At 43.6% G+C, this 144,179-nt stretch overlaps 1 protein-coding gene across 1 annotated transcript; it reads left to right on the top strand.

Moving 5' to 3' along the window:
• The first annotated feature begins 27,520 nt into the window (after positions 1-27,520).
• Positions 27,521-130,172, top strand: LOC146189453 (guanylate cyclase 32E-like). The gene is made up of 23 exons (XM_084605275.1): positions 27,521-27,780; positions 28,688-28,871; positions 65,292-65,411; positions 72,217-72,394; positions 76,223-76,375; positions 91,961-92,127; positions 93,494-93,629; positions 97,413-97,555; positions 102,674-102,773; positions 104,248-104,317; positions 105,239-105,344; positions 107,617-107,874; positions 109,777-109,881; positions 112,473-112,544; positions 116,555-116,723; positions 119,159-119,308; positions 122,229-122,403; positions 122,495-122,635; positions 124,119-124,242; positions 125,591-125,834; positions 125,933-126,031; positions 127,573-127,664; positions 129,771-130,172. The coding sequence occupies exons 1-23, from the start codon at positions 27,521-27,523 to the stop codon at positions 130,170-130,172; spliced, it is 3,648 nt and encodes a 1,215-aa protein (XP_084461401.1).
• Positions 130,173-144,179: the final 14,007 nt, after the last annotated feature.

The raw sequence follows: 144,179 nt of genomic DNA, 5'->3' as shown, positions 1-144,179 counted from the left end.
TTTTATACGCGTTCTTTTATATCTATTTTTTTTTAAGTTTAGATCCACGAAATGCTACTGTTCACAAAATCTTGTCATAAAATGCTTATATTGGCCAACGCCAGTTTCAGTTTGAGAGAATAAAATGCCACTGTTATATTGACTCTATAGACTCAAGGCCATTCGGCCAAGCAGCCATAGGCGTCTCAATGAAACATCTGTTATTGCGTCACAAACCCGACAATCGATCAACATGCACATTATTTCGTGTGCGTAGTTTTGTACAAATTTTTCATTCTCTAGATTTCTTGTAATTCCAGCTAGCCGTTATTGCCATCGGGCTAGGCTTTGACACCCGTATCGTAAAGGGTCTGCTTTTATGCAACAGAAGTATTATATGACCTCGAACCAACGTGTTTTTGCGAGTTCAAGTGTTGCTCTGCGTTATGTAAGGACAGCTGCTTGTACGCACAGGTGACCATGATTGAAAATCAAGGCATGATTTCATATGCGAAAATTCTCGGCTCTATTGCACAAAGCAATGTGGATGTGGAACAAGGCTATGGCAGCACCATTTTGCTGTGAGCGCTTTGCACGAGGTGTAAAAAATTAAGGACGCCTGCATGACCGTGGCTTTATAAAGCATGCCCTACTCCAATCGGACGCATGAGAAGCCATTGGAAATCGGTCGTTTAGGAACAACATTACTGGTGCGAGCTGTTTTGGGCAATAACATACTTTGTAGACCGACGAATGAACCTCGATTTCATTGTTGCGTCGCCAAATTTTGGAGCACGTTCCTCGAACAATGGTACTGTATGCGCACACGCTTCACGTGTCAGCGCTATATCAGTGGCACTCTGTTTACAGGAGCGTAAATTTTATTCTCCTGCAGTTTTCACGTGGTCGCAAAAAAAGACTAATTTTGTAATACAATGCGTCCGATAGTAATTGCGAAGGAAGGGAAAAGTTGAGGAACGTTGGAGCAAAAAATACGATTAGTCAGAATTAGTGACAGCTTATAATTACGATAATTGGTTCAGTTCAGTTCAGTCGTTCAGTCGTGTCCGACTCTTTGTGACCCTATGGACCATGTCACGCCACGCTTTCCGGTCTCTCACTATCTTCCTAACATCACATAACTTCATCTGCAGTGCCTCGAGGAAGTAACGATAATTGGTTACAGTGATACCATTTCGCTCAGTCATTACATTTTCCGCATATTTATTTACAAATTTATTTAGTCGTTTGCAGTCGGTATTTTGTTATTTAGTATTGTTTATTTACATAAGCTCTATCGGGGCTATGTTGGTCATCGGGGCAATACAGATCCAAGAGCGCGTAGCATGAAAGTACTTATTTATTTAGTAGGATTAATTGCAAACATGCAAATGCGTACCTAAATTGTTGTAAAGAAAGCACGCAGAGAAGGCACGCTAGCAAATTAAGGGGCACCGTAATGCAAGAGCATAGCAAAATTTATCGCTGAGCTTTCCTGCCCTATTTTTTACTGTTAATCTAAAAATAAAGTTTAGATGACTATACTCTAAAACGCCACAGCTTCACTTGTGTGACTTCTACTTTGCTTGCGAGTTAATGAACAGCTTGGTGGTGTGGAATGGTCTTAAACCTCTAACAATGATGAAAGCAGCGCGTATGACTCGTTACTACTAATTTCGTTGCAAAATAAAGCTATTTTCAAAAATAAACTGTCGTGTTTAGGCTCCTATTCTAGAACCGGCAGGAGGCCTGTAATGAGGTCAGTTGAAGCCATTGAAGCCATAACGTTTAGCTGGGTGAAGAGGAGAGTTCTCGCTTTCAGTAATTTCAGAACGCTTTGAATGCTTCAAGAACCATACAACATGAATGACATATTAGCTCTTTGGGCTCGTGCTTCTTGCAAAACCCGTATGTACATAGAAAGCATTGCAATACCTTAGAGACAGTTTTGAGAGAAAAGTACATACAAAATTATCAAACTTATGTAGCAGGTATGCCCGCGTTAAAAAAAGAAAACTTCTTTTGCGGCCCTTTTTAAACATATATTGAAAGAGCGCGAAGTACTGGCGCTACTTGAAAACGCTGTTTGCCTTGTTTTTTTACCCTTCTTGCATTAGAGTAAATTTGAGTAGGTTCACATATTGGCCATTCATCAGTGCACTTGCCACCAACCAGAAATGCATCCATCTGATTTACCGATGACGAGGGCATTTAGTAACGGGGATGTCGTTTCAGATAAGTGTTCCACTTAATCCGCTACACATCCTGACATGCAGTAATTATTACGTAGAATGGAGTTTTTTTGCCATTTACCACTTAATAATGCTTGCAGTATAATTTCTTGTACACCCCGAGTTGACAAGGCCGAATTTAGACGGTTTATTATTGGCAAACATATAAGCGTAATGCTAGAACTTTAAGTTGACACACATGTAACATCAGCTGCTTTGAATAACGAAACATAATGCCACTTGCATCTTACAAATCGGGTGAGACCAGGGCTATAGGTGCGGTGCGGCGTGAAGCCATAATGTTGGCATACAAAATTTCCTGTCGTGGGCATTTGCGAGTACTTATTACCGCTAACGTGTACCCGTTACAATATAAAACTGTACGCATTATTTCAATCTGATGTAAAACTGCGTAACCGCCTTCACTTCTTGCTAAACCGTTGTTAATATGAATTACCGTAACCACATTGACCAAACTGATCCCAATGCCAGAGAAGGGCGTGCTCCCGTACACCAACTTTGTGAACAAGGTTTCTTTGCTAACTTGAGCAAAAGAAAATAATTTTGCATCCAGCTTATTGGAAACCAGTCATAACTGTTATGAACCTATATAATTTTTCTAAGGTACCGTTATGAAAATATTCAAAGCAATGGACCACTTTTCGGAGCCACAGTGAAATCTTTCCCTTTGCTAACCCCATGTAGTTAAGACTGCCATATAACAAAAATGAGTAATACCTTTATCATTACTAACATCTTTAAAAGGAAAAATACGAGCTTCGCGAGGAGAGGTATGCGGGTGTATCATTTGTAACAGAGAAATATTGAGAGGTGCGAACAACTAGCGCTGCTAACAATATTTCTTTTGAAAAAATGCTCTCGTCTGAATTCTTCTGTGATAGTTAACGAAATTATGCTGATAATTTGTGGGATACTTCTGCGTGTGGAAGAAACAAGCAAGTACTGTCGTTGTATGCCATGTAAATTGGGAGCTCGAAACTCGTTAAAAGGAAAGTTCCACTTTTTTCTTCCATTTCTTCTCTCTCTCTCTCTTGTTAATACCTTTTTGGGGAAGAAATAAAGAACATATTGTTTTAGTGTTGATCAAAATGTTTTTTTTTTATGACACGTTCTTTTTCATCCTAAAACTTACTAATCAATACTTCAAAAGCTACTGAGCTTAAAAATGTCATCGCTTACATGTCATCTCTACAGCCTACTGTGACTTAATAATTTGCTCAGTAATGCAGCACTCTGGTACTACTTGCTATCTAGGCCATCATCGTAAGCCAAGATGCAAATAGAAGCTCCAGAGGTTGAGGGTGAAAAAATATTTCTAGAATACAAGTAATTTTTCAAGAACATCTACTAACCAGGATTTTTCGTAAATGGTGACGAGCTCGCTATGGAGTGCAAGTACTAATGGCGAAATCCAATCTGCAATAAGAAGCGCTTACAAAATTAGAGCGCAGCACGGGCCGCAACCTCAGGCCTGAGGCCGGCCAAAACCCAGCCCAAGTCCAAACTCAAAGCCAAGCCCGGCCGAGGGCAACAGTTTCTAGCCCGCACCTGGAGCGGGCGCAATAACATATCGTTATTCTAATTCCATCAGCCTAGCAATTATCGAAGGGAAGCACGATCTGCGTTAGGCGGGAACGCGTTCTCTGTAATGTATGCGTTAAATTGCAAACTATAATCAAATGGACTCTTAAGGCCCAAATAACATATTGGCTGACTAAGGAAGACACATTCCTCTAAAGCTTAAAGAATTCGCTCTTTTTTAACGATAGGAGAAGTGATAATGAGATGCGGTTGCCAGATCGGCTTTTTAAGCAGTGACCTCTAGACGCGCTAAGACAATGTAAAAGAACGCGAGAGACTTTTATACCCGCATAATAAATCACTTTTAATTCGTTAACAATTTTTAACCAGTAATAAATTCAGCCTGCGTTGTCTGATTATTGAAGCTTCACAGGAGCCAGTAGAGTGACATTTTTTTAGTGAGTAGAAGGTCATATATTTCGTTTGCCACTGAGCTGGTCTCTTTTCAAGAGACGCTAAATGCAAAACGCTTCCTTACATTCCAAGACGACTATGGCTTCTAGGGACGCCGTATCTGAGGGCAAGCTTCAGACAATTTCGACCACGTTGTATTTTTCAACGTGCCCTGACACCGCACCGTACTCCAGTGTCATGCTGTCCACGTCAGGCGAAAGACGGCCACGCTGTCAGTATCAAATTTGAATACCCCGGCTCAATATAGTGTTACAACGATTGATCCACCTCGGCCGGTTGCGAAATAAATGAATAATAAATCACCACTCAGTCAGGGGGGACCATGAGTTTATTTCGCCCTTGTTGCTACTTAATAGCCCTAGTGTAGTGAGTCGAAAGTCGAACCACCGGCTCTATATCTACTAGCTCAATTGAGCCCGAAACATTAGGCCGAGCTTTTCCAGAACTACCAGTTCAAGGCCTTGGACCACCCAGACAAGGCAAAACAGCTCATGTCCCGGGCCGAGCTTTCTAGCCGGCCTGGTCACGTGCAGGGCTCTACTCGAAATCTGGGGAAGAACTAGCCAAAAATGTCTAGAGATAATACCGCACCCGTCCAGTTTCAAATCAGGGTCTTAACGCAAATCGATCATGAAACCAGCTTTTCGTGGCGAGGAGAAAGACTACTTTGCTCCGGATTGCCAGAGCAATCACGAGACACGAGCAAAACACGGCACAGCGTTGCGTTGGAGACCCGCCTTACATCATTTTATTTGTGCTATTCAAATAAATACCATAAGTAAAAAGCTTAACCGAAAACAAAAAGTTCTCGCTGGCGTCAACGTCGGCATCAGTGCCGTGGCAGAGCCAAGCACGCCAGGGGTCAGCCAAACTCTGCCGACGTGCCTGCAGGAAGACTCTGCGGTACGACGCTCTGTCGTGAATTGGACGACCACGCTGGCCACCAAGGCAGGGGAAGCCACCGTATGTAGGCGGCTCCTGAAAGGGCGGAACACCGATGGGATGGGCTGCGGACCGGACGGAAATGAGTCCGGATCTTGCGTCGATCATGCCAGCTGAGCTTCTTCCCACCGAGTGTAGAATGCCACTGGTGAAGCAGTGTACGCTGCCTTGCTTCGTCTAGCTGTTTTTCGTCTAGGCAAAGCTAGATCTCTTCCCTCTCCGCGCATCTTCTGCTCTCCGTTCATTCTTGGACAGTCAAAGCTTGCCGACAAAATATTATTTCAATTTCTTTGAGCACAAGGCAGGAAAGTACGTCAAGGGTAGAAAAAGGCTGCTTTGCCAACGCACATCAGAGACAGGAAAATCCATTTTCTCTGAGTGCATAGCAGGATCTTTCTACAAGAGTCGATAAAGGCTGCTTAGGGAGCGCTTTATAAAGAGAATATTATTTACATTTATCTGAGCACATAGCAGGAGCATTCTCTAGACCTGCCGTCTCCCTTTCCTTGATTCTTTGTATATTTTAAGCTGGTCCTCAATATGTGCCACATGTCTCCATGCAAATGCCTCTTATTAGCTTTTCCCTTGTCCCCGATGTGCTCATCTTTCATACGTGTATGATTGAGAATGTGGATTCGTCAAGTATGTGAAACAGAGAATAAAGCACCGGCGAAATTTGTTTTAAATTTGTCCATACGACCATTTTCCAACTGCAGCCTGGATAGGCGGCTGTGATTGGTATCGCTGCTGCACGAAAAACATTCTTCCGGCCCCAAAGTTTTACAATTGCGGCATCTTTTTGGGAATCCTGCACTGCGGTAATAAATGGAGAAGTTAAGGTCATGTTAATTTAAAACGAATAGGCTCCCTTTGAAAAGACCGTTATTTCTATGGACACGTTCCAACCAAAGGTCTATGTGGCGAAAACTCTTCTGCTGCACAGAGAGCAAATATTGTCGGAAACTTGCCACACGTGGTTAAGCCGCAGGCGGATTGGGCGCAGACAGCAACAGGTTCTGAGCACCATCTTCCCAGAGAAACGCGCAAGCGTAAGCGGTCCTTCTGGTTGGTTTTGTTGAGCATGACCGCTTTTTATTGTGTCTTAAATGAAGGCGGCTCAAATGCGTTCGAGGGCTTGAGTCTACACTCTATACTCTTTTTTTTTTTTGCACCACTGACAACCTATTGAAGCTGCTTATATACGCTCCCTTTTTTAATCATGTTGCCTGAAACTGCAAACACTGCTTCACAGCCACATGAGGTTAAATCCACAAGCCAACAGACATCGAGGAAAACACTTTACACTCCGACATATTTCCGGGAACATTCGTGCTTTACTTCAGCTACACTCTGCACACCATGAGTTCTCTTAAGCTCGTGCCGGTGTTTTCGGCTTAGAAAGCTTGCTTTGGAGGAGTCGGAATGGGAACACGTGGCCGAGTAACGACTCAATCAAAAAAATAATCGAGTACTTGTTTATCGCGGAAAAAAACCCATAACACTGCTGTTTTGACGATCGAGTGATAAAGACAGCATTGCTGTGTCATTGCCTTTCTACATGTTCTACTCAAGTGAACGTACAATAAATCGATGCCAGATAAAGTACTTTAAACCAGACTATATTTGCAGTTTCTAATTTTTGCGTCATCTCTGTTTTTTTTCTTTGCTTTTTTCCTGCATGAAGGAATCCGTAAGATTGTTGCATGTACTGCTCGTTATGGATCTATATATATGATCATCGGGGATATTAAGGCAATAATTAAGGTTGCACTCTAAATATCTTCCACAACAGTGTTCTATATATATGTTTCAGAGAGGAAAGTGGGCCGATTAATTGCAAATATTGCCCTAGGGGTACTCAGCCGTGCAAAACAGCCGAAGTAGCCAAACTCTCACTCGACTTCGCCCTGATATCCTGGGAAGTTATTACGCATAACCGAGTAGCTTACAAGTGCGGAGGGCTCCGTTGTAAGCGATCCCACATATCCTAAGAAAAGGTATGGGACTATGCTACGAAAAATGAAGTGGTTAATTCCCACTTTAGGAATAACGCGTTTTTGGCCGTGTCGCCGTCTAGCGTAAGAGATCCCACATATCCTAAGAAAAGGTATGGGACTATGCTACGAAAAATGAAGTGGTTAATTCCCACTTTAGGAATAACGCGTTTTGGCCGTGTCGCCGTCTAGCACTGCAGCACTGCAGAACGGCTTGCGTACGGCGTTATGCTCTACTTTCGTGTACCGGCCGATGAGTTTAAGTTAACATCAGACTATTATTTAGTAGATTCATTGTGCCTGCCATTAGTGTCGTTCTCCAAAACGAGATACGTAACTGCGGCACGTACCGCATAACGGTTACACCTTGCGCATTATAAAGAGGTACCTGTTTGAGCCACAGTTTTTGCTGGAGGTTTCAGGAAAACGTTAGCTTTGTTTACCTAATTATTTCATGGTAACCGCTAGGTCTACTTGTCGTTCTGTAGTCGGAAAAAAGTACAGAAAATTTTCTGATGTTACGACAGAATTTCTAAATAAAACTTGAAGTTTCTCCAACCAACACTTTTATTTTATAAAACATTTCTGTGCGGTTTTTGACGAGAAAGCTGTTGTGACAACAGAAGATTCTGTCGAAACATCAGAAATTTCTGTAGTTACAACAGAAAAGTGCTACAGAACTACAGACAACAAAAATATACTACAGGAAAACTATAGAACTACAGAAAAGTGCTACAGAACTGCAGAAAAATCTGATGGTTACGACAGAACTACAGGATATTTTGTCGTATTTTTGACACAGTCCTGTAGCTTGTTTCGACTGGTAGAAGCGGCAAACAACCCTAAAAACAGGTTTGCCGACATATTTCCATTAATGTTTCACTTTCATAAGAATTCCCACGATTCTTTCAGGAAGTACGTAGCATGTGCACCATGTTCACAGCAACCCGAACGCCACTGAAGAGGCCATCGAGAGCTTGGTACATACAGCAAATATTGATGCTCATTTGTGTTAAATAGAAAAACATGCTGGCGAAAATTTAAAAAGATAAATATTTAAATGCCCCGACGCGGTTGTGCAGTGGTTAAGATGCCCGACTACTTTGCCGGATTGCCCGAGATCGATCTTGACCGACGGTGGCTGCGTTTAGATAGAGGCGAAATGAAGAGGCATCTAGCTGTGTGCTGTGCGATGTCAGCACACCCTAAACATATCCACGTAGTCAAAATTACTCCGTACCCTTTACCATGACATCGGTTTCTCTCTATCCACTTTCACTCCCATCTTCTTTTTTTCCTTATGGCACTGGTCAGAGATCCACATAAACAAGCGTGCCAGATACTACACCTTTCCCGTCCTGTGATCCAATTTTAACTAATCATTATTGTAAATACTTAAATAGTTGCCTTCAGAAAGCAAAATCTTCTAACGTGATTTTGCCAGATTGTAGGTAATATGCCAAGCGCTGATTGACCACCGAGATGTACGACGTCATGAAACTAGTTGATATGCAAAATTTGGACGTTCTGTTTGTAGTAGTAAACCGTGAGATCCCCAGCCAAAAAACATTGATATTAGCAACGGCAATCGCCATGCTGAACTGAAAAAAAATAAAATGAAACGCGTTGCCGCAGCCTTAGTTCCATTGGTTCTATTGTTACCGTATTCTATATTTAAGAAGATTGAGGCGTCCTTATCATTTTAGTTTATTTTATATCCCAGCTACGTGCTTCGTCGAAAGCTCCCTATACCCCTGATGTGTTTCATATTCAGTCCTAGAAGCCAAATCCATAGCATAGAACGCAGTCGTTTCTATTACTGAAATTGATACAAAACCCCTCTCGCGAATCTAGGCAACCGTAGTTTTAGATTAGAATGCAAGAATTAATACTGGCAAAACGTTGCTGGAATAGTTGCCGAAAACTAGCCGAAACTTGCCGAAAGTAGCGTGGTGTCCCATCAAGGATTGCATATATAGCTTATGAAATGCAACATTTTCACGTAGAGGCCACAACAAACCCACATGAAGGTAAAGTTTCGTTAATAAGCCAGATGTGATCTATTTGTTGCAAAGTGGAGTTGCACAAAAGCAAGCAAACGCTTTAATTCTTGGCTTTTAGTCATTCTGGATGTTGCACCTGTGTGAGGAGTAGTAATAAACGTGCATAATTCTGCATTAATTACCTAGCAACCTGCCGTGCCATAATAAGTCGGAGCAATTTCACATGCTATTGCTGCACAGATGACATCATCCCCATCATCATGTTTATTTCGGACAACATTACATGGTGTCCGCGGTGAGAGGCTAAATGAGACTCTGATGTTACCGGACGAGGTCTAATTTCCGTATTACACATTGCAACAGAAGCAAACAGCAATAACGTATGATATTACCAGTCCAGCTAACTGTGTTTTACGATAACTAAGGCTTAAATACACTTAGGTGGCAAAATACATATAAGCAAATTGCATTCTCCTGTGTCAGTAACCAAAGTAACTAATACAGAAATCAAAACTGCATCAATATAGTCAGGCGGCCGAATAAAAGAATGGGAATGTATGCATTCACGCATGTAATCATAATAACACAGATAAATAAAAATATCATGGCAGTACATGATGGTCAGTGACTAAAAGCAGGGAACTAGCTGGGTTCGATTATGGCATAAAGAAAAAGTGTGTGGTCAAAACATTATGCAATGAAGCACGTATAGCCATATGTTTCGCACTGGCGCTTAAAATTTGGAACCATTTTCTGTTGAGTTATTGAATAGTAACACTTTTTTGTGTGCGAGCAATTAATCTCAGATATCTGTTCTATAACACTATTATTTGATCACCAGATATGTACCATAGTTTGTGTGCGGCCTTGAACACATTAGAGTAACTGCACGTAGGTAATGTGGAATATTTGGTTAGATAAAGGCAAGAGAATTTAAAACCTTGTTGTCTTTTCTTGAGTACTAAATCAGCTAATATTGCCAACCCAGGAAGACGGGTAACATATTGTAAGGATCAAACATCTTATTGCCATTACCAAGGTTTCTGCCAAACTTGCGCACAGCTCTATTTTTCAAAGAAGACAACTTTTCTGAATCTGTCTTATAACATGTGCCCCGAACTAAATGGTTGCGGACAAGATGACTATGGACCAGGTGAAAATAATACGGTTCCTTGACATGAAATGGAAAAAGGTAGACTAATCTTTGATCATTCCAATTGCCCTTTATTGCCTTATCCGCGCAATATTGACATGATCGGTCCAGCCCAAGGCCTTACAGAACCATACTCCAAGAAACTTATGAGAATTTATTTGTAGAATTTGAGGGTTCTTAAAATACAGTTGAACACCATGAATGATAGGCTTATTTTTTGCATGAAGAAGCCCAATTTTTGTTCTCTTCACATTCAGTTCTAGCTTATTTACATTGGCCACTTCTTCAATTCTTTGCTTTGGGACGTTAAACCCCACAAACCCAACTTCTTCAATTCTCTAGTCTAAGTATTGGAACAATTCTCAAAGAGACTAGAGTTGGGACAAGAAAATACATTGGTACCATCAGCGTAAAGAACTTTGCTGCAAGTTAATGTATGTTTATAATGTACGAGATGAAGAGGAGAGGAACGACTATAATGCCTTTGGGGGGGGGGGGGGGGGGGGGGCAGTTGTTATTGTGCCTGTCTCGGATTTCACTTCCTGTAGCCACGTAGACTGCGCGTCTGTTCTGTCAGATCACCCACAAATATTTTGAGCGCTATAGCGCGAATTTCGTAGTTTTTGGTAACTTCAGTGTATAATTGCAAGCTTAATTGGATAAAATGGCTTACAAAATTGATAAATATTCAACAGTGAAAAAGTTAGCGTAAAAAGTCAGAAAGAAAGCTATTTTCTATATTTAGTTGCGCATTCTGCATCGAGTTAACAGGCTGGAATTCATGCTGTACTTTGCAGATCACTTGTTTTTTTTTTTTTTTTATACACAAAATCTTGTAATCATTATGCACCTCACGTCAGGAGATCTTGAAAAAACAACGGTGATAAAATTAGTGCGACAGATGTTCATGTTGTGTTTATTGCCTCCCTTGAAGAAAACGGTAACTCCTGCACTTTTCATCTTATGAGGAAAGATACCAGCCAGGAGCCAGCTATCTATTGCATATATGCGTTAGGAGTAGGCTGATGCTACAAATCGTGACTAACTGGCCTCATGCTTATATCTTCAACGCAGGTGAGGATTTATTCTTAAAGGTGTTTATAATCGCTACAATTTCTTATATAGAAGTGGGTGACCGAAACAGACTCACAGCTACTGACTTGCATGTAGCGGCTTATATGTGGCGGAGAATTTTTATCTACTGAATACTGAGAAACGGCTCCTTTCAGAAAGTGGTCATGAAAGTAGTCATTAAAAGAGGTCATTAAATGCGTTCATTAAAAGCAAAAAGTTCCGTATATGAGTAGCTCGGAAGGCACATTGCGTTTTCCATTTGATAGTATGCTGCCTACAACTTTCCAAACCAGTTTCAGTTTTTTCGCTATTAGCGAAATTTGTTTTTATAATATGCAGTTATGGCTTTCTTGAGGCACAGTTTATTTTATTTCGGAATTTCTTAAATCCAGCAAAATAGGCTTGATGTTTTGTTTCTATGAAGCAGAGAAATAGAAACCTTTTGTATCTAATACTCCTAAAAAGAAGCAGAAAATCAATTCCTTCTTAGCTTTTTTATATGCTTTTGGACCAAGACAAGAGGACTTGCTAGACTGTAGTTTTGTTTTACACTTTCTAGAAACAAATCCTATGTTTTGGACGGATTAAGGCCCAGCAAGTGTCAGCTATAAGCAACTAAAAGTAGGCTACTGTATTTCAATTATTTATGCGTTAGTTATACTTAGGCTTATGAAAAACTTGCTTGTTTGGAAAGAGGCCAAAATGTAGTGCATGATCAATTATGTCTTATGAAAGAACACCTGCGGTACCTGGCAATGTAGGCAAATTTGTAAAACAGTGATCAATTAAAGTTTTACTTTCTTGGCTAATTCTCGTAGGTAGGTTGATGATATTTTCGCGGCCATGTGAGAACATCAATCCAGGTAATTTTTTCTGCATCAAGTTTTTCATCAGCAGGTTGACATTCATGTCCCAAAATATAATAACACATCACCCATTTAGATCACTTAACCTAAAAAAGGAGTTGATGAAGTCAAGAAATGCCTCTAAATTACTTTTAGGAGGGCAGTACACCAAATGTAAAGCAATGTGACGGCGCAGTATGCTAATACCTTCAAAGACTATTGAAAGTACATAAATCTGTGAACACATCGTAAATCCGACGTTCATTTACACATAAATTTACATCTCCGCCGGGCTTGCCCTGTGCAAACATGCATGTATAATTGCAGCAAGGGATCGACGCAACTTCAGAATCAGAATTATATATACCATGTTTCCGTAAACCCGGAAACGTCGAAACGACACTTTGGTTCCTCTCACTTAGATTGAATTTCTTCCCACTACTTCTCAAACTTTGCGCGTTTAAATGGTTCAAGCAGAAGATTCCCTGATGACCGTTAATGCTGGTAGTCAGCAATTAATAAACCTTTCAGAGTCGTAGTAAGTACACATAGTGCGTTTCAACCAGACACTAAGCGTCTGGTGTCTACACAATTTTTATTAGGTCTTCTTCGGAAGCAATCATTATTGCTTGACTGCCCGTCTCCTTCCTCCGAAAATCTTTGCATTCGGCCACCACAACTATTTGTCTCCTCCAAAAACTGAAGTTCCTTGTTAGCAGCGCTCAAGTTATAAAAATGAGTATACCATCATCACGGTATTTGAGCACTGCGCGTTTCTCCAACAGTGCATACACATCTCAACATAGATATAAAATCACATGCGAAGGATGTGCGAAGCCTAATCGAACTATTCAACTACGTCTACAACTATAGCGCTCACTTTGCCACTTACCTCACCCCAACACCTTATTGAGTAGAAACTTGCACTGCACGGATGGATAGCGGTGGTTTGTGTTCAAAGGAGTTACATTAACTAAATGCACAGTTAGTAACCTAGAACATGTAATACGTGAAAGAAAGAAGGGCACCGCGTGATTGGTTCTTTCCCGAAGAAAAGTGTGCATTGTCAGGAAACTATGATTTGCATTTTCTGAAATTTTGTTTCGCCGTCATTGTGTGGCAGGCAGTGATCAAAGGGTCAGTTTCAGTCTTCAGACGTTAAAACTTCGAACTGAGAGGTGAATAAAAAAGTTCAACTTCTCAATTATCTTTATCAGCAACTATATATATATTTTTTTTTATTTCTGGTGGACTGACATTAGCATGACCCCAACAGCCAACTGCGTCAATTACTGTTAAGACAAAATATTTTTTTCACCTGTTCCTTCATTAAAGCAGACAACAGTTATCTGGTCACAGCCTAACCAACGCCGAACACAAGCAAATACGAATCTCACTCCCTGATCTCCACGCCAGCCCTTTATATCCGCCGTGGGTCACCTGCGATCTTAAAAAAATTCGCAGATCTAGATAGAACTCCTGAATATGCCCGGTATAGGTACGGCTTCATCCCGTACATAAGGGTGGGCTGCCCTTAATGCTAGGAGCGTGGAAATCATTGAAAATTCCAATACCCTTTGAATAGAATCCATGCTGGCTATTCGATGTTCGTCATATTTTCAGTAATCGGTGTATTATTACGGCCTACTTATTCACATTTCCACATTTTTCGTTCATCTAATAAACTAGCGCTGAAATACCACGGCAGTTTCGGACATTCATGTTTTGCACTTGCAGCCTATGTTAATTCGCTTTCTTCATGTATTTTGCCGCAATCACATTACTAAGGTCCCCAAGGGTTAAGGGTTTGATTTGCTCAACATTTCCTAGAATAGTGTCTAGGACTGAGGAATCCATCAACCATTTCTTGCTCAGAATTCTCTTTTATTCATTGTTGGCGAGTAATGTTTGGAGACTGTATTACTCCAGAGCACTGGTGGACGCTATTTTGTTGAGGCAACATAGTAGACTTGCTCTTTCTGCGATGCTTTTAAAAAATCGAATTAAAAGCTGACCACAAAGCTTCATTGAAAGGACGACTCTCGTTCTCTCCTGATTTGGTATGTACAGGTGCGGACGTAAGCAAACGAAGCACGCTTTCACATTCAAATTAAAATAACTCCTTCCGCATTGGAGGTAAGGCAACATTCTTTATACAAGTCAAAGCGCACTGACATCTACTACCGGTTTACATATACAACGACTGCCAATTTCAACTATAAAAAGCATGAAAAATTTTAAAAGGAAATAGCCTACTCCGTTTACTTTTGTCCGCACCGGTGCAGCTTTGGTATCGGCGACCTAGTTTATTAGTTTTGTTCCTTGCCTATGTTATCGTTTTTTTTAGTTTGGTAGGAATTTAATGCGTTTCCACATAAAAGTAGCCTTATCCGGAGGAGCAAAGCGCGAGGGCAGCGCCACTCTTTATCATCGCAGGGAGCGTTGGAGAGGGAGTCGAAATGGACGTAATGGTTCGAGAGCGTCGCGCAGCAGGTGTTCACTTCCAGTGCCGGGCCGCCACGCGGCGGCGCCGGAACAGGCGCGCTGGCCTCTTCTGCAAACAGCGCTTAACCCTACACCCCGGCACAGGAAACAGCTTGGCCGCTAATCCCGCTTACGCCTGTCGCCCGCAGGATACACCGTGCTTTGGACGACCGAGTCTTTCCGCCCCTCTCCTTTCCCTCCACTGGCTCCTAGACCGCTCAGGCCAGGAGGTGGGAGCTACGAGAGAGCGGGTGGAAAAATATCGCGCACCTCCCGCTGAGCGGCGCTAGTTCATTGAAGAGGCTGTATTGCTTTCTTGAACCGCTCGGTTGCAACCACTAGGGGCGCAGCAAGCTTGTCTTCGCTAGAGTTACTATATAGTAACTGTAGCCTTCGCGGTATGCGCCGCGCATTTCGGCTAAGTGCGCGAAGATATGCGCCTTCACAAATCTTCACGCAATGACACACGTTCAGATGACATGATTTCAGATTGCTTATACATGTTACTTGCGAAAGTATGCAAAAGTTTGGTGGTGACTTTGATAAGAAAAGCGGACACCCTACTGTACTCATGGATTTAGGAAAATATTTGCAATTGAATACTTAATTGAAATGGTGACAGGTGTAACTTTTACCTTACTTTAGCTAATGAAGTAAGAAGAATGGGCCGCACATAATCCAACGGTTGAATCAAAACTAGGCCTAGGCCGCTAAAAATGTTTTTCTGGCTTACTCGAAAATCAACCAAAGTAACAGGTCACGTGGACCGTGCATTTGCTAGAGCCACCGCTGCAGCCCCTTTAGACATCAGGGATTTTAGTGTCAAAGCTATAATCCAGGGGTTGCTATATAGCGCGTATAATCTTCTCTTACTTATAGGACAGTGTCCATACTAGTGTCATGCACGTGATCTAGGAACAGCTGCATAGAGACGCTGTGACCGCCTAGCAAAGTAATATGTGCCTGTAGCAGATAGCCTGGACCACATTAAATGTTTTGACCTTTGACTCATCATGGCCTTTGAACTCATTATTCCACCTTCGACCTTGATACTAAAAGCTAAATCGGCTCCAACACTAGCGTCGACACAATCGCCATGGTAAGTCCCGCAGTATGGAGCTGTAAGTGCTCAGTCAAGCAATAAAAACAGATATTTAATTAAGTTTCTCGACACCAATTAGGAGTGAGGTGTTCGGGCTATGTACATGTTGCAGACGATGTACCGTCCTTGTCAAAAGTAACCAGGCTTCGTGTCCCGCTTCTCTGTTGGGTAGTAGAGAAATCGTACCACTTGTGAAGTTGTAAATCCGTGAAAAGTAAAGGCGAGCTCAGGTCCTCATTTCTTAACAAGTTGTGATTCTCTGGGAATTCATGTTGGTTTTAGAATTCACGCGAGAAGCAAAACATGCAGCCTGGTTACTTTCGGCAAAGACGAGGTACACCGAATACGGTAGCGCAACTTCCAGGCAGTTTTGTTATTCCCTGCTAACTGCGACCCATACTCGCTTAGCGGCGGTTGTGGGTAGGAGCGGCACCGAAAGCTTCTTAGTACAGGTACACTGTTTTTCTCTTCTTAGGAAAAACAGTACACGTGTGCACCGGAATCCGATTTGTCTTTCCACCTCCGCTAGCGCCGGCAGAATAAAACAAAAAACGAATTTCGAACTCACAGCATGGCAAGAAAACCTGTGCTGTACACTGCACTACGATCACCCTGCGCTATGTTGGTAGCCGGTTTCTCAACTTGCTAAGCTGTCACTCTTTCACACTGCGCTTCGTAGGTTGTCGTCTTTATTACACCCGAAGAAGTTGACTAAAACCCGAAATGGACGATGTTCATTTTGAATGCGAACTTGTCTTTTGAATGTCGGCCTCCAGGTAGCACCGTTAAAGTCTCGTGAGCGAAATACTCCGCCTACCTCCGGTTGTGATGCCCTCTTGATGGGTGTCTTATACAAACCCAGGTCATACACAACCTGCATGTTTCAGAAAAAGCTTTGCTTTTTGTCTCCTGTTAATATAGAGTCAAATCCGGGTCAGTTCGGAGTGAATAGAGTGCATAAACAGTGTCACTTAACAGTACCCGCATTTACTACTCAAGCCATGCGATATGACTTTAGCATGTCGAAGAATTCAAAACGAAAAGCCCTATTTCACCATGGTTAATAATCAAAGGCACAATGTTTTACAAACACATGACGAAAATATAGAACTCTCTAAAAACGTGTGTAAGAGGTAGATTTTAAATTTCTGCATTCATGAACATTCAAGTTTGGTTTAGTATCATTATGGTATTAGTTTTGGAACAATAATAGCTGCCTTTGGGCCGGATCATTCTTTAAAAATTTAGGCAAAGCCTAAAACAGCAACATTGCAACCTGGTTGAATTTCGCCTGCAGGTGGTGGATAGCAGATGGACGGGCGGATAGAGGCAAGCACAAAGAACGTCAATAGTGCCAAGTCGTCCACACATACATACATAAATGTGGTCCACACAATGCTGCCCTCCACAGAACAGTTCCGACAGTCAGCGTATTACAAGTGAGTGAGGGATTACTGCGAAAGAGAAGTTGGACATCGTCTCTCACTCATCAACATATGCCCTCCTTAAAATTAAAGACATGTAACAGCAAGGCTTTATTACTGCATAAATTTAAGCTGTCCGACGGCGGAAGATACCCTGCTATTGTCGAAATAATTACTTTCTTGTTCGCATATTCCAGCAATTAACTGCCAGAAGAGTATCTTATGTGTGCTAAAAGGTGGCATATTTGCGTGAGCAAATTCGCCTTCACTCATAAAAGCAAGAAGTTTTTTAATAAAATTTTATTTTTATTTCCTCAGGTCAAATTATCTGAAACTTTGCCCTAGAGCAACATGTTGCGCAATTGTGACAGGTTTTCTCCCCGCACATCGCGCGGATTGATGTGAATCCAACGCTCCCTACGCGAACAGAAAGTTCAACGACTTTACAAAATGAGCGCTTGTCGAAACTAGAATATGCAATTCCGCTACATTTAAAACGTTGAATCGGCGTATACTTGCAGGTACGCTTGGTAGAGAGCTGAGGATACGTTCTATCTTTTTGTTGTTATCCGTGGAACGAGGGAGTAATCTTTCATTCAGTTCTTGCGCAAGGATTCTAGCCAAGCGCATTGTGGAAAGATTAGGCAAAAAAAAAAATGCGAAGGCGTTGATCCGCGTGTAACCTTAGTGACACGGCGCTCTAAAGAAGCTCTGCAAAGCAAGGAATCGGAAGTTTGATACATATTATGCAAGGCTCCATCAGTTTTCAATACTTTCTTGACAGTTGCACGCCTGCATGTTTGCAAATATAATGGATACATGTGTTGTTGCCCTTTGGAGGGATAAGGAAGCAAAATTTGACAAGGCTGGAATGGCGTACATTCAAAAAATAAGGAAAACCTGTCAAAATCAGGGCAAAGTAGGAGATCGAACCGCACATTCCGAGTGGTTCAGCGTTCTGGGTGTCAGTTTTCAGGAAAGTTTATTTCAAGCGATCACGCGTCAGGTCGCTCATCAAAAACTTGCCTTTTCTTCTTTTTTGTACAGTTCGTCATATATGGACGACAGGAGAGAATAAATGGGCCCTCTTCCCTCATTATTGAAAGTGGGTTATCACCATCTCCCTTTCAGACGCCTTTCTTTCTCCCCAGTAGCACGTGGCCAACAGATCCGACGAAAGAGCAGAAATTAGGTCGGCTTATTTAACACATTTATCTTCGGCGGCACCACTCGCTTTGCCCCGAAATTCCGTGCCTGGCCTCCACGCATGCCGTTGCTTTCGGTCGACCTCCACTCGGCACTAACATTTACTGGCTTGCTGAGACTCAGGTACTTGATATGATGTGTTCGCTTATGAGTAAGAATTTTCAGCGGAACATATATTAAAGATAATTGCACAGTAGGTTTCAGACTTTCACTCTCGCTCGGTGTTCTTAAATAAGGGGATCTGAAAACAATTTTTGGCGTTCGCGTCTATTTCAACTCCTGCCTCTTGTTTCAGCTCCACATTTGCTATTTCAAATATAGGGATACCAGCCGAAGCTAGGGCGAATCTAAACTCCCACTGCCGCACTCGCCTCCTCATACCCAGCTCGTTAGTCAGCAGTGCGGCCATCGGCATCTCACAAGGCGAAATGCCCTCTACGGCACCTGATTTTATTGCTGCCATTGCCTCGGCGAGGGAAGCGGAGCGCAGCACCGGTCCTCGGCCCCTTGTTTGCCCACTTGGCCGCTGGCATTCAGCTCTAGTCAGTCCGCCTGATCGGCTCAGCCAGTGCGAGGGCGGCGATCGCATTCGCGGAATAAGACGTCGTCGTCTTCGTCAAGATACTGCTGTTTGTCACCATGTCACCTTCGTATAGTGCTAAACAGCCTCCGGGCACCGGAGCTCACTGCCCTGATCGATCTGCTCCCTCCACTCTCCCACTCAACAGCAGCAGCAAAGTCAAAAGAGAATACGCGAGGCGACGACGCTAGTGAACGCTGCGAAAGCCACTCATCGTTCCGGTGCTGTGCCAGTTTGCACGGAAAAAGGCTTCGCTTTGCCGTCAGAAGCTGTTCGGCGATCTCGACACTACGCACAGAGAAACAATATTTGCCCACATCGAGCGCCGGAGAGAAGAAAACAAAATAAAAATGGCGCTTTGCTCACAATTTCTTAGCATAAGAAAGAGAAAGCTAGTGGCATGCTGCCTATGCCACCGTTTCTGAGAATCAAACCGGGATGATAGTGGCGAAATCGGCTTAGGTTTTTCTTGCGACGCCCTTAAGCTTCTTTAGGTTGGGCCAGTTACCTTTGCTTCTCCCATTGTTACCTTGGCTGAACCTACCTTGGCTGAACCTTGTCGTGCAGAATTAACTAATGCAACCTTCGCTCTAAGCCATGCCACTCAAACAAAAAGGATGCTTGAACTCTTGGTTCTGTTAGCGGATTTGCTTACTGAACCCCCACGAAAAAACGTGTTGTAAGTAGAATACACAAGAATCAGCTATAAAACCACGTGTGGTACGGTATGCGGTAAGAAGCGTCAGACTGTGATGCACCGTTCTGTGCGCTCTTATATATATATTTATTCTCCGGGCGGCTTCAAAGAAAACAAACATGGCCGCTTAACTTGGAGAGTAGTCGATGAAGCGACCCTGGCTCGGAGAGAGGACGCATGATATCCAGTGAAGTTAGGTAAACCTGTCGTGGACTTCTTAGCTACTCTCGTGGTAACCAATATTTTGTCACCTTGGACACTAAGGCTTGTGCCAGAGAATACTATTGGAGAAAAGAAGTAAATTGAAACCGGCCATGGCGGCCGGAGTGCCGGCAGGGCCAAACCGTGGGGCAGCCATATTGCTGCGCGCTCTCTGTCGAGATTGCCTCCAGTGACGCCATACTTCTTTGCTCTTGCGCAGGTTTTTACGTTGCTTAATAAACTTCTAGTTCAGTGCTCGGCTGCTCAGCCCGTGAAGTGACCGATAAAGAGGAGCGTGAACCATTAGTAGTCCACCGCATGGCGTTGTCGCCCAGTAGCTGGCGGCCGTAGGGCATCACACAGCGGCATGGTGAAAGACGACGGCCTGTTCTTTTTCGTTCTTTTTTTTTCGTTGGTAATTTTGTGCTCACTTTTAGTTGAATATTCGTGACTATCACCTGTGGAACCGCTATTATTTTTATTCAACATGTTGCTAGGCGGCGTAAGAGCAGCTACTGTGCCGCGTGCTTTTAGACACAGGTAGGGCAGGAGCTGAACTTTTGGCGGGTACCGCTTTTCAGTCGATCCGGTTTATTTTTTTGGGGGTGTATTGGTTCCGACAATATGTTTAACATTTAGTTCAGCTAGTATACCCTGGAAACTACTATAATTGGCTGCTACAACACATGGTCGGTACAAAACGTTCATTTTGAGAATATTGTGAGGAAGGGACGAATGGGACGACGAATTGTAATGATTAGAGTCAATCAGGGAAGTCTATTCATAGCATTCAATGCCACATAGAGAGTCCCAAATCTGCTCCTGCGCGACAGCGCTGTATTAAGCACTGATGGTGATTAAAGGTCCTCCCAAAGCGTCAAAAGCGGCCCGTGAGAATGAGGAAATTTGTTATCGTCGCCTAACTCTTTGTAGGGTGCGTCGACCTCTGTCAAGCCTTTTTCTGGCTTTTTGGAGGCGCACCTAACATCTTCACGGTGTTGAATAAAAATTGAATTGAATTGAATTGAATTGAACTTTGTCGCGTGGCCACCATGGTGTGGCCCCGCATTGGCTCCGGCCTATGGAACCACGGTGCATTTGCATTTTGCGTGACAGTGTATAGAGCTCGTTTCAGCAAAATGGCGTCAATGTCGCCGTAAACCAGAAAGGAGAAACGTTCCTAAAAAAAAAAAAAAAACATACGCATACGATTTCGTACGGTAATTGTGACATTTTTTGTGCACAGTTATGAGTAACGTCATGTCTGTTCGCTTTCCCCTTGACTCAGCCCATCGACATCCCTCCGGAGCCGTTCTACCATGTCGGTTTGAACCTTCTCGGACCTCTTCCTGAGATCTGGTATTAAAGCTCGTGGCTTATGTGTGATAAAAACAACATATGTACCTCTAATTGTATACGTCAATTGTATATGAAGGGGTCCGCAAAGAGATAAGGCAGATACTGCGTATTCCTTTCTCAAAAAAACCAAATCAATTAAATATAGCTACCACTTGGCATAATTTTGGGCCAGTCTCTCAATGCCAAAATGCGCCACCCTTTCTGTGAAAATCAAATTATTTATTATTGTTATTAGTATTAAAGACGATTAGGACTGTTAACACTTTGCGAAATTCTGTGCCAGACTCTCAATGCCAAACATTTGCCGAATGATGAAGGGTGTAGAGACGACGGTTGGGTCGGCTGTTAAGGCGAAGATTACGCGCCCTCTAAAGAGTTTGGTCAAAGCACATATAATTTATTTCTTTGTAATACATGCCTTCGTCCCACAATAATAGTAATAAAAATAGAGATAATAACAGTAGAACGGCCAAAGGAACAACCCTACTTTATGTTGTGATTGGTTTTCGCATGGCCGCTAAGCTCCAAATAATGAAGGTATTCTGAAAATTCTTGATTCGAGTACGTCGCATCGGAGTTCTCTAATATTAACAATATTTAGGCTTTGAGAAGACTGTGAAGGATTTGCTAACATTTTGAGTTCGCAGTAACATTACATTCTTTAGAGCCCACTTTCTCCGGCACGAAAGAAGACCATTTTCAAAAATGATAAGTAGAAGTGGACAACTTAAAAAATTTAGAACAGCAGAAACACGGAATCAAGCCGGAAGTTTATTTCTGCCAACTTAGGACTTGACACACCAACCCATGGTACCTCGGCAGCGGACACAGGAGCTGCAGTGTGCGCATTGATTAGATAAAATGGCGACTGCAAGGAAGAGATGGTGTTGCCATCTGTCTCAAATGACGAAAAATAACGCTCATACGCTTTTAACGCTGCAAGCTTTGAGCGAAAATTTGTTGGAGGCACTTAGGTGTCTCTTAAGTGCGGTAAGGCGAAAGCCTTTCCATGAGCTCAGCACATATTAGCACTTTTTGCAGTGACTTGCGCCTGTTTGTTCTGTTCGTTTTTTTTTTACTGTTCCTATGTTTTTTTTTGGTTGCTTTTATCATTTTAGCTTTTACTCTATTTCCTCTTTTATTACTTTTTCCTTTCGTACTCTTGACTGACTGTTTCCTATGTTGTAAAGCAATGACGAGGCCTGACAATAAAGCTGCTACGTTTTCTGCATATCTTCTGCACAATTTTGACGCATTTTGCACAGTTTCGACGCCCGCTGCTAATTTCATGACCAGTCATGACTATCGTTTGAGAGCTCGGCACACTTTTTATTCTTTCAGCAGGGGGACCAAGACTAAGTATTTCAATGTCAAGTTGGCATGCAGGATAACGCCAATCGTCAGAAGTGCTCACTGCTGAGAGCTTGAGAACGCAAACGATGTGGCATAGTGCTTTCTGGACATCGCTTCCGGGGACAGTATGCTGGCTGAGTGGACAGACCTGATTTCGCTTCTAATTTTTAGGAATGTATCGTCGATACTGCGTAACAAAAGAATGGCAAATTGTGGGAAGGGGCTGTTGTACATCCATTTCTTATACTATGGGCGATATTGATTTGACGTCAGAAGCGCCAACACCTGAAACCGTCCCTTATTAGTTACTTTATTTCTAGCAGGAAAACCAAACGTTTAGCGAGCCTGCACTTCTGATAGTTATTGCGGGATTTAGCCAACCGCATCCTTAGTTTATTCTGATTAAAAGACTCGGAAAAGAGAATATAGAGAGAATATAAAAGTAGAGTAAGCTCATAAAGGGCGACTATTTGCACAATTGTAGGCATTTCAAAGAAGGTTTATTGCAGTTCTCACGATAAGTGACGAATACAACCAGGCCTAGAGATGCAGAAATTCCCGAAATATTGCGTGACCCGTGACAGAAAGGGAAATTTTGAAAAAACAACAACAATGGAACACGAGCTTAGAAGAGCACGGTTAAGGTACACTATGAATTGCTGTAGCTTCATCAGATCATATATTAGCAACTTACATCGTGGTTAGTATGTTAGTATGTTCAATGCATGTAATAGTCGCAAATATATTGCTACAGTATCACCCGCTGCTAGTTTGTTATTGGTGTTGTCCAGGACTAACGCCAATACGTAAACTGTTTCTATCTTAGCGTTTCTGGCCATTTGTGATTATTGTCTATTTCAACTTGTCATTAGAATGATGGCTTTGGCAAATTAATGAGCAATTCATGAGCATCTTTCCACGGATACTCCAGTTGTGAGTGGTGTCTAGCACGACTCATTTTCAACGCCTTCTCTACACGATGCTTCACTCGTGCGCTTTGAGTCGGGCCAAGCTCCATTCAGATGATGGTGAGAAACTTGAATTGGGGCAGTCTTATTTTGGCTTTGCAGCTGTGGGCGTTCTAGAAAATAAGCAGCCCCTTTGATGTTTTAAGTATTGGGTGCAATTTTACCTTTGTAATGAACCGATTCCTCCGTGTTTGATGACTGTGCGGATGAAAGATCCGGATGACTGGCGTTTGTTTCATTAACGTTATTTTCTTGTCGTCCGGCCTAATTACACCACACAACAATGGCTTATCAAACGCGTCGATTTGGAAAATCCATGCTCAACGTTACAGTGTTAGCATATTGTTAGCTTTTTCCACGATGCACCCTTTAACACACAGAAAGTGCTTCCAGCCATTCTATACCGCAAGAAGATTTGCGCTTATTTAGAACAGCTCAATTGGAGAAATGTCATTATAATTTTGTGCCGCCTTCCTCGCGCGGCAGCACGTTCACCCGTTTTGTTCGACTTAAGCCGTGACCTAAAGCGGTTAATTAGAGTTCTCGTGCTCCGCCTGGCGCACAGTGTTCACCGGCCTTCAGCCCTCTTTATCACTGCACGGAGATCTGAAAGACGGTATCTAGAGGTTCAACTACTGTGGCGGAAGACCTGGGTTCGATCTCGCCCGTGCGGCCGCGTTTCGGTGCAGTCAAGATGCATGGAGCCCGTCAGCTGTCAGGTATCAGAGCACGTTAAAAACTGACAGGCGAAAGCTGTGTCATAGTTCGTTTTTCCCGTTCTGCTCTCGTTGCCGCCTCCCACTTGGCGCGAGCTATGTTTCGTGCCCACTTTAACCCATTAGCAACCCACCCGATATCCATAAGATATCCAGACTCAGCTTGCCACTTTCGATGCGTGGCCCGCGAATACATATTTGGCCATGACGGACAAACGCACTCACTCCATCTTCCATCGTTCATCATCTAACCGATCATGAGTGATGGACATTGCGGTGATGAGCGATGGAAGGAAGAAGGAAGATGGCGTCATCATCTAATCGAGCGTGAGGCCTCTGCAATGAGGTTTGTGGGGCGGCGGCCTGAGCATCTGCTTTGTTTTAGCTATGACTAAGTCACGTGGTTAAACTGACGAGCAGCAATCGGAGCAGCGGGGGCGAGTTATGTGACATCGCTTGTTCTCTTCAAGGTCATTCAGCGACACAAGGCGAAACTCGCTCAATAGGAACGTGCAGCTTGTGCTTCAAAACTTTTTTTTTTTGAAGCTTCCTCTGCGGCGTACTTAATAGACAACTCATGCTTCGTAGGCCAGCGTACTTCACAGCAGCCTCAGATTGGTGTTACCATGCTACCACAGGCGTCAGGATGATTCTGGCGCGCTCTACTCTGAAGCCGAAATTGACATATATGTTAATAGGTCATGTTGAGTAAGCAGTCTTTTGAATGGAGTTCATTTCAAAGTATCATTGCAGTTCTACGGAATTCCCGATTTGTCTCCACCTTTTTGACATTGCGAGAAAAAACTAACGGGACATATATGTGAAAAGGTGTTTTGCTATCACACGGCAAGTATCACTAAAACATTTCAGGCTCCTAACTTTCATGCGAGCTTTGTTTTTTTTTTTTTTTTTTTTCCACGAGGGAAAAAAGCCGACGCAGTTTCACAGCTCATGGAACGCAACTATCGGTAGACCTACACCGACTCAATAAGACTAGCCTTAGCGTTTTCGTTTATTATTCATATAAATTATTAGTGAAAAAAAAAAAAACTGTTTTTGCAAGTTTAGCAGTGATGGCAACTGCTTCTATTTGGTTTTATGAACATATCAATTGTTCTAGCCTTTTTACACTAGGTAGTACTCTAAGTCAAAGCAAGATGGGTGGCATTCCGCGTTAACGATGAAATTACCTTTTCTGGCTTTGATTAGGCTTCTTTTCAGGCGCGCAAGCACTCTGGTTTATGCAACCCTTTTTCAGATGAATGTAAAGACGTCAGCTGTCCTGTTAATCTTCACTAATTATCCGACTAAACTGCTTGTCTTGCATGATTAGCTCTAGGAATGAGCACTTTTACCTCCAAGCGTCATTAACAGTAAACTTTCGGAGAGAAACTATTAATAAGCAAAACACTTATGTCTACAATCATTCTTAAAACTGTGCTCATGACCTTGAAATTTTGTACCAAATCTTGTATCATTTGATATTTTTGGCGTATATGCCAGAGCAATGTGATAACAGAAATGAGCGATCGGTGGCGGTGTGGAGTCCTAGGAACATCCAAGTAGCCGATGAACTCCTGCTTCGCTGTTTTTATACTCATGAGGAAACTTACGCCCTACTTGCCGATACATTCTATCATAGAGTGCTCATAAGTCATCAGCCGACTCTGACATAATAATATTAAAAAATGTAAGCAATATAGTATAAGGTGGTCTAGTTCGTGGGAGCGAATTGTGTCAGAAATAAAGAGTGAACTACATCTCTCTAACTACAGGAGAAGTACTCGGTGCTACCTGCAAGTGAAAAAATTTGATCATAATATAAATCCGTCGGACTTTCATAGGTGTGAACTTGCGAACCCACTCAGGACAGCAATCTTTGGTAACTAGCGCCTTGCTGAAAGTGATTACGCCTGTAGCAGCAGTGACGCCCAGTGAACCAACTGTGGTCGGCGCAAAAACATTTTGTTCCTGTACTATGGAAGTGGATATTATAAGATTGTGGCCGCAAGAAACATTACTGTGTTCATGATACCAGTGAAAGTTTTATAACTGTATATATTGGGTATAAGAATAAGTGGTTTCATGTCCAAGGATTAAGTGGGCTATGAAATTAAGCCAAATGGATGATGCAGCAAAAACTTCAACGATCTGGCACCATGAATATATGCTCGGCATCAAATAGATTGAAGCCTTTGTGCATATTGCGCCATTCTAAACGTGGATGTAATGACCGGAAATGGACCTCGGCCAGGGTCTTTAGAGAACGAATAAAATCCTACGAAGATAATTTTATTTTCAAGTTGGCGATCGTTAATCCTGCCAAAAAAAGAAATTGTTAGTGAAAATGTGGTTAAGATCTGAAGTTTTTTTGTTCAGTTGCTACAAAAAGTTCATATCTTTCAATGTGTCACGCTATACATTGTGGCAACTGAGATGCAATTATATGTGCTGTCTCGCTCCAGTGGAAATTGAACGACCCCTTAGAGGAAATAAAATTGCCCTGGGCCTCATTGCGCAGCTTGTTGAGCGGTAATTGAGTAATAACGCCTACATGCGACTGAAATGTTTCAGTACATTATCAGAAAAGTATTTTTGTAGAAAACAAAATGACCTCTCTATATTATAATTCTCTTAAACATTATGCAAACACTGAAGCGACACGCTTTCGAGGTTTTAAGATAAATGGCGGATGCTTTGCTTTTGCTCATTGTAACTAGAACCAGCAAATTTCATAGCAAAATATATTTAAAAGCACTGAGAAAGAAGCACATAACTACAGAAAAAGTTAAACAGCCTCATCTATTGGGAGCAAAATGCCTCCTCTACGTTATCCTACCTCTCTTTCACTGCTGCGAAAAATATCATCCTTTCCAACCCTGTTCCGTCTACAAGATTTCCAGGATCAATTCCGCTCTACCGCAGGACCAGCTCGCATATATGCATAGAACCACGTACATTTTGAACACCCAATATGTTCTGTTTAATACACTGAATCGCAACTATGATATATGCTCTGAGCTGCAAAGCTTGTGGCTTACTTTTTTTTGCACAATGTAAGCCGCTGAAGGCGCACTAAACATCAGCATACTTCCAATAACGGAAACACAGACTGTAATTTTAAGCTTCTTACATGCTTTCGTTTCAGCGCATGGCGCTTCGTCTTCCGGTGGCGCTTCTGTCGCCCCTGATAATGGCGATGGTGTTGCTGATATCCCTACCGCCGTTCTCGAGGGAGGCGGTAGGAATCCCCGAGCTCCCACCCACGAGCACGGCGAGCAGTCTGGGATTCCTGCTGCCGTGCAACAAGTCCGAGTCTCAAGAGAATCTTACCGACGACCGACCCGAGGTGGCCATCGCCTTCTTGGGGACCTTCAACAACAGCCGCATGCTGGGGAAGATGGTGTCCGGCGCCGTGCCCCTTGCAGTCTCGCACATCAACCGTGATGACAGGTGAGGCGGACTGGCAAGGAAAGCTGAAACATCTTTGTCTCTCTATAAATATTAGACCGCTCTGACCAACTTCAGCGCTGTGTTCGACACGGCAATTAGCTACTAAAGAATGTGAAACTCGAACGTCGATCAAAGAGTTCATGAAAATTTGTTGTTTTAAACAAGGGGGAGGGGCGTAAAACTGGCTAGCGATAAGTAGCCTAGGTGACTATTATTGTACACATTATTAAAGATGAATTAATTCATGCAGTCACGTTCCGAATTTCTTATGTCTTTTGTGTGTCTACCGTACATCTCAGATTGAAATGTGTTCACTTGCGCAGAGGTTCACATAGCTGGGTTTATGCCTCGTGCTAATAGTTTGTAGCGGTGCCTTTGCACGTACTCAGAAAGTTGGAAACTACGTGGAGTTCTCTATATAATACTTATAATGGCCTCTGTCGAGCCACCTTTTCAACATAAGACTCTAAACCGCTCAACTGCGTCAAACGGGTCTCCTTGCTGGCCGCGGCGATAACCCAAACATAAACTCAAACACACGTCCTGCAGTGCTTGCACGGCGATACGGTGATGCTCTGCATCACCTTGATACTTCTACCGCATTGCTGTTTTCTCCTAATAATGAGATATGTTTCGCTTCTGTTATGACTAACACACCTGAAATATTCGCTATTGGTGGCCCCAAGAATGACGAATGCGTTAATTATCAATAAACTAAGTAACATTACTTACCATGTTCATTGCAACAAATATCAATTTTGTACTTTTTGTCAAACTGAGGTGCAATGATAAATTTTGCCACTCGCAACACAATGATAGGAAAGTTGACGTCCTGCTCACAGGAAATAAAGCTTTATTTGCAGCTGATCCTAGATCCGCAATATAGTGACCACTTCTTCGTGCGCAGCCTCCTTCCAGGCTACCGAGTGACCTTCCGACCTGAGAACGTGGGCCAGGTGGGCACTTCCTCAGCCATTCGCAAGATGACGGCCCTGTGGCAGAGTGGAGTGGTGGCCTTCATCGGGCCCGACGAAAACTGCTACGCCGAGGCACTGGTCGCCGACGCTTGGAACCTCCCCATGATCACATACGTGAGTATAGATCTATAGTTCTTGGTACATCGTTCCAATAGCTTTCAGATTACGTCCGTCATAACTAAGAGATTTAACTCTGATCATTTAGAGTGAGCTGGAGCACAAACGAACAAAGTTCATTCACAATGAGTCTCAACAGAATGGTAGGTTGGCTTGTGATGAGTACAGTATTGATGTTAAAATACCTTTTCGGAACGCACATGCAGCTCTGAATACGTTCTTCGCTTTCGACATCACGTTGAACTGATCCTCAGATAGAGAAGAAGCAAACGAGGCATTCCAGGAGGTGAGTGAAAACTGGGGAGGTAATAGATTATAATGTGGTAGCGTGTGGCCAGTACAAAGGCAGTGTCAGAGATCAGTATTGAGCTTACTGTAGTTGGAGCAAGAATGTTCCGTTCTTTGAAGTACAAGAGCGTTAAAGAATAATACAACATTGAAAGGTACCGACGACGAGCACTTGCTAGCAATGAGGGTGTTTTATTTCAAAGCTCCAGAGAAATAAATGGGTTCAAAAAAATAGAAGAAGCGTGCAACTGGAAATAGGGTGGCTGATACTAGCCCTGATGGAGCTAGGACAGGTAGGTCCCCGCCGCAAGCGGCGGGGGCTAGCCTGCCACCGCATGTTTAACTCTTGTAGGCCGTCATTGAACCCGCCACCGTTTCGGTGGTGGACGACGGCTGTTTCGGCGCGCATCTTTCTCTCCATCTTCCTTTTCTTTATTCTCTATTTTCTCTTCTGTCCGCACGAGGCCGCGGAGGTGGCTCAGCTACAGAGCCAGTAGCAGGCCCGTGCATTTTGTTTTACTTCTTCCTACAGCCACAACAACAACAGAATACAAAACACAAGGATTGGGATGAACTGTTACAAAACAAAACTGTTTCCGGAAGCAGGATGACGATTTGGTGACCACAGTTAGCTCATAATGTCAAACAATTAACCCGATTTTCCTGGTTTTGTTAACTCGATATGACAAAACTTCTCTAGAATATAGCTTCGCAATGATTATTTCGCACACGGGCATATATAGTGCCGATATGTAAGACGAGTAAGGCTGAAAAATGTTTTATTTCTTTGGAGTGTTATTTGACGATGGCCCTAAGAATCGGCCCTACTTCTTTTGCAGAAGCCTAAGAAGGCGCGCAGTAACAAGTGCGCGGTATAAGAGATCGGTGACATGTGGTGGCGTAAGCAAGATCACGAAACGGAGCACACGTTTTATGATGCAGCTTACCTGGTCTCTTTTATAATGAAGTAGAATTTTAAAACTACTTGCGAGCAGGCGTCGGATCAGTTTCAGTTGACAGAAGTCCACAGTGCATGTCTTTAATTTGGGGATCGTTAACCACGAACACGTGTACGTGGCGAATTCAGGTTTATTAATAAACTTGCAGGTAATTCTGCTCCACAAGAATAAAGCGCTCGTGTTCTGGAAAAGAACGCGGTATCAACGAAAATTCCCTATATGCGCAGGCTAAACTACCCCTTTTGTCAATGTCTACCATTTTCTTTACAAACAGCTCAAAACGCATAGGCGCGATTTTTGCTATCGAATTATATAAGACGACTGACAATATGTACAGGGTTGCTGTTTGTTACAGATTGTCAGTAACGAAAACAGTGTAGAAATATATTTAAATAGAAATATTTTAAAAATCCGTGCGAGTAAAACTGATGGGTAAGATTACAAAAATGATGACTTCTTGAAGACGGGCGGTGATATTGCGCTAGAGAAACGGCCTGCTTTCATAAGTAATCCTTCATGATCTCTGCTGAACCAAAATTTTGGAAGAGTGGCAACTTTAACTTAAGATATAACATAGGTTAGTATTTCGCAAATATGGTTCCGCGGACCTCTAGCGGTGCGCAGAGGTATTTGTGGTGTCCGCGAAATCCATGCCTACAAAACAAAAGCATTCGTGCGATAGCTTAGATGTGGGTAGATGCAGTTTTTCAGGTTTAAAACAAGATGTTCAAAGCAGATTTTACTTTCTCAAATCAAAAGAAACGCGAGAGGAGTGCGAAAAAGGAGAGCGCGCACGAGAAGGAGAGCGGAAAAGATCGTATGCGGCCTTTGTTGATATTTCTATAGGTGAAACTAGAGCTCTGGCTGAATCGCTGGTAGGGGCTGAATGCAAAGCTTTAAGGGTATCCGATCGAGCGAGCTGCGCGGTGTTGAAAGGAATCGAGTGCCTTTCATTGGCATTCATAACGCTTCTAGCAGCATGCATACATACGTCCCCTTTTCCCAGGCAGCGGGTCCTAACGCGCTGGCCTAGCTAGTGCGACTATTTAAGAGGCCAGTTAGCCTTTACTGAATCCCTATTCCTCCTCCCAAAACTGCGGTGGCAGTATGCAGGAAACCGCCGCAGAAGGAATCCTCTTACCGGTTTCATGCGACCCCCACCACTTCCACTGGTCCATAAGAGGTTCATAAGAGGTCCCCGACACATTCATTGCTGAGAACCGCTGAGATAAAGGACTTAAGGACGTTTGAAAACAACAGGCCAGGCAGTGGCGTCAGCCGCCCAAAAAGTATTATTGAGTATCTCCAGCAATATCAGCGAAACAGGCAGCAATTAGTGAAACATGTAAGTCTGTGTACGTACAGTAATAGCATATTTGGGTTCTTCGCATTAAAAAGGGGATCGAGAAATCAGGATATTATGAAGAACCGTTTCCGTGACGCATGTTAACACATTACCAAAGAGCATTGTACTGTGATTGGTCGAAGTGGTTATGCATACAGCAGGGCTGATTGGTCGATTAGAGCCGAATGTAAGTACTCAGAAATATTTGCAGCGGATGTACAGCCACCGCAGTCTGTCAGAGTCTCTCAAGTTAGAACGTGGTAGCACATTTAGGAGCTACGTTTTCTTAGATCGCTGTCAAGGCCTTGGCGCCGCACGCTCACTTCAGAACATATCACGAATACGCAACCAATACATTACTACGACTATCACATACTTTATGATACACAGCAGGCGTGGCCCCCATTGCTCTCATGGGCTATGGTAGGTCGAGCATGACTACGTTATTGCTTTTGTTTGGTTTGTAGGGTTTAAAGTCACAAAGAGATTGAGACTATAAGAGATGCCGCAGTGGAGGGCTCCGAAACGTTTGCCCACCTTGTGTTCTTTAACGTGAACTGGCATCGCAAAGCACACGGGCGCCACTTCGTTTCGCCTCCACCGAAATGCAGCCGCCGGAGGTCGGGTAGGAGCCTGGGTACTCCTGTACAGTTGTCGGGCGTCGCCACCACAGCGGGGCCGACTGCGTTATTCTAGAGTTCCATTACAAAAAGCAGGCGCTATGTTATGATCAAGGGATGTCGATGTTGCAATTAATACATAATGGGGCCATTTAAGCAGCTTTTCTCCAAAGCTCCCTTCAGGGTGTTTTGGAAAAACAATCTGGAATTAGTTTTAGTACCAGTGGGAGCTCTTATGTACTGAACGGCGTCCGCTTCCTAACAAACTGCGGAACTAGCATGCATAATAATGTTGTTTGGATTAAAAGCACTGTATTTATGCGTGCAGAGCATTGCACGTTTAATCAACGATACAGTGCCCTTAGCTGTTCCAATTTCCGAAACGACATATGCCTTTTCTGGTAGGTGCTCAATCCTTGTCCTGTGCGCTTTAGATACCAAAGCGTTCCGTTTCTATATGAGCTGGCGAGACGTTGGCTCAAAGATTAGGCAAGAAAACTTGTTCTGCAAACAAGCACTTCCACTAGGTAGGTCTGAGTGGTTCATAATAGCTTAACTGTAGACAGCTGGGTGTTTTCTTGTAAACTATATCAATCTTCTTTCATGCGTGCTAATGCCAGACGTTGAGATTATGCATGAAACGAACCTGTATTACAGATCACAGAGGCCCGCATTATAATGCAATACATGCAACTAATACCATTGTTCGTTAATAAACCTTTGCAGACTAATCGGTACACATATGCCTTCAAGGCTTATGCTGTTAACGGCAACTATCACAAAAAGCGAACTCTCAGCTCAGCGCAGCTCGGAAGACCAACAGTGTCCCCACATAATTTTCTAATTTTGGTTTATAAGGAGATCATACGACTGTATCCATTAAACTTGAACGAAAGGATCTCAACTATTTCATCACAGATAGCCTTGTTGCTACTAGGCTTTCCACGACTGCCATGACATGAAACTTAATCTTCGATGTGTTTTGCAAGCAGTCATCTCGATATATCCTCATGCGTGCTGCTGAAAACGGGAAGTGAGGAGCATTGATGCATATTAGCTCAATACCGCTTATTCAGGGGAAGGGAGAAACCGCATTCCTTGAGTAATGATAAAAGTTGCCTCTCTTCAACACGACAGAAACTCGAACCAAAGCTCACAGAATCTCTGATGAATGGGCGTGACCTCCAAAATTGATTTCAACGTGCTAACGTTAGTACAACCAGTTAAGGAAACATCTCCATCGTACACTTTATTTCCCTGGCTGGCATCTCACAGCTCATGTGCGAACGTCCCAAGATCACATGACTACGCAAAGCGCTGATTGGTCGATATGGCCGGTGTTGTCATCAGACAGCGTCATATGACCGGACTGCCAGGTGCACTAGCAAGCGGCAGTCAAATGCACCACTCGGGAGAAAATTTTCTGGTGTCGCATTTGCGTACTGAATCTGTTGTTCGGAGATAAACGTACGTGGCAGTCGAGTATGTAGAGGGCGGGTTGAGATGACTAGGAGTGAACACCGGGGACAAGAAGAACAGAAGGAAAGAAAGCGTCTGAGGGAGCACCCCTAAGCAAAGGCAGAAGCGAGAATAGTTGGAGGGTGGAAACTGAAGTACGGCTGCCAAGACGGGAGCAACGAGACCGTATCTTCAATACATCGATGTAGAGCTTGATCGTCGCTCTTGAATACACAAAGATTAGCTAATTAGCGCGGTGTAGAAAAAGCTTTTCCTGAGTATATGCCCTTTGAGTCTCAATGAAAAACTGTAAACAGTACAGGGTAGAGATGTCAGTTCAAGATATAGAAACATTGAAGCTGTGATTTTAAAATAAATTGAGAAAAAAAACCAACTAGCGTAAAAGGCTGCATTATGCCTCCATTATTTTCTTTATTCTTTGTTCTTCTTTTGCAATGATTACCCCGCTTAGCCCGAGGGCGCTACAGCAGGGGGGCTACAGGGTGAAAAAAAAACGCATCTTCATTTATGCATGGAGCACACTGGAATACATGAAAGCCGATTCCATTAACTGATGGATCGAACAAAAAGGAACTGGCATACATTTTAGTTCTGGCTATTTTGTGTTATTTTTGTAATTTATTATCTATTTTCACACGGAACAAGTAAACTCCTGATTTAATTCGAGGCGCTGCCTTCGGGAAATTAAAGTTGTATGATGAAATGGGCATTAGAACTGTACATCAGAAACATTTCCGCGTGAAGAAAGTTGAACAACAAAGAAGTTAACTTCTTTAAACTAATGCCCTGATTATATATATCGCGAACGCGTTTCGGTAGCCGTCCGCGGCGGTAATATTATACTCCGTTTCATACATCAAGTGCAACACTGCCAAAGCTACAACTCTTGTTTGCGCTCTCCGCATCCGCAATGAAAAATAGTGCCTGCTCTTGACGAGGACAAATAATAGTTATTTTGTCTGCAAGCTTAATACATCGTACATTTGCTATCGACTTCATAAAGAGCACCTTTTTTAAGGAGAAAGGATAGGATTCGGTGAATTTGTGTGTTTTTATGTCAGTTTCGTTCGTGTCGCGTTTTCGCTGCCCCGCAACCTTGCCAGCTGTGCCCTCCGCGCAGCGCATCTCTTTTTGAGAAAATGGTTCTTCGGTGCACAGTTTTTCTATAAGATCCGCACTGCGAAGATGTCTAGGCACGTGAAGCAAGTTATTGTAAACGTGTATGCTCGGAATAAAGTCCGTTTCTACAAGAACCCCTCTGCCACAAAACGAGCGTGTAGTGATACGCCTCCATTTTTTTTGCGGACTACTTACGTAGCTTTCGCTGCGTTGCACCTGATGTATGAAACGGAGTATAAAAAAAAACCTAACAGTATTGATGTAGTAGCATTCGATATGGCACTGAAGAAAACAATTAACATTAGGTGATAGTAAATATATATCAATTTTGTACACACATAATTGTTGAGTTATAATTGACCAAGGAGTTTAGAGATTCGATGTACAATGTACAAGCGCTAATTGGTCTCGTCTCGCCTGCCACAGCGAACACTCTTTCGTTGCTCCTTTAATCAGTAATCCCTTATTGATTGCTTTATTATCTTACATGCTCTAACCAGCATGCAGCATTAAGCCTAAACATGATTTGAATAACTACATGCAGAGATATAGAACTCCTATTAAGTAACTAAGCAGTACTGTCATTCTTGCTTGGAAAATGATAGTGTCTATTTCCTGATAGATTTGTCTGCTTTCCATTTTTCATCTGAAAGGAACTACCGGAGTTAGAAACTCCTGCCAACTTGGCCATATCGTGAGAAATGCTGTTATCATAAAAACAGCTTGGCAACAGCTTGGCAACCGCTTGGCAACCGCTTGATGCCTCTGCATCATGAGCAAGAATGGCTTTTTTGCTACTTTTATGCAAGAAAAGATCATTATTGCTGTCCTGTGACAGTTCTTTGAACCCCCCTAATACAGAAGAATGGGAAGGGCCATGTATTCTCGTTATCAGCAACTTCGTCAACCGCAGCGTAACATGTTTTCATTCTGGTGACCTGTCACGTGTGCTAATCTTTTTTACTCGAAACTGTATATATTCGGGGTGAATATATGGTGTTTTGCCAGTTAGGCTATAAGCAGACTGTTCCGCCACATTAAAGCGACAGAGATGATTGGCTACTTCTTCAGAGGCTCTCAGCCGGCATATTCAGCGTTGCAGTTCTGAACAAGCAATAACGAGCATTCCTCCGGCAGGTAGCTGTTGGCAGGTGATATTCGCCGACATTGATTGGTAGCCCGATTTTGTGACGGTACTATCCCAATTGACATGGCCGTCTTGGCGAGAGTTTCTAACTAGGGCAGTTCCTCTCATCACATAAATGAACTGCAACGCCGTTACAAGCAGAGTTCTTTACTGATCTTCAAAGAAAACTACTAGATTTCCACTTTTTATCCGGCACCTCTTGCCCGATGCGCCCGCCAAGCCTTATCGGGGCGAATGTTCCAGCGAAAGTGTCTATTTCGCTAATACGCGTCTGAAGACACTCAAATGGCGTCACTATTCCGTAGAAACCTTTTTCTATATGGTGAGAGTCATTGTTAAAGGTCGCACCGAAATGGATTGGTGGAAACATTTCGGTCAACTGTCATCCGAAGCTACCCATCTTTCCTGCACTAACCCCCCCCCCCCATTTCATCATCCAGGTAATAATAAAAATAAATTGACTAATATTTGGTTCATAAAAATAAAAGTTTGGAGAACGAGACAAAAATGCAGACTAAGCACGCGATTCTTGGCTACCTTTAGCTGGAGAGGGAGTTACTGTCCTTTAACGCGACTGCATTAAAGGCCCCGTTCACCGAAAATCCAGCGTCGGTAGCCGGCGGCAGGTACCGGCATTGTGAGCGAAACATCACCATGGAATGGCGCTGGCAGGCGTTGGCTGGCAGCTGACATGGCCTAGCACTTATACTGGACATTACGTTTGGCAGGAACTGCGAAGTCAGGCCTCTCCTTTGATATGGGAAGGTGATATCAGAATCAGCCTGCCAGGAACCTTCCATTCACGTTACTCCTATTTATACAGCTTCGTTAAAGCTGGGCTTCATATATGGGCTGGTAGCCTGCAATGTCACGTCGTACTCTTTAAGTGGCCCTTATAATTTTTTGTAGCGAAAGCTACACTGCGTTAGGTTTTCAAGCCGTAGGCGTGGCACCGTGGCACAGTGTGTCGTATGTGAGAAGGAAAGGAAGAGTAAGAAGAAGAAGACATATAACTCGGTAGTTGGTAGAGGCGAACGACAACAGCGAGTTGCTAGGACAGAAGGTTCTTTCGAACGTTGGAACGGCGGCACATTACATCCAGGTGTCCGCAGAGAAATTCGCTGCAACACTCGCAGCTTTCGCTCTATCTCTAGGTTCAAGCCATGCCTAAACCCTCACAATATTTTATTTTTTTATATCTTGGTCACATGTAGTTGATACACCCTTTGTATGTGGTATGCAGATGTACCCGTCCGCATTTCTCTGCTACAGTTGAAGCTTGATTTGTCAGTGACGTGCTAAGGTGTAAATTTCGTGCATATAGATGATTCTACAAATTGTAATGCTCTTTATTCCCACTCTCCAATTCTGCAGAGACTGAGCAGTTACTTTGCAAAAGAAGAGCTAATTATTATCATCATAATCATCAACCTATGACACCCACAGCAGAGCAAATGCGTCTCCCCTTGACACAAATTTAACCTCCCTCTCCTGTTGTTGTTGAGGCTGTAGGAAGAAGGAAAAGAAAATGCACGGGCCTGCTACTGGCTCTGTAGCTGAGCCACCTCCGCTGCCTAGTGGGGACAGAAGAGTAAATAGACAAGAAAGAAAAAAGAAGAGGGAAAGAATGACGCGCGCTGCAGCAACGGCCGTCGTCCACCACCACAGAAGCGCTGGCGGGTGCAATGACGGACTACAACAGATAAAAATTCAGTGACAGGCCAGCCCCCGCCGCAAGCGGCGGTGCCCCACCTGTCCCAGCCCCATCAGGGGAAGCCTGACCTCCCTCTCTTGAGGCAGCCGATGCCACGCTGTGTACGGAAAGTTCCCAGTAAACGTCCTTTACCTCCCGCTGCTAAATAAGCATCTTCTCGGAATGCGTTCCATTACACGGAAATGCCATCGGTTTCCCATTCGCATTGAACCCGTTGTCCGTGTCCATTATCGGGCTTTGACTTTAGACCATTGTTTGGGCGGTTGAAATTTCCTGGCCCGGATCAGAAAGGAACTTGCAGTGAGCCGAGATAATCCAAGTGTTCTTTTTTTTTTTTAGTTGGAAGCTCTACGTCTTGAAGGAGGTTATCACAGCTGGGTATGGGAACGAGCGATGTTCGAAGGCTGCCTAAAACACAAACATGATTGCAAAAGGGATATGGATGATGTGGCCTGTACTGATACAATAGCCCGCTGGTACTGGTGGGCACCCTCTTGGACGAAGCGTATATTTTACCGCACTTCGCTGCCTATTTGCAGATGCATATCAACAGAGATAATTGTTCTGTTTAAGCGACTCTTTTTTCAACCTTAGATTTGCCGGCCAGCACAATAGTAGATCGAGGTCAACATTTTATGTGTTGCACTGATCAGTCGCCGTCAGAATTTTAATGTGCCGATACTAAATACGTGGGCGTTACAAGAGGAAGGATCTTGTATAACGACACGAACTCAAAAAGCATGCCCGATGTTTCCGCATTGTTGAATGCTCCTTTAGAATACCGAGGAGAAAGGGAGAGTTACAGCAGCGTCACGTTATTCGCACGATAAGAATGTCAGTAAGCCAGAAGTGTACTTTAGGTTATTGTAAAATAATTAAGATACTCTTAGCAAAATAGGTAGTGTATCGATAGCTTGCCCGCGGCTGTACATGTATGATACATTAAGATATGTGCATAACCGTGCAAAATGGGGGGGGTGAGTAGAAGGTTACATAGAAGGAGTGAGAAATTCGCTTGGGTCAGGTTCAAGAAGCGCGGAACTGTTATGATCAAAAGCACCGTTCCGATGGAACAAATATTACCAGGTCAGCCTTAATCACCTGATCAAGGCTGAAGAACTTCACCGAAAAAAGATCCTGTAATAGGTCTTCTCAACTATTATGATTCACATGCAAAAGAAACTAAAGTGCTACGAGAGAAGCTGCGAGCTGAATGAATGACGTTTGTCATTTATTCATTTATAAAATGCTGTATATCATTATTACCGCTCAATATCATAATCATCATCATCATCAGCCTGACTATACCCCCTGCAGGGCGAAGGCCTCTCCCATATTTCTCCACCTAACCCGGTTCTGTGCTAGCTGCATCCACTTGACCCCTGCGAACTTGTTAATCTCATCCGCCCACCTAACTTTCTGGCGCCCCCTGCTACGCTTTCCTTTCCATGGAATCCAGTTTGTTACCCTAAGCGACTATCGGTTATCCTCTCTTCGCCGTACATGTCCTGCCCATGCCCATTTCCTCTTCCTAATTTCCACTAGAATGTCGGTAACTTGAGTTATTTCTCTGACCCACTCTGCACGCTTCCTATCTCTCAATGTTACCCCTACCATTTTTCGTTCCATAGCCCTCTGGGTTGTCCTCAACTTAAGTAGAACTCTCTTCTAAGTAGAAAAGTAGAACTCACAATATAATCCCTTCATCTGAAATACGAAAAATGCAAGGGCGACTTTGCAGGGAGTTCTTAAAACAAGGGTAGAAAAAAATGGCCGGGGTGCAATCAAGGCTTCAGCAGTGTTATTCGAGCGAAAACTCTATTAAGCTTGGTTTCGCAGAGATTGAAAGGATCTGAAAGGTTTGGAGGTTCAGATGAGAGAATGTTCAACCTTTTCCTTACAAGTGGATGCGATAGTACCTTTGTCACCGGCTTTTCTTCGCTCCGCCAATTTTTATACGTTTGTTTAGTGGAGGGGCAGGAAGGTGCTTCACAACTGTCGACTTAGATCTGATGCTAGGGAGAGTTTGGTATGCCACTTTCAGGAAGAGCGGGACCTAAACAAAGACGGAAGGAAGACAAACAGCGAAATACCCTAACCTTTAACTGATTTTATTTCTTGGAGCGTGGAAATCTGAATTACAAGCAAAAACATGAAAAATGGCTTAGCTCTGCTATGCCTGGATATACATAGCGAAGAGCAGTGACAACCTCGGGATCAGAAGTAGTTTCTCCAGTCGTCTGCACTCCTCGTCAGCAGCAAAACTCTCCTTGGCTTCCATTATTATTATTATTATTGTTATTATTATTATTATTATTATTATTATTAATATTATTATTATTATTACTATTATTCCATGTCAAGCGCGCCTAAGTTCACCGGCGTTCTTACAATAATAGTAATAATAATAATAATAATAATAATAATAATAATAATAATTGGTTCACAGAAAAGGAAAGGCGCAGTATCTGTCACACTTGCTCTGTGGACACCTGAACCGCGCTGTAAGGGAAGGGAGGAAGGTGGGAGAGGAAGTGGAAAGAGAGAAAGGAGAGCCGTAGTGGAGGGCTACGGAGTAATTTCGCCCACCTGGGGATCTTTAATGTGCGCTGACATCGCACAGCACACGGATGCCACTTCGTTTCGCCTCCATCGAAACGCAGCCGCCGTGGTCGGGTTAGAACCAGGGAACTTCGGCGCAGTAGCCGGGCGTCTTACCACTGCATCACCTCGGCGGGGCTAATTCGTTTACAGGAAAGGAAAGGTGCAGCATCTCTCGTGGAAGGCAAGAAGCGCCGCCCGGCGGTGTTGGAGCGCACTCGTTCCCGCTTGGTCCTCATAGCTTTGTTGAGCTTGACTATGCCTTACACTGTGGAAGGCACCGACATTACTGCCGCGGAGTTATCCGATGGCTCATGGACGGCATTCGAGATGCAACGCCGGTACCGAAGACCATCTCCGCCCAAGAAACAACCTGCCGAGGCCCAGACGCCAGCCACGACATCGACTGTACCGAATCCGCGGACACGCGGACGCCCTCCACCTTTGACCAAAAAGCGTCCTCTGCCCCGCCTGCCCTCGGAACACCTCAAGATCGTCCTCCGTCCACAGGGCACGCTGAACCTTCACACCGTAGGCCCCGCACGACTTGCACTTGCTATCTACGCAGCCGCCAACGTCGACCACCGCCTAGCGGTTACTGCCGACCAAGTCCGCATACACCCCACTAACAACACCATCACAGTGAGCACGCCTGACAATGCCCGTGCAGTGTCTTACGCCAAGATCGGCACCATCACCATCGACAAGACAGTAGTCCCGGTTGCCGCCTACGCCCCAGCCCCGGACAATTCCGTACGGGGGATTTTGTACCGAGCCTACAGTTACGAAAACGATGCCGAGATCCTGGCTGAGCTCCGCGCTCGAAATCCCGATCTCCCCATCGTTGCTGCGCGTCGTATGGGCAAGACGCAGCACTTCGTCGTTACGTTCGCCAACACCGAGCTGCCCCGATACGTGCGGTACTTGGGGTTTACTTTCGAAGTCTTCCCTTTGAAGCCTCGTCCGGAGGCGTGCTTCAACTGTCGCAAGCTGGGTCACCGAGCGGACGTGTGCCCCCAACCACGAATACCTACATGCCGCCGCTGCGGCGTCGCTCACGACTCCCCACCAGCCGGCCAACCACCTACCTGCCAAGCCATGTGCATCGTATGCAAAGGCTCACATCCAACAGGCAGCAGAAGCTGCAAATACCGCTTCGTGTCTAGCCACAGGCGCAAATCTTCACAGTCCCCCACGGACACTGCCACTGACCCAGACAGTTCGCCAAGCGGCCGCCAGTCCCGTCCCCGAGAACGCGGCCACCAACAACCACCTCCAAGGGATGAATTCTTCCCGCCACTGCAAAGCAGCAGTCCCCCAACTGACCTCGCCACAAGTCCACCACTTCAGCTGCAGGAACCAAGAGATGACTCTTTTCCCCCTCTACGTGGACGCAGTGGGAGCAGAGATAGGAGCAGGTCATCGTCCCAGAGACGCAGCTCGCGGATCAACTCCAACTCCGGAGAAGAAGGAAGACCTGCCAAACATTTGGCATGGAAGACTCCACTTACAGACAAGCAACGCCGAGCACCCGACCCACAGGTAAGGGAGCTGGCAGAGTTAGTCCGACAACTGCAACAACAGTTAGCTCAGTCTAACGCAAAAATCAAACAGCTAGAAACTGCAAATGCGCAATCAAAAAATGAACAGTCGTCTGTGGCTTGCGCTCGCCTTGAAGTCAGCCGCAATGAGGACATGGAAGTAGATCAAAACCGCCGTAACAAACGAAAGGCACCTTCGGTACCTCGGCCAGATACAGATGACTTAGAGAGTAATTATGAAGAGAGATTTGCAAAAATAGACCAAAGACTAGCCAAGGTGGAGGAAACTATCCAGAAATTAATACCACAGCTTAACAAAGTAACTGACACAATGGAAAAGTTTCCGACTACTTTCGAAACTGTCCTAGCTAAACTCGACACGCTTACAACCAGGGTTAACGCACTAGCATCCCCTAGCAATCTGATATCTCCAACGCCAAATGCAGGCTCTTTGCCTCCCGCCAACACAGCATTCTCACGCCCAGCTGACGGTGCTTCGGCGCGTCCGTCCCCCAGCAGCATTCTCCGACCCAGCGTATTGCAACCCGCGCGAGCGGAACCTTACCCGATACGCGATGGCTAGTACACCTGTTATAGTGTGGCAATGGAACTGCAGGGGATTCCGAGCCAAGCGCAAGGCTCTGGAATATGCAGTTTTGGCCCAAACAAACAGGCCGGTAGTCATAGCACTTCAAGAGACGAATACAGAAGTAAAGCTTGCAGGGTATACAGCATACAATGAGAAAGTGTCGGCTGAGTGCCGGCCGATCACAGCTACACTTGTACACCGTAATCTAACTGCAAACCAATTAGATTTGGAAATACCGGAGGTCTCTCATACATTTATACAAATCCTGCCGAACAAACGAACAGAATCTCCCCTTTACATTCTAAACGTATATAGTCCACCTAAAGACAACAGCACGAAAATAGCCACACTCTTCCGTAAGGCGCATGTAGCCGCTCATAATGGAATGTTGCTGACTGTTGGAGACTTTAACGCACCCCATGCAGAATGGGGCTACTCAGTTAACAGTAGAAAGGGAACTAAATTATGGGAGACAGCCCAGGCGCTAGGGCATACCTTACTCGTCGACCCTGATAAACCTACGCGCATTGGTAACAGTGTAACCAGGGATACGTGCCCTGACCTTACCTTTGCCAGAAATATCCCCGATGCGAGATGGGAAAACCTAAATACAAACATAGGAAGCGACCACTATGTACTATGTACCACTTTCCGAGCTACGCATTGCAAAATGCGTCGCCAGGAAGTGAAGCACACGAACTGGGACGCCTTTAGATATGTCCGCTCGCAAAGGCCAGCGGAAAGTATAGTAGATTTAAGACAATGGACGGAGCGTCTGTTGCAAGACGCCGCAAACACTTCAAAAACTGTTGCCCTTGAGGACAGCAGCCCCAGTCCGGACGCTAAGCTAGTGCACATGATTGAAGCACAAGGAAGTATCCATGCTCGATGGCGTAAAAATAAGCATAACCGACGTTTAAAAATTCGGCTAACCCGGCTTGAAAAGGAAATCGAGGCTTACTCGTGGGAACTTAGCCGAGAACAGTGGCATCAGACTTGCGACCGCCTTAATGGGCAACTGGGCAACAAGAACACGTGGTTTTTACTTAGACATTTACTGGACCCTACGAGAACTAAGGCAGATTCCCACAAGAACCTACATAGGATCTCGCAATCTTTCCAAGGCCCCGACGAAGAGCTCATGACCACTTTAAAAGATAAATACATTAACACCTCCCAGGATATACCCACGCCAGATGGGTACTCAGGATTGGATAATCCTCGCATGGATAGCGTCTTTACCGTAGCAGAGATTAGGGCTGCTCTTAACAAAATTAACACCACCTCGGCACCGGGGGAAGATTGCATCACCAATAAGATGTTGCGCAATTTAGAAGACCAGTCAGTAGAGGCTCTTACGGACCTCTTCAACAGGTACTGGACAGAGGGCAGCGTCCCTGAGGAATGGAAGCACGCTAAAATTATTTTCATACCTAAACCGGGCAAAAGACTCGAGATGGGGAACCTCCGCCCAATCTCGCTAACGTCATGTCTCGGGAAGGTAAGGGAACACGTTGTCTTAAACAGGCTCCTTATGCACACCGATGCGGAAGGCACGTTTCCCCCGTCCATGATTGGGTTTCGAGCAGGTCTTTCGACTCAGGACATTATGTGGCAAATTCAACAAGACATTCTAGATACAAATCGCATAAGAGCCACGCGAACCATCCTGGGACTCGATGTGAGTAAGGCCTTCGACAATGTGTCACACGCTTCCATCCTCAATCACCTCTCACAGTTACACGTAGGCAAACGGACATACGACTACATCGCTGCCTTTCTGAATGCGCGTACGGCTACGCTCCATTTCGTTGACAAAGTTAGCGACAAAATTACACTAGGGACGAGAGGAACACCGCAAGGCGCCGTACTTTCACCTTTTCTCTTCAACATCGTTATGAGCGGCCTCCCGCGTCTGTTAGATGATATCCCACACATACATCATTCCATATACGCCGACGACATCACCATATGGACCAATTCTGGCTCCGATGGAGATATTACAGATTCATTACAACGAGCTATCGACACGGTACAGTCTTATGTGCAGGAAAACGGCCTTACCTGTTCACCGGCTAAATCAGAACTATTAGTTATAAGGAACAAACAAGCTTCACAGGTAAAGCCAGATTCTCGAGAACCTATCCAGTTACACATTGACAACCATCCGATACCCCCGGTAGCCACGATCAGAGTTCTCGGAATGTTGATTCAGAATAATACGCAGAACACAGAAGCTATACGCCGGCTACGCGTCACGGCGCACCAGATAGGTGGGCTGGTGAGACGCATTGCCACACGTCGCAGGGGTATGAGAGAAGCCGACCTGTGCAGGATTATCCAAGCCTTTATGATAAGCAGAATCATGTACGCTTGCCCGTACTATCATCTGCGTCGTAGGGACGAACATGCACTTAATAGCATAATTAAAACAGCATACAAAGCGGCCCTTAGCTTACCAGTATACGCTAACTCAGATCGACTACTGCAGTTAGGAATTTTTAACACACTATCTGAACTAATTGAAGCCCATAAGACAGCACAAGTGACCCGCCTGTCACGCAGCCTTGCGGGACGCGTAATTCTCGACAAGCTCCACATCCACCCCACTGAGGAGGTGTGCGCAACATCCCATTTATCGGCTGACATAACTAGTAGACTAGTTGTTAAACCAATAGCCAAAAACATGCTACCAGGTAGACATGATGCCCGCAGGAAGACAAGGGCACAGACCCTTGAGAAACAGTACGAGGACGATCCACAAGCAGTGTACGTGGATGCAGCTCAGCACATCAAAAACGGAGCATACGTGGCATGTATGGCCACTCCAAAGTCAACCTTCATTAACGCTATAACATTTCATGCTAGCTCCATATGCGAGGCAGAGGAAGTAGCTATCGCACTGGCCATCGCGGATCCCCACACCAAAACTATTCTAAGCGACTCAAAAAGCGCCGTTCAAAATTTCGCCAAAAATTCTGTAAGCGCACTCGCGGCGCGAATTCTGCGCAACCGATCTCTCAATCACAACATCAATCTCGTATGGGTTCCGGCTCACGCGGGTAACTCCGGAAACGAAGGGGTCGACCGTCTAGCCCGAGGCTTAACCAACCGGGAGACGGGAGATCTATCGGGAACGGACGCGCCTGTGGAGGCACCGCGCACATACGCGGAGGTAACAAACTTTTATCGCGAGCTAAGATGCACGTACCCCGCCCCTCACCCCGACCTCGACCGGGCGCAAGCCACGACACTCAGACGCCTACAAACAAAGGCCATTCTTAGCCCCTACCGACTATCGTTAATTACAAACGGAGAATTCAACCCTGCATGCCGGCACTGCGGTGACGGGACGCAGGCCACTCAAGACCATATACTGTGGGAATGCGCCAGCAATCCCCCTCCAAAGACACTCTTGCCAGCTCCCTCAGCGGAGGAATGGGACAAGCTGTTGGCCAGCCCAAGGAAAACTACGCAACTGGCCCTCGTCAAGCGAGCTCAAGAGGTCGCTCCCGACTGGAGGCCACCCTAGACTCGCCCCAGCCCGAAATAATTCCTTTCATTTCGTGGCAATAAAAGTTGTTACCACCTTGTTGTTGAAAAACCTTTATTTCCACCGAGAAGAAGCTCCGTTTCGGACTCCGCGGCACGCAGGCCTGATGGAGCCTTACTCAGGAGCCTCGCAAACTAAGGTCTGGGGAATATACATTGTTGCTTCACGGCCTCAGCCGCCAGGCGGATGGCTTGCTGCTGCTGAGCGGGGTCCTCGCTTCGCAGCAGGGTCTCGCAGGCGTCTCTATCTATATTTTCTTTAGCTCCTGGGCTGTTGTTACATTCCCAAATAATATGATCTAGAGTGCCCCATCTCCCACATGTTATGCAATGTAGATCCTTTTCATCTTTTGAAATTGTTGCATATACCCAAAAGGGACTAATATGATTGCCCCCTTGTAGCCTCCTCCATGCAATTGCCTCCCCGTTTCCGAGGGAACGGTCTGGCGGCGGATAGATCCTTCTGCTTAGTTTATAGTGCTCTGTAACCTCTTTATACGAGGTTAGGCTATCCTTTACATCCATGCAAGAGGGCTGCTCGGCAGCCGCCCGGTGATAGCTCGGGCAAACTCGTGAGCAGCCTCATTCCCTGCGATGGATTCATGTGCTGGTATCCATATAATTTCCACGTTGCGCTCAAGCGGCCTCGATTCGAGGACTCGCTTAGCTTCTTCTGATATTTTTCCCTTCCCAAAATTTCTAACCGCATTTTTGCTATCGCATAGTATGAATTTAGCCTTGGTACCGACACAAGCGAGCGCTACTGCCAATTCCTCCGCCGCGTTGGCGTCTCTCGTGCGGCTTGAAGCCGATACTACAGGTGCTCCTGTTCCGTCGACTACTGCGGATACGGCTGCTCCTTGCCGTCCACATGCAGCATCTACGTAGGCCACTTGTTCTGCTGGTTGTTCTCCCATTCTTTTCTCGTAGGCTCTGGCTCTATGCCCGCGCCTCTCTTTGTTATATTCGGGGTGCATATTTTTTGGCATAGGCGGGACGCGTATCCTGGCTCTTATCTCTTCCGGGATATCCACTGTCTTATGGGCAGTGTATCCCGGTTTGATGTCTATCCATTCTAGTATTTTTCTTCCTGTTTCAGATTGGCTAAGTCGCTCCAGCTGAGCTATTCTAACTCCCTCAGCTAGCTCGGTCCAGCTGACGGCAGATGGGTGACGTCACATCCTTGGCGTCACCCTGATTGAGTGACTTAAATATTTTTTTAGTCTATTTCTACATATGCTCTGTGGTGCGGCGTTCGAGGAAGCGTCAAATAGAAGGAGCCGCAGGGACACTGGGGGAGGGAGGGGGAGTCGTGGTTGTCCCTGGCCCAACGGGGCTGGGACTGGTAGGTCACTACCGTTTGTGGCGTGGGGCTAGCCTGCCACCATATTTTTATCTGTTGTAGGCCGTCATTGCACCCGCCGCCGCTTAGGTGGTGGATGACGGCTGTTGCGACGCGCTTCATTTTCCCTTTTTTCTTTTTCTTTCTTCTCTATTCTCTTTTCTGTCCGCACGAGGGTCCTCCCTTCCATTACGGCGCGGTTGCGGTGTCCACAGAAAACAAGTGAGACAGTTACACCGCCTTTCCCTTTCTATAAATAAATCAGAGGCAGCGGAGGTGGCTCAGCTACAGAGCCAGTAGGAGGCCTGTGCATTTTCTTTTCCTGCTTCCTTCAGCTGCAACAACAACCACACAGGGATGGAACGCCCGGCGGGGTCAGATTTGTATATGCGTGAATCTCCTGGTGACGTCACCACCAGCCATGACGTCATGACAGAATGTGATGTCGTTAGCACTTCCGGTTATTATATATGACTAGATGTGACGTCAAGATGACGTCATGGCCAATGATGTCGCCATGTGACGGTTATGGACGTCTCGAAACGTCTAACCATTCCTACTGGTTAGTGATGGTAACTATGACTGACTTTCTGAGTACTAGTTGATGTCTTAATAGCGGTATTTAAACATCCCTTAACTAGTAAATTATGGTTAGTGATATTTACGATGACCTCCAAAGGCATGGGTTCCTATATGCATCTGCAAGGCCGGCAGAGCTTGACGAGGGGGCTGCGCAGCTGGCCTTGGCTGTGACATCACTCGGTCGTGGCAGACGGCATACGTGAAGCTCGGCTCCGACCCTCCTAGTGAAGCTTTTCGTTTCAAAACATCGGTTACAAATCAACGCCTCTCCGTCTGCGCCTTCCTTCCGTCCTTGCCTAAGTCGCACTGCTCTTCAAAATGTTAAAGTTAAAGTTAAATTGGTTCACAGGAAGGGAAAGGCGCAGTAACTGTCACACTTGCTCTGTGGACACCCGAACCGCGCCGTAAGGGAAGGGAGGAAGGTGGGAATGAAAGTGGAAAGAGAGAAAGAGGAGCCGTAGTGGAGGGCTACGGAGTAATTTCGACCACCTGGGGATCTTTAACGTGCGCTGACATCGCACAGCACACGACGCCTCTTCGTTTCGCCTCCATCGAAACGCAGCCGCCGTGGTCGGGTTCGAACCCGCCCTGTCTCACTTTTCGATGCTCACCTACACCTGATTAGGTCAAGGTTACGCCGTCTTTCCATTTCACGATTTGTTTTATACTCTTGTTGTTTAAGTTGGTTTGGGAGAAAAGGAAGGCGCAATATACGTACCACTTTCCAGTAGACGTCTACATTTAACTAGGTCAAAATCATTCGTGCCCAGCAAGGCAAAATTTGAAGTCGAACCAAAGTAATAGAGTTTGCGCTCCTATATAGACGGACGTAGTAACTTATCTTCGTAAAATGGCGTGCAAGGCGCTGATGCGGATGCAAAAATTATTGCTATTATCTTTTTTTTTCAGTATATTTTGCTGCTCTTCATCCAACATGACGCAAACATACGCAAGGTCATTTAAACGAAGTCAGAATAAATTTCACATAGAATATGAAGGAAAACAAAAACGAAGGGAGTGCCAAGACACTTCTGCATCCGCTTTGGGGTCTGAATAAAGATCTAGCTTCTAGAACAGAAATAAAAGGATCAGAAGCGATTTTAGGTCCAAGGAAGCAAACAATAATGCTGTTTCCGGGCTTCATTCTGGCAGAGCTTCTGAACATACATACAAACATTGCTGTGTAGGAGGCGAGAAGATAAGGAGCAGAGACTGTCGCGTTGAAAAACAGTCCATTATGTACCTTCTGTCCCTGAAGCTTTTATCACTTCAAATTTTTTTCACCATATAGCTTTAGAGCCTTCTAATATTGCGGCCTCATATTTTTTGTCACGTTGTTTAGCATAATATATTCCTGCTTATTATACCGTGCTTCTCGTTCAAGGCCAAAGACAAGCCTACCTAAAAGTTTCTTTTAGACCAATTTATTATATTCGAGCCTTGATTCTCCCTTTCTTATTTTAATCACAATTTATTTTTCAAATTTTGTTATATCTCTCTTTTGTGAGCTTCTAGGTTTCTTCGTAGCTTAGGTATTTTGAATTCCTAACGGTTTTACAGGCACTCTTCTCACTTGAATGAACATGTTCGTAGAGTATCATCTGCCACAAGTTTTCTTATCGAACTTCAATAGCGCTTCATCTGGTGGTAGTTTATCTTGAAAGCGGTGATTTAAAAGCAAGCTCGTGTTATTGTTTTGCTCCCTACTTGTTTTTCTAGTCATCGCTTTTCTCCTTTTATTCCGTTATTGTTCATCCATCCTATATAAAATATGTCAAAGGAAGCTGTGTATCAATGAAACATTCTCGACAAAACTTCAGCCAGATACTTCAACATTTTGCACACCTTTCTACTCCCCAGCGTGTTTCTTGAAAAACTGAGCTCTTTCAAGCCTGAATAAAATACACCAGGAAAAAGTTTGCTTATCTCGGTCCTTGGCGAACCGGCCGATTTTCATTACGCTTACTTCAGGCTTCGGCGCCGGCAGGCTCTAAACTGAGTGAAGAACACACGTGAGGACAGGGAATGAATTCATGGCTGCAGAGATAGTTCTTATCGAGGATCCGTAACACAAGTGCGCGATTTAGACGTGAAGATTTGTTTATAGGAAGGTAAAGGCGCGGTAACTGTCTCACTTGTTTTCTGTGGACACCTCAACCGCGCCGTAGGGAAGAGAGGAAGGTGTGTGTGAAAGTGGAAAGAGAGAAAGAGGAGTCGTAGTGGAGGGCTGCGGAGTAATTTCAACCACCTTGGGATCTTTAATGTGCGCTGACATCGCACAGCACACGGACGCCTCTTCGTTTTGCCTCCATCGAAACGCAGCCGCCGAGGTCGGGTTCGAGCCCGGGTGCTCCGGCACAGTAGTCGGGCGTCTTACCACTGCACCACCCCGGCAGGGCTTAGACGTGAAGAATTAATCACCTCTAAATGGATGAGAAGAGAGGAGTCGTTGGAGAAAGCTTTGATGTTGGGAAAGGTTGAGGTTCTTCGGAGAAGGCGTAGGCAGCGAACGCGATGGTTAGATGGCATCCTCGAGGCGCTGAAGATGAAGTTATGTGATGTTAGGAAGATAGTGAGAGACCGTAAAGCGTGGCGTGATGTGGTCCATAGGGTGGCGATGAGTCGGACATGACTGAACTGAACTGATAATTTGCTGCACGAGCACAAAGTTCCATATCTTTGTCGCCATATTACTGCTAATTTTGCGATGTGTTGTATTAATTATTCTTGAAAGGTTCCTGGCTTTATAGACGCCCGAATATGCACAGTGAAATTTCTGATGCCATTGATGTTTTTCTTACAATAAACATTAAGTTGCGAATCGGTGCTTGTATTGTGCACTCTTCTTTGGTCCCCATTTTTCTTTTGCTTTGTTGACCACCATAAGCAATGCGCACTGAAGCAACTAACCACGCCTTTCAATATTATTTAAACAGGTATTTGTTAGTACGCAGGATTAGTGGTTGTTTTTGTTGTGGCTGTAGGAAGAAGGAAAAGAAAATGCACGGGCATGCTACTGGCTCTGTAGCTGAGCCACCTCCGCTGCCTCGTGCAGATAGAAGAGAATACAGAGAAGAAAGAAAAGCAGAGGGAAAGAAAGATGTGCGCCGCAACAACAGCCGTCGTCCACCACCAGCGGTGGCGTGTGCAATGACGGCCTACAACAGATAAAAATTCGGTGTCAGGCCAGCCCCCGCCGCAAGCAGCGGTGACCCACCTGCACCAGCCCCATCAGGGCAGAGCACACAGGAGTAGTGGCGCTAGCTGGCGGAAAGATATCACGGCCACTTCTATTATGTGCGTTTGTTTTCAACCTGTCTTTGAAGACATTTTTGCACTCCCTAGAGGCTGCACATCTTAAGCGAAAAGTTTGACTCCCGATTAATTGGCGTCTAGAGACAACCAATTGATAATTTGTACATAAATTTCGAGGGCCTCCGAATTTAACCTGCTGCTTTTAGCAACGTATGCGCTCCCAGCAGAACGTCCTAAATCAATCAGATGAGTTACTTCCACATAAGACCTCAGAATATGATTAGACGCTGATGAAAATGACTTCCATCATGCTTTCATGTGCTTATGACTCCACGAGACTTTCTCTCTATATAAACTCTAATCATCATTTGCCTCGAGAAAGCTTTAGACCATGAAAAGAAATCCTCGAACTCTCTGTAGACTATGCATACACGAAAGAAACCATCGAAGGGAACGATCCCTTGCAGCATTGCAAGGGTGCAGCATTGTGAATCCAGCACAGCGGAGACACCAGACAGTTCCAGCGAGTACTGACCTTACAGCCAATTAATTTCGCGAAAAGCGCAGCCTTCTTGTGATTTATTGGAGTGTGATCCATTATTATGCTTGTGGTGTCAGTGAGACTTCTACCACGAAATAGACTCTAAAAGCAATAGAATTTCTTAATCAGAATGAGTGCTCATTAGTGCTGTTTTATTGGAAGTCCGGTTTCTAGGCCAAGCACGCTACTGGAAATTCGTTATCTAATAGAGGTGCATGAAGATTGGCTGCAGGGCTTATCAATCATCATTCACCCGCAACCGTCGACTACAATGAACCTTGGGCCAGGACTCACCTTAAACATGCTTGGTGTCTCCGCGAAGCGCCTGTCCTGACGTGCGCTAATTGCGGCCAGGTGACAAGACAGTCCCTGTCCACCGATCCCAATATCGGCGGCTGTGCAAGGTGGCGGCGGTCTTTGCCCTGGGCCGAATTAGGACACGCGTTTCTCAAGAACAGAACCGCGACAAAAAGGCGCCCAAATGAACTTAGCAGCCACCATCGGAACCGTTACTCGTCAATCTGGATATATAAGTTTTTCTATTTATGTTTTAGTTTTTTCCCGTCACTTTCATCGCAAATTGATTGTTTAATGAGACGGCCAACTAACAACCACAAACCTACAAGACCCCGTTTTCTTTTTCTTGCTTTGCTTTTTCTCCGGACTGTAATTAGTGTTCGCCGACCTGTGCCGTTTTTTTTTTGGGGGTTGCTGGTTTGATGGTAGGTATTCAATTAACTATGCAGACTTCCACTCGTTTTCTGGTGATAAGTGCCGCGCAGCCCTGAGCCCTGGATAGCGGTAACACGTTTTCAGAACGAGCCATTGTAACAAAGATAAGGTTAGATAACATATTTTACTCCAAACACTTACGGCACTGCCTATCGGTCAAAAGTCGTGTTACTTTCCACGTCATAAATCCTAGCAAAACCTGAAACCGGCATGGTTTGGCATACATTTAAACTTTATGAACCCGCCTGCGTTCGGTTTAAAGCTTCAATACCCTTCGCATATTTCTGGTCACGAGAAACGAGCCTTAGTAGCTTCCGATGTTTCTCTGCTTTTGCAGTAATTCCTACCTTCCTCTATGGTGTAGCTAAGAACATCATTCTAGAATGCTTATAAGTAGCATAGGCGTGAAAGATAGGCTCAAGCGCGAGTCGTCGCTTTAATAGTGGCTTATAAATTAATTAATGCTTGCAAACTGTCATGACGTAAAGGTAATTCTGCTATTCATTTTCGTTTTGTTTCAAGTAACCAGCCCTGGCATATCTACGTTTAAGCTTTGAGTATCTGCGTGAAAGCAAACAAACTGCGAATGCTACTCTACTTCGTTACCGTGTCTCGTGATATGAATCCGCTTACAGCTTGCTGTGAACATTTTCGCAAAAGGTCTTGCGAGATTAAGACCCGCAGTAGCCGCGTCCTATTTAACTAGACATTAACTTTCGGACTCCCGTTGCGAGCACTGCACGTTTGGTTGTTTCCGCTGCTTGAGTATTGCAATATACTAGGCCATCTTGATCTCTTACTGAGACTTCTCGAGACCCCATATGTCCATGAAAAATGCGGCGTTGTTTCCACATTAAAACGAGCAGTGCGTGTGGCGACAAAAGATCGACATTTCATTTCCTTTGCACTGCATATTGCATGAAGATCTCTATCTTTCACTGATATAGTAAATTTTGCGTAGTGCTTGCTGTGTATGCGCCAAGGAAGCTAATAATTGCACCAGATGAAGTCCGTGTGCTGTGCGATGTCAGCGCACGTTAAAGATCCCCAGGTGGTCGAAATTACTCCGTAGCCCTCCACTATGGCTCCTCTTTCTCTCCTTCCACTTTCAATCCCATTTTCATCCTTTCCCTTACGGCGTGGTTGAGGTGTCCACAGAAAACAAGTGAGACAGTTACTGCGTCTTTCCTTTCCTATAAATCAATCAACCAGATGTTTTGAAAATAATGAAAAAACGAACGATTCCATTTTTGTGCAATTACCAATTAACGCTTCTGAGGTACCTGCACAAATTTCAAGTTCATTTCAGTGCAAATCATTGGTTCATTTTTTCTCCTATATTTTGTGTGTTCACGCCAAACACAAAACTTCCTAGAGAAAGTTTTGCGCTAGAATAGAGTTGCTTTGGTCAAGTGTGTTAGTTTTCGCAGTGTGCATGCATACACACACATTGTCATTGCTATGTAGAGGCATGCCGGAATGTCTCTGCTATCACTATTTCATTCCTTTTTTCGCACGATTAATACGTACAAATGACTCGGTTTAAATCAATAACGTCTTCATCCCACCATCAAAGCTCGGTTAGGACAGGATTATGTTGGAAATTTTATTGATCGCAGGCTTTTCTACGTATACCTTCACTTGCTATTGATTGCTTTCGAAGCACGGACGCAAAGCTTCTTAATAGGGAACTAATGCTTTTGAGTGTTTTGTTTGTTTTGAGTGCGAGCTTTTTCTTTCATATTACGGGTCCTTATTAGTGTTTCTTACGTAGGGAGGAGTCAGAACTCAACAATTATTTATTCGTACCCGTACTAAATTATCTGTACAATGTTAAGACGCTCTACATTAGGTGTTCTTGTGTTCAATTAATTTCCCATATGAATGTGGGCTTGAACGACGGCACTTTGTTCATCGAGAACAGCATAGAGCACTTGGCGCTATCACTATACGTCTGAATGAGTTTCTTTGAAGGCATACATCTCACTTTAAAATTTAGTATCTAATCTATTTGGTACTTGGCGATTTTTCTCACTTCCAGGCAGCCTCACGGCACTTGCTCGGTTTTTACTAGTATGATTTGATTCGATAATAAAATATGGGAAGGGGGCTAGGCTCGGTTTTTACTAGTATGATTTGATTCGATAATAAAATATGGGAAGGGGGCTAGTCAAAAAATGTTGCCAATCCTGATTTATATTTAGAAAACTATCACTGAATGCTATAAAATATGTGCTGTTCAACTCCAGTCTCTGTGTTTTCTTTTACAGGGCGGAAAACAACGCTTCGCAATATTTATGTCTTGACATAAAATCGCGAGAACGAATGAAAACATTCTTCGCTTATATAAATGTTGAAATGAAGTTTTGTGGAGTCAAATTAATACAAACCTTGTTTTTGACAGGTCTATTAGGGTGCAGTTTTAATAATAATAATAATAATAATAATAATAATAATAATAATAATAATAATAATAATAATAATAATAATAATAATAATAATAATAATAATAATAATAATAATAATAATAATAATAATAATAATAATAATAATAATAATAATAATAATAATAATAATCAATCAATCAATCAATCAATCTTTATTTAATGTGCGCAGGAACAACCATGTGGTCTTTGTGCTGCAGCACAAAAAAAAAAATGAAAAAGCACAAACATGTTTACACACACAGAGAGAACACAAAAAAAAAAGAAATAAATAATACATGAAATGAAACTGAGACGAAAAGTATCACGGAAATTAAGCAAACAATGAGTATCATCACTTATATACACAGTGAGAGAATTTTTTAGCACACCAGGAAATAAAGAAAAAAAAAAAAGAACGGTAGGTAGAAGAGAAAAAAAAAAAAACAGATGACTGACATTGATTATAGTAATATCGAAATATACATAAAATAAACAACCATTCCAGGCGCAACAAGTGCATGGTACTTAAAACACAGGCTAGAAATACAGAATAATACAATAAAGAAGTAAAATTGAACAAGGGACAGTAAGATTCGAATATAAAGTTTAAAGTTGAAATATAAGCAAGAAACGGATAAAAAGTAGTTCAAGATACAGACAGCATTGAACAGGAGAAAAAGCAAAAAGTGAAGTAAATACAATTTAAGGCTAGAAAGTGGGAGTTATATGTGATAAAGTACTATTTAGAATACAACGCTACGAACATCCAATGTAAATGAACAGAGCGAGTTTTGGAAGATGTCAAGGTGAGGACAAAAAGAGTTAAATAACCACTGCATCCTGTCCAGAGGGGAGTGGGAATGAAGAGGAGAAACCTGAAATGGTCTGAATTCCCTCATGCTCTTTCGCGGAACGCGCAGTAGGATGTACTCTAAGAGCTGAGGGCACATAATGTGGCCATGAAGGAGTTTGTACAGAAATATGATATCAAGTCTGATACGACGGCAATGAAGGGAAGGAAGATTCAGTTGGGCGCTCCTGGTGGAGCGAGAGGGGGAAGTTGCGAAAGGAAAGCGATAATGAAATATCCGTAAAAATTTTTTTTGTACTCTGTCAACCTTGTCCAAGTTCGATTTGCAAGTGCCATTCCAAACAACCGACGCATACTCCAAGACCGGGAGGCATATGGACAGGTACAGTTTTAGGAACGGAAGTGGAGTATGGAACTCTCTCGAAAGTCTGCAAACGAATCCGAGTGTGCGCATAGCCCGCTGAGCAATGCGTTTAGTGTGAGAGGAGAAGCTGAGGGTGCGGTCAAAAAGTACACCAAGGTCATTAATTTCATCAACCCTATCCAACAGCACAGAATTGACAGAATAATGGTAGAGAAAGCTATGTGTTTTACGAGTAAAGGACACAACCCTAGTTTTGGAAGAATTGAGGGTAAGTCGATTCATCGCACACCAATCAGAAAAAGCAGATATGTCCGATTGCAACAACACGCAATCTTGAAAAGAATGTATTACCTTGAATATTTTTATATCATCAGCATAAAGAAGAAACGAGGAGTTCTTTATCGCCGAGGAAACATCATTAATAAAAACGGAGAAGAGAAGCGGGCCTAGTACTTAACCTTGAGGAACTCCACTCGTTGCAGGGTAAACGAAAGAAGTCTGTCCATTGACACTGACAAAGCAGAAGCGATCAAGGAGATAGTTGCGTAGGAGGGCTACGAGTGAGACTTCAACGCCAGAGAGTAGAAGTTTTTCAAGAAGTAGTGAGTAAGTAACAACGTCGAAAGCTTTGCTCATATCACAGTACACAGTGTCAACCTGACCCCTCTGAAGGACTGCTGCAGAGGCATACGTCATAAACGTGACTAGGTTGGTGGAAGTAGAGCGACCCGACATGAAGCCATGTTGATTCGGTACTATGATATGTTTGAGATGGAAGGAAAGTACGCTGTGCAAAGCTAATTCGAAAAGCTTAGAGGTTGCACATAGAAGAGAAATCGGACGATAATTGGAAACATCAGTTTTGTTTCCAGACTTGAAGACAGGAAACACGCGTGCCATTTTCCACACGCGAGGAAAGGCAGCATTTTTTAAACAGTTATTAAATATGGCAGTCAGTACTGGTACGAAGATATAACTGAAGGCTTTTATTATGGCAGCTGGAATGCCATCAGGTCCAGGAGACAAAGATGGTCTCAGACGCTTAAGACTCTCAGTTATCAACTCCTCGTCAAAGAGAATGGAATTAGATAGTGCACCAGATGGGAGGCAAACGGAATCACAATGTGGATGTTTGTAAACGGAGGAAAAATGTTGTGCAAAACTGTCGGCAACATCCCGAATTTCCGAACCCTGAGAGTCAACTAAGCTGATACTTAAATCTGATTTAATGGAACGCTTGCGAACGTAACGCCAGAACTGACTAGGACGATTTGAGGCATACCTCTCTAAAGACTCAAGATAGGAGTCGTAGTCCCGCTTGTATAAGCGTTTGCAAAGAGAACGCACACGGCGAAACTCATCTGCCCGATTGTGAAACCCAGGGCGTTTCGCTTTACGATGGGCCCGTTCCTTGAGCTTTAACGCCGTTATTAGTTCCCTTGAAAACCAGGAAGGGAACTTCCTACGCGTAGGAGTATGCAAAGGTATGTACCGACGCATACCATCAAGAACTATTTCTGTAAAGCGACTGACTTGTCCATCTGAATCATTAATGTCATTTAAAAGGGACCAGACGACGGAAGAGAAGAAATTGAAAAGACCGACATAATCACCACGTGCATACGCGAAACGGGGCGAATTCCCCACCCGATCTCAGTTAGTAGAAGGTGAGGCAGAGACAGCAGTAGTAACTAGAAGCGGAGGGTGAAATTTTTCACAGCGAGTCAGCGGTATGTCCGAACTCGAGACTCGAACACTTTCAAAATTCGATAGACAGATGTCAAGAATATTACCGCAACAGTTTTCAATGAAATTGTGTTGCTGCAAAGAGTTAAAGGCTATGAAATCAAGTAGAGCGTTACACTTACTTAATATGTAATGATTGTTGTGAGAAGAAATAAGTGAGTTCCAGTTGATACCAGGAGTATTAAAATCACCTAAAATAAGAAGTTTGTGTTTGCTATAATAATCAATGAATCAATCAATCAATCAATCAATCAATCAATCAATCAATCAATCAATCAATCTTTATTTAATGTGCGCAGGAACAACCATGTGGTCTTTGTGCTGCAGCACAAAAAAAAAATGAAAAAGCACAAACATGTTTACACACACAGAGAGAACACAAAAAAAAGAAATAAATAATACATGAAATGAAACTGAGACGAAAAGTATCACGGAAATTAAGCAAACAACGAGTATCATCACTTATATACACAGTGAGAGAATTTTTTAGCACACCAGGAAATAAAGAAAAAAAAAAAAGAACGGTAGGTAGAAGAGAAAAAAAAAAAACAGATAACTGACATTGATTATAGTAATATAGAAATATACATAAAATAAACAACCATTCCAGACGCAACAAGTGCATGGTACTTAAAACACAGGCTAGAAATACAGAATAATACAATAAAGAAGTAAAATTGAACAAGGGACAGTAAGATTCGAATATAAAGTTTAAAGTTGAAATATAAGCAAGAAACGGATAAAAAGTAGTTCAAGATACAGACAGCATTGAACAGGAGAAAAAGCAAAAAGTGAAGTAAATACAATTTAAGGCTAGAAAGTGGGAGTTATATGTGATAAAGTACTATTTAGAATACAACGCTACGAACATCCAATGTAAATGAACAGAGCGAGTTTTGGAAGATGTCAAGGTGAGGACAAAAAGAGTTAAATAACCACTGCATCCTGTCCAGAGGGGAGTGGGAATGAAGAGGAGAAACCTGAAATGGTCTGAATTCCCTCATGCTCTTTCGCGGAACGCGCAGTAGGATGTACTCTAAGAGCTGAGGGCACATAATGTGGCCATGAAGGAGTTTGTACAGAAATATGATATCAAGTCTGATACGACGGCAGTGAAGGGAAGGAAGATTCAGTTGGGCGCTCCTGGTGGAGCGAGAGGGGGAAGTTGCGAAAGGAAAGCGATAATGAAATATCCGTAAAAATTTTTTTTGTACTCTGTCAACCTTGTCCAAGTTCGATTTGCAAGTGCCATTCCAAACAACCGACGCATACTCCAAGACCGGGAGGCATATGGACAGGTACAGTTTTAGGAACGGAAGTGGAGTATGGAACTCTCTCGAAAGTCTGCAAACGAATCCGAGTGTGCGCATAGCCCGCTGAGCAATGCGTTTAGTGTGAGAGGAGAAGCTGAGGGTGCGGTCAAAAAGTACACCAAGGTCATTAATTTCATCAACCCTATCCAACAGCACAGAATTGACAGAATAATGGTAGAGAAAGCTATGTGTTTTACGAGTAAAGGACACAACCCTAGTTTTGGAAGAATTGAGGGTAAGTCGATTCATCGCACACCAATCAGAAAAAGCAGATATGTCCGATTGCAACAACACGCAATCTTGAAAAGAATGTATTACCTTGAATATTTTTATATCATCAGCATAAAGAAGAAACGAGGAGTTCTTTATCGCCGAGGAAACATCATTAATAAAAAAAAAAACGGAGAAGAGAAGCGGGCCTAGTACTACTACTACTACTACTACTACTACTAATAATAATAATAATAATAATAATAATAATAATAATAATAATAATAATAATAATAATAATAATAATAATAATAATAATAATAAAGTGCAGTTTTCCTTTATTGCTTTTTCGATCCTGTTGGCGTTTTTTTCGTAGAGGCTATTCTGAAAACTGTAATGGCACGTAAATCCGCGGCATTGCTGGTAACGAACTGCTCTGCGTCAGGTCAGAGGGCTGTACTAGAAGAGAACTGAGGAAATGATAAATAAGCTTTCATTTACAATATCAAAAACTGTTTACTAAGAAGATCGCCTAATAATCATGAATACAAGTCCGCGCGCCTGAAATCCTATGCTGAAGAGCCACAAAACGAAGAACAGATGATGAGGTGTGGAAAAGCACTAATAAAAAATTGGCAGAGCACAGCTTCGTCGCTTAGCGCATCAAGCGGCGTAAGCTAACTGGTATTGGCCGCTGAAAGGCTTCAATCGTCAGAAGGCTGCGGTCCTGTTGCCCCATTGTTGCCCACATGGAAACGGGCGACGAATACAACCGCTTTGCAGTCTCTATTCAGTTCTTTCTCACAGAAACGCTAACACGGAAATGTGTTAGCGCTCGCAGTCGCGCCACCGCTGTTCAAACGGTTCGAGTTACTGGTTCGGCTGAAGGATTCAAAGCCCTCGATGCAACCGACTTCCACCGCTCTCTGGCCCGCAATTCAGGTATCGTGTTCATCCCCGGCGACTGCCGCTTCGGTCGCACAGGCCGGGGATGAGAAGAAGGGGTGACAAGTAAGAATTAAGGGAAGAAGTTTACGTGCATGAAGTGGAACACCCAGATGTTCTGAAGGCACACGAACTTTTAGACCTGAGTATAGGGGAGGTATTGAGCCCCTAGAACCAAACTAAATGCCAGAACATTTGTAAAGATTAACCTAAGCACCTGAGACGGTGCCGAATTGTACAGTAGTGCATACAATTTTTTCAATCCTGGCTTTATCAGTGCAGAGTAAAGAAAGATCGTCCATATATGCAAGCACTCTGACGTTGTTCCGAAGAAGGCAAACGCCAGGAATATTACTATTACGAATATTAACACTCAACACACTGCTTCCAGGTAAAGGACAAAATGCAGCGCAGACTTAGGACAGCCTTGTTGTATAGAAGAGAGGATTGGTACAGGGACTGATCATTGATGTGTCCATCTACAATCAATAGAGTAGAATCATTCTTGTAAGACATTGCACCCTCTTGTGTTCACTCAGCATTCGCCCCCTTTAGAAGACAAACAGGAATAAGTGGCGAAACTGGTAAAATGCTTTTGCGAGGTCCACTTGAAGCAAAGCAATCCAGATATTTCAGCAAGAGCATGACTCGATGTTTGTACGCACATTGTGCCGATTACTTTGAACCAGAGCGGCCCTTCAAGTCACACCTCTGGTGGGGGCCCATTAGGACCGAAAATGCGAATTTTAGGCAACTCGCTTGAATGTTAGCTATAATTTTTCTAATGGTTAGTTAGAACTAGCTATTTAGAGTAACCTCTCTCAAAATGCCATCAGATCAGCCGTTTTGATATGGCATTTTGGTGAAATTTTGCGTGAAAACGCCTGACCTGATGCGTGAAATTTATGAAGATTTTGAAACTGTTTAAAACTATCCTGCTAGACGTCTTGACGATAATATTTCATGTCGATACCCTTCATCGGTATTTAAAACCTGTTAATCAAATCAAGTACTTAAGTGTAACGATATCCAATGACCTCAACTAGAAAGCACACATAAACAACATATGCTGCGTAGCTGAAAAGAAGCTCTGGTACTCAGGACGTAAGTTGAAACTCGCTCCTGAAAAAACAAAATTAGCCGCATATATGACATTTGTCCGCCCGACATTAGAGTACGCGAGCGTTGCGTGGGACCAGTTCAAGAGGAACCATACAGAGAAAATTGAGAAAGTTCAGAGAAGAGCAGCGAAGTTCATCTTATCGCAATATCGTTCAACCGACTCAGTCACTAAAATACTCGAGAAACCCATCTATGTCAAGCAATCTATCGCCTGAAGTGGTATTTATGACACTATGCTAAGGAGAACGTGTACAATAATAGAGGAAGAAATGACAAAGGTCACTGCAGAAAGTGAGAAAGTGCGTTGGGACAATGCGAAAGCATTAGAGTTGGCGCGACGTCCGTGGCTCCTGGTCGACGGCTTTCTACATCTACTTACGCACTTTTTTCTCATGACCTATGGCTCACATGACTATAATTCACATGATTCTTGACTCAAATGACTCATGACTTGCACAAATCGCATATCTCTTTACTTACACAGTTTCTTCATTGTCGCTTGACTAATCATTCATGATTCGATGATGCAGCACTTTTTCTACCATGTCTCATCCGGCCATTAATGATGACGTCACGAGGGAACCCGTTTCCGGTTTCACATTTTAAAGACAACTCCGGCGCCAGCATAGCTTGCTAACGTTTCTGGTATAGTCAGCAGAAATGTGCATATACAGGTTCCAGAATTCACAATGACAGTCGGCAGGCAGGGACCGTCAACACTGCCGCATCATAACCATAAAGGCAGAATTTTAGTGTTCTCGAATTAATTTTTCCTTCTCCTATATGTTTTTCAAATCTTGGCCTTCAAAATAAACGCTGCGCTTCTGACAGTTTCCATTCCTTCCAAGATGCATGCATTTTTATCTGAAATCTTTACATAGAAGTATTGGCTTTAATTGGTCTGTCAGGCTGCTTTATCAGAGCTCCCACATTCCGATCTTAAAGCCGTTCAGAGCGTATATATATATATATATATATATATATATATATATATATATATATATATATATATATATATATATATATATATATATATATATATATTTCCATTTTTAAGCCGTGCAAAGCGCATATATATATACCGGGTGTCCCAGCTAACTTGAACCAAGTGGTACAAAATAATATATTTGAGGTAGGTCAATGAAACCAATTGCATTCAACTGCCAGCCTCCTTGGGCACTACAGGCAATTTTTTGTTTTGCAATTACTTAATTAGCTAATTATGTTAATTTATCTAATTTATTAAATATCGACTTTAGACCAAACTTGTAAATTGGAAAGTTGTAGAGCACCTTCAGAAACCCCCATTTCATTAATTGCGATAAAGAAAGTCTCACGTGTATCGTTTTTTCCGGGCTCAGAAGAAAGCCCGCGAAATACAAATAATACCACGTGACTAGTGCATTTGTGCGCCGCGATTGTGGTGCTCTCAGTCGTGGTTTGAGCGAACGAAATCAGCGGCGGCCGTGTCTTCTTGGCCCCGTGGCCTAGTGGTTAGAGCGCCCGTCTCGGCTGCGGGAGGTGGTCAGTTCGAAACCCACCGCCGGACACCCACCGGTAAAAATGGGTACAAGCGTCCCCCGGCCTGGGGCTCGGCTTTTACAGGGGTGTGCGTTTGTGAGAAGCTCCGTAAACCCCGCTGCGCGCCCCTCCTCCGCAGTGGGCCCAAACCCGAAGCCATCGCAGGCCGATATGCCTGCGATGGCTTCTTCGCCCGCGTCAGACAGCCGGCCCACGTGACGGTGCAGTAGCAGCGAGAGCGGCGAGCCGACACCACCGACATTTTAACATGGCCTCCTTCTCTCCCATCAGCGAACGTCACGACAAACGAATGAGCGATAAGGTATCAGCCACTGAATCTGCGCATACAAGCTTGGGTAAAGGGGCGAGATGATATCATGTGACTCGACTAAAATTAGCGCTGCACCTTCATTTGCCGGTTTTTTATCGCCATCCGCCTGTCGTGATGTAGGCTACTGCGGTGCGCAGGCCTGGCCAAAATCGCGGTGGTGACGGGCGAGCTCGAGCTCGCTCGAACCATCGCCAAATTTCTGCCTGCCGCTGCAACGGGACCATCGGGTCACAGCCGCAGCTTATGTCGTTCGCTCAAACCACGACTGAGAGCACCACAATCGCGGCGCACAAATGCGCTAGTCACGTGGTATTATTTGTATTTCGCGCGCTTTCTTCTGAGCCCGAAAAAAAAAGATACACGTGAGACTTTCTTTATCGAAGTTAATGGAATGGGGGTTTCTGAAGGTGCTCTACAACTTTCCAATTCACATATTTGGTCTAAAGTCGATATTTAAAAAATTATAGAAATTAACACAATTAGCGAATTAAGTAACTGCAAAACAAAAAATTGCCTGTAGTGCGCAAACAGGCTGGCAGTTGTATGCATTTGGTTTCACTAACCTACCTCAAATACATTATTTTGTAACCCTTGGTTCAAGTTAGCTGGGACACCCGGTATATATATATATATATATATATATATATATATATATATATATATATATATATATATATATATATATATATATATATATATATATATATATATATATATATATATATATATATATATATATATATATACCGGGTGTCCCAGCTAACTTGAACCAAGGAAGTATGTATGTATATAGTTCAGGAAGTATGTATGAACTAAAAAAATGTCGTTATTGAACTTGGTTAGGTAGTGACATCAGATTCTATTATAGATACAAGGCCCCACATTAAACATGCCATACAATCTTGTTTCCGTTATCGGAAGTAGCGTGCATTACTCTGCATCCAAAAAGGCTATGAAGTTGATTTCTATCCAATCCTCACACCTGAAATAAGGAACCTAAGGTACAACCAACCCATGATCGAATGGGAGCTTGGACATTTCCAATGCCAAATAGTACTACCATTATCCTTCACGTTCCAGCGTGCTCGGCTCATGATCCATGACTGACCGACTAGAGGCTCGGCAGCTTCATTATACAAAGCCATCGCGCGATCTCATAACTTCATGAATTACATGTAGTTCAACGATAGAACGGGAGAGAGAACATGGCTACACGATATGAAACAGCACTGAATTAGGGTAGAGGAGGGAGCCTCTGTTTGCAAGCAGAGCCAACGTTTCAACAAGGGGATCTGCATTCGTCGTCTTCGGCTTATTTTTTTGTTATAGATGACTTCCCTTAAGTACAAAAATGAAATGTCACGATCATTGGTGAACACTGATATTACTGAGGATAGAGACTGAAGGTGTGACGTCGAAGTCGGCTTAGATTCGAATGCGCGGTACGATATCAAATTCTTCGCATTTAGTTCATCATCATCATCAGCCTGACTATACCCACTGCTGGGTGAAGGCCTCTCCCATCGTTTTCCAATTAACCCGGTTCTGTGCTAGCTGTATCCACTTGACCCCTGCGAACTTCTTAACCTCATCCGGCCACCTAACTTTCTGCCTCCCCCTGCTACGCTTTCTTTCCCTTGGCAGGAAAGTTGAGTTCAGTTGTCACTAAAAATATCCAGCAAGGGATTTTCTTTTGTGTGGAAGGTAGTGATGGGTGTTATCAGACGGAATTTCTGTTGAGCAGGCCTTGATGGCTCAGTTGGTGGATCGCTTGGTTGCTGACTCGGGGGCCCAATTTTGAGCCCAGCCACGGGGGCCGGGTTTTGATGAAGGAGAGGGGAAATGCGTTGGTGTGCTGAGTAATATCAGTGTACATCATACTATCCCCGGTAGTTAAAATTATACGTGTTTCTGCCTTACGGCGTCACTCTTAGTGAGGACTTTATAAGATGTTAAACCACGTGAATAAAACAATATGTAAGTCATCGTAAAGTAAATTGTTTTTTTGAATTTCAGACCAAATAGAATTTCTTAGTATACCAGAATCACAGACCGTAAGCAGTGTCGACTATATTTCCAACGAGCGGCTCATGATTTGGCTACTAAGCTGCCATTGTTGTCCCCCATCACGCTTTGAGAATAAGAAAGTGTCTGCGTGTGTATTACCCCCCCCCCCCCCTCCACCAACCAGAACTAAAGTTTAATTCGTGCTCTTCTTGCAGCGCTGCTCAGACCTGCGGGTGTCCGGCCGGTCATTTCAGACGTTCGCCAGAACACTGCCGCCGCTGTCCAAGGTCTCCAAGTCGGTCATCTCGCTTTTGCGATACTATCGCTGGGACCAGGTGGGTGGCTCGTTAATCGGAATACTTCTCTAAAAAGCGGAATCAAAATTTCACTCCAACTTCACTGTATTATGTAGGCCCGACTCTCGGATCAGCAGCATTCGATAGCGTGTGTTTCAGCAAATAAGTATAAATCCAGCACTCAGCGCTGCTAGAGAGGTTTAGAACAGAACGATCCGCGATACGTCCCCGTAATGAGCTACCGCACGCAACCAGTGCGTTCCTGCTAATTGGTCCGGATGCGGTAGGTCTGTGTACTATAGATAGGTAAACGTTAAGAGCATCCCCTTTGAAACTGGATACTGATAGTCACCTCCGTGCTCAACCCTTCCGTTTTATGCTTTTTAACTTAGACAACGCTTGAACTTTAACGACCTTACTTTTGGGCACGGGTTATTTTTAAATGCCCTTGTTTACCTTCGATCTAGCTTCATCCGTCCCCACCCTGCCATTTATCCGCCAATTTTACAAACGCCTCTTGCTAACCTCTGCAGACGCTGGTTCATTCAGACTTCCTTTGTTACCTCTTTCTGAATTTATTTCAATAACTAATTACAATTTGTCCACCTCACTACTACATATTAAACACTCCTCAATGTACAATAAAATGTAATTCAACTTTTTACAAACTTTGCGGATACTCTTCGCCAACAGGACACAGCCAATAATGCTTTTGCAATAATAAACATTTGGGAGACACACACTGTGCCTTCAAGGGTATGTGCGGTAGCGTGGCTAGCCACCTTCGGCGGTTGTCGTTTGGGACCCCTGTTCGTGTAGAGACACTTTTTTTAGACTTAATTCCTGAATTCGCGTCTCTCCTGTCGGACACATGTTCATTAGTATTCAGTCGTAAGCGATGGAATTGTGTGGAAGGTTACTAGAAAGGAAAATGAGCCTCCTCTAACCACATCGCACGAATGTGTTCCGACAACAGTGCGCACGGGAGCGGGGTCTATAGCGAGCTTGCATGAAGCGATGCATGATGGGTAATCCGCCATGATGTTGTCGACAGCGGACGGCGGGCAGCACCACTATCATAGCACAGCCAGCCTGAATTGACCGAATGCATTGCAATTTGCGACGGCCCACCGAGCAAACACACGGCTGTTCGTGCAATGCCCTTGCGTGTGCGCAAGATGTCGGCAGATTTCCTGAGGAGCGTACATTTGCGCCCAAAAGATTGGGCACCCTACGAAGAAGAGCAAAGCAGTGCGGCGTTCACCTGGTCAGGCTACGTGCGGACGATTCACTGCACTATGCGTCTGGACCTGTGACCGCCCGTCGACATCGCCTTCATTCGTGATTTCTAGTTCTGGTGACTATAGCTTCATACTTGCCCGGAGTTACGTAAAAATCGTGTCTGTTGAGCCGTGCGAGCCATTCTCATCAGCGCCGCTAGAGGGATCCTTTGCCTCCTCGCACCTGTGCAGACTTATCTGTAGAATCGTGAAGAATGACAGTCAGCCTCTGCGATTGCGCCAGCATCCTACGCGCATTACACGACTTGAGGCTGAGTGGCAGTGCTGCGCTGCGTCGTCTGCTGCCAGCGACAACAATATTTCGGATTACCCAGCATGCATCGCTTCATGCATGCTCCCTATAGACTAGATTTTTTACCCTCGCACGCAGGCTGCTAACGCGCTCCTAATGAACGATGGCTGATGATGATGATGATAGATTATTGTTAGAGCATTCCCTTTGAAGGAAGGTGGTGACAGTCATCACCATGCTCAACCTTTGTTTATTATGCGTTTCACCTCAGATAACTCTTCAATTTTACCGACTTTACTTTTGGGCACGGGTAATCTTTAAATGCTCTTGCTTATTCCGATTTAGTTTTCATGCGTCCCTGCACTGCTATTTAGCCAACAATCTTACAAACGCCTCTTGCTAACCTCTCCCTCCAATTCATTCATGCTTCCTTTGTACCTGTAAATCCCGTGCCTCAGGTAGAGTGAAAATGCACATTGAAATCTGGATGAATACTGCCACACTCCAGCGCTCAATTGTTTCTATATGTCCACCACACATAGCGCAAGTTTCAGCTTTTGATTACACTTCCTGTTGTAGCTTAAGGTTCTAAGACAGACTGATCTAGCTTAAAAGAGAAGGCCGCTGTCTCTTAAGTTCTCATAGGATGTTTTCTACTTAATCCGAGTTTTGTATTTTTTATATATGTCTAGGGGTCGACTTCTTTTCCATTGAATTATGGCAGTTATTAGCCTATGTCTTCTCTACTTGTCGTTTAATGCTCTTTTTTATCCGCCGTGGATTCCCACTGCTTACTGGTTAGTTAATTTTTGTCCTTTTCCCCCAATGTAAGTCAATGCTTTTTAGATGTAAGTGTTTAAATAGTTTAACTACCCAACTATTGCCGTCCAGTTTCCTTCAGCGTTCTTCGTGCAATATTTTGCTCCGAGCCTCTCGTCCCTCGAAGGACGCCCACCCCAAGTCTCCCTTTACTACTTCGTGTCTAGGTTTACCGTGGGCTCCAAGTGGTAACTTCCCAGATCTCTCATTTATTTCCAAACCCCACCTGATTTCTACCTTAAGCACAAAACTGCGTTCCCAAAGGTAAGCCCTGGAACCATTATTCTTTTCCAAATGCCTTTAGGTACTTTATATCTCTTGTATCCCAATAGTGCTGTGCGCTTCATTGTGGCGACATCCCTTCATCGCATCACTCTGGTTGCCAGTTAATGTTTTTCAACTGTACCTGTCCTTCGTTTTTGATACCCCGAGACATTTATATTCTACCAGCCTTGGTATCTCACTCCCTCGTTTTGTAACTTTCTATTAGTGAAATTGTTGAATACCATGGTAGGGGTAACATTAAGAGATAAGAAGCGTGCAGAGTGGGTCAGAGAAATAACTCAAGTTACCGACATTCCAGTGGAAATTAAGAAGAAGAAATGGACATGGGCAGGACATGTAGTGCGAAGGGAGGATAACCGATGGTCGCTTAGGGTAACAAACTGGATTTCAAGGGAAGGAAAGCATAGCAGGGGGCGGCAGAAAGTTAGGTGGGCGGATGAGGTGAAGAAGTTCGCAGGGGTCAAGTGGATGCAGCTAGCACTTTAAAACCGGGTTAAGTGGAGAAATATGGGAGAGGCCTTCGCCCTGCAGTGGGTATAGTCAGGCTGATGATGATGATGAGACCCGAGCTAATTTCGCTGAAATAAAGAGCCGTCTTTGTCTCCCTCGTATTCACAGATATTGAGCAACGCTTGTAAATATTCCGGTATATTGGCCAAAACAACAATGTCCTCCACGTACATTAATCCTGGAAGCCTGTGTTCTACGTTCGTTCCACCTAACTTACACGAGTTAAAACCAGGTTGCTTTCTTGGAGACTATTTCCGATATTCTTCATATAAATCATGAAAAACAGCCGTGATAGCGGGCATCCTTGCCATAGTCCTTTGCATACCTTGACAGTTGACTTACTTCTTACCCCCTCCCATGCAAACAAAACTTTATTAGCTCTGTATATTTCTTTTATCCACTCCATTACTACTTTTTCGGTGCCTTCCGCTTTGAGTATGTTCCACAGAAGTTCCTTATTCACGCTGTCCCATGCACCGTTTATGTCCAGAAAGGCTAAATATGGCGATCTGTTTTCCACCTTGGCTATTTCTATGCATTGGGTTATTACGAAAATGCTATCAACTAGGCGCCTACCGCTTCTGAACTCATTCTACTGTTCGATTAGTACATTATTGTTCTCTATACATGCCTGCAACATACTTTCAAAAACGCCATGTTGGTTCGATATAGTACAGTCATTGAAACTGGGCAGACTAGGATGTTCTACGTGATGGCAGCTCTCAAACGGCATTACAAGCGAAAGATAACAAACAGCACCTCGTTGCAGACGACAACTCAGGCGATACACCGGATGCTTCCACCGTCTGCGCACGGGATCCCATTTTTCTAAACATATATACCGAGGTTTCGGCGGCTCAGTGGCCTGGCAAGTTGCTTTCGAGGCTAGAACTTGGCAAAATGTGTTAACCTCTTTGAATCCAGTCACGTCCACCACAAGAGGGAACTTGTTACTGAGTGAGTGAGTGAGTGAGTGAAACGCTTTATTGAGTAAAGATAAGGGAGGGGGATGTGTAGGGGGGTTCCTAGTCCGGGACTCCAGCGGCTGCTGCTGCTATCCGCGAGCGTGTCACGACGGTCCGTTAGGGGTGGTAGGCGGCCGTATCCAACTTGTCACTGAAGACGAGAGTTAAGTAGCAGCGCCGTCTTTCACGACAGGCCAGTAAGAAACGACACTTGGCAGATGAGCCAAACAGAGCATTATCCAAATTTTTTCACTCCAAACAGCTGTTGTTTCATGAGAGCGAAGAAACGTATCTGGGAAGTAATATTACTCCTGATGGCTATTTATGAGCTTGTTGAGCACTTCCTTTTTCACATATCATGGCGTTTGATTTAGGCTAGAAAAAAGAGTACAGTAGGCCACCTGCTTTTAACGACCTTGCTATTCAGCCAGTGCAACCCACGAGAGAGTATGCTGGACACTAATATAAGCCCGTGTTCGAATTTATTCCTGACGACTATGTATGAGCGCGTTGAGCACTTCCTTTTTCACATATCCTGGCGTTTTATTTAGGCTAGAATAAAGAGCACAGTAGGCTACCTGCTTTTAATGACCTTGCTAATCAGCCAGTGCAACCCACGAGAGAGTATGCTGGACACTATGATAAGCCCGTGTTGTTCGAATTTATTCCTGACGACTATGTATGAGCGAGTTGAGCACTTCCTTTTTCACATATCATGGTGTTTTATTTAGGCTAGAATAAAGAGCACAGTAGGCTACCTGCTTTTAATGACCTTGCTATTCAGCCAGTGCAACCCACGAGAGAGTATGCTGGATACTATGATAAGCCCGTGTTGTTCGAATAATCGTCCGCCTATAGAGCCCCTCTTAAGAATGTGCTCTGCTTCCGAACAGGCACTTGTAACGACGCAGAGAAATAACCACGAAATTACGTCGAATCTTTGCTAAAGTTTTTTTCAAGGCAGACACCAGCTGCTGTCAGCGAATGGCTACTTACATCAGTACTCTGTCAATCGAGAAAAAAACTGAGTGCTGTCGTACTGTGGGTTAAGCCCCCTCCCGTCCGGTGCCGGCGGCCATGGGTGACTCCGAAGCCTAGGAATCCAGTCAGTGTATCGCCGTGCTTTAAAAAGATATCTTGTTTCTAAGTGCGCTTAATATTTTGATCTCTGTTCTAAGGTGTGCTTGGCTTTTAATCCCGAAAGGACATAACTGCTGCACTCCTTAGTCATAAAATGGTTTTAAAACTGTTCCCAAGGACGCGGGATCAAATCCCGGCCTCGGCGACAACTTTTCCATGGAGGCGAAAAGCAAGGCGCCCGTGTGCTGTGCGATGTCAGTGCACGTTAAAAAAACCCAGGTGGTCGAAATTACCGAAGTCCTCTACTACTGCGTCTCGAATAGCCTGAGTTGCTTTGGGACGTTAAACCGCACAAACCAAACCAAATCATACCAAAACATTTTTTACGTGTATTACTACGGGACGCCGCTCTACTCTGGATGTAAAGTGGCCCCTAATAGTCCGCACGTCACCCCGAAGTTATATGTGCACAGAAGCAGCATATATGTAGGCGAACAAAGAGTACAAATAAAAAATGTATCACTGGGGAGTCGTGAAGAATGCCACTGTATGAAATAGTTGGCGATACACCATATGCCGGTAGGGCTGTCGCTATCAATGAAACGAACATGCGCTCATCCCTGGTTCATTCCAGAGTAAGCAACCTAAAAAACTTTGTAAATTTACTATACTAAAGCTAATTACTAACAGAAGAAGGAAAGTGATTATGCTACAAAGTTAATTAGCCAGCTCAGCTATAACTCTGTTATACTCATCGATACGAGAGGAAGCTGTGTATAACGGAGATGCTTTGTTAGACGGGATGGATCTCACGAGTGAGAGAGGGAAAGAGAGCGAAAAAACAACTTTATCTCCAAGGGTTCGAAGATCGTGTACGACTGCACTTCAGCCTAAATCCTAAGTAGGGGTGACCTCTAATGCCCAGGTTAACATGAGCTTCCTGTGTTGTTTTCTTCTGCTTGAGCAGCAGTAGATTCCAGCTCTCTTCGGAAGAAGGTGGTGCACTGGAACTTGCCGCAGCACTCAGCCAAACATGATTTTCTTGATGTATACTTTCCTTGTTTGGCCAAGCACGTCGTTTTCGCTGAAGTCCAGCACAGTGAGCTATGTTGGTCAGGGAGTCACACACAGCCTGGCGACTGTATTAAATTTTCTTTCCATTGCACAGGTTCCTTCACTGCGCCACCCAGAACGGCGAACAAACGGATGAAGTCATCACTATATAAGCTCTATGAATGGATGAATTCAGTGGTCATGCAATTGTCCTGACATATTGTGTGCCACCGGCGTGCTTAGCAATTTTACGTGCCGATTGATCGGAGGCAGTTACCGAAGTTGTGTCTAAATGCCAAAAAAGCAGGTGCCAAAGAATGTTTAACCAATGTCCTATCCTCATTCATCGCTGTGTCAAATTTAATGACGTTCACACTTATATATGTCATTGCCATCTTTTGTGATGCTTGGGAACTTATTGGGATCAATTTATTTGAAGTATTTTTAAACCTCCATACATGTTCCCATTCTTCGATATCTTAAGCAACTCTATTTCTAATTCAAAATGGACTCATAAAGCGCCTTTTTTGTTTGGATCAGTCAGAAACGGAGCGCAAATGCCGCTTTATGTATTCGAATTGTGCTGATGATGACCGCAGGTGGTGCTGGTGGTATCCGACCGCGGCGACAACAGGCTCATCGCGGACGTGCTCAGCGCACAGGCACGCGAGCACAACGTGAGCGTGCAGCACACGTACTACGTGCCAAACGACTACCGAGACGATGCCAACGGCACCATACGGCGAATCATTCGGGACTCGCACACCTCGACCAGGGGTGAGCAGTCTTCAATCGGCGTCTAGCCTCTTGCAGTGGAACATGGAAATCTGCAGGTTAGGCTAGCAAAGGGAGACAATTTCAGAATAAAAAAGAGAAAAAGGAATTTTTAATGTATACGTGTCATGCAAGCCAATCGAGTACAAGGTGCTAAAAGGCAAGAAATCTAGGTTTCAATAATAATTCTTCTTTGAGCTAGTCGCATGGGTCGAACGTTGACTCAAGGTTATTTGATTATTCTAACTATAAGACGGTTTATTCTCAAGCACATCTATTACGAAATTATAGACCTGCGACGCTGCCCCTCGGCAAGATTAATGCCTTTTTTTTTCTTCAGATTTCCCCGCAATTACCTGTTTTACGCGGTTAATATTATGGCTTCTATGAAAGTGTCCGTAGAGAAAAGGTGCCAAACAACACTTTTTGACGGTAGAAAAGGTAACTGTTTTCAAATTACATGTGTGCTTAATCAGTGTTTATAGCATCAGAAAAAAAAAAAAAAACATTGCCCTCGTGCGCAAACAAATGCGCGGTGGCACAATTATACATTCTGAAGCACGTAAAACCTTATCCCGTAAGCAGTTATTAAATTTTCAAGCTAACAAGGACAAAGCGCTGGAGTCGCAAATAACTCAATGAACGTCAAAAAAATACGCTATGATAGCGTAGCCCTAACAACGTAATACATTGGGAGGAGCGGTTTTAAATATTTTTAATGACGTCACCAATGCACTTCCTGATCCGTTGGCATGTAAAGCTTTCCGATGAGTGTCATGAGCCTAGTAAGGAGATGCGGAAAGTGTTGACGGTGTTGGTAGAGTGCAGGACTTGCCTGGCGAGCTTTTCGTACCCAATCTTTACCAGGAAAAAAAAAATTATATTGCCGCTGTAAACGTAAATCTCGTGAACTTATTAAGCCTGGAGGAACACACTCGGTAGTAAAGAAACCTAGGTAGTGATGTTAATAACGGAGCAAGATCGCGTTTATAGCTCTGCTCAGCGAGAAACGCAGTAAATGGTCTCTCAAAAGAAAATGATAAAAAACAAAGATCTTAATGCAGTGAAGTGGGTCAAGTGATTTAGACCACGTAAACAGGAAGTAGTAAAGTAGTGAACAAGCTGGACTTATGTTCCACGCCAGCTGATTCGCAATGAACGACAACAACTATGGAGGAGGAGTTTTGAATGCTCTGGACCTGGCTCGTGATATTATGCTAGCCAGAATGAGGGATTAGCCACTTAGCTGGACAAGAAATAAAACACAATTTTGCTGACGTTCCGTTATCCAGCTGTGTTTTGCTTTCTCTCCACATTAATCGGTAAATAGCGTTTGTAAAAAATTATTTCCCAAAACGTTGTTATGAAATAAAGTGCAATAACAGATTTTTCACGCAATTGGTGGCAATATAACCATTTACATTTACAGGTAAACGCTTACTAAACATGCCATCTCTCTCTCTCTAGTTTAAAGCTCCCGAGTTGAGGAATAGGCTGAAGATAATAAAAACTTTATTTTCTTCAGGAAAAAAAGAATTATTACAGCTGGCTGAGCACAATAACTTCTAATCACATCGCAACTCGAGAATAACCAACATCGTAAAAACAAACATTTTACTTTTTGTCGGTCCTGTTCGAAGTAACACGCATTAAGTTCAGATTAAAACCACGCTACTGAATGTCCAAAGGAAACTTCTACGATTTATTAGTGTTAGAATGTCTTGCTTTTTGATACTGATTTGAGACCCTTACGAAATCGCACACTTCGCCATATTTATTTCATACGTATTCTGATTCGTGTTTCTGCGTTCAGTGTTTATTCTAAGAAACATTTTTGATGTCTTAAGCTAAGGTACAACTTTGTGCAAAAATATTGGAAACCGAGATTGACGCTTTACATAAAACGTAATCGTCATCCATAGGGAATTCGTTGTTTCAAGCAGGTTCCCTTTTATAAGGGCGATAAGGAACGCGAAAAAACTTTTGTCCAAAGCAATTGCGGACAAGGTTGCGGCTGTACAGCCACCTTGCTGAAAATATACATCCTCTTGTTTTGACCATATATACAAGAAATGCTGTTCGAATGTCTATGCATCGTTTTATCTTATAGGAGCCAACCTGTCTGTCTGTGCTTAAATGAAAGCTTTCTCCGCACTTATAAGCGGCATTGAATTTCGTGCAGTGAGGATGTGTCTCTCATCCACTTTTTCATTATTAGGGGTTGCGCGTAATGCTGCGTTTCGAGGTGGTTCAGTTTTATGAAAGTGCGGGGAAAGCTGAAGATAGTTTTCATAACCATTTCATATATTTTATTTTGAACATTTGAAACAGTTTTTTCACTTCAAAAGCTAACGTCTTACTTTACAAATTAGAAATTGCAGATATAAGATATACAAGCCGATTACAGGACAGAGTGAAGGCGGGCTCAAATAAGTTTTATTATTGTTAAAACCTGTGCTTGTTGGTAACGGTTTAGTGGAATAACTTTTTTTTAGGAGTTTAAAATTATACACAAAAAAAACTTTAGGCGTTTTTAAGAGGCGCTCTGATGGGCTTCAGTTCACTCATGCGCTCCCGGTGGAAGGAAGTATCCAGGTTTTAGAATTGTGAATCGGCATCACGGACGAGCGCACAGGTTGGATCTAGCAGGCACAATCTAAAAAAAGAGGTTCTAAATCGCTACACCGCTAACCTCTTCGAATACCTAAGCGCAACTGGACTTCACTCCTTCCTTTAACTTTCTATCTCCTACATTTCATTCCCCCTTTCTCAACTTATGCCTCGTGGCAAATGTTTCGAAAAAAAAAAAAACTATGCTTCGGCTCATTCGAAATTAGTGAAACGTGGCATAATGAAGAACAGCCCACTTGGGGTTTTGCGAAACTCATGGCCGCGTAACATAGAATGCGGTCTTGCAGCGCAAGCAAACCTTGCAAACCCTCATGAAGCTGCGAATGTGATAGTAGACGTGTTGATAAGGCAGCTGAATTACAACCTTGATGATGCCAAGTCGAAGGCATCTGAAGAAAAGGAGAAGCGTCGGGTCGCGATATTTTATATCCATCTTTTATTCCACCTCCTCAAGGAAATGGCGCAGAAGTTTTGCCGGAGGTTACAGTTTACGTCACAAAATTAGTTTGGTGCTTTCTTACTGCAGTCACAGGAAAGCACGAAGCCGTGTTGCCGGAAAAAAGCACTAATTACGTTTGTGACGTGCAGAACAGGCATTATGTACACCATGCCACTTACCGGGTAGCAAAGTTTATATATAGGCAAAAGAGAAAGGACTGTGAATGACCGCACAAGAGAACATCGCAGGGCTATTCTATCACTGACAGGAAGACCTTAATTGTTAAAACATTTTAACAGTTGCGAAGGCTCCCACCCAGTATGCGATGCACGTTGGACTCGATAAAAAAAGCGGGAGTACTTGGAGCTTAAAATTCACGAGGCGGGCGACATGGGTGTCAGCACCACCACTTCCCCCTGGTGTTGGCAGCGGAAGAAATTGGTTATGTGCCCAGTAGCATGCAATGCAGGAGGAGAGATGGCGCCACGAGACACGATGTGAATGACGAGGCACCTGCGTGTGCCCCAATGAAAGCTATATATGTTCATATATGTGCCGAGTAAAACCTAGCTGAAGCCTAGCGGGGGCCCCTGGTGTGCCCCATATGTTTGTGTCTGTTTGTAAACAGCTAAGAAAAGGATTCCAGCAAGGATTTATGTATATACATAGTGCAACGGTGACCATATGCGTCCCGATAGGTCTCGCCGAAAGGTCAGGCCCGTTGTGCAGTATTTGTGTTTATTGTTGTACCTGCAATGCAGTGTACGTTCTTCTGGCGGAGACCGGCGTACTGGTGGACTTCGTGCGCCTCATGCACCACGCGGGACTGCTGGAAGGAGGGGAGTACGTCATCGTGTCAGTCGAGGAGGAAGACACCTACGACCGCCGCAACAAATACCAGTACATGAAGAAAGGTAAGTGAAAATTGCAGCGGCTTAGCTCACTTAAGCCTGGTTATTCAACTCCAAGCGTGTTAGGATTGGTCAAGCCGTATTTCTAAGCCAGGTTCGACTGATATGGGCAACCTAGTTTATAGAGCGTAAACTCGATTAAGTATTTCCGAGCACAGTTTGTTGTGGTTTAGCTCCTACGTGTGTACAGAGGGGAAACTCGATTAAGCATGGCCAGATGTTTGTCATGATTTAACTCATCCATGACTATCTACGAACGTGAAAGAAACGCTACCGAACCCCTGGTTCCAGTGCTCGATCCCTGCATGGTTCGCAGATATCCATGCAGCCGGTTCTAGGCGGGTCTAGGCGGCACGAAGGCGTCGAGGACATCTTGAAGGGAGAGGTCACGGGAGGGGAGGTACATGGGAGGGGGTGGTGGTGGAGGGAAAGGGTAGACAGGGAACTTGAAAACTATGTGGCATTGTGCCAGGCAATGTGTATGCTTGTGGAGTTAGGTACCGATACGAATAACATTTGCCAGGTGTGTGAGGAACAAGAATCAGCAGCAGGTGTGCGAAGTAGAAGCAACGCAGCGGTCGAGGAATAAGCGAGACCCGTCGTCGCTGCGCACCGTACGTGCGAAGAAAAAGCATGGTGAGTTCCCCGCGCCGTCTTTGACGCCAAGGTCATGGGGCGTGTGCACTGAGAAACTCTTTAGACTAGGCCGGTGAAGATTCGCTTCAGTAACCCCACAGCGACAGCACGCCACAGAAGCGGAGCTGTGATGGACGTCGGGTGCACGCTTAGCTAGTAGTTAGCGCCGGAATATACACAAGTACTGCGTATACTGAGAACTATGTGGTGGCATGCCAACAGGTAACAACTAGTTCGGCCACGTGTTTACTTCGTATTCGATTTGCTTTTCCTTCACTAGGGCACATCTCGTTGACATGGGCGCCACTCTATGCAACACTGGACGAAGCATCAATGCACACCACAAAAATGTAAAGAAACAGAAAGCAACTAGAAAATGACGATAACAAAACGCTCATTCGGTGATCGTCGCAACCAAAAAGACCGCTTTTGTCACCGCTGAAGAGGAAGGTAGAGATTTTTCTGCCTCTTACGGGAATGTTTGTTGAAATTTCGAATAGTTAGCTTGTAATCAAGGTTTGCGTACAATTTAGGTTTGACTTGAAAAACGTCCTATCTTCTTGGCAGTGGGTTCGAAAATTTGTTCCACACGGCGATCGGTAAATAGCGCTACAGTAGAAATATAGATATTTCACGTACCAAATTCGCTCAGGTGACGGAGGTCATCGCAGGAAAGGACACGAAATATTTTCTATTACCTGGGGCTGTTTAACATGCACTGAAGTTGCATAGCAATAAACTGCCTTAAAACTTCTGAGTTAGCCTCTTCCTATGGCCGTCTGCACAGCTTCTACCTTACTGTCTAAGAAATTTGAATCAAATATTTTTGTATCAAAAACAGCAGGCCGGAAAAAGCGTGATGATCTGGACCGGGAATGAGGGAAACCTGAACCTTGTCTAACTGAAATATAGCTTAGGTTTCCGGCGTACTTCTTATGGTCAATCTTCCTGTCTCGCAGACGGCTGTGCAATACGATCATCCGTTTGACCATTCCGTAAAGCGCTTTAACCATTGAGCCACCACGGCGGGTTACAGTAACGAAATGTGGCGGCTTTAGAAGAAAATGAAAAAGAAGCGTAAAATTGAATGTAAAAATGCTGTAATATATATGATATTTATTCATCGTAAACATGCAATATTAACTAAATGCACAACTTCCGAAGCCAACTTTTGGACGTGGGGAAATCGGCTATATGTCTGGGAAAAATTGGTGCACGCATTATTAGAATATAGAGAGCGTATGACAAATAAAACTAACTGAAGATCCACAAGTCGGCGGCTAGCCGATATAAACAAACCCCTTGTTTTTGCTCATTCTGCTTCTCTTCAGGGCCAGTCAAGCTCATTTTGAACTCTATATACTGCATACACAAAAAACAGGCACCAGTGGTCACGACTATAAAACTTCGGAGTGAGCATTATTTTGATCATCTGTCCAGTGTCTACCTTACTGCCTGAAAAATTCGAATCGAATATTTGTGATGAAAAATAGCAGGCCGTAAAAAGCTTGGAATCAGGGAAAGCTGAACCTTGTTTACATGAAATATATCTGAGGTACCCGAAACAGCTGTTATGGTCAAAGTTCCTCTCTCGTAGACTGCTAAGCTTTCGTAGATTTTGTTTTATTTGGTTAGGTTCTGTGACCCCTTCAACGCATCATTTTAGTCGAACATTTATCTGGGGAATTGGGGTATTTCCGGCATTGTACTTTAGTAGTTGTGCACCGAAAGCCGTGTTTTGTTTGGCATTGTTTGCAGACGTCTTTCAATGAAACTAAAACTACAGTGGTTTAAGCTCAGTCATAACAGGATATACGTAGCGAATGATTAGGGTTTGGCTCGGGGTTGAACTTAGTTATTCGCTGTTAGGCTGCGCCGTATAAGCCATAAAAGCACTTTTGCGGTTTATACTTGTGTAAAACACGTGTTTATTCAATGATATGGAAACGAAGATCGACCAGCGGTTCTTAAAGTAGTTTGCCCCCATCTCAGTTTTACATGCACGAAATGGTCTTCCCCTGGTACGCAAGATTAATGGCGGTTTCCTGTTGAGCAGTGTAAACATGAGAATCCAATAGGAAATCAATATGGAACTTCACCTTCATAGACTCTCTGAGCTTAAACTTCTTGTTGGACTGTTGAATGGTCTTTTTGTAGTTCGGCAGCGACTTGGCGTATTTTCCAATCCGACACTTGGCGCCACCGCTCATCAAGATATTCTTCCCGCTTATCAGATGTCTCCGATACTCGCATAGCCTTCCTATTTTAGCTTTCGCTACAAAACGCATTGTACGCGCAATCACTTTAAGAATCACTTTAAAATCTAATCTTCAAAGGAGGTGCTACTAAATATCAGTGCAAATTACCTTGAAATCAAGATAGAGCACCTTCGGCGCGCCATTAGGTAATGTGGCTGAATGCCCCTCGACACTTCAGGGTATTTATCACATCGCGGCGACCATTCTGTGTAAACGAGACACATAATGCTGGTTTCAATCAGTCAGATCAAATGTTCTATTTAGCGTGAACCAAACAAAAGTGAACCACACAGTGCCTCAAAAGAGTGTTCGGCACTCCCTCTAGCTCAATTCCCTCTTCACAAACGTCTAACGAACAGCCGGGGACACTGGGGGTGATTTGAAACCATTTAAAAGGGGGAATATGTTTCTCAGAAGCAACGATCACGTGTTGACCATGTGGGTGTGCCAAGTTTTGCGACCGTCTGAACTTCGGAAACACTGCGGGTGCTTTCTTGATAGCCCTCATACATACTAGGACCGTGTATGAATCCGGACTACCACCACCCATTTTCTAACCTAGTTGGTAGATCGAAAACGCTGTATTGATTTAGGCGAACTGGTTCCCTCCACTCTCCGTATTTACGCATGCGCCAGGAAGCCCAGAGTAAACATTTCGGAGCAATCCTGGCTTCCCAACATCAAACTCGTGTTCCAACAACAGGGTTTCTTTTTTATTGCCATAAAACCGTAATAATTCGGCGTATAGTAGAGTGTTTTTGTTCGTACCGAGGGTCGCTGACTGGCTTCATTGGTTTCGCTGAATCAAAACGCTACACGTCTTGCTCGAATGCGTGGGAGACGAAGAAATAATAGGAAATGTGGGATTCCAGCCTGGTGTTACGAATTATAGGAGGTTACAAGCCCTGCCGTCTATACCCATGAGCAAGGAAGCATTTTTTTGCTCATGGCTAGAGATAGGAGGGCTTGGTGAAAAAGCGGAAATTAAAAAAAAAAACACGTTTTTTCTTTCGTCTTTTTTATCCTGGAGGTATACAAAACAGAAAAAACAAAAACAAATTGTAATACCAATAAAATGAAACATAAAAATATGTTCAATTTCTTGACACTGACACACGACTGCTTATAAATAGGGCAGGACGCTTTGAAGGTTGCAGGAAACTATTTTTTTGCCGCCGTTATGTAGTTTTGATTGCACAAATTAAGTTTAGTTCGTGATAAGGGTTTAATCTGGATTTTGTTTTTCGCTCTTCTCTTAGCTTCGAAATGTAAACATATTAAATGTAGTTTTGTTTTGCTTATTTATATTTCGAATACAGTACGAAGAGAAGCTAGTTTGCCGTAGTATAATAGGCGAAAAGGTTTCGCTCGGTTGCAAATGACAGTGCATCAGCGGCGACACCACCGTTGCGGAGGCTGGCCGATGTCATGCATCGCAGCGCTGTTCATAGTAAGTCATGGTGCTGTGCTGTGACGTCATTAGTATTCGCTGATATGGTTCCCAGCTTCATATGTCATTTATTGGGGTGCTATCGCTAGGTCTCTATCGGGAGAAAGAGCCTTTAACAATTATTAGAAAGCCGTATAATGTACGAGCATATGTGAAGGGTTTGTTGTGTCCAGTACTTTGCGTATGTGACCTCACTTACAGAATGAACCCTAACATGCTTTTTATAGCGCCATAATTTATTGCCCCTTTGAGGAATAACTTCAAATTGGCAGGTTACCAGGAAAATCAAAAAATCAAAAATGAATCTCAACATGAACAGATTGGAACAATGTATTTGGAAGCGCAACAGCAAAATTGCCAATACTTATTTCCATGTCACTGATTTAACGAAAAATGCGATGAACTGTATGCTCTCCAAGAAACATCCCAGGAAAATATACACAACTCGTAGTTCACGTAGTAGACTTGAACAAACTAAAGAGAACACTCGCAAAAATAGCCTGCATTTTTTATCACAAATTTTCATAAGAAAAAAGTGATGACCTTTCACCTATCAAGATTTCACAAAATGAAAAGGCACCCGTTGATTTCAATGGACTAAATTATAGCTTAAAGATTTTGATAAGTGTCCACAGTTTATTTCCGCAAGGTGGATTAGAAAGGAAATTATTAAACATTGAACTGCACATAAAAATTCACGTGAAAGGAAAAGCAAAATTACGAATAAGCATGAGTAAACATAGAAGAGGAGCATACAGAAATGCGGCCTTTACATATGGCCGCATGTTTGATGTAAGGAAAAATGAGCTTATTATTAAAGCTCATAAGTATAAAAAAAGTACAGTTGAACGTAATTATACAAAAGGCTAGAACGACCAACAAGAACTAAGAAGGACAAAGAACGTGGGCAGACCTTATTCCCACATGACCGATTGCCGAAAAAACAAAAACTCGAGATAAATCATATTTTGTGGATTGTAGTCTGTGGATTAGACGTTTCGAAGAGCTGAACTTTCACGTATGCGGGCTATGTTTATGTGCGGACGACACATCATTTAATTTTTGGTATCGTTTGTCAGACGCGGAAAACCTACTAATGACCTAAAACCTAAAACCTAAAAGGACGAGCGCTGTTTTGTAACACACGAAAACGAGCTCTTTGTATAAGAAATATAATGTAATAGAAAAAAGGTAACGTGCCCTGAGTTTGCGCCTAGGAAGTTTTACAGGGCTAAAAGCATAGCGAGATCAGCTCTGATATGGAATCAACTTCGTTATGCAAGCGAATGCTGTCGCGGTAGAGCAGAGTGGCTGCCTTCGAGTGCTTGTATTTGAGAGGACATGGGCACAACGTAATTATTAAACATAAATGACAAATACTGGCACGCATAAATGTAGATGTAGCGCCAGACCTGGCGTTTTCAGAGGGGTATCAATACCTTTGAAAATAAGAGCCTCCTTGGCAGCGTTCAGCCCCGAGGAAAATAATTCTGACGAGTTCTAGGACTGAAGTAAATGCGATATAATAAAGGACAGCGTTTTTACTTTTTAAAAAATTTATTGCTTGCTCTCTCTTTGCATATTTCTTGCTCATAATATCAAACAAAGGCTGTTCTCAACCGAAGTTCGACCCTGCGGCCCATACAGAGGGGCGGACTATCAAAGGCAAAAACCTCAATTTTAGCCAGAATGTGCTCTTGCGGACTAGACACCTGGTGCAGACTGTAGTCTGGAACTTGCGGTAGACTGGACATGAAATAACATTTTATTAAAGAAAGAAATCGCGACTCAAGAATATATGAGGCGAATAAAAAGGCGATCGTGAAAAGTAGGCATGGCCAGAAAACCAAAACTTTGTTCCCTCGCACTATTCTGAATAACTGCTGCGTGTCATCAGAGGCAGCGGTACTGTGCCGGAGCACCCGGGTTCGAACCCGACCTCGGCGGCTGCGTTTCGATGGAGGCGAAACGAAGAGGTGCCCCGCCGGGGTGGTGCAGTGGTAAGACGCCCGACTACTGTGCCGGAGTTCCCGGGATCGAATCCCGGCCTCGGCGGCTGCGTTTCGATGGAGGCGAAACGAAGTGGCGTCCGTGTGCTGTGCGATGTCAGCGCACGTTAAAGATCCCCAGGTGGTCGAAATTACTCCGTAGCCCTCCACTACGACCCCCCTTTCTCTCTATCCACTTTCACTCCCACCTTCATCCCTTCCCTTACGGCGCGGTTCAGGTGTCCACAGAGCAAGTGTGACAGATACTGCGCCTTTCCCTTCCTATGAACCAACCAACCAACCAACCAAACGAAGAGGCATCCGTATGCTGTCAACACCACGTAAACGAACTGGTGTTGATGCTGTGCGATGTCAGCGCACGTTAAGGATCCCCAGGTGGTCGAAATTACTTCGCAGCCCTCCACTACGGCTCCTCTTTCTTTCACTTTCAATCCCACCTTCCTTCCTTCCCTTACGGCGCATTTCAGGTGTCCACAGAGCAAGTGTAACAGATTACTGCGCCTTTCCCTTCCTATGAACCAACTATTATATAACTGAATCCTTCCACCAGCCTGCTAGTCTGGCTAAAGGGGCATGCTGTAAGAGTGGACGACGTCAATATTGATTTGATCAATATTGATGAATGTATAAATAAATTCGAGCATGACCAATTCAGTGGTGACCTCCCATCGGGATGGGGAATTATCATGAAATATTTTGGGGTTGTTAGAATTGGACCAAAATTCATGTCCAACCTAATTCGATTATGGCCAACTTAGAGATGACCTGCAAACGTACTGTGGCCACCCGCAAAGTAAGACCTCTCTGGATTCTCGAAATTTGACTTCTTCCGAATTTGTCCAAATTGGTGTCTAATCTGAGTATGGTCAGCTCAATGGTGGCTTCCAATTGTGGGTAGGCCGACACCAAAATGTGGTCCATTGGCCCCCATAATTTTATTTAATCTGAATTTGACCAATAGAAACAGCGATTAAGCAATGGTACTAAGCAACAAAGCACAGATGACCATTTTTTGACGGCTGAGAAAACCAAGGAGTCTGCAGTAACTTACACCACAGTGTCTTTAAAAGCGTCTAAAAACGTACTTCATTACTTATATGTTGCAGCCTTCGTGACGCGTTGTAAGCGTAGTACAAACTACAGATTGAAAGCTTTGCTAAGCGTGAGAAACTCGGTCTGCTCGTATCAATGTGTTAAGTTATTTTACAATGTTCTACAGTTGACCTGCAGTAAATTCAATACCTCAAGTTGAGGACAACCCAGAGGGCTATGGAACGAAAAATTATAGGGGTAACATTAAGAGATAGGAAGTGTGCAGAGTGGTTCAGATAAATAACTCAAGTTACGACATTCTAGCGCAAATTAAGAAGAAGAAATGGGCATGGGCAGGACATGTAGTGCGAAGAGAGGATAACCGATGGTCGCTGAGGGTAACAAACTGGATTTCAAGGGAAGGAAAGCGTAGCAGGGGCGGCAGAAAGTTAGGTGGGCGGATGAGGTTAAGAAGTTCGCAGGGGTCAAGTGGATGCAGCTAGCACAGAACCGGGTTAAGTGGAGAAATATGGTAGAGGCCTTCGCCTTGCAGTGGGTATAGTCAGGCTGATGATGATGCTAAATTTCGCTAGCACAGGTTATTTGTGTTCTTCTGCAATTATAATTATTTAAATATGATTCAAGGGCAGGGAAAGCTTTTAAATATTTGCTGCTCATCGGGGGTGGAGACCATTTCCGCAATTATGTGCATAATGATATGTGCGAAGATCCAATTGTTGCCTTACTAGCAAAGTGTCCCAAAGGGCTGGACTTCAAAATGCAAACAGATTTTCTATGGCAATTTAATGGTCCTCACGTTAAATCTGAAGAAATTTGGTAGTACAAAGCAGGCTTCTATCATGATAACATCTGCCTGTTAGCCGCCGATAGGAGGATAAAGAAAACGGGCATGTCGAGAGTGAATGTGCATTATGAGTGGTTGAATAATCTCTTATTATGGGCCGAAAATAACCATAAAATCGGAAAAAAAGGAAACAATTCAGGAGTGCAGGAACTGTGTCGTGCTGGTGCATTATTAAGAACTGGTAGCGTATTGATAGGGGGCAGGGTTCGAAGTGCATGCCACCGATGTCGCCATGTTTGTTCAAATCGCAGTGAATCCTAAAATAAAATATAGAAGCAACACAGCAGAATACAGCAAAGTAAGTTTTCAAACATGCGAGACGTCATATTTGAACAGAGCAAGTCGCAGGAGGGCGCCCTGTCGCCTATGCATTCTACGCCTCACTGAAGTGTGTATTGTATGCAACAGAATGGTAAACCTCCTATGAGCAGGTATCCCATTAAAACGCGATGTAATGCCGGTCGGGACTGCAGTAGAACGGGAACGTGCGGAGAGACCCATGACAGGCGACCGCCGAGGTTATCACACTGAAAGCTTGAAGGCACTTCGTCGGAATTTATCAAGGACTAGTCCACGATTTATGCCGCGGAAGTAAAAAAGAAACAGATATATAAAATGTATTTGACCTCCGGCGCGGTAGTGCGCTGTTTAGGACGCTCAACTGGTGTGCTCAAGGACGCGATGCTCAAGGACGCGAATGCAGGATGCTGCGTCCCCTTTTCGACAGAGGCGAAAAGCAAGGCGCGCGTGTTCGGGGCGATGCACGTTAAAGAACCACCATTTAGTGTAAATTTCCAGAACCCTCCACGGCGGAGTCTCTCATAGCCCGAGTCACTTTGCAAAACGTTAATCCTAATAAACCAAGCAACCAATCAATGATACTTGTGCATAAATAAGCTACGTCTGATGTTATGGGCTATTTAGCAATGGCAAAAGAAACTGAGCAGGCGGACGATCCTCGTGTGTTCATCCAGTTTCAGACTGGCTGAGGTTCAGTTCCGGTAATTTTAGACGCTGGGGATTGCGCCCGCTTCCACATAGTAATATTGTGCGAATACACCGCTTTCGTGTTGCTTCAGTAGTCACTTTGATCCCATCGGCTTCGAGCTCCGCGTATTGCTTTTACTAAGAGCAAGGTTCTTTCTTGGCAACGTTGATTATTGTGATCACGAGCGCAGAGGTCTTACTTCCTGTTTCTGCTGCTGCTGCAGTCATTGCTGTGTCCATTTTGGTTTTATCACCTTCATCTTCCTGCGTTCTTTATTTTGTATTTTCGCTTGTTGGCGTCTCTTAGTTTCTTTTTTACCGGTGCATGATATCGTCCTTTTTATTAGCAAAAACCTTCCAGCGTGTTTGCACTTGGTGCCTGTTTGTGCGTGCCTGTTTGTGCTTTCCTGTTTGTGCTTGGTGCCTGTTTATGACCATTTGTGCGCGTGTTTTATCTTTCCGCCACCTCTACTACCTCCTTCCAGCGTACGTAACTTCTTGATTCAAAGAAATACGAGTGCATGCAACCACCTAATAAGTCCAAAAGGCACATATCGTCTATCTTACTATCAGGCCGAAGGTGGTATGGTTCATGCCCAATGGGTTTGGGCTTTTCTCACGCGGAAGCACGCTCTTTGCAAGCCAGTAAAGAGTAAATGGAAAATTGCAATAGATGTACTACTTTGTCATTACCGTACGAGCTGCCGTCTTTAGCGCAGACGGGACAATAAGTTAAACTTCTGGATCCCATCTTCCAGAGAATATGTAAACAACTGATGATAGCAGCAAGTAACTACTGCTTTCAGGAGGAGAAAGTAAAATATAAATAACAGGAATGTTGTTCAGGCTATGATATAAGCCTATTTTTATCATTTGTATGCTAAAGTTTTGCATCTGTTCCAACTATTCTCATCTGAACTACGTTCTGAGCTCTCATACTGCATTTATTTTTGCGTAGCAACGTATTTGAAAGCAGTGGCGTTGCAAACAGAAGTGAGCGGTTTGTCAGCTGTATTATTATTTTCGTTTCCTCGATTATTAAAGGGAAGCCTATATTTATCTACTTAGCCCTGGTCGTTCATGAAGGCTGCTGCTTTCTTTTTCTTTTAGACCTATCACATAGTGCGAAAGTACCAAACAAGAAACGCCCTTCTCCCAATAAAGTAAAACTACCTTTTCACTAATCCTGGTTTCAAAACAGAGACCTTAGAACACCCATGATACGGTCAAAAATGATAACAAAAGAAGGAAATCAAAGTCATGTGGTAGAAAAGTACGTACCACACGAGACGCGACGACTTTAGTTCCTGTTTCAAGCGAGATTTAAAACTCGAAGCGGCTCACTGATCAGTACGGGGAAGGCTAATTGCACTTAAATAGAGATTTTGCTCCCCCGGAAGTCTGTCTCTCCAGTTTCATTAAAGCTTTTCAAAAGCCTCCCTCTTTCATCGCCCTCCACCTTTGTCCACTCACGGGAACTTGCAATGCAGAGGCCAATTAGGAAGACATGTTGTCACCGGATTCCTCGAATTTCCCGGTGTTCTCTTTTCCGCTTCCAGGCGCTGGCGCGTGTTTAGTGAATTAAAATTTCTCATGTCCACGTCAATAGCGAGCTCGTTTGCAGCGGATTATCTCCGCCCTGATTGGATTACACGCACGGCATACCCTGGTTATCAAAGCTGCAGCACTGGCACTGTTCAACATTGCTTGGAATTTTTTCACTTTGTAAAACTACCATTGAGCATTTTTTTTAGCCCATGGTCATACTTTGCTGTTCGTACTCATTGCTACTTAGAGGGGAATAGTAATCAGGAAATGGAGTTTACAAATCTATTCTGTATTACTTAGCTTTTACCTTCCGTTCTTCGCATTCCTGTCCTCTGAATTCCTTCTGCATACACAAGGTTCATAAATGTGGAGGAAACACGTCTGTCCCGCTCTTCGCATTCGTGTAGTCTGAATTCCTTCCGCATGCACAAGGTTCACAAAAGTGGAGAAAACACGTCTCCCAGCGATACACATTTTATGAATAAAGTTTTTTTTTTGGTTTTCTTGCGCCATACACTAGTGACTGTGCCATTCAAAAAGATAAACCTCTTAGAATATTTCTATAAATTTCAAATATTTTGGAATAATATTTTTATCATGATAGCGTCTACTTGGCTTACTAATTCGAGTATTGGCATCGGACAGCTCACACATATTATTACATAGTTACTTCAGTGCTCATGGAAGAGGCCAGATGTCTACCTTGTTGTTATGACAACGCTGTACGAAGACAAAAGTTGGAATTTTTGAGAACCGTTATAGCTAGAGCTTATATTTTATGCCCATTTATTATGTCAGTAAATGTAGTGATTAATCCGAAGTCGATAGTCTTCTAAATTACATTTTTCATGGAGCATCGAGAGCAGGATCAACATATAATAGAAAGCACGAGGTCATCCAGGGATTCGCCATTAGAGAGTTTTAGCTTACCGTGATCCTCCACCGCGCGTTCCACTGCACATGCCCAGATTGCATTGACGCCGATAGATGGCGCCACATACTGGATGTCGGCACATAGACCTGCCGCGTCGGGACCAATCAGCTTGTGCGCCCCGCCCACGCGCGGTAGAGTGTCACGGTGGCGGATCGCGGATCACGGTAAGATAAATCTCTCTAATGACGAAAGGGATCTAACTGCCATAAGGAAAGGATGACAAAATCAATATTTAGGCATTTAGGCATTCATTCCAAATTGAATAGGCTTTAGATGAACTTTACTGTCTTTTCCTCATTGACAAAATCAATATTTAGGCATTTAGGCATTCATTCCAAATTGAATAGGCTTTAGATAAACTTTACCGTCTTTTCCTCATCTCAAACATTTAGACCTAAACTCGTGGCTCTACTCTCCCTCTTATTTGCAAGGACATGAAATAATTTCGTATTCTTACACTGGTATGTTATGTGCTTAGGAGTATAACTAATCAATAAGCGGAAGCTTTTGTGCTTTATTATTGGAACCCTCAGGCGGGGAATAACTGTGTGGCTTGCGATGATTTCTGCAAGCTTCAACGACCCTGAGCCTGAGCGCAAATTGCATAAGCATTCAGCGAAATCAGAAGCGGCGCCACGCGATCGGATTTACTTCACTGGCGACGGCTTTAGACAACTTGGCCTTTACTGCAGTTTGTCAGCTAGCTAGCAGACAAGCGATGCAGACCAATTGAGAGACACCATCGTAATGGTCTTCGGATATATTAAGCCATCTGAGGAGTATTAGACTTTCTCGTGTTAAAGTACTCAGTCTTTAATTCTGTGCTATATGCGTGGCTCTATTCAATAACTTTCTTTGGCTTCTAGATCACCTCGAGTGGTATTTTAGCAGGCGGCTTCCTGATCCATTACACCCTTCGGCTTTATGTGCAGGTTTTCAACCGGCGAATTAAATTGCCCAGCCTCCTGTGTTCCCTTTTTTGGAGAAAAAGCTTCCCTATCCCGCCTCAGGCAAAGGTTAGCGACGGCTCACAATTAACTTTCAAAGAGTCCTAGGACAATTAGGCGCTCTAAGTAAAGGCCATGCGCCACGCATATGGTGTCATACCACCTTTGACCTTTCATTGGAAATGGGGATATAAGCAAGGGCCATATTTTGTTTTCAACGGGGGTGGAACCGCTATTCCTAAAATCTCAAGACGGGAGCGAAAAGTACTACTCCACACCGGCATCACGAGAAATATGATGTAGTTATTGATAATAATGATGACAGTAGACATAATAACGACGCTTCAATTAGTGATAATGATGACAGTAGCGTTGGGAATGATGGAGAATTTAGTTAACAGTGATGATAGTATCGATGAGGGTTGGGATAATGATGACGATGGTGATGATTAACAAGAAATGTAATCAAGCCTAATGAATCTTTTCTTCGCCTGGGTTCAGCAGGGTCAAACCCCAGCAGGTTTCTTTTGCTTCGCCTTCGTAATATTTATCACTAGCTCTTGAACTGTGCCTCTCAAATATTATCGCCTCCATATTTTTTCTCTGCGTCCAGTCGAAATAAAGCACAGGTACATCTTCTTACCTCTATAAAAAATATAAAGATATTTATGGTTTTATGGTAAAGAGGGTGAAAAACCCACTCTTTTAACGCGCTTCTCGCGTAACTAGTTTAAGGATGTGTGGTATTGCATGGAATGGGATTTTATCGTATGTTCGAACAATTTTACCATGGGGGTTTAACGCTAAAAGGTGATAGACGAATTGACGATAGACGCTGTCGTAATGGTCTTCGCATGAATAAATGATCAGGGAAGTCTTAGATTTGTTCTGACGTTGCACAGAACGCGGCTGCTTTTTATGTCTCTTTCATAGAAGTTCTGCCGACCCGAAATGGAGTCAATCCCGCGAGTGTTAGGTGTTCTTTCGAATAGCATATTTTTAGTGTTGAAAGCGCTTTGGAGGGAAAGCTATCGTATGAGGTGTCTGAATTAGTCAAGCACGTTTGGATAATTAAAAATGTCTGAAATTGATTTGCATCTGCATGTCGATATACAGGAAGCTTTTAGAAACCTATGCATACTGCTATGACAGGTAAAAAGAAACTGGCACATAGAGAACGTATAGTACACTCTCCCGAAAAATAAAGAAGACAGAATAGTTGTTTTTTTATTTGTATCCAGCCTGCTTTACATTGTTAAAGCGCAGGCAAAGTGACATGCGGGTGCAAAATTTAACCAGAGAACAATTCAATTTTCATAGGACATTCTCACACTTGTGTGTACTTCTGTTCTCGACTGGAAAATTTAACAGAGCCTTCATCATTTTATATGGTAGACGCAAAGTCAAAACAATTTGATCGCTTCGATTATGTAAACAAAATCTTTTTTTGATCTAATACACTAAAAAATACATCCCTCATCCGGCCAGGAGGTGTGCGCTTCGAAAGTAAAATTTCATATCCGATCAAGCTATAAGATTCGACGGTGGCACATGCATGGGCTTAAGGCAAGCATAGTCACGACGTATTGTTACAATGCCGAGCTATTTCTCTCGGGCTGAGTGGAATTTCCAATCGGTGTTAAGATTTTTCGAAAGAGAAAACCCATCGGCTTTTAATGGGTACAAGCTTTTTCCAAGCCTGGTGCTCGGCTCTTCTGAGGTGAAATGCTTGCGAAAAGGGGCATGGAACAAGAATGTTCGTTAAAAAAAAGGGCCACATGATGGGTTTTTGCCACGCGAGGAGGACTTATTAGGGAGATTTAGCTTACCGGGATCCGCGATCCGCCACCGTGACCCGCTACCGTGCGTGGGCGGGGCGCTCAAGCTGATTGGTCCCGACGCGGCAGTTCTATGTGTCGACATCCAGTATGTGGCGCCATTTATCGGCGTCAAGGGGGATCTGGGCATGCGCAGTGGAACGCGCGGTGGCGGATCACTGTAGCGGATCGCGGATCACGGTAAGCTAAAACTCTCTATTGTTGTCCGATGTAGGAACGGATCACTGTCTCCTTGGAGCAATTATTTCGAATCTATGGCCCCTTTCTCAAACATTTCACCCGAAAGAGCCGAGCTCCAGGCCGGAGGAAAGCTTGTACACTTTGAAAACTGGTGGGTACTCGGCGGAAACAGGGATCGAACCAGGTACCTACCGAATGCGAGGCGGATGGAGTGTGCGATGTGAGTGCACGTTAAAGAAAGCCGAATACTGCAAATTATAATGAGCTCCCTCCCCCACACCCCCTTCCACAGTGGCCACCTCGCAGCCTGAGTCGCTTTGTGATATTGTACCTCATGAAACATGCAAGAATTGGTTGAAACAACATCAGCAAAGATCATCGGATAAATTTTTGAAATCTGCAACTATTTGCCTGACGCAAGATCTTTGTTTTCGTCATTAAGGCAGGTTTCAAGAGCGATATTCCTCAATCTGATATGTCAAAATGCACGCATACAGCTACACTGGTGTGTTACTGCTGATAAAGAGGAGCGCCCATGCCTAGCCGTCAAAATATTTATGACCGTCAGAATATGCTTCGCCAAGGCATGCGTTACGTATCCTTGAAAGAAAACTAACGTCTGAAATCAATATAACTTTAGCAGCTCAAACGGTGTAATCAGCGGACATAGATTTCGGCAAATTAGGACATGGCTAAGAAACTAATAGATTTTATTGCAGTGTATTCTGGCCACCCTGCTTCACGTTTATTCGCTTTTATTCTGACAGTGTCTAGGTAACCACGCAAAAAATGCCCTAAAGCCAGCATTTGTTGCAGAATCCACGCTTTAGATCATTTAAGTGTCGCACCTTGTGACTGCATAACAGCTTTAGTAACCCGAGTTGTATTGTGCTTGTTGACGCAGACTGGGAGGACTCGTCCATCGTGCGACCTTTCCCCTTCCGCTCGGTGCTGTTGCTGTCACCGCGTGTTCCGTCGGATGAGCATTACAGCCGCTTCTCGGAGGACGTGCTGAGCTACGCCGGCACCCAGCCTCTCTGCATACCCATGCACACCGAGCTCAAGTTCAAGGCAAGCCTAACTCAAATGAGCCCACTGGTACTTCAGAGAAATCTGTTGGCAACAGTGGCGAGCATACATGGCATCTGTAAGAAGCGCGGCAGTTTTCACGGCTCTTCAGATTAGACATGTATGCAAGGAACCTGATAGAAGAAGCCAGTACTGTGTCGGTGATTTGAAGGGTAAAATTGGCCATATGCAGTTGTGAACAGAGCAGCAAAGGTTTTGTGCTCTGGCATTTCTGACCACCTATGCAGATCGAGCGGAGAGTCAAATATAGGTGCTTGACTGTCCTGACTAAATCCTGAAGAACTTTTTTAATCAAGTTTCCTTGCCGAATTCGTGAACTACATATCGGTTTTCGTCAAATTTATAGTGTTTCAATAAGAAGTCGGCGAAGAAAAGAGGGTTTTTAAATTAATTTTCGATATACGTTTTAACAAACTTTGACGTACAAATGTGAGAAATTAGCAATACGTAACGTGGGAAATCAGAGGAAATAATTTCTAGATTCAATTTCACTTTTGCGTAAGCCAAAAGGCAACTACAAGCGTCTCATGCACGCAGAACTCTTATGCCTCGTTCGCATGAGAGAACTCGGCGGCGAGAGCGAGCGAAATCCACCGACGCCGACAGGCTCATTCGTTCTCACTTCACAGCAAACATGTCGCCGCCGACGCGATATCAAGGGGCTTTAACGCGATATCGATGTTGGCGCCATCTGACGACAGCCCATCAAAGCTGTCCTTCTCGCGCGTTTTCGCACTCGCGCTCTTGAGCTGCGGGTCGATCTGTTTTCGTTGACGCTGGCCATGCTGCACCACGGCCGGTCTCGAGGGAGAGAGCGCTTCGCGCGCTCTCCCTCGAGACCGGCCGTGGCTGCACCGAGCGACACCGCTCAAACCTTCCTCGCCTTCCTATTGGCTGATGGGATTCGGCGGAAAAAAATCCGGCGGCGAGAATCGGTCCCGGACCGATTCGGCTTTCCGCCGCGATTTCCGGCGGATTCTCTCCCGCGGCGGCGGAAATCGCGCGCTCTCGCCGCCGAATGCTCAAGTGTGAACGAGCCATTACTTGCTTAAAGAAAACAAAATAAAAGAGCGTTTTTCTCTTCTTTGAAAGCATCTTGCTGCAGGTTTATTACCCAAGCAGCGGCTGAGAGCCATTCTTTCATTCAAATAAAGGATTCATTCATTCATTCATTCATTCATTCATTCATTCATTCATTCATTCATTCATTCATTCATTCATTCATTCATTCATTCATTCATTCATTCATTCATTCATAATGAACGCGAAGCTACGGCCAGGCGATTCGCCTGCTGGGCTTTTTTTTGGCACAGATTGTATGTTGATTTGTATTGCCTCCCCTTCTCAGGTGCCCATATATGCGGGTCTGACGTATGACGCCGTGATGCTGTGGGCCCGGGCGGCCACGCAAGTACTGCATGAGAACGGATCACTGGCCAACGGCACCGCCGTCGGACTCAAGATACGGGGGAGCCTCTACCGCAGTGAGTTACAATTACTGCACTCTCCGAACATGCCAGGCAAGCATATAAATAATAGACAGTTTTAGCTTACCGTGATCCGCGATCCGCTACTGGGATCCGCCACCGCGCGTTCCACTGCGCATGCCCAGACCCCCCTCGACGCCGACAGATGGCGCCACATACTGGATGTCGGCACACAGACCTGCCGTGTCGGGACCAATCCGCTTGAGCGCCCCGCCCACGCGCGGTAGAGAGCCACGGTGGCGGATCGCGGATCACGGTAAGCTAAATCTCTCTAATGTGCAAGGGGCAGTCTGGCGTTTCACCTGTGTTTATCATCGGAAGGCGTCGATCGCGTCTTGTACCTTGTTATAAGGCCGTGCCTGAAAACTGAATTTCAAGAATATGCGTAAAAGAAAAGGTTAAAAAGTGCTCGGAGCCTTTCACAGGTGCAAAATTCTCGACGTATTATGTAGTAACATAAAAAAAAAACATTTACGCATTAGCTCGCATCTCTATTTTTGTACACATTGCTTTCCCACGCTCACATTTTTAAGATGTTTTCCTGCATTAAATATGCGTAAACGGTTTAATATATCCGGAAATTCGAGAAGCATGGCGACAAAAAGCCCTGTCCCCCTCCCCGTTCCTCCTCAAAGACAGATATTTTTTATCAAGGAACTTTATTGACAGAACCAAATAATATGTACAGACACTGTTTGAACAGATAGCTCAGAAGGCTAGTGGCCGGTCCAAATACAAATATTACTGTCAGTTTCAGCCTTAGAGGATGAAGGGTTGAAAGGAACAATAATGAGATAAGCACAAGATTACTGCTATAATTGCATACATCTGCAATAATACAAAAAAGGCCAAGTAAAATAAAACACGCATATAATTATGCGTATGAAATACAATCGATAAGCATAATAGTACTACAATGAAGAAAACATGAGAGTAAGAAGGAATATGGTTACAAAATACAATAAAGTGCAAGAGAAACATAAGATACTCCCAAAAAGTATTGCACACATGTAATAGCATGTGCGCAAAATAAATAGCAGTGTTGAGTATGTTTCAAACACTAGGTAACAAATGTGAATTTTGCTAAGCAAGATATTCAGGCAGGATTTTATTAGACTGGTAATACAGTTTACATGTCAATTTAACAATTATGGCAGCTTTTACCTCGATTGGCAATTCATTCCATATTTTAACACTGTTGAACTCCTATAGTCACTCACCATATACATTCATACATTTGGGGAAGTTAGAATTGCCGTTAGATGCTTGCCGAATATTATGCGAAGGCTGAACAAATAGGCTTAATGGAAGGGGGGAGTTAGTGCTGATTATATTGTTGATCAGAAGCGAAACTTTGTAGTTGCGCAAGGTTAGGTACGATAGTACATTGTTGCCATCAAAATATTGCTGCTGGATTGATCAAAATTACTTGTAGTTATCGCAATCAATGCATGGTTTTGAAGGCGATGTAAAGGCGACAAATATGTTTTATATGTTAGACCCCAAGATTCACAGAAGAAACTTATATGTGAAAGGAAAAACGAGAAGTAGAGGAACGTAGTATATTGTAAGGAAAATAGTATCTCGCCTTATTGAGCGTGTGGTACCCAAAGGCTAATGTCTTGCATACAATGTTATTTTCTTTCTGGTGTAAATGGCAATCAAATATAACCCCTAAATATTTAAAAGAGGAAACTGGTGTTATTAACGAGTTACGCCATCAGGTTGTACCATTAAAGGCGAGGCTTAAGTGTCCACTATAATTTTAAACTATGGAAACAATGAGCAGAACAATAGGCAAGGATGAACTATAGCACTATGGAGGCGATGCTTGATCAATCCTTAACAACTTGCCCTGAACTTTGGCTCTGATGTCGAAGGGCATATTTCCCTGCAATGTAAGATATTGAGCTTGTATTAATGCTATAGCAATAATGGCTCGTTCCGCCAAAAACGCGATGTTGGAATTGCAAACGAAAAAAAAAAACGCGAACATGCCGGATGCCAGGCACGAAAAATCGGGTCCTGGCAGCCGATGCGGCCGGACTCTAATTGGCAGTACGGCTGCCTGACGTCAGGTGGCCACTTGATATGGCTGATTTCGCAAGAACTTGCAACACGTGCTTCTCGTTTCATGAGGGAGGGCGAGGAGAATTAACCCTATAGTACCATCACATTCTGATTCAGACACGCTACTCCTGGACAATGCAGGCACGTTTGCACGACTTGGTTAAAAGCGGGGCTTTATATCTATGTGCGATGGTCATTGACATAATGTGGTGGTATTAGGTCAAGCCTCAGTGACATAATGACGCCTTGGCCAGCGTCACGACGCTTTAACCCGTCGTTTGCCGGCTCCTTAATGAAGTCATACATGCATATAACTGCATGCATATAACTGCATGCATATAACTGCATGATGAAGGGTATGTATGGGTATAGTAGACGCACAAATTAAGGGATTAGTAAATAGGTTAGTTTTAAAGTGCGAGTTCGTGAACGAGCCTCCGCAAAGTTAGCCGCACAAAGCCGTCGTTTGTGCTGTCGCTTCATACTCTCGAAGGCAGATTCTTGAGAGAAGAAACCCCGGGCCATTATCGCTATTGTGCTGGCAATGCTCTGATCCTATTTAGGGCGGGAAATCCCAAATACCGTGGTAACAATATTCGGCCCGTAATTCGTGCTGTCTTATTAAGTGTTCATCTCCTATTTTACTACAATGCCGTCCGTAACGTGTACGCGCTTTCAAGGTTAACTTTGACAGTCGGTCGCCACCCCGCCGGGATGGCGCAGTGGTTACGGCGCTCGACTACTGTTCCCAAGGACGCGGGATCGAATCCCGGCCTCGGCGGCCGCTTTTCGGTCGAGGCGAAAAGCAAGGCGCCCTAGTGCTGTGCGATGTCAGTGCACGTTAAAGAACCCCAGGAGGTCGAAATTTCCAGAGTCCTCCACTACGGTGTCTCTCGTAGCCTGATGGCTTTGGGACATTAAACCCCACAAACCAACCTACCAACCAGCCAGGACGTGTACTGGCATCATACTCAAACAGTTATAGAAAAAAGAAACGTTGGGACACTGAAGCTTCATTAGGTGTATGAAGCCATAGCATAGGCTACCAGCCCACATATAAAGCCTCTGTTTGTACAAGCCGTATGGACCTGCCTGCGTGGCCTATAGGGATAAAGGAAATACAAGGATCCTCCCATATTATAAAGGAGAGGCCCGCGTTGGCAGATCATGCTAAACCTAAGGTCAGGAAACACTACGTCAAATCACTGTCTGGTCATGTCAGATGCCAGGTACCACCCGCTGGCGCTATGCTAGCGATGCTCACAACGCCGACGCCGACAACGCCGCCGACGCCGCCGACGCCGGATATTTTTGCGACCGGGACGTTAACGTTATCGCTTCAATATTGCAATCTGTACAATGTAGTAGATAATAACAACATGGGCAAGGGGGGGGGGGGGAGGGTGTAGGAATGTGCAAATCTTGATTGCCACACCGCTGAAATGAATGAGCGCTAACCTGAACAGAAAATGTTAAAAGGGAGTTGGCAATTGGAGCCAATCGACGCTATTTCTGCTTTCGGCGCCTGCATATTGCTGCATAATTTTCGACGCGGTTCGTTGCGGCTATTTGTTTTCTATGACTTGTGAAAGAGTTCTTGCCCTAAAATCGAGCTTACTTCCACACATGAAACGACTGTCTACACTAACTGTGGATGGGCGCTCTTCGAGCACCCGTCTTTCTTTACGAACTCGATTCTTATGAATGCAGGCGCCTTGGGCTTCGACATTCGAGTGGACGAGAACGGCGACGCCGAGGGAAACTACACGGTGCTGGGCTTCTCGCTGCCCGGCGACGACCACCTGACGCCCGTAGGACGCTTCACTATGGCCGAGAACGCCAGCTCGCTGCCGGTACACGCGCGATCATGCGCTGGTCGCCCCCGCAGAGCTCGTTATGTCGGCCCAGCAGCACCAAGGGCCCAAACGCGCCCCGCGGGCACAGCTACGCTTGCAGGAAACTATAACAACTAAATCTACGACGGGAACGTCAAAAAGCTGTTTTTATTTGTGTTGAAATATTACCTAACATTTATTCAGTCCTCCAACGTAAAGGTTCGCACCAAGGACCAACCATAAAGCATAGAGGTACAAATTGTACTGTGCCCACGAAGAGGCATAAAATTATTGCTTTAGTGTTGTCCTTAGCAGTGCCTTCTTCTGGGTCGTGGACATTGAGGGGTTGTTTCCGTTACATTAATACTACTCTGTCTTAGTGAAATCTCTTACCAATGCTGTTATATGTAAGTAGTTCCTTGCAGCACTCCCCAGCCGCTATGAGTGCAGAGGCGACTTCCTGTCCCGGCGGGATCTAGGGCCAGTATAAGAGAGCGTGAGGGACATACGTATAAGAGAGCGTGCAGCCATGAAATTAGGAGACGCCTGCTTCTGGGAAAGAGAGCAATGGTTAGCCCTGACCGCCTAGTAAAGAGCAGAGACATTAGTCTGCCAACCAAGATCCGTATAACTCGTGCCTTGGTCTTTCCAGTTGTGATGTATGGACGCGAGAGTTGGACTGTGAAAAAGGCTGACCGCCGAAGAATTGACGCGTTTGAATTGTGGTGCTGGCGAAGACTCTTGAGAGTTCCTTGGACTGCCAGAAAATCAAATCAGTCGATATTGTCGACCATAAACCCTGAATGCTCATTGGAGGGTCAAATTCTAAAGTTAAAGCTCAGCTACTTTGGTCATCTGATGAGAAGAGTGGAGTCACTGGAGAAAGATTTGATGTTGGGAAAGGTTGAGGGTCACCGGAGAAGAGGGAGGCAGCGAACGCGATGGTTAGATGGCATCCTCGAGGCATTGCAGATGAAGTTATGTGATGTTAGGAAGATAGTGAGAGACCGGAAAGCGTGGCGTGACATGGTCCATAGGGTCACAAAGAGTCGGACACGACTGAACTGAACTGAACTGAGGGACATAAGAACACAATGGCGGAAAGGTTAACTAGGACTTGTTTCTGAGTTAGTTGAGTCATGATCGAGTTTAATCAGTGCAAACATAATGTGGCCCTAAGCATATGGGAAAGCATGCTTTAAACGCGTTTTCGAAAACAGTCTTTAAAATCGAACATTAACGTAAACTCGATAACACACGCTATTTCCCGAGTTTAGCGTTCACCACTCTTGCGTATTCTAAAATGAATGAATGAATGAATGAATGAATGAATGAATGAATGAATGAATGAATGAATGAATGAATGAATGAACCAGTCACTCAGTCAGTCAGTCAATCAATCAAGCTCTGCTTTATGGCATCGTGCGAACATGGCGGTATCCATTGAAGTAAGCCGTCTCGCTTCAGAGTCAACTCTACGTTATTATGCCATTTTTTGGTTTGTTCATTCGTCATATATGGCGGATTTAACGTTCATTTAACCTCCTCTAACCGATAACAAAGTGCATCATCGTCAAATTACATTTATTAACGCTGAAGCGGTGCTAGACTAGATTGTGTTCATCAACTGTACTCAAACTTCGTAATCAAAATGTCTTACTGGATGTGGCGTCATCGCCTAGTGACTACATATCGAGTCATTGGAAATAATAGTAAAGCTTTATACCAATCGTCCACCCTGTAGAGTTTGTGAAATAAAGGCAATAACGACAGAAAAAGAAAGGAAGCGGTGGCCCTGTGGTGAAGTATCCACCTCGCATTCGAGAGGTACTAGGTTCGGTCCCCGGTGCTGCCAGGTGTGTACCTACCTGTTTTCAATGAGTGGAAAGTTTCTCTAGGCCTGCTGCTCGGCTCTTCGGCGTGTGGTGAAATGATAAGGGAAGGAGGCATGGTGGAGCAAGAATAGACAACTCCTGAGCTAGAGCTTTTTTCCGGAATAAAGAACAGGCCTGGCGCAATTGGGAGCAAAAATTTTAGGGACAGCCCCTCATCGCATTATGCCATAAAGGAGGGCTGAATATTCAATATTTTCTATGCAAGCGTTCAGTTCTGTATATATTTTCGTAATTTTAAACAAGTAATGAAACACATTTTAGTTCTCATATTTTTCGCTCAGTTCTGTATATATTTTCATACTTTTAAACAGGTAATGAAACACTTTTTATTTCCCATATTTTTTAGAAACTGAGGGTCGTTCAATAGGAGACGATGCTTTTTTCGTTCATCAATAAAAATAAGAGACGGTGCTTTTTTTAATTACAATCAAAGTTGTTCCTTTTTTTTTTTTGCGTTTCCGAACTCTGGCCGAATTTTATGCATTGTGGCGAAAATATCTAATGAACCAGAGTTCACATTTTGCCTGAAATTAAGAACATAAAGTGCATGATAAACAAAAAAAAAGGCTTATGAAGACCAGCTTAGTGTTTTGCGCCAGATGTCAGATTAAACATTCACCTTTTTGTAGCGCCTTGATACTGGAGCCATGTTTGCAATTTTTTTTGTGAAGTAACCAGGACAACAAAGACTGTTGTTAACAGTTGTAAAAATAAACTTGTATTGAGCAAAAATTGAGCATGAAAAGTTTTAGTTCACTACGGCGTATATTGAAACATTAATGTTCATTCAATTCTGCCGAGAATTTTCCACACGAAATATAAAAGTTTTATTCGGAAAAAAAAACAACAGTCATTTACCTCGATTACAGTTCTTACCTGAACACGCGCTATTGTATCCCTCATCTCCGCAGCAGAAAAATGTTTAAGCTCGTTTCATAATACATGAAATAAAGAAGCCAACAGTCGGCGAGGCCACGGAAAGCATTGGGGATTGTACTTTGTCTTTCTTTTTTTTTTTTTTTTACTTCGGTTCTCACATAAATTAGTAATGTAATCTGTTTAGGGGAAAAATAATCAAACGCAAAGTAGAAGGTAGAACAACGTGCCGATAGTGGGAACGGAACCCACGACCTCCGAATATCGCGTCTGGTGCTCTTCCAACTGAGCTACATCGGCGGGTTCTCACATGCTTTCTGTTGATCCACAGTAAAAAGAGTAGCCTCAGAAGGCGTCTCGTACAGCTCTGCTCAGTAATAGCGCCTTCGGGGTCATTCGCCAGCCGTTCGATTTTCCGGCCACTTCTGAAGCATAGGTATCGCCCTGATATTGCAAATCGATTGTCACGCGTTCCAGTCCTAGTATTAACAGTACCCGACTCTACTGTATCTTTAGAGATATAGGAAGAATGTGGCTTACGGAAAACTGTGCAGCCGGGGGAAAGTTTGCTTCGGAACCGATCAATAGCCGTATACCGTTGTGGGAACTTTTTATTACCTAACACCGATGAGAGGGATAGGTAATGGTCTGGAAATAAAGAAGGGTGCAGTTTCGCTAACTTTCTTAGCCCGCAGTTACGTTCACCTTTCAAAACAGTTGCTAACCAGATCATGTCCACGCAAGTTTTTGCAACACTGTACAATATCGATGAGACAATTATTGTTTTTATAAAAGGTAACAGTTAAGCATCAGGCTGGATTTATCTTCCGGTAAGTTCCTTCTCATACTCCCGCCTTGCAGCTTCATTGCCTCAAGGTGTCTAAACTTCGGGCCTATCGTAAACTTCGGGCTTGCTGTTATTTTTTACTTATCTAATGGCAGATTGCAGCACAAATAATCGGGCCAAGAAAACTTACTTTCTTGCGTCTGTTTGCGATGTAAACCAGCCAATAAAATATTATGCTGAGTATGCCATGGGTAAAATCAAGAAATGCCTTATTGAAATAATTTTATTGTTACTTGGGCAGGAAGACTGCGTGCTAAACCTTAATATGACGCCAAGATGTCATTTTGACGCGGGCATGTTTCGCTATTCCAAAAGCAAGGAAAAAAAAAGAATTCTCGCATTGTTGCATACCATGCTGCCAATACTGTACTTTATTGTTATTTAAAAGCATTGTTTCTTTAGTTGTGCCAACCCGCCGTGGACTCCTTGCAATACATGAAAAAATTGTGAAATTTGGCGTAAAGCGCCCATTTTCACATTATTTGCAAGAAATCATGTAGCCCTAAAATAGAAGCCTTGCTATATTGATTATCGATGCATTGTACAAGATGCTCGCTTCCGTAAATAAATATACAAAATTCTGGTTGGTTGGTTTTTGTATTTTAATGTCCCAAAGCGACTCAGACTATGAGAGAGGCTGTAGTAGAGTGCTCCGGAAAAGTCGTTCACCTGGGTTCTTTAACTTTCTCGAAGATAAACATAAAGTTCTTGACATGACCTGAGAGCTTTGGCGTCAATAAAAGTTCGACTATAATATTCCTTCCGCTTATAGGCCTTCAGTACTATCGCTAATTTCTGCATTATAAAAGGCAACACGGACACCTAAAACCAGTAGAAATTCGATGATGGGAATTTCCCATCCTACGTATTGGGATGGCACAATTATATTTGCGGACATTAACGGAGTATATTTCGCTGTACGCTGCGTATAGAGCAGGGTAACATGCAAAAAAAAAAAAAAGATAGATTTGAGCTAGCACTATCCAAGCTTGCCAGCTCTTCAACAGAAAAACGTAATAAGTGCAGATATTAGAGTCGCACAGCGTCCGCCTACCCATTTAAGGAAATCTCCTGAAGTCCGCGGAACGTTTCCCGTTTAAATAAGTTTCCAGAAAGTCTACAGATCTCTTATAATTACAAAACATCTCTTCAGAAAGCTTGAGGGCACTTTTTATCTCTAAGAAAATTATCAAGGTTCGCTAGCTAAATAGTTTTATGAGCACAACCCTGATTTCAGCTTTTCATGTTTATGTTTCCCTGAAAACGCTTTTTTTTTTTTTACTGCTGCCAAAATGACTAAAATTTCAATACTCCATGTTGCTAACTTATAGCCAGTGAATTCCGTACTTTTCTCTAGATTCCTAGGAGTCCTGTACGCGTCGTAACATTACGCGAAAGTACAAAGAAATGAGTGATCAAGGTTCAGGCTGGATTTAATCAGTGTGGCACACTATGAAATGTTCTACTTAACCGAGTTCTTCCAAAACCTGCCCTTGAACATTCCTTCAAAATGCGCAGGTGTTCCGACCAGAGAAGCCTATCGCCTGGCTGCGTGGTGCACCACCCGTCGGAGAGCCCAAGTGCGGGTTCAAAAACGACAAATGTTCATCGAAGCAAGGTTCGCTCAAGTTTATGCTGCCGCACGTTGCACGCAGAGCTCGTACCCTCACGCTGGTGTTTTGGTGTTGTTTTATGGTTGCAGGCATTTGGTTCGATTTGGTTTGTGGAGTTGAACGTCCCAAAGCTACTCAGGCTAGGAGAGACGCCGTGGTGGAGGACTCCGGAAATTTCGACCACCTGGGGTTCTTTAACGTGCACTAACATAGCACAGTACACGGGCGCCTTGCTTTTCGCCTCCACCGAAAAGCAGTCGCCGAAGCTGGAATTCGATCCCGTATCCTTGAGAACGGTAGTCGAGCGCCGTAACCACTGCGCCGCTCCGGCGGGCATTGCAAGCATTTCAGCAATCAACATTTTTTCGGTAAATCAGCCCTAACTGCGTACTCGTGTGGGTCGTGGAAGGTTGCACAAAGTAAGATGGCTGTGAAATCGCTGGGCACCGCTTAGCCGCACAACTCAACACTGAGCGTCGTCTTCGTCCACACACCTAGACACTTCTTTCTTCACTTGCTGAATGCCAGCATGGTACACCACATAACAATATACTTGCGTTGCTCCTATGAATCAGAGTGATTATTCATTTGATTGCATTAAAAAAATCTCAGCCATCATTGACACCAGACACTTTCTAGAATGCTAGTCACTAAATTACTGATTAGCGAACAGTTACTAGAAGGCATCTGCGTCGGTAGTTCATTTCTAAATCGTTGAATATCGAGCTCCTGGAATGGAGGCAAAACAATCGGAACTCGTTGATGCATGTCGCTCGAAGCGAGCGCTCTTAGGACTGGGCCTTATTTACGGTATGGATTTTTGGAGATGTATTTGTCGAAAAAAGTGGGTTTTTCACGGTTTTGTCGCAAAATCCTCTCGCTTGCTGGGTGGAGGAAAGGGCGCTTATTTGCTATGCTTAATTCTTAAATGCGCTCCTTAAATTAGACGGAGGTAGGGAGAGGGGTTTCAAGCGGGATAAGTGTGGATTCATTTTCGTCATGAGAGACATAGTAGAGAGATTTAGCACACCGTGATCCGCGATCCGCTACCGTGATCCGCCACCGCGCGTTCCAATGCGCATGCCCAGATCACTTTGACGCTGATAGATGGCGCCGCATACTGGATGTCGGCACATAGACTTGCCGAGTCGGAACCAATCAGCTTGTGCGCCCCGCCCACGATTGGTAGAGGGTCACGGAGGCGGATTGCGGATCACGGTATGCTAAATCTCTCTAATATATACGTATCCTTTGATAACATCCCTGCTTTTCCTTGAGCAACTATTAAATCGCTGAATTTTGTTAGTTTGCAAAACAGCCCCTATTTATTGCTCTCTAAGAAATTCTGGTAATAATTTGTTTTTGTTTTTTTCGATAATGGTGTTGACGATGTGTTTCATATGTCCTACTGTTATTTCTTGATATGAACAGCGCGCGCAACGTTGTTTACTTCACTTTCTTCTTTTTATTTTGTTTCAGACTGGCGAGTGCTAGTGATCTGCATCACATGCGCCTGCGTAGTGCTGGTGCTTGGTGTGTTTGCTTTCAGGTACGTTGAGTTAGAAATGTTTTGATGTTTACGATTTACCGTCTACATTGTTACAGCAGCTTCAGTTGAAGTACCATGCGTCTTCTAGATCTAATGCAGCGTGTTAATGTAAATCATCAATGCTCTGGCATGACTGGAATTTATCTTACTAATAACAGCTTATCCATTATGAGAATCTATACGAATGGTTTTTCAAGAACGCCGTTAACTACTGCATGTGGCTTTCGAACCCCGGTGTAACGCTTGGCTCAATCGAGCACTTAATGAAAACGTACATGGTGGTTGTTGGTGATAGATAATGTGCGCAGCATTCATCGCAACTACTAAAGTCTACTCTCCGGAAACTTTATTTTCTTATTGTCTACTAAGCGATTTTGAGGGAGGTGGCAAAAAGAAAACATAAATGATTTACGAGACAATTTAGTTCTAACTTCATAAATATGCGATACTTGCAAACATAGCTTAAAAAAAATGCAAGTACGTGTCTGTCGGTAAGCAATTATACGTATAATGGCCATGATAAGAACTTGTGCGAGAAGAAAATCCTCCGCTAAATGAAAAGTTCAAGGGCTGTCTGCAAATTTTTGCTACGTGACGGCGAAAAGTGAGACATAACGGAATGCCCGTTTAGTTTTCAACCTTCATTAGCTGACGGTCTTAGAATTGACTTGCAGGGGGAAGTCTTTCTTTATTGTTTTCTTAAATCTGTCCGAGATTACAATTGTTTATCTTCTCGCGGTGCGTATGTGCCATCAAACGACGACTTTTGCAATGCATAGAAGTAAATTGTCACGTGAAACTTAACGTACGAAGGCCCCTGCTATATACATACGGAGTAATGCAGGCGTCACCAATAAACATTAAACCTTTGTTATAAGTTCCTGCCGTGGCTACGGCTTTTAAGAAAACAGGTTTCTGCAGGCACTACCACTACGAGTACAAGCTGGCACGGCTCTTGTGGAAGGTCGACATGGAAGAGGTCATGGTTCTGCGCACGAACTCCGAGCTCAGCCTGCAGAACGGCAACGTGAGTAGTGAAAGCTTGGCACGGAAGTTTTCAAAAGCGCAATAGTAGGGAATTTCAAGGAAAAAAAAGAAGCTTAGGGGTGGTAGAAAGTTAGGTGGATCATCATCATCATCATCATCATCATCATCATCATCATCATCATCATCATCATCATCATCATCATCATCAGCCTGACTATACCCACTGCAGGGCGAAAGCCTCTCCCATAATTCTCCACTCAACCCGGTTCTGTGCCAGCTGCATCCACTTGACCCCTGCGAACTTCTTTATCTCATCCGCCAACCTAACTTTCTGCCGCCCCCTGCTACGCTTTCCTTCCCTTGGAATTCAGTTCGTTACCCTAAGCGACCATCACTTATCCTCTCTTGTGGGTGGATGAGGTTAAAAAGTTTGCAGGGGTAAAATGGATGCAGCTAGCACAGGACCGGGTTAATTGGAGCAGTAAGAGAGGCCTTAGCCTTGCAGTGGGTATAGTCCAGGTGATGAGGATGATGATGATAAATCGTAAGGGAATGGCAGATGCAAGCAGCCAGTGGATTGTGAGTCGACCCTAGCTCTGTTGTAACAGATTAAGTGCAAAGCGTCTTTATCACATTAGCTTCTCCTCCTAGAATACACTGCGTAAGCAAAACGTTATGGCTGTAACTAAAAATTTCCCCACACAGCTACCCCAAAAATGGGCGGAACAAATCAAGAAGCTGATTCAAGGATATGCATCATGTGAAAATATTGAACTTTTTATAAATGAATTGAAGCATTCACGGTGTAACAACAGCGCAGAGAAAATGACCCACCCCAAATACTCAGAGAGTGCAGTTTTTGTTAGGCCAGCATGAGGTCATAATATACGCTACAATGGCGGGCGCAATGACCGCAGCAGATGGGGGAAAAGAGATATTAGGAATCTACTGTTAATTGCTTTTTACATATCTTGTAATTTGGCTACTTACAACCCGCATTTTGTTTCTACATATCTCGCATACTCAGAGCTAAGATTGGTTGGTTGGTTGGTTGGTTTGTGGGGTTTAACGTCCCAAAGCGACTTAGGCTATGAGAGACGCCGTAGTGGAGGACTCCGGAAATTTCGACCACCTGGGGTTCTTTAACGTGCACTGACATCGCACAGCACACGGGCACCTTGCTTTTCGCCTCCATCGAAAAGCGGCCGCCGAGGCCGGGATTCGATCCCGCGTCCTTGGGAACAGTAGTCGAGCGCCGTAACCACTGCGCCACCCCGGCGGGGACAGAGTTAAGATTGGGTATAGCGATCAGTTATCAGTAAATTTATAATATTAGATCTCCGTTGGAAACCTTGGAAGAAGGAATCATTCCGAAGTCTTCCCCTCTAAAGAAGTGTACAATTCTTAAGGGCCACCATGCATATGTTGACTACGGACCACTGAATAACTTACTGTCATCATGGAACACACCTCCTTTTGTCTGGCAGTTTGAACGACGTGCTTGATTTCGTTCGGGCAGCGTCTGGTAAAATATTTGGCGCATTTTAGTTTCTTGCCGTCTTTCCGTTCTTTTATGACGAGAAAGTTTTCCATTGGTAACTGAAGTTTCCTTTCAGCTTTGTTTTGACATCATTAGTGGTGATTACACGCACTGAACTGCGAAAAATACAAAAAAAGGGATTTCAAATATGAAGGAAGTGGACGTATTTTTTTTATTGCCAGTTCACACGAAATATTGGGAAGCACAGAATCCGTATCAAGATTTGGCCTAGAACGCTTTTTGAAACCCTATACCAAAAACTTGATTCTCTCACAGTGATTTTCTGCCGATATTCTTTTTAACTGTGTTTATATCTGATTATTGTTTTTACTACCTATTTATATATTTACTGCTTCACTCTTGTTCTGTACTCATTGATTATTTTTACTGGGTCGTTGACATATTGCCACCTTTTAACGTGTTACTAATTCATCTCACTACCCTCTGAACAGCATCGTTACCATAATTGTTCCTCTATCTGCGTCCACTATGGAACAATGACATCACATATATCGCCCCACTTCACCCTATCTTGTGGAGTAATAGCGGTCCCCAATTTATCTCTACTTCCTTCAGTCTTAGCCGCTCACCTGATAATCTACTACATTTTATTACATTGCCCTGTTTACGAATATTTAACTACCTTATTCTCACGTTCCGAACGCTTTTAATGCTGTGCGAATTCCTTCATGAATATTCTAAACAAATGGAGGAACAAACCACGAGTGTTGCCTTGTTCAAAAACACCACCTTTTCCAACGATGGGCACCAGGGAGGCCTTTTGGAGACCACGCGTCTGGGCTTCGCCTTCCCGGACGAGCAGCACCTGCTTAAGCTGCGCCGCCGACTGCAGAGTGCCGCTCACTGGGGCTGGGCGGCCAACACGCAGGCTGCGCCGGACGCCGACTCGGCGCCTACAGCCACCCGCCGAGGCCGCATAGGCTTTTACAAGGGCAACGTGGTGCACATCAAACATGTGTATAAAAAGAGCGTCGACCTGACGCGCAGCATCCGCAAGGAGCTCATACAGGTGCGAGCTTATGGACACTTAGTGTTCACATTGTTGCAAGTAGAGGATGGTACTTTTCCTTCTGTTGAAACCAATTTGAGATGCCTTATCTAGAAGAATGTAATTTCAAGTACACTACTTGTTTGATTGTCCAATCGTTTTTTTTTTATTTTTGCAGGAACTAGCCTGGGTAGGGGGGGGGGGGGGGGGGATGATGCATCTAGAAGGTATTATTGAGGATGCTGAGCAAAATGAACAAAGCTCCAAGCAAAGCGTCAGTCCGTTAGCCTAAGTTTCGACCAGAAGACTGGTGTTAAAATGGCCAGCGTAATTAGGACCCCTTTGAACCCTTGTTCCCTTCGTTTCATCTTGCAAGTGTTATTGTTTGTTGCATTGGTGAAGCATGGCTTGAACCTAGTAACACAGCGAAAGCTTTGAGTGCTACAGCGACAGCATCTATCACCGCCTTTTTCGTCCGAAGCTTTTTTTTTTTCATAATTCTTCTTCAAAGTTAGCTTTTCAGGAAAGAAAGGTACCTTATACGTTAAGGAGGACACCATGGATTGGTAGATACCTACACCTAGCTAGGTCAAGGTGCTGTTTTCATACCTTTACGAGAGTTTGCTTTTACTACTTATATTTGCCGGTTTCTTTTAAATTGCTCCGTCGCGGTCAGATTCAAGATGGCGGCAAAATCACATGGTCATAGCTACAGCGTTGGAAATAATTTCTTAGCTACCAGGTCACCACCCATACAATACAGTCCATTACCTGTTCCATCAGAGGTGACGTGATCTTAGAACAGCCGCTGTAACTTAAACGACGGCTCTATAGAGGATGTCAACTTGAGCAATCGAGTCTGTACATAGCACTAAGGCTTACAAACGCTGATTTCGATTCGAGAGCCAGGGACACCTTTTTGTCGCTAGACAAGGGACGCGCTGGAGTAGTAACGCACTGCGTAGCGGTCATGAAATAACGCGAAGGCACAAATATTGGCGCCCAACTTCTTCCTTTATCAGTTTGCCCTGCTGCAAACTGTGACCATGGCAAAAAAGGTAATGTAGCTAAGATCGAAATATATTGAGCAGAGTGCCACAATGGACAGTTTTTTTTTTTAGTAGAAACATTATGAGGATATATATATCATATATATCCTTATATATCGTGGGTTCAACTCGCACCTACAGCGCGTTGTTTTTCCTCCCGTTTTGCATTTAGTATCTTTCTCCCTAAAATCATCACTACTAATTCTGATAAATATCAATTACAAAATAATAAAAAAATATCCCCTATGTTTACCTTGGACAAGTAACCTATTGGCTCATTTACTTATATATCTTTTGATGACTAATGAAGCGGTTAAGGGGAACGCCTAGATATATAGCAAGACAAACGTAGGTTCCTAGCGTCGCATGAGATATACATGACGGATTAGCTTCATTGATAATTCCAGGGAATGTGCCCTTGTGTCTCGCGTACCGGGACATACTCGTCTGCTACGCAAAGTCACAGGCATAAGATGCGGCTTGCTCGGGAGGGCATTAAACAGGCTACAATGTTATTTTGGCTTCACATGGTATATTACCTGTTTAAATGCAAATTTTGTTCAATATTGCAGCGTACTTATTCCACAGGAAAAATGGCAGGAACGAGGGCTACGAAAGGCAGAGTGCCAAAACTTCAAGAAAAGATTTTGTTTTGTTTGAGACATCTTGCTTCCTTCAGTGCTCTGTCATTAGCGGCAAAACTTTAGATTTCAGTAAAGTGTGGACTTTCATTTTCAAGTTTTCCTTCTGATTTAAACTTAACGTTACAGGTATTTTCGTTTTGCAAGTTCTATCTTGAAGGTATGTAACGTAACGATGTCAAAAGAAGAAAAAAAAAAAACAGCATGATATTATCCGCTCTCACTTGGCACAGGTTCGCGAAATGAGGCACGAAAACATCACGCCGTTCATCGGAGCCTGCGTGGATCCACCCAACATCTGTATCCTTACCCTCTTCTGTGCAAGAGGAAGTCTCGAGGTGGGACTACATCTTCGTGTTCACAGTAACCATCTTCCCACGACAAGCTTTGAAAGAATATTTTCTTTTAGGGTTCCAGCAGTTTAATCTACGAGGCTGCTCAGTTATAAACTATACGCAAAATATTTGCAAAAAAAGCAATGACATTAATATAGCTTTGCATAAGCTTCGCTCCTTTTCAGATAGACATAAATCTTCCTTGTCGCCAAAATAGAAAGAAGGAAACGGAGCAGATTCTGCCGTCAAAGGGTCTCCGTAAACTACTACGAAAACTCTTGTTAGTGGAATTGAAGACATGGCATCCATATGCATGCATATACATTACAAGCATACGCCTAAATATTTTAAGGAACAAATGTCAGCATCGTCAACTGTCTCGAGAGCGCAGCGCGTGCCCTTGATTCTTTTCCTGTTCCATGAAGCAACTGTTGTAAAAATAAAATAAAAACAGCGCGCCCTTCAAAACCTCCTTACTGCATAATTTGACGCAGGGATATATTGAGCTGGGTAACGGAGATTTAGGATCATTGTTTGCGGCATTGTGCGTGCCTTGTGTGAAATGTTTAGCTACAGTGATGAGGTTTTTATCTGGGTAAAAAAAGAATTTTAACAAAACTTGGTTTATTGTTGTCGCTGTAATATAAGTTTCATAAACAGTTTTCGTGGTTTTCCAGCAAGCGCGCAACGAGAAAAATGCAGCTTCTCTTACTCATGAAACGGTCCATCATTGGAGAGTCACAAAAGAAAATACGCAAGGGCACAATTTCCAGTACGTGCTGCGCCTCGTTCTGAAGCCGAATATTGTGCGTGGGCCTGAGCATCAAATAGTATATTCTTGTAACATTATTCGGTGGCGTCCGGAGACGTTTTCTAAAAGCAGAACCCTTTTGTTTGTGTAAGAAGCAAGCTATGCTTAATACGTACACTAATTTGAATGTGGTTCGTGCTGTGAACCTCCAGTCCGTTAAATATCTAGGCACGCAGACACATGCGTACGATCATATAGTGACCCTCAGGCACCGTTATTTATTTATTACATCAGTATATCAGAATGACTGCAAATAAATCAAGAATGCTTTTCAGTCATCAAAAAGTACAACTTTGAAGCAAGTGTGCGGCAAATTCTAACCGTTACGGACGAGCCAGTATTTTAAATGTCATGTCTCACCAAGCCGAATCCTAGGCCTCGAATGGATATGAAGAAGCTACGGTATTATTTCCAGAAATATTGTCTCAAGATAGATGCATTTAATTATTCTTCAGAAAAAAAGCTAAATTTATTTAGCCTTACTTTTAATAAAAATATTATCTGCCGAAAATTAACACTACTTTCTATTCGCTCTGCTGCATTTCGCATCGCTATTTAATACACCCGGGTCTGCTTCCAAATTGTGCCCAGGGAAAGGTGGAACGTTATTACCTAAAACGCAATGGACAGCGCGGAATAGTCACCAATGCGATAGAACTCCTGAAACGACTCTAAACATCGCACTTGTCCAAAATTCGGGGGAAAATCCTCAGCTTGTGCCGAATGATAGCACGAGACTAATTTCTCTTTACCAACCACTCAAGCACATTCATTTGTCGGTCGCCCTCGTTACCTAGGTAGGTTGGGCGACTGCCCCGGACAGATGTGGTCCCAATTTTGAAACCCGGATCTGGTTGAATTTTTCAACTATGAAATTTACATAAATGCTGTATAGTTTTCCTTACTAGCTGTTCGCTCGTCTTGGGAGGATGGTAAAAATTTCTTTTCAACATTAGTGAAGATGGAAGCTTGGAGAGCCAGTTTCGAAAGTTTCCCTATTGCAGAGGCGACACGGATGAATAGTCACATTAGTAAAGACTAAAGCAAACCTGACTCGTTTGAGGATCGGGTAAATGTTCTACCACTCTAAATACTGGCCGCGCAATGTAATTAGGTCTATTTGCAGTCCGTTATGTAACTTTATAGAGACTTTCAATAGTTAAAAAAGAGACGCAAGTTCAATTTATTTGCAAATAAAAGCAGGGGATAGCTGTACCTGTACTACAACAATTTTGTCGTTGCACCTCGATAGAATGGCAGTCCAGCAGTTCGAGTTGTATGCATGACCTCCTCATGTATTGGTGAGGCAGTTAACTTATAATTTTCATTGAATTTAAGAACAAAAATTTAACATCACATAGCACTTGGGCGAACTCGCGGTGGAAACGCATATGCTTTTCTCTTCTTCATGAATAACAGTGTAGAAGCACTCCTTTCTTGGGTTTCATTTTTCAGCTCAATCCTGCCAGTGTTTTCAAATTGACGGTTTCCAGTACGTTCATATTCTGGGGGACATTTTATATACAGACTCGCTCTTGTATCTACTTGTTTGTGCGGTCTAATAGTATGTTTCTTACAGGAGCGTTCGCAAGTATCAACTTTTTCACTGAAAGGAAGTGGGGGTGTAAGTAACGGATACGAAACGCCAGTATGGCTTACTTTGCTAAAGCTGCTTATGGACGTTTTTCTTGTGTTTTTTCTGCTCCGAACTCGAAAAAATATAATGATATAACCTGCGCCCGACATCTGTTTCTCTGTTAAAGGTTTCTCTTGTGCCTTACAGGACGTGCTAAAGAACGAAGACCTGGATTTGGACAGCATGTTTGTCTCTTCCCTGGTGGCCGATCTTATCAAGGTTTACACCCTTTTTTAACTTATCAAGGTTTAGACTCTTTTTACCAGTAGAAATTGCGTGGCCCCATTACTAACAATGTGCGATTATAGTCCTGATGACAAGAGATGTCTACGCCCTGAGAAACTAATTAGATACATTTCGTGGTGGGACCGCCACACATTCATAGCTGGTTCCTTTTCGAGACAATGTATAACTTTTGTGTTGAAACTTTGTTCCTAAAAGGCAATAATGAAACTATTTGCCAATTAGTCTTTACTAATTTAATTTTTTTGTCGAATGAAAAATATAATGTATACTAAACCAGGCGAACCTTATATTCTGTTATTATATTACTCTGGCATCCATCGACTTTTTCTAAATTTTGGTTATATCTGTCTGGGACGCCTGGTGCTTATATATATAAAGAGCGAGAGAGATTATTTTAAATTTTAGACGGGCATTCTAATTTTACGTGGAGTGTTCACTGTGTCTGGTGGTCTAGTGCATACAATTCATGTAGACTTAACCTTGCTTTATATATTCGTTAATGCAAGTAAATTAATAATAATTATGCGACGGTAGATTAATAGATAGCTCTTAGGCAACACTGCCTAGTTGTTTTCTGTGCGGGAAAGTTATTGCGTTCTACAGAAACTGGTTATGAGATCACCCATATGTATCCAGTTAACGCACGCATTAAATGCAGAGAGGTTGGGTAATTTTCGTTAGGTGCCTGTCTCCAAGTTATTAGTTAGATGACATAAACTATAACAAATCGACTTTATGTTATTTACTCAGTGCTAAATTTTTATATCCAGAGATGGCCCGTGGCCCTAAATGAGGCAACATAATATTTGGAATAATATAAGTACATCGAACTGGGAAACTGAGCAGGGAACCTAAATTCCGCTTCGTTCCCTGCAAAGGATGCCGGTCAGTCTTCCCTTGTGTAGATGTGCAGATGTGAAGAACACATTTCTAGCATGAACGAGGTTTCGCGCTCCGTAGCTACTCTCGGAGAAGTTGGCTGTAGTAAGCAAACTAATTGGACTAGCCAATTCTGGCATGACATTATGGACTCATTGGTGCCGGGCATGTTACTAGTGAGAGAGAACTTGGGCAGCGCCGGGCCAAATGTTGACCATGCCGAACAAGGTGGCCTGAGAAAATAAATTATCTCTTTTTTTGTTCATCTCCAGATGGCGGCACCATACCGCCTAGTAACAAGCGCAGATTGATATCACTTGTACCAAGAAGCGTCTTCAAAATTCATTATGTGATTGTCGCTAGAAACGAAAGTTAGCTTTGCAAAGCACTTTGTAGAAAAGCGAGAAAGAAATTGTGGCCTGTAGAAGAATTCATGCGACCATACACATTTGCTTGAATAATCAATAGGTGGTACTACAGCATCGCTTTCATGTTTTTGTTTCCTATAGAAGCAATACTCTTAAAAAAAAAAAACATGGATATCAGATTCAGGGAAGAACCAGTATATAGTTCTTGTCTGACTCACTACTAGCCTTAGAAAAAGGATTCCTTGTAGCTGGGCTTTGTGTTGACAAGAGCGCTATTGTGTAGTTGTACTTTTGGAGACAAACGACTCTGAAGATGTATAGCGTCGAGACCTGCTTAACTAAAGAAAAACAAAGTATGCGGCGGAAGCAGTTACCACGGCCTTAGACACAGCATCGGCGCATTAGGTGCTGAAAGCGCGCTACTGTGCATTAGGAGTACCGTAAAAGGCTTATAATGTATTCTCTAAGTTCAGAGAAACATGTCTGCGCGAATGGAATAGAGGGTAGGCTCTTTGAGCAACACTGAATATCAAATGAAAATTCCTATGTACTTGTTTGCACTACGGCATAACCGACAAAACCTGTAATACGCGAAGTAAGCTAACGTCTGACTTACGTGGGCGTTGGTGTTTCATTTGGGATGCCCATCAATGATACTCCTCACAGTCTCTACCTCAGTGTAGATAACCTGTGCCATTGTCTTTACATAGTTATTTTAAGGCATGAACTTCCCAAACTACGTATTTCTTAGCTACATAGACTTCCAAACATTCACAGAATATTTATGCTGCTTAAACAATTAAATTTATTTCCTATTGTTTTAAATTGCGGTATGCAGAATATTCAACACGTTTATATGATTCTCATGAATGCAACGAAATCAGTAATTCTTGAACTATTAAAAAGAATCCTTCCAAAGAGCACAGCGTTCGAAGTTCTTGACGTGCGTGTACAACTAATATTTTTTTTATACATCCTACTTCGCTTGTGCACTCTTTGTCGCAGCGATAAAGTAACACTGAGCCACTGTTTTAGAGTCTGTGACATTCATCTATCTATGCGGCAAGTGGTATGCTTCAGATAAAGTCGGATGCCCGTGTCGATGTAAGGAGTGTCGTAGGTTTCTTGCAAAACTAGCGAATTAGTTTGACGCGCTCTGCATACGCGGTAATCGTGAATTATATTTAGACGATCATGTGAAGCTTTAGACTCAATTGTAAGAAGGTTAATGTATTGGTCAATAAGCTCCTATACCTAAAGCTTTTACTCACAGGTTGAAATCCTCTCGGCGTGGGGAGAAAAGGGCTGCAACGAATTAATCATGTAAATATTTTCTTTCCTCAGAGGAGATACGGTGCTCTTTTATGGCTCGGCAAGAATCGCGAGAGGTCCTATTTTTTCCTTTCTTTTAAAAGCCTCAGAATCGAATGCTCTTTTTTATCGTGCAGTTAATATTGTTCTATCGCTGCCGGGAACTCGTCTTCTAAGCTTTGTTTAAGCTTGAGTAAAAATGACCGCTTCTAGAATCTACTTTATTTTCGCGGTGAAATCTGGACGACGCTGAAATAAAGACGGGGAAAAAACATTAGTTGTGGTTTAACTCTGGTTAACTCTAGTTGAATAGCGAAAGCAACGGCGGAAGCTTCTTTTGCCTGCTACATTATTCCCCTAGCAGGCCCTATCAGTGTAAGGCGCTACATTATTGGGTACACTTAAGCTCATCTTTTAAGAGTATGACGCGAGAGCGTAAGCTATAAATGCGAAGGGTTCAATGCTGCTGAACCGAATGTGGAGCCAAAGCATTATCTGCCGGTTACCGAGCGTTGTTCTTGTTTTTCTTCTCCTCCTCCTCCTCCTTCTCCTTCTTCTTCTCCTCCTCCTCCTCCTTCTCCTCCTCATCTTCCTCCTGCTTCTTCTTCTCCGTCTTCTTCGCGGCTGCTCAAGGTCAAACGTGGCTCTTCCCGGGACGACGCGATGCGCCGAAACCTGGCGCAGTATTGTCGTCGCAATAAAACACCGTCTGTTTAGTTGTGCAGTGCAACAGAAATTCTTGCAGACAAATAATAAGATTGCCACTGACTTTTACAGCGTAAACAAATCCAATAGCTTAGATAAGAGAAAAAGAGTTCTTATGCTTTAAAAAAAGAATGCATTCACCACATTTCGTCGATGGGAGATTTTCAACACGTATGTGTCTGACATTTACGGACTAGGATAACTGTAACACTGCCGATACTTAAGGTAAAATTTTCTATCGTCGCAACGGATATTATCATACTGCTTTCAGGCGCAACCTTTTTTTGCGCAATTCAAACTGGATGTTAGCATAGAATTTATGTAGCCTGCTAAGTTCTGCCCGGTGAGCTTTTGTAGCGATAAAAGTCTAACTCCCAATACTTTGAGAAACTATGTCACAAGAGGAGAACGACTGAGATCGTTTGGCATTTTAGGACATACTGGGTCGTGATTTTCGACTGAGAAGTGAATTACACACGAGAGTTTATTTCTATTACGGTGTACTTGTCCTAGGAGGCGCGTGCGTCGTAAGCTTCCTTCTGAAATCATCTGCCTAGTAGACTTCCTGGACAATGTATCTTGTTGTCATGAAACGATGTTTCTTCCTTTTCTTAAAGATTTGGCTTAGCGCTTCACGCGAAATTCCTGTCTTAAAACACATAATGAGGTGACGAAGCGAGGATCGTAGTTTTATCCAAGAGACGGTGCCTTGGTCTGCAGGGTATGATCTACATCCACGATAGCGAAGTGGTGTCCCACGGAAACCTGCGCTCCTCAAACTGCCTGGTCGACTCGCGGTGGGTGCTGCAGATCTCTGACTTCGGCCTGCACGAGTTCCGAGCCGCGCAGACCTGTGTGCCGCAAGCGGTCTCCGAGAACGCCTACCGAGGTCAGTCAACATGCACACGATGAGTGGCAAATTTCGTACTTAATACATGGCAGAGCCTGGACTTAGTTGCTACTGCACTTCTGTATAAAAAACTAAAAACCAAAGGATGAGGGCGGGAGACAATGCAGTCGTGTCCTCGCCTCCTCTATAACGGCTAACGGCCTTGAGGGTAAAATAAAAATAAATAAATACACTGTCGGTTAGTTGTAGCTGACAACAACCTCAACTGCTTCTTATCTCTGCGTTACTCTGCTTAGGTTCCTTTATGACACTTTTATTTTTGACGCCGCCTGCTCATTCCTGATTTGCATTGTTAGAGGAAAACGCTACTATGGAATCGGCGGTGTGGCCATTGCATACTTTCCCTCATCAGATGCAAGATCGCTATGGTACTTTCTCAAAGCACACTTACGAAGCCCGATACACGTGGTGGGTCAGAAAAAATCAAGATGTCATTTTTTTTTCTATGCAATGGGGGCCATGGTATCAGACATCATGGCGCAGAAAGCATTTCCCGTTGTCGTTGCTTCCTAAAATGCTTATTGTGCTTCGTTATGTTCTGGACAAACTAAGATGTGTTTTAAATGAAAGTGAGTTTAAAGGAGAAATAATGTTTTATCCACAAAGCGTAATTTATTTTCTTTTGGTGGCGAATCGTTATGTTCTAAGTTTTATAAAATTAAATAAAGGTTGAACATAAAGGTTTTACTCGTGATTATTGAGCAGCCCCGTTTACTGCTACCCACGCGGATCGTCGCACACGCAAGCGCATTTTACGACGCGATTCATCGGAATTTTTTTATTCTGCGTTTTTCTAACCGACTCTTGCTTCTTAGTATACTGTCGTAAGGTGCACGTTATATGAAATACCGTCAGACATAAATAACAAGCATTGCTTAAAACAAGCACTATGAACGTGCCGGCATTGCCTAGTGGCAGCGTGTCCGGAAGGGTCCTGGAAGCCTGTATTCTGATATTACTTACACATCCATATCGAAAGCGATGCACAAGTCAGCAGCGCCTGGCAGCTCGGCCATGCAATTTTGCCTTGTTACGTCACACAGCCCGACATGCGTTCATGTGCACGGCCATGTCACCTGCCAGGTGTCATGTGCAAGACGCATGCGCGTGATGTTTCAATGGCAAAGTCGCCGGCAACAACACCGACGCCGCATTGTCTAGAGGACGAGGCCTAAATATAGTCATTCTGCGGTCATATTAAGTGGAGGGATATGCTTATATTTATATGTTATGACTGAGAGCTTCAACTTTGCATAGAAAAACTGGTGATGAGTTGCAACCGGTCTGTTGCGTCCTAAATTGCGCTATTATTGATAGTCATCACAACCAGGTACCGAGCATTACTAGAGGCACCTGAACTCAAAGTGTGCGATTCTTGTTATGTTACCAATTACTTCTGTGTTTCGGTTAGCGTCGCGTAAGGCAGGGCACTGCGGGCGTCTTGTTCTTCTACAGTTGCGAAATGCAACCTTCAGAGAATGCCTTGATAATTGCCATGAAAGAAAAGTCACTAAACAATCGCTAAACGCATTGTACTCCGCGCTGGAATAGGGAAACTGCTTCTGCGTGTAAGGCAGCTGTTAAATTTAGAATAACAATGCACACAGGACATATGACCAGCATGCGCGAAATTTTGTTTACTTAATTTTACAGTGCACGCTGTGCGGAAACAGAAGAGGCCTTGCAACATAACTTTACTTCCCTCATTAGCTGATTTTTTCTGCCCATTTTTAACACATACATCAAAGCTGAGAGGTTGAGTATTGAGTTCCATGTCTATATTATTGTAACTACAGTTCAGCTTTCTCATCCACACCTGGTCCACAAGCTAAGTACACTATAGCTTTTTTATAATTACGCCATAGCTTTACTCAATATGGAGCAGAAAGTTATAGTACAGAAACAGAGGTGCTTATCTAATGTATATCAAGGGCAGAATATATTTTTTCTTCTCCTTTCATAAATTTTCACCAATAATGTCTGCGGTTTCTAGTGTTTGATTCTTTCTATTTTCTTATTCCTTGCAAAACGGGTAAACCTAGGAGACTTCCAGAAAACAGACATATGTGCTAATTTGCTTCCCCTTATAAACTATATATATTAAGTGTAAAAGGCTTGATTAGGGGGCTGTTGGAGAACTGAGCACAATGTACAATCTCGCTCTGGGTTTATGACCCAACGCGCCTTCAATATTGGCTGTTTTGTTGTGTGTGTGTGTGTGTATTGGAAATCGCTTGTCAGCGAACTTAAGAACTGGCGAGACTCCTACAAGACTAGCGTCGTCATCATCATCATCATCAGCCTGATTATACCCACTGCAGGGCGAAGGCCTCTCCCATATTTCTCCACTTAACCAAGACTAGCGTACATACATACAATAATGATTTGCGAGACCGACCCGTGCTCCTATGCAGGTCTCCTTTGGCGAGCCCCGGAACTCCTCCGTTCGGCAAGTCCCCCATCGCGAGGAACGCAGAAGGGTGACGTCTATTCCTTTGGTATTGTGCTCTACGAGATAATCGGCCGCCAGGGTCCCTGGGGCTATAAGGCACCACCCACCCATGGTAAGGTTATCCTATATTGGCTCACTGTTCCTTATATTCTCTGCTCTAACTTACTTGTGCATCCTTCCCTCACTAAATAATGTACTTAGTCTCAATTGCCTGCAAGCATTCGGTTCAGTTGTCTTCATTTTTTTATATCTTCTTTCGTTCACCTATAGCTTAACTAGATATGACGCCTACATACCTAATAACGGAATCGTTTAATTATTTGCTTACTACAGTACAGTTGTTCATGCGGCCATTGTGCGCTGTACGGCTGGTAATTGCGTTATAAAAAGAAGAGACAGGCATTAGTAAAATAACGGGACACATCACAAGATACGACAGTTCTATATTTAATGCGTGCAAAACTGGAAGAATGAGGGTTTACTATATAAAATTGCTTCCTCTCCCTTAATCGAAATTAGATGTAAGCATGAATGGTTGCAGGCACACCACATTGTAGATGGTTGCTGCCACCATATTGATATTGGTCTACAGCACAGTAAATCACACCACGAGCTTTTTGTTCGGCCAGCTAGGCAGCGCGTTCAGTCGTTCTCGTAGACCATTCTTATTCCGTCGGAGCGATTGCCTGCAATTGTGCAGCATTATGTAGGCAGTGGCGGTCCGTGATAGCTTTGTCAACGGTTTGAGCGGTCGTATATTCTTGCCGTTGTCGGCAGGAGCGAGCAGTTTTCTGACATGGTGTATAACTAGCAAAGTGCTAGCTTTCCACAAGACGCTATATCTACTTTCATCAGGCTCCACTGCTCTGCGTAAGCAGCTATGACGATAGCTAAGTCAAATGCAGAACGGTTCACTTTCGTGTGGAGCCATGGCGAGACGCTGGCCTGAGAAGAACGTTGGAAAAGCAGCGTGTTCGAGCGCTCCACGAGTGCATATAGAACCGTATGCTAAAGAGCTGACTACGGAACACAGTGACAGACTCTAGTGATCTCACAGTTGCTCCGTCTTTACAAGATGGTATTTGGGAGGATGCGAACTTCCTGCAGCCGATAAAACTCGGATGTGAACTTGAGTTTTGGTTCCATTAATATCAATTACTTACGGCACTTCCGAGAGAATATATTATATCACTGTCCTGGAAGGTTTCTTGTATGACTAAAGACGAGATAACAGAATTACAAGAGTAAAACTTCTCCATCTTCCCGCTGAATAGGGAAATACTGAAGAGTTGATTTCGCTCACTGATAAATTCGATAGCACACTGAGCGAACACCTTGCAGGCAATGGGTTTCTTTTACTTGATGCAGTCAATAGGTGATGTCAACTTTCGAATGAATTGCAGATTACAGCAAGGTGAACTCGTCTCACTGGATGGGCGTTATTTCAGCAAGCGACCGCATAGGTCAATGCAATCGATTGAGGTTTGTGGTCAATGCTGGAGAGCAGTCAAAAATATTGCAGACGAGAGAAAATAACAAAAGACTATAATAAATAATGGCCACGAATTACCAGTGCGCCAATAACATTTATGAAATCGTATAAGTAAAGACGCAATGCTTCAACTAATGGTATGAAAAAATATATAGGATATTTCCAGTCATAACAAATACGCTCCATCCCAATTTACCTATAGTCATTTTCTTTTCGTTGTCCGGGTCTGCGGTTACTATATATGCTACGTAGAAATACTCAGGGGGTTCAGAGCCTAGCAAAATTGTCTAACATCATCTAATATTTGCGTGTCCGGGAACTGCTTTGCGCCTAGTCGGTCTCTTCTGGGAAAGTACACCGGCGTTCGAGACAGGGCCCCGTCCAGCCGATATTTATGAGGCAACTAGCAACTCCACACATATAGTTTCGCTTTTTGTATTACAGTTTGAGCACAGCTAAACGTTCGGCATTTTTTCCTCATTTTCAATCTCAGCCAACACCAAGGTACCGACTTTGAGCGCCGATCACAGCACGTCCCAAATGCAGCTTAGGCGGGCGCTACAAACTACGTGGTCATTGCATGTCTTGCGTTGGAGAAGGAGACGAACTTCACGAGTCGAGAAACAGATCCGTGCGAATACGATCCTGCTTTTGCAGTTTAAAGTAATAAGCTTAAAAGGAGTTTCGCATCAAGTGGTTTTCAGCGAAACGTATCAAGATGGTCATACTTTTCTCTCAACGAGATCTTCGAAGCATCTAACGAAATAATCCTTATCGATTAGTCTCGTGTGCACGCTACGTGCTCCTATTTCTTGCAAGCTTTGTTTTTCAGTCACAAGGGAGTTGATTTTGAGCTAGGAGTGTTGCGTTTAGCTCACAACATTGCATTTGATGCCTTAGATTCCATGGAGTGGTTAAAGGGCCTGAAGCTAGGCTTGAACAATCAGTGATGTCAATAAACTCGAGTCGAAAGTTTTCGCGGCATTCATAAGGAATATTCTCGTATAAAATTGTATTCATCGATCCGAGCTACTACATTTAATTTCGAGTAGCCTGACCGCTGCATCTGCGCTGCATCGTGATAAAATGTATTGGAAGAAACACCCCCTTAATCACAGTACAAACTATGTAGCTGTCGTGTTATTTCTATGTTTTTTCATAGGTCTCGTTTTCCCACGCTACTTTAAAAACTGAACTTGACCAAATTTCGCATTGGAAAGTCACATCTATACAGATTAGTTTGAACGAAGATTATATTCGCACCACTGATGCATCGCGGATGATGAATAAAACTTGGCTAAAAATAAAATCACAGAAAGAAAAACAAACTTTGGTAAACATGAAAAGGGGAAAATTATTTAGAGAGTGAAAGCATAAAAAGAGGCAAAATTTGTTATTTACTTTTCTGTCCTTTTTTGTGCATTGCCTTCCTTAAATATAGCTTTTCTGTTACTTGTATTCGAATGTTGTCTGCAACTTTTATAAAATGTTTGGTCTCATTAATTCGCCCATGTGATGATATTACTCTCGCTCTATGCAGAGGTGATCGAGAAGGTGCGGCGGCGCAATGCTGTCCCATTTCGACCCCCCGTTGAGTCGCTGTCGTGCGCGGACTATGTGCTGCGTTGCATGCAAGAGTGCTGGGATGAAAACCCCGACAGCCGGCCCGACTTCCGCTTCGTCAACGTTAAGCTACGCCAGATGCAGGCTGGCCTGTGAGTCGTCCTGCTCTATAATTGTGTCCTCCAGAAGCTGCCCCACAGTTTTCACATGGCTAAGCTCTACGTGTTTGGTGCCGTTCCGCAGAAAACCCAACATCTTCGACAACATGATTGCCATGATGGAGAAGTACGCATGCAACCTGGAGAGCCTCGTCCAGGAACGCACCACCCAGTTGGTGGAGGAGAAGAAGAAGACGGAGCGCCTGCTGCATCGCATGCTGCCCAGGTATACACGCGAAAGGCAGAGGTTAAGTATAGACTAGGAAACGTGAAATAATGCAAAGATTTGTAAATGTGTGACATACACGCTTTAGCACATTATTCTGTTGTGCAACCATATGTTGTTCCTTCTGCTCTACTTACTTCCATAAATTTGAGCTCAGAGTTGCTTTAAACGTTATGAAGCGTCCACCCCTTTCTTATGCCAATCTAAAGTTTATTGCTAGAAGCTAATACGTAGAATTGCATGTGTAAGCAATCGTTTACTTTATAGACCATATTTTCATAAAGAATAATTTTTCTTGTGCAAGTGCTGGGACAGGCACTTCCACAGAAATGGTCTGTCATTTCATATTCTGGTAAAAAAATGTAAACACATAAAAAATCCAAACTGCTGCTTTGGGTAGTCGCAAAACTTTACCTGAAGTTTAACACCGATGCTGCTGGTCACTTTTCGCGGTATGTAGCTTCACACTACCTCACGTTGCTGCAGTCACCTAAAAGCTGTTTATTCGCCCATATAGGTTTTATCTGCATTAATAATTACTGGTTAATTTATTACAAAGACATACATACATCCGGACGCCAAATCAGTAGTGACTGCTGGAGAATCAGTAAATTAAGAGCAATTTATTTATTATCTCGCAACACAAATGGAGACTCAAAAACGGTACGAATTTATCAACATAAAGGATCGCATTTCATGTACTGGCTTTTTGTTATGGAGACTAAATTGTTTCTTTTTTGCACATACTCAGTCTGTTATCCTTTTACGGCACGGGACTAAAATCTGTTATTCCTTTACAGCACCCTTCAGTGAGGCAGGTGCTGAGAAAGGGGCTGCTCTTTCTTTACTCCTTTTTTGCTTTGCTTTAATAATGCGCATGTTACTAGTTTGCGAGAAATGCCACCCGTAAACTGCAGCGCTAACAAAATAAACTTTAGACGCATGTCTCAATTACATGACATCTCAAGTCACCAAAAGCTGTCGCTTCGATTGAGATGCAAGAGGTGACTGAAAAAAAAAAAAAAAACTTCGTACTGCCGGCAGTATAGGAGACGTGGTTGGCAGAACGAATAATGAAAACTATAGAACCAGTAATTACTTAACATGGTTTTCGTCGATGATGGTTAGGTGCGTGACCGGCAAAATATTTTATATAGTTTTAGAATAAAAGTTTTCTTTTCTACGAAATTGAAGGAAATAGAAGCCAGCGTAGTAAATTCTACAGTAGATTAACTTCGCTAGAAGAATATATATCATTTCTTCTGTTAACCGAACGCTATTTACAAATTAGACTCGCATGTTCTAACTTCTGATACGAGAGGCAAGCAAACAGTACTGTTGCAAAAGCGATGCATTCCCGCAGTAACTAGAAGCTAACTAATCTCCATTTTAGTTTGATAAAAATGCCGTAGTTTTCAATTTCTTAACCGTACATAGAAAACATTGAAATGAATCACCTTTCTTGTTTTTTTTTTTTTCGCAGATCCGTAGCCGATCAGCTCAAGCGAGGCGAGAGAGTTGAAGCGGAGAGCTTCGACAGTGTCACAATTTATTTTAGCGACATTGTTGGTTTCACTGCACTCTCTGCAGTTTCATCTCCACTTCAGGCAAGTGAGGGAGAGGTTGACTCATGAGACTTTGTATATAAAGAGCATCATAGCGTCTTTGCGAACTCTATTCGAAATCTATTCTCTAATAGGGTTTTGGCTGAAGAATTCGCAACAGTGATTACCCCTCAAATCTTATCGTCGATTTTATATATTATAAACGGGCCCCCTTAAATTTATAGACGGGTCTTTGTGAGTATTCGAGTCAAATTTGAAAACTTCGCGTGGAGCCGCTGTTTTAAAAGTAATTTTTAAAACGTTCTCTTGACCACCTTTTGCAACCGATTTGGGTGACACATATGCCCGTGCAAGCCCCAGCTTTGATGTCACTGGGGAAGCTGGGCGCGCCCGCTCATTGGACGCTCGCAAGTTACATGGTTGGGAAGTGCGTGGTGAGGTGTAGTCATGACTTGTTTTCTTGTTTTTTTCTTGCACGTCAACGTGGACTGAGTGGAGGTTAGAGAGTATCGGAAAATTATTTCGATTTCCAAACTGTTGACTGCTAATGAAGCTCGTTTAAAAAGGTTTGGAGTGGGGGTAGGATTGACTAGATACCTATTTCCGGTCCGCGTTATATAGTTTTTGTAAATAACTTCTGATGAGCCCTTTAACGTTAAACCAGGCCGAAAATGCTTTATAAATTGCCGTATACACGTACTGACGTAATGCATTTAACTATGTTGTTAAATGATAGGTTACTGATTGCATGAAAAAGTACAACTACATCGCTTATAAGTACATCGCTTAGAATTTCAGCGTAAGAAGTTTGAAATGATCCCGACACATTGATTTCTCCTGTCAGCCCTTGCACAAAATGCGCTGCTTGTGCTGTAGTTCCCTGTTAAAAAGTTGAAACCATTTGTCCATCCTGCGACTTATGTTGAGGTTTCGATAAAATCCTTTGAGTCCTTTACTTGAGTGATACGTGATCATCACAGTCATAACTCAATGCATTCATGCTGTTGTCATTATTTCAGCCCTGCGTTAAAGGTACATTGTCTTCAGGTGTCAACCAAGGCTTGTGCCAGGTCATGTGCACGTGAATCAGCGCTTTTCCCAGCTTCGTTATTCTAAGGTGCTCTTGTTTTTCGAATACGCAACACTGAGCCTTGGAGCCACAAACCATCTACCCCACCGAAAAGTTCTTTTCATCCACAAACCGTCTCATTAGAATTGTACTGATATTCAATCCATTGATTTCTCTGAATTGAAACCCACGTCCATCTACTGAGGAAATAACATTACTATAACGACAGAGAGGTGTCAAGATCATTTTAATACAAAATTCGATTCATAGTGCCTTCTCCAAAGTGTCTTGTTTCCATGTGCATTTGCTTGCACCGATCAGGTTGTGGAGCTGCTGAACGACGTGTACACGTGCTTCGACTCCATCATCGGCGCCTACGACGTGTACAAGGTAGAAACCATCGGTGACGCCTACATGGTGGTTAGCGGACTTCCCATCCGCAACGGACTACGTCACGCCGGCCAAATCGCTTCCATGGCTCTCCACCTGCTCGCAGCTATGCGTTGCTTCGAGATACGACACCGGCGGGGAGAGAGACTGAGGCTCCGAATTGGTATCCACTCAGGTGAGGCATTTTCTCTAAAAGCTCTCAGATGTACACGCGTCTTCTGACTACTTGTAACCAATTAATTACGCAACGCATTGTCCACCTTACCCTTCCAGGTCCTTGTGTCGCTGGCGTTGTGGGCCTCAAAATGCCACGCTACTGTTTGTTCGGTGATACCGTGAACACAGCCTCTCGGATGGAGTCCAGTGGAGAAGGTGAGGAACCGCGTGGATAGTTGTCTTGCTAGTCTCATCTGGTCCCTAGCACCTAGGAAATAAATATTAGACTAATTTCTGTGAGAGCAGGTTTATCCACCACAACTAGTGCTTGCTTTTGACGTCTTAGAGCAGCAGCTTGAAAAATGTGTGACAGCCTAGCTGTTCACGCAGATTCCTCATTCGTTCATACATTCCTGAAGATGAGAAAACCATTACCGCCGAAAAGCCTTACGCAGTGATGTGTTCCTTACATATCGGTTTTCAGCTTGCAGGATGCTGAGCTTAAACAGTACTAACTGCATTTGATGACTGCTTTCAGCGTCAAAGGTCACTCAGTGTTACGCAACACACCAGAGGCTTTTTACTGCATTGGTCGCACCCCGTATTAGGGTCGTGCCTGCTCAAGGAAGTAGCTCACCAGGCTGTTTATATTGTATTAAGTCTGAACAACATGATGCACAAAAGCACAATACTTAGTACTGCTCAATTATAATAAATATTGTTACGTGGCACAAGCAAGACGACGGCACAATATGGCGACAGTTGAACGATAATTTTAATGGCTGGCCTAGCGCGAGGGCTCTTCTCGCGGCAGTGGCGATCTTCTTTGCAACATTTGCCGGGGTCACCGGAAGATCGACCCGATCAGTTCGTTGAAAGCGGTGGTGACTTGACGGCAAGGATGATCAAGAAAAGATAGAAGGGAATGATATGCTTGCTACCACGATGACGAAGAACTCGATGATGCTTGGGTGATCCGCCTCCCCTGGAGCTCTTCAGCCATACGCCACCGAAGCATCCATGGGACCGATGGCTCGAGGTCGCGTCAGGCGGCTCGGCGGGGCGGGGGTTACGTGTTCTTGTCTTTCGGATTTCCGGGTCCGCCGGGTGTTTGCTTTGGTCTGGTCTCTGGTCAGTGCATGTGTACGCCTTGTCTTCAGACCCCGTTTGGGGGTTGGGCGGCGGTAGTTGGTCGGGTCTGGACAGGAAGGGCTGGGGCGAAGCTGCACGGCGTTATCCCAGAGCTCTCGTTCGATGGGTCCCGGCGTAAGGATGGCGTCGATGCTCTAAGGCGAGGATAGGGATGACGTACCCCGCGTCTCCAACCAAAATGTTACGTGGTGACAAGCAAGACGACGGCACAACATGGCGACAGGTGAACGATGATTTTAATGGCTGGTCTCGCGCGAGGGCTCCTCTCGCGCCACTGCTTATCTTCTTCGCTCTTCTGTGCTGCGGCAACAATCGCCGTTCTGCGCATCACAGTAAGCAAATATGCTGGCCTTAGCAGTTAGTGACCGACTGCTGGTATGTTTTAGGATATATATGTACCATTATTCCTTGTCTTAGATTTTGTACGTGTCTGACTCTTATCCATGCCATTTTTACGGAATAAATAAAATCTACTTTTGAGGGACCTTGATAGGCATGCCCCACCTCATGGCTCAGTAATTCCTGATGATAACCTTTTGTACCATGGAAATATTCGAAAGCTTTTGTTCATTATGGAACTTCTTTGCTATCCTTCCGCCGTTTAGCACTGAAGATACACGTCAGCGAAGCGTGCAAGGAAATCCTGGACAGACTGGGTGGATACTACCTCGCAGAAAGGGGCATCATACAGATCAAGGTAGGAACAAAGAGACTTTGAATGGGGGGTGTGGTAGCGATGAGCATGTTTACCTTCTTGTGCAATTCGAGCTGCATTTTACAGCCCATTTGGTCGAACATCAATGCGCAAGACAATAATGCTTGCCTGACATATTAATCTACTCTTATTCCTCGTTCTACTAGCCTGTAAGACGAGCTGCTAGTGGGCTGCGTTTGAGGGAATCGTCGAAAAAGAAAACGAAAGTGAGACGGGAACACAAGGAGCTCTTGTGTATGTGGTTTTCATGCACACCAAGCTTGGAGCATTAAGCTAATCCAGAATCAAACGACTGGCAAGAGACAAGGCAGGTAGATGGAAATCGCGCAGAAGTCAAGAGCCGCAGCTCGGGCACTTATGCAAGTTGCGTACTCGTGATATAGGGATAGCAGCGGACCTCACGCCTCATTAATTTTTTCTATCCCATAAAATTCATATTGTATACACTTAGCTAAGGAGCCTGAACTGTGCCTTAGCGGAAATTTTTAATTCGTATTTCTGTGTACAAGCAGGGCGCCTGCACAATGCAGGTTTGAGATACAGCTGTCATCTGAAAATACATTGTAGTTTCTTCAACGCTATTGTTTCACCGCTGCTCGCCGCAGGCTGAACTCCTCACTCGGGATTAATGTTCGATTCTATACATTGCATTAAGTCCTTCTTGATATTATTGGCCATTTTGTTGTAAATATTGTAACTAGGCCCCATTCTTAGATGGCCAAACTCAAACTGCTCAGGTAGAAAGGGTAACGAACAAAGACCAAAGTTTACCAAGGCAACGGAACACAGGCGCCGCTCGGAATCCTCGGCGCGCGACGCACTAACACCCAAGGCCCAACAGAGGTGCTCCTGCAGAGTCCGGTTTCGAGCGACGTAGAGGGAATTACCTCGGAAACAACAATACTGTTTACATGAATTCACTTGCCACTGGCACGTGAATTCTACTTTAAAAGGCTTGCTGCAGCAGAGTAAGACAACTGCGTTAACTAGACATCCACCAGGCCGGCGCAGGTAAATATACATGCATGTTAGGCATAGATGCTACTTCTGAAAGTTTTCAGAATATTTTGTCTTTGATACAGAATCAGCGACGCATATAGAATCCTTGGTTTTAATTGAGTGAATATCATAGTTACCCTTTTAGTCTGCGACTGTTCATTTTTACAACAATGATTATAATAACGTAGGACACACACCAGCATGGTGAACATTGCACGGTTAGTAGTCGTGTTATATTTTTATTTTTTGCCCAAGCAGTCTGTTAATCGTACAGCGCGTCTAGTTTCTGACAAACTGCGCTGTGACTAAGAAAAAGCGATAACCTACCCATTCACGAAATGGAAACATCTGATTGTATAGCTTCTTAGTAATCTATATTTCTCCCACTGTGAATGATGTGTTCCCTAGTGAAGAAAGCAAATTTTATGTTATGCTTTTTTTAACTGCTTTCAGGTTTTGCTACAGTTAAATGATAATAAAATACCACCGCTCTTTTTCTTCTCCGATCTGCAATCCCCACCGTGGTTTTACCCTCTCAAAAAGCATTCTCGGTATACGTTGTCATCAGAGTTTTTTAAAAAAAGCAAACACTGTGCTAAATATAAAACAATGACTGTTATAGTGTGATGCATCGCCAATAGAACTTCGATAAGATTGGGGATCGTGTAGCAAAAATCAAGACGTAAACAAAGAAAATAAATAACAAAAAAAATTAGCTTCTGGTCTCAGTGTCCGCCAGTACTTTTGAGCACGTTTTCCTGTAGGGTCTACAACATTATCGTCTTCTGAGTTCTTGTTTCAAACGGTGAGAGGAATGCGCAGTCAAGTCTAAAACGTTGTAGTCGATGTTACTGAGAACTTACAATATTCTCCACTGGTTTTTATTCTTTGCGCGTTTGTACACCTTTACTTCCTATCTGAAGACATAGATGGTTATTTATATGCCGTGCACGTGGTTGCTGGTGTACTCAAGGTAATTTAACAGACAGCCACTCTTTACCGCACGGGTCTTGTTCAGCGTCTTTGACTTCTATTTCTGCGGCATGTTATGCGAGATCAATAAACCAAGGACAACGTCTCATATTTCAGGGAAAGGGCGAGATGCGCACGTTCTGGCTTGTGGGCAGAGAAGGCGGCGACTTGACACCGCCTGCATCCTCAGCGGGAGGGGCCAACAGCTCGGCGGCGTCGCTGGCCGATGCCGTCAGTAACAGCGGCGCAGAAACCGCAGCTGGCCGAGAAGAGCTTCTGGCCGCGTTGGGCGGCCGTGCCAGCAGCGACGAGGCGAGCTGTCTACTGTCCGACGGACCACACGGAAGCAGCCCACGCCGATATGCCGCAGTTCACAACGGAAGCTGCCTGAGTCTCTTCCACGAGTGCAAACGCAGCCTTTTAAAGGAATTACGCAGAGACTACTGCACCAGGCCCAGCGGGTACCGCTCGGCACCGATCATCGTCTGTCGGGACAGGCCAGCCGTCGAGCCCTGCTGAGTGTGGTTTAGCCGTTGGTAGTGTACGTGCATTTAATGTCCCGAGGACGTCCACCAGTGACCTATGGTGCTGCATTCCGATATACAAGTGCCGAAACTTGGCAAACGCGAGTGAAGTCCGCAAGGAGTTGCGCCTGTGGAGCTGATCAGCAGGAGATAAACGGTTCTTTTTGAAGCGACTAGGTTACGCGCGGTTGGCAGCAAACGAGCTTGAAGAATGCGTGATTCCTAGAAGTCGTGCATTCGTGAGAACTGTGGCATGACGTCGGAAGTGCGGAAGTGCTTTGAAAAAAGTCTCCCAGCTTATCCAAGAGACTGCTAACGTTTCTTTCAGAACGGTAAACGGGTACTTAGCAAGTTAAACCATCGAAGAAGGTTGTTAAGGCTAATTACACAGCCAAAAACTTGGTGGCAACGTAATATATGTGAGTGATATTCATAGCGATAGAGGCACTCTAATTTAAAAGAAGCAGAGAGGCTGACGCGAGAGATGAATGTGAGAGAATGGCGGCTCAAGGCTGCTGCAGAATCAAATACGCGTTGGCAGGTTTGATCGAATATATTGAATAAGTACGACAATACGGTAGTCCTCTACAGTATCTGTACTCTTGATCATAATGCCGTCCATTCAGGCCAACGGATATACGGTAGTATTTAAACTGGGGGCGAGTATTAGCCCCAGGAAGAGCCCTGTGGCTGTGAGTATTTTTCAATAAAGTCTTCATGATCAACCCTTATATGAGCAAGGAGTGCGTGAGAGAAACTGGACATTTTAATTTGCCTCTTGCTGATTTTTCAGAAAAAATAAAAACGAAGCTGCAATTTCAGAACGCCAGTTCAGCCCTTCCTGGACTCCCAAGACCTAGATGCGCTTTACTGCTTCGCAAGGCACTATGGACCTTCTTCGTTGACATCTCGGCATCAACCTTTCTGTAGATTTCAGCTGCCTGCGGAGCATACCCTGTGTCTTTAAATTTTGTTTATGACTCAGGTGTGCAGAGTACGGGCACTGCGCGCATTTTTCATCGCTTCTTATACATGATCCAAGTGAAACCTTCCTCAACTACGATGCCTGTTGGTGTTATTAGAGAATAACAAGAACTTTATCTTGCCCCATTGGTGCGTCTCTCTTGAGCATAATTTTCACTTGTTCGGGGCTAGTACACTCGAAAGGGACATTTTATAAACCCCTCTGACAGCATAACTCGCCCATAGGCGTATTATGCTGGACATAATTTATGTCGAAATTGGCAGAGGCCACATTTTGTGATCGCCCGGATGAAATTTGAGAGGATACTCTTGGCCAGATTTGGAAACCGCCAACTCGTTCGGCATAGCCGAATTAGGCTGGATATCAAGTTTGGTCCAACTCGGCGAAGGTTAAATTCTGGGTTGGTTCGGAAAAAATTTGAGGGTTGCCCGGGGATAATTGTGGGCTCAGCGCCGTTTTCGACATCGCTGAATTAGGCTGGACCTGGGTATCTTGCACACGTGTCGATGCGTCCGGAGAGGCCCTTGCTATGGCGTAGGTGACTAGCGCCTGCATTTCTTGTTGGAGGTCCAATCATGGCGTCATTTGATCTTCATTAATGGTAGCAGTATAGTTAACAGCTCAAAACAAATGTAAAAATCAGCATAGGCTTTTGACAATAGCAGGTACGACTGTGTACCTAGCACGCGTGTGTTGTACGAAACAATTCCAAATGCTTCACGAACGTATGAAAAAAGGCGTTGGCAGAATATCTAGGTGATCTTCGGACTATGGCTCCTATGGCACTATGGCTCCATTGCTGCTTCTACATAAGTCTTGCCCTTCGTTGTTCTGTCATCGCACACGACATTGCGCTTCGAGAAGCAACAAGGATGGCTGAGGTTTAGCCTTAACCTAACCCGGGAAGTAGAGCCATGGCAGGACGTGTTTAAACACGGCTAAGAGCTAACGCGAAGTGAGCCGAGATTCCTCCCTGTCCTCTATGCTACCCGTTCCTGGAATATAAGGGTTGGGCATCGATCTCTCCACGTTGATTTTATGCGGCGCAGTTCGGCATTTTGGACAACAGAGGTCTCGCTTGCCCTGCACTCTATTGCTTATATACATTATTACAAATTTAATTCAAGTAGAGTATTTTAAGAGCAAGTATTACTTGACGTCTTCTTCAATGTCATACGGCTATAATACATCTGTCATTAGCTGAGATATGGTCAGAATTGTATAAGGTATATTCTTCCGGATGATTCGATAAATAAATAAAACACATAAATAAATGAATAATAATATATATATAAATAAATAGTTTACATATTTGTCAATGACAATTTTTCTGGTTGTTCCGTTCAACAACCCAGTTTCATATAACATCATTGAAAGACTGTAAAAAGCCTCAAGTTGTGGTTTACGTGGCTGGAGGTCCCTGTATGCTTCAACATTCAACAAGCACACATAATAATAAAACACATGGTGACATAAGCTCAGGTTGCACACACCTTACTAAGTATACAGCAATAAGTTGATCAACAGAAAAGAGAGAAATTTTCCATTTGTGTCTCATAATTTCATAATTGTACACTATAAAATTTATCAGTAGCTTTATGGAAAACAAAGTATTAGTTCATAAACGACGACAATGTTTCCTAAGCTAACTCTAGACGAGCCTCTTTTGTATTGAAGTTTTTTTGTGAACTTATCATGAGCTTTAACGTTTCAAATTTACTCGTAACAAAAATTCTACACTTTCATCTCTCGTTCCCGTTCAGTGCGACAATTAAGAACCGGTCGTCAGAGGTAGGTAATGGACGGTGAGCTGTTCTCACAATCACCCCGTGTCAAAGCGCTGTGTTTGTGTGCCCGTCGTTGCGTGTACCTCACACACGCAAGAGACGAGAAGACAAGTGTCAATGGCACCGCGGCCATTGTTATGTCATCCGGCCAGTCCCATACATATAGCCTGTCTTTTTTTGTTGTAGATTTGTTATTGAAACAATTTGAACACAGTGCTAGCAATTGCCACTGTTATTGCCTACCAGAATTTCTATCTTGTACTGCTCTGGTGCCATGCGAAGAGACGGGGATAAATTGTGTGTTCCACGCTTTATCTCCACAAGATCAATAATTGAAAATAGTTGGTAGGCTCTGTTATTGAGTTGCAATGCCAACAAACGAAATGCAAGCGTGCAGATTATCCAGCTATGGCAACATTGCGTCGACAAGCCTAGCGCATAAGCCCTTTGGGTGCTCGTGCGATGTCGCTGCATTGCTAAGTGTGTAGAGCTTCCTTTGCCCTATATACCTATATTGATTGGTCGCATTAAGGACAAGTCCTAAAGAAAATCTGAAAGTAAAGGACTCTAAACCAGAAAGTAAAGGACTCTAAACCTTATCAGCGCTCTGTCCTATCTTATTCTTCTTTTCCTCTGATTGTGTTCGCGCTGCTGATACATATGGATCGTTACCAACTAGCCCGACAGATCGTGTTATTCTAAACCAGAAGTCTCAATTTTTACGCATACATGAGGGGCTCTTGTTTTAAAGTGACTCAGATGGGTTCCGTGACGCCCCTCTCTGTGTTTGCAGGGCGATATTTCCCTATGGTTTAAACGAGTTCGCGCGAATGAGGATGCTCTGGCCATTGTAACAAAACCAAGTAATTTGAAGGAGGGATCCATGAAGAAAGAACGCCGGTGGCTGCGTCACTTCTAGAATGCCCTTAGGACGCCTTTACTGCAAGGCTGTTTTTTTTTAGCAGCTTTCTCTACATCTCGCGTCCTTCTCCACCATAATAAAGCGAGTGACAATTAACACTAACATGTTTAATGAATGAACTAAGCTTAGCTGCGAACTCTTCTGGGGAAACCCATTTACTACGTGCTTTGTAGACACCTAAGGCAGACGCGGAAAAGCGTTGTCTCGGACTTAGGGTTCCGCAAGCAGTCTCTATAATTGCAAATGACTGCTCCTCGCCTTGCGAGGAACATGGGCGTTCATCCCGGCGGAGGTAAGCCTTAAGCTTTTAAAAGTACTTCTCTTCTCACAACTCAGCTTTTAATGAGGGCCTTAAAAATGCGTCACAAAGCCAGGAACAAAGCCTGTCTCTGTGTGAAATTTCTTGCTTTCCTTAGTTTACGTACATCCTCGTACGGCAGACATCCTCCACTACGGCAATCATGAAAACTAGAAAAAAACGTTTTAAAGGTCTTTCCTTGTGTTAATCTGCTAGTGATAAGTGCTAGAGAAGAGAAAAAAAAAATGGTTGCCAGGCACATAAAGCCCCGCGTTAACCAAGCCGTATACGAACGTGGCTACGTGGCCTAGGGGTAACGTGAATGCATGGGTCCTGGCAGGCTGATTCTGACATCATCCTCCCTCATGAAAGGAGAGGCTCGAGTTGACAGCTTCTGCAAAAGTTACGTAAGGTGAGCCTATCATCCTCAGTGTGCGGTCATGTAAGCTGCCATCTGCTACCCTGCAGCGCAGCTCGGTATTTTCCGCTTATAACGTCACAGCTTTTCGGTGAACGAGGTCATTAACGTTCTCGCGTTAAAGCTTGTTTGCATATCGTGCCGAAAAATAGAGCATACTTCATTTAGCGGGAAGATGCCGGTGGCCCCCCCTCGACCCCGTGTATCTGGCTAATGCGTCACCAGCATGCGTTTTCCAGGGTTGTGTTCTAGTTCTTGAAACCTATGAAAATTGGGACTTGCTGCAGGGCTTTAATGCCTATTGGTTATTTATTGAATTATGCGTACTGTATCTGGTAATTCAGCAGTTATTGGTATCTGCGTATCAAAAGAACTACATATCACACCCAAATGCTGAATTGTATGAACAAAGAAAATGTTGAAAAACCGTGATTCTTTCTGAAAAGTCCAATCAGAATGCTGAAAGTGGAAACACACGCACGATCTGTTTAAACCCTCCAGTAAGTTGAAGAGTTCAATAGCTATGAACCAATTGCAACACAGTGTCGGACCAGCACAGACAGTAAATTCCATAGACGTGCTTTATTATTTTTTTATAGTTGTACCTACTGTGTCATGGAGACTATTATTTAAAGCCTTCCCAGGCTTTTTGGATAAGAAGAACACAAAACCTGCTTTGCGATTTGTATTGGATTTATTCATTTATTTCATCACTGACGCTCAGCACAATAATAAGCTTTTTCATGGTAGCTGCAGTAGCGCAGATTAAACCTTCCTTTAATACAGGAACGTTCCTTTACTTAACTTCACATTGTAACTTGCTTTTCCTCCAGTAAGGCTTTTTTCCCTCCATATTTCGATTGTTTGGTCAGCGATTTCAGGGTATGACCGTGACTTCCTTTTCAACAGGAGAGATGCCGAAGTTTGTGAGTGATCAGATATTTTACCTTTATATTGCGTGAAATAGCAATATGCTTATTCTAATATGAGAAATCACCTCAAAATAAACCTTCTATCTCCGCTAGGTAACTGTAGGTGACCTTTGCAGGAGCACAGGGATTAGTAGTTTTTTATGGGTGGACCATTGTGAAGTAATATGATGCAACAGCCTGTGACCGAAGTATAAGGAAAAAGAAACATGAGAATGTGTTAGATGCCGTATATTAAGTAGTGGTTAAATGAACTAATCTCGCCTTATCGTCTAGTCGTCATCATCGGCAATATCCAGAGACTATCAAAAGTGATTTTTTTTTTTTACAACGTCACCTACTCCGACAAAACATTCTTAGCGCGCAAAAACTACTCAGTGGTTCTGTTCAAGCACCTGGAAACACACCGTATTGTATCGAGTCTAAGTTTCCTAATGATGTTGTTGATGATGATGATTGAGATCACTAGCTCGCACGACCTGTCGACCGCCAGTTTAGAATAGAGCAAGCTGTCTGGACCGGACGTCAACTTTTACATTTGGGAACAATGCAGAGAGCTGTAAACGTTCACGCGAATAGGTTGACAGCTATGGTAACCTGTTCTTATAAACAGAATAATGACGTACAAAACGTTATTTTTGTTTGCGGTCACGCTATCTTGTTTGGAAAAATAAAACCTGTACTGTGTGTCAATTAATAGAAATTTACGACCGAATTTGCATCACTCAGCAATTTGCGGCACGGAGGTAACTTAGCAAACGAAGAGCACTTGGGCATCTTTTATGTGATCGCAAGTAGAATGCTGCATTCCGTCGCGTTAGTTAACTTTAAATATCGAAAAAGATTTATAAAAATGGAGGGGGTCATCCGTAAAAGCCTGAGACCTGGAGTAGACGGCAGTGCCAGCTGTATTAACAAGTTATGGCTGCAGAGAATATCAGGCGGCCATAAACATGTCTAGCACCTGAAAGCTATTGTGTAGAGCCCACGGCTAGGGCTACCCCATGTCGGCACTTCCAGCCTCCAATCGTGTATGTGGATGCGAAATAAACAGCTGTTATAGTTAAGCCACACGTAGGGTATAAAGCAAAGTTTGCCGTAATAATTGAGGTACGCGCAATGCAGAACGTTTGTGCTATGTTGACACATTTAAATTTGCTGTCGAGTCTTATTGTAATACGCTGCTATTGGCGGCTTTCCGGTAATTTAACACGAGATGGCCGACTCTAATGATCGAAAAACAAGATAAAACAAAACAAATGGAAAGGCTACAAAACATTGCTTCTCGTCTAACAAGGGTGGCAAATAGCGCCCTCTACCGGATAAGCTAGCGTCGATGCCTCCATTTCCGGGAACGCGAAGCGGGAACCATCGGCGTGGGGCGCTGTTTACCGTGTCGAGAAGCGGCGAGTGTTTGTTCGGACTCTGGCTGCGGACGCAGAAATAGCAGCATCCTGCGCGCGTGAGCCGTTTCCGGCGCTCGAGGTACCGCGGCAACCATGACAAGGTCTACGTCAATGAAATGCACCTGTGCAATGCGGACACGGAATTTGTGTACAGAGGAGAGAAGACGGAGTACCCTGAAACACCGGATGCCGCCAGAGGGAGAGAGCTGGTTCGAAGGAATTACACCATTTATTTATAACTTCTTCTGGAGTTGAGGTTAGCCAGACGTAAATGAGTTTAGACATTGTCAAAATGGATTCTTTACAAACCCTTAGCGTTGTGATGCACGTCAAAGACGGAAAAGGTACAACAAGCAGAGTCTATTGAATGAGTTCTCATGTTAAAGGAATACGCTTCTCGTTAGGCTTTCGAAATGTCAATGAATCGAAAGAACGTAGGCAGAGAGGACGTAAAGAAAATAAGGCGAAAAATCAGCGTGACAGAAATGTTTTAAGGTTTCAGCAGAGACATTGCATTCGAACGAAAATGACTCTTCTAGGCAGGGTGTTAAATAATTTATCAATTGGAACGTTTCTATGAAATCTGTTAGCTTTGATTTCCATTGCACGGACGTCTTTGAGTGGAGAAGAGCGATCAAGATTACTTCTGTATTGGAACATACCCGGCATTGTAGGATTCCAATAAATGTTCGAACAGTGCTTATTTGCCACGATGCAACAAACTGCGCTTCGCAGATCAGGGAATTAAAATGGAGAGAGATGGAGATATGACGGTGACATCAGCTTTGTTTCTTTTATTTAGTTCACCAAATTTACTTTGACAGCAGTGGTATATTCCAAACTAATTGTTTTATTTTCAGTCTCATTCTATAGCACTATAAAACCATCACGGACGCCAGGTTTTTCCTTGTCCTCATTATCGATTTTGATTGCGCATCCCGGAAAATAAAAGGTAAAGATAAGCTATCCTCATAGTCGGGTGTTTTGATCAGACCTCCGAGAGATATTGTATTTGGTAAAAAAGCTACATAAAATCGTTACCAAATTTTAATTTTTTTTTATCAACTCAGCGTGCATTTAAAGCTCAGCTCGAACGTCTTGAAATATATCGGCAATGAATGAATATCACATTTTGACATAACTAAACTGGAGAAAAGGTATTCAGAGTCCATGGATCGGCACCGAATATATAACAAGACCTAGTAGGAATGTTTTGAGAACGCATCTTGCAGAAGCTATATCACTGCAGGAGCACCGATGTCATCAGCGGTAAGCAAGGTGGCACCAGTGCAGTATGAATTAGCATACGATATATAAATCATACTCAATGAAAGCAATTACAGAGTTCAAAATGCAAGCGTACGCACAGTAGATTTCAGAGACGAGCATTCTTCTTCATTGGTTCATGGCACATACCCACAATGGTGTACTGGCGAGGTTTTAGTGAGTAGAGCCAAAAATGGGGGGGGGGGGGGGGGGGGCTATATACTGGGTTAGTTTATTAAATTAGTTATAGAGTAAAGAAGAAAACTATGATTGAAGATCGTAGAATCGTTCGCATCGTCGCTGCGTGCCTCTCGCTGTGCAGTACTGGGTCTCACTCTGCTTGGACACTGGGAAAGCACTACGAGTTCGTTTTTACGTTATGTTACCTCTTGGAATAAAAACAGGTGCTAAAAAGGGAATAAACACACACATTAAACATTACAACAGATTCAGCTGACTGGGCCGAATACAAAGTATGCGCGCTGCCATGTAAAATTTCACTTCGCCTTCGGTACGCCGGTACGGGTTTTAAAGTTCAGGAAAACATCGGGTGAAAGCCGTGAAATCCGGCGATGAGAGAATTAGGTGGCAGGAGACTGCTAAACATTGGGGCCACTTAAGGCATTAGCAGATGACAATGGGGCATCGACGTGTTTTAGACGTATTTCGCACTGATGGAGGGGGTTACAACGACGGCATGCTATGAACAGATCGAGGGGGTACTAGTTTCACATGCAAGGTGATCGCAGAGTATATAGCCCGAATGATGGACCAAAATTTGGAGTACGATGTATCGATGAGACATGACTCAAGTGAATTACCCAGAGAGAGTTCGAACCCCACCATAGTGCTGGGCTCTGCACTGCCAGTTTATAGCGCATGGAGGAGGAGGAAGATGAGGAGGAAAGGCAGGGAGGTTAACCAGTAAAAGCAATCGGTTTGCTACCCTGCACTGGGGGAAGGGGATGAGTGGATGTAAAAGTTGTGAGTGAGGAATAGTTGAAGTTAGTACAGTCACATAACAGACATGCCATATCACATCACGTCACAGTCATGGCTGCTTATTTCTGTCATATCCTGCACTGTTTGACGCGATATTGTTGTCCTTGTATTTCGTACAAAGTTCATGCATACAGAAGATTGTTGCATGGCGATAAGTGTAATGTTTAAAGAAAGCGGGGATTGTACATAGCACACGTGCAGTGATAGGCGAAGCTGCTCTGTTAGCACCCGCCCATAATAAAAACCAAGCCGTGGCGCAGTCGTGGTCATAGTTATTCATAGGTCATAGATCATAGTGGTGCAGTTGTGGTCCCGAAGAGCTACCAAGTGCACTCCAAGGAAGACGGTGGCCTTTGAACACACCCTGGAAAGCAAATTCTCTATTGCTAGCATGACTCAGAAATTAACACCACTTGTTTCTGTTTTTTTTAACTAGCTTTAGAAATTTTTTCTGGCTATATTGGTTTAACTTTAGCTTCCTGATATAATGGGTGACGTCACATTCTTTAATATTGCGACGATATATTCATAACTTAAATCAAAATAATACTTTCTACGTCCGTACTCATAAATTTAAGGGCACTAATGACTGTCTTTAAGATGCATATTTCACGGCGTCGGCATAGTATCTTCTCATAACAACTACATCCTTTTCTACCGGAAGGTGGTTTTTATTCATATTTTTGAATGCCATTATTTCTTCTCCCATCCAGTACTACAACTTGACGTTCCGTTATCGTTTAGAAGTAGACTGCAAGTTCTGACAATTCCTGAACAATGCATTCACGTATGAGCCATCAAAGAATCAAAGATATCTTTTGGTAAGTTATTTGATCTCAGTGAGTGAGTGAGTGAGTGAGTGAGTGAGTGAGTGAGTGAGTGAGTGAGTGAGTGAGTGAGTGAGTGAGTGAGTGAGTGAGTGAGTGAGTGAGTGAGTGAGTGAGTGAGTGAGTGAGTCAACTTTATTGTCCGACGCAAAAGGCTTTTTTCTACCCCAGGTCCTCCCCTCTAGAGGAGAGGCGCCTTGGGGCAGGCGAGAAACCGCTTCAGATGCTGGCCAAAATCCGCTGGATCTCGGCGGCTTCTTCAGCCAGTGGAACATAGATGTCCTCACATCGTTTGTTTATCTGTTTGCTTGCAGCGTCTATATTACCTTTACTGCAGAAAATTCATAGTTGCCTTACCAGGCTGCGGTGTCCGTAAGAGAAGCTTACGACATGTTGAGAACTTAACACATTATTGTGTAATTTGCGGTCTTTGTATATCAGCGTTATTTGCCAAGGAGAATCTTTTGTGCCTAACGAAAACCTGAAGTTTATTTCGACTTCGTTGAAGACACTATCAGGTACTGGCCTCCCGCACGATAGACCTTGCTTTTACCAAGTCAAAAGAGTTCTGGTTTTTTTACCATTATGTCGTTAGAACTATACGATAGTTGGATGGGATACTGCGGGAGTACCGTGACCCATTGGAAGCTCCCCACAAACTTGGATAACAATGAATATCGTTGAACACACGATATGAATTTTACGTCCTGGTGTCTACGCTGACGAATGACCGTATCCACTCGATGAGCACGCGGTGTTACAAAATTCACAAGTTGTCTTTCAGTGGCCGAGGCTTGCATTCGCTTGTACAGGTGCGGACATAAGTAAACGGAGCACGCTTTTTCGTTTAAAATAAAATCACGCCTTCTACACTGGATATAAGAAAACAATACTTGTCCTAGTGAAAAGGCACTGGAGTCTAGTACTGGGTCACATATACCACGATTGCATATTTAAATTATTGAACGCGTGAAAAATAATAGAAGGAAAAAGTGTGCTCTGTTTGCTTTTGTCCGCAGGGGTACGTGCCGGGCCGCTGATGACAACATCCTTCCCCGGCTTCTACTGGGGGCTGAACTAATGTCTCGCGTGCGCTGTTTCAATCAATGTATAGTATTCTGGCTTGCCAAAATATTATTGAATTTGAATCCGCCTCATGAATTTGCCGACTGCAGCGACCACTGATCTTGCTGTTTTCTGTGGCCCGCTCACTAACGTCTATCCTTAAATGGCAGTTGGGTAGTTCCCGTCTATGAGAGTTTTAAGACGCGGGTTTGGTAGAGTTAATCCGCATGAATGAATAGTCGGTTCAATTTAAAGACAGTCCATTAACATAACGCGTGTTTGCGTGAGGTCGCGATGTGGTGCGTTTGAGGATTGAGAGAGGGAATGCAGGGAAGCCAACTTGATGGGGAAACATGGAACTGCTATGACGAGAACAGGGCCGATTTTAACAATCACTTTTATGCATGTGCTTCGTAATTATGCACTGTACTGCTTGATGTTCAGGAATAATGTGACTTGCGCCGAGTGGACTGGCACTCTTATAATAAAGCTACAGTCGTCGAGCTCTGAAACATATAAGGAGTACCCAGGAAAGCTAATTAGCGTCTAGTTTACTCGCTCTTTATCCTCTACGACAGAAATTAAAAAGCAGCAATGCGCATTATGTAATCGGCCCGCCTTGTGTTTGTACGTCAAAAATTACTATTTTTAAAAATACCTCAATGCGCCTGGATTGTTTATGGAATGCACCCCATTGCCTATTTTTCGGCCATATTTTTTGGCCAGTCACTGTCCGCACTTTTGTTTTGTGAATGCGTTTAGGTCTCCTTGTAAATATAATATTTTACATCTAATTTTATTATAAGCAGTTTTTATAATGCCAATATATCTTTCTTGTCCAGTGCCCAAATTTCGTACTGTATTACAGATCGCTAGGAAGAATTACCGCTTTCTTTCTGCCATAATTTATATAGACTCACTCGTATACAAAGAATGATTCAGTGGTTGAGAGTATGAAAAAAACAACAACTTATAAATGAACTAGCTCGTTTTAAGTATTAAGTTAATAACCCTCATTCATGTGTCAAACCCGCAGACATGTTCTGCAACTAAGTGCGTAACATAAATTTCGCTATTACACGAGGACCTCGATGTGTTACGCGCAAACGTTACGCACCAAGAATGCGTTACACAGGTTTAGCTGACGACGTGTTGTGCGTGTCCCAATGCCTCACGCTTCACTGGTGCAAAAAAGAATTGACCGCTCGGAGGGCTTATAATTTGCAGGAGTTTCTCCTTCTTTTTCTTTACAGAAAAAGAAAGTCAGGAAAGAAGATTGTAACAGTGAGCTTAATGCTGTCCAGGTCGCATACAGAATAAACTTTTCTCTTTGTAAAGTCTTTTTTTGTGGCTGAAGCACAAAATCTCGCCTTTGCTTTCATCACGACTTCTTTGACGTAAGTTGCGTGAGTTACTTGTGTGAGTTAGGCGGTGTGAGATGTATGAAAGTTTGTCTTACGCAAAAGGACTGAATCACCGCGTTGCTGGTGTTGTCGTAAGAGAAGTCCACGACACGTGGCGCAACAAGCATAACGTTTAAGATGAAAGAGCGATGGTTGCCGAACCAAAATGATCACGGGAGAAATTTTGTTATGCAGCAGACTAAAACACGTAGCACTGAGCTAGTAGGAATAAATGTTTACGACTGGGACGGAAACGCTGAGTTTATGGCTCTCGCGTTTCAAAATATACTATACGTTGAAAAATGAAATGGAAACGATCAGGAAAAGAAGAGAATACCCGAGAACAACACCTAAAAGCTCTTACACAACTAAACAATATTCCCGCCGTGTGGCTGTGGAAGCTGGCAGGGCAAAAGTGGCGACTTCATGATTTTTAGAAACCTGTAGTAAATCGAACAATGCATCACACGTTGCCGCTCGGTTGACGACCATTCAGCTTGGTAAAAACGAAAACCAGATCGAAAAGACTGGGAATATGAGCGCATGTTGCTCGTCACACATACCTTGCCCGTTTTACTTTATTATTCTATGAAAGCGTTATTTATGTCACAAGTAGCCTTATTGGTGTCGAAAATATGAGTTGCCTGAAAGCGCTTTTACGAAAGATAAGATGCGTTTCACTCGGCGCAAACATTTACGACCGTCAAGCCACTTTGCAGGGTAAACCAAGGCTCTATCAAGTTATAAGATAAAAAAAGAGGCCAACTTCATCAAACAAGGACGCCAAATAGCATAAGGCTAACTTTTCAGGTGTCTTATGGAAGCGTGTACATAGCCTAGTCCTGCTGTTATTGTAAATTTGCAAGACCTAGTATGAATATTTTTATTGCAGCGGAATTCTGAAGCATTTATGCCCTAAATTTTATGGTCTTCTAGCTGTTATTGACAGCACGAGAAGGTGTTTTTCTTATCAATTAGCTTTACGACTTTTCCCATGGCGTAACACAGTGAGATGTTTTGTTAGCTGTGAAAACAGCGGTGTTTCTCTTCAAAGAGCAACGTACACATTGGTAGTAAATAATATCTACAGTACCCAGTAGGAAAATCCTGATTTTCGACGTTATAACTTTCGGTAACAGAGGCAGTTTGTGGGAAGTTTTTTATACATGCCTGTAAGATACGTACAGCTCATGTTATGGTCTTTCTAGTTGTGATGTATGGATGCGAGAGTTGGACTCTGAAGAAGGCTGACCGCCGAAGAATTGACGCGTTTGAATTGTGGTGCTGGTGCTCTTGAGAGTTCCTTGGACTGCCAGAAGATCAAATCAGTCGATATTGTCGACCATAAACCCTGACTGCTCATTGGAGGGTCAAAATTCTAAAGTTAAAGCTCAGCTACTTTGGTCATCTGATGAGAAGAGAGGAGTCGCTGGAGAAAGATTTGACGTTGGGAAAGGTTGAGGGTCGCCGGAGAAGGGGTAGGCAGCGAACGCGATGGTTAGATGGCATCCTCGAGGCGCTGAAGATGAAGTTACGTGATGTTAGGAAGACAGTGAGAGACCGGAAAGCGTGGCGTGACATGGTCCATAGGGTCGCCAAAAGTGTGACACGACTGAACGACTGAACTGAACTGAAATGAGACACCCTTTCGGGTTTCGATTGTAGCGCAATTCAATTGCCTTTTATAAACATTA

This window comes from Amblyomma maculatum, chromosome 5 (assembly GCF_055883805.1).
Source record: "Amblyomma maculatum isolate TAMU_Amacu chromosome 5, ASM5588380v1, whole genome shotgun sequence".
Taxonomy (NCBI): domain Eukaryota; kingdom Metazoa; phylum Arthropoda; class Arachnida; order Ixodida; family Ixodidae; genus Amblyomma; species Amblyomma maculatum.
Note: the sequence above shows the minus strand (reverse complement) of the source record. Positions and strands in the feature narration are given on the sequence as shown.

Bases quoted from the DNA above. Each gene is read 5' to 3' on its own strand.
- LOC146189453 (XM_084605275.1), top strand. From the start codon at position 27,521: ATGGCGATGGTGTTGCTGATATCCCTACCGCCGTTCTCGAGGGAGGCG. The intron at 102,774-104,247 runs GTTCGCTCAAGT...ATTTTGTTTCAG, and splicing joins CAAATGTTCATCGAAGCAAG to ACTGGCGAGTGCTAGTGATC. The intron at 122,404-122,494 runs GTGAGTCGTCCT...GCCGTTCCGCAG, and splicing joins CGCCAGATGCAGGCTGGCCT to AAAACCCAACATCTTCGACA.